Here is a 110,624-nt window from a genome sequence, read left to right as displayed (position 1 = left end):
GACACCGTGTACCCTTTCCCGGACGCGGGTCACCGGGGCCTCCCCCTGGAGCCAGGCCCAGGGGTGGGGCCCACTGGCGAGCGCCTGGTGGCCGGGTCTGTGCCCGTGGGGCCCGAAGAAACTACACGGGTCCCCCTTCCGACAGGCTCACCACCCGTGGGAGGGGCCAAGGGGGTCGGGTGCCTTGTGACCTGGGTGGCAGACGAAGGCGGAGACCTTGGCGGTCTGATCTTCGGCTACTGAAGCTGGCTCTTGGGACGTGGAACGTCACCTCTCTGCTGGGGAAGGAGCCTGAGCTGGTGCGCGAGGCTGAGCGGTTCCGGCTAGATATAGTTGGACTCACCTCGACACATGGCTTGGGCTCCAGAACCAGCCTCCTCGAGAGGGGTTGGACTCTCTTCCACTCTGGAGTTGCCCGTGGTGAGAGGTGTAGAGCAGGTGTGGGCATACTTATTGCCCCCCGGCTGTGCGCCTGTACATTGGGATTTACCCCGGTGGACGAGAGGGTAGCCTCCCTCCGCCTTCGGGTGGGGGAACGGGTCCTGACTGTTGTTTGTGCTTATGCACCAAACGGCAGTTCAGAGTACCCACCCTCCGGGGTGGGTAGTCTCCTCCGGGAGACTCCGTCGTCCTGCTGGGGGACTTCAATGCTCACGTGGGCAATGACAGTGAGACCTGGAAGGGTGTGATTGGGAGGAATGGCCCCCCCGATCTGAATCAGAGTGGTGTTTTGTTATTGGACTTCTGTGCTCGTCACGGACTGTCCATAACGAACACCATGTTCAGGCATAAGGGTGTCCATATGTGCACTTGGCACCAGGACACTCTAGGCCGCAGCATGATGATCGATTTTGTGGTTGTATCATCGGACTTGCGGCCGTATGTTCTGGACACTCGGGTTAAGAGAGGGGCAGAGCTGTCAACTGATCACCACCTGGTGGTGAGTTGGCTCCGCTGGTGGGGGAGGAAGCCGGTCAGACCTGGCAGGCCCAAACGTATTGTGAGGGTCTGCTGGGAACGTCTGGCGGAATCCCCTGTAAGGAGGAGTTTCAGCTCCCACCTCCGGCAGAGCTTCAACCATGTCCCGGGGAAGGCGGCCGACCGGAGCTGTGGCCGTAAGGTGGTCGGTGCCTGTCGTGGCGGCAATCCCCGAACCCGCTGGTGGACACCAGTGGTGAGGGAAGCCGTCAAGCTGAAGAAGGAGTCCTATCGGGCCTTTTTGGCCAGTGGGACTCTGGAAGCAGCTGATGGGTACCGACAGGCCAAGCGGAACGCGGCCTCGGCGGTTGCTGAGGCAAAAACTCGGGCTTGGGAGGAGTTCTGGGAGGCCATGGAGAATGATTTCCGGACGGCCTCGAGGAGTTTCTGGTCCACCATCCGGTGGCTCAGGGGGGGGAAAGCGGTGCACCGTCAACACCGTGTATGGTGAGGGCGGGGCTCTGCTGACCTCAACTAGGGACGTCATGAGTCGGTGGGGGGAATACTTCGAGGGCCTCCTCAATCCTACCGACATGCCGTCCGATGAGGAAGCAGAGTCGGGGAGCTTGTACGTGGGGCCTCCCATTTCTGGGGCCGAGGTGGTTAAAAAGCTCCTCGGTGGCAAGGCACCGGGCAGTGGTGTAGTCTACCTTTTTGAGGTGGGTATACTGTATAGTTGGCCAGTCATAGGCCCGTGGTACCAAACTAGAGGTCGGGACTCGGGACCTCTCGGGACCAATAGTAGCCCCTTAATGCACGCCGTACCTCCAGTGGCGCGCTGTAATAGTCATTGAAAAGTTAAGTACCATAGTACTACAATACTATGACATAACACAGGGCTTTTAATAATGCACTACGACTTGGTCATTACCATTCTGGTAACAGCACATTTATAATGCTGTCTTAACGTGTTAAGGGACAAACATGTTTGTGGGGTCGCAGCTTTGCACTTACCTGCCCCTTGCATGCATGAGGGACAGGATGAGGGACATCATAAACTCACTTTGATTGTGTGGATTGTATGCTGTGTATCTCAGTGGCAATGGGACTCCCTGTGGCACTTAATCTTTGTACTCATCCCTCATAGAGCGAGGCCTAACAGAGTGATTGTTTTAAAGAAGCAGAACACCATCACATCTTGAGACAGGTTGTTTTATATATTAATATATACACAAGGGCTGTCAGAATTAATTAATTGTAATATATATATATATATATATATATATATATATATATATATATATATGTGTATTACATTCGTTTATATATGTAATATACATAAAAAAAATATATATATATACACACACATCCATTTTAGTTTTCCACCTTCCACTCCTATAGGGGGCGCTGTTGTGCGTTAGAGAATCACCGCTTTCAACTAATACAAAGAAGAAGAGTTTCTATGGGACGTTATTGTCAAAACACTGATAGTGAATCCCTGGGAGATTGATTGACTGCCGCAATTTCCGAATGAATGCTATTCTGAAGTGTTGTCGTTGTATTGTTAAATTATAACAAGGCTTCCATGAGAAGTGGTAGTTGATGAAACGTGGCTGTGCTATTCTAAATATTGAAAAATGAATTTTAAGTGGGTATACGGAGCATTTTAGGTAGGTATACGGAAATCCCCCAAAAAAAGAGGTGGGTATACGCCGTATACCTGCGTTCAACGTAGACTACACCACTGGCCCCGGGGGTGGATGAGGTCCGCCCTGAGTTCCTCAAGGCTCTGGATGTTGTAGGGCTGTCTTGGTTGACACACCTCTGCAGCATCGTGTGGACATCGGGGGCAGTGCCTCTGGACTGGCAGATCGGGGTGGTGGTCCCCCTCTTAAAAAGGGGGACCAGAGGGTGTGTTCCAACTATAGGGGGATCACACTCCTCAGCCTCCCTGGTAAGGTCTATTCGGGGGTACTGGAGAGGGGATCCGCCGGATAATCGAATCTCGGATTCAGGAGGTGCAGTGTGGTTTTCGTCCTGGCCGTGGATCAGTGGACCAACTCTATACCCTCGGCAGGATCCTGGAGGGTGCATGGGAGTTCGCCCGACCGGTCTACATGTGTTTTGTGGGTGCTCCGGGAGTATGGAGTGCCGGACTCCTCAATATGGGCTGTTCGGTCTCTGTATAACCGGTGTCAGAGTTTGGTCCGTATTGCCGGCACTAAGTGGGACATGTTTCCTGTGAGGGTTGGACTCCGTCAGGGCTGCCCTTTGTCACCGATTCTGTTCATAATTTTTATGGACAGAATTTCTAGGCGCAGCCAGCGCGTTGAGGGGGTCCGTTTTGGTGACCTCAGAATTGTGTCTCTTCTCTTTGCGGATGATGTGGTTCTGTTGGCGTCGTCAGGCCGTGACCTTCAGCTCTCACTGGAGCGGTTCGCAGCCGAGTGTGAAGTGGCTGGGATGAGAATCAGCACCTCCAAATCTGAGACCATGGTCCTCGGCCGAAAAAGGGTGGAATGCCCTCTCCGGGTCGGGAATGAGATCCTTCCCCAAGTGGAGGAGTTCAAGTATCTCGGGGTCTTGTTCACGAGTGAGGGACGAATGGAGCAGGAGATTGACAGGCAGATCGGTGTGGCGTCCGCAGTGATGTGGGCTCTGCACCGGCCCGTCGTGGTGAAGAAGGAGCTGAGCCAGAAGGCGAAGCTCTCGATTTACCAGTCAGTCTATGTTCCTACCCTCACCTATGGTCACGAGCTGTGGGTAGTGACCGAAAGAACGAGATCGCGAATACAAGCGGCCGAAATGAGTTTCCTCCGCAGGGTGTCTGGGCTCTCCCTTAGAGATAGGGTGAGAAGCTCGGTCATCCGGGAGGGGCTCAGAGTAGAACCGCTGCTCCTCCGCATTGAGAGGAGTCAGGTGAGGTGGCTCGGGCATCTGGTGAGAATGCCTCCTGGACGCCTCCCTGGTGAGGTGTTCCGGGCCCGTCCCACTGGGAGGAGGCCCCGGGGAAGACCCAGGACACGTTGGAGAGACTATGTTTCTCGGCTGGCCTGGGAACGCCTCGGGGTCCCCCCAGAAGAGCTGGAGGAAGTGGCCGGGGACAGGGACGTCTGGGTTTCTCTGCTCAAGCTGCTGCCCCCGCGACCCGACCCCCGGACAAGCGGAAGATAATGGATGGAAACTGAAAAAGGACAGAGAAAATAAAAATAGATAGATACTTTATTGATCCCGAAGGAAATTCAAGCATCCAGCAGCAGACATAATAAAGCAATAAAAATGTTTATACAATTATAAACACTTTAAAAACAATCTAAGAATTTAAAAAACAGTTTAAAAATATAAAGTGACCGGTGAAGTAAGACGAAAGTGAAATATAAAGTGATCAGTGAAATTCAGAAGTGCCATCATTGAGAGCTGTTGTACAGCCTGATGGCCAGGGGAACAAAAGAGTTTTTGAGTTTGTTGGTGGAGCAGGATTGAGACAGCAGTCTGCCACTGAATACACTCCTCTGCCTGATGAAGATGTTGTGCAGAAGGTGGTGGGCGTTGTCCAGTATGGACAGCAGTTTGTCCAGGGTCCTTCTCTCTGCCACTGTCACCAGAGAGTCCAGCTTTGTGCCCACCACTGAGCCATCTCTCCTCACCAGTCTGTCCAGTCGGGCAGAGTCCCTCTTCTTGCTGCTACCTCCCCAGCAAACCACAGCGTAGAAGAGGACGCTGGCCACCACAGACTGGTAGAACAGCTGCAGCAGTTTTTTGCAGATGTTGAAGGACCCCAGCCTTTTCAGGAAGTACAACTAAGAAAAACTAATTGAAAGAAATGTATAGAAAAAGAGTAGTGCAATAAAGTCAAAATTAAATGATAATGAAATGGCAGTGACGTACTCTATAGTATACTCTATAGTACACAGTAAAATGTATAGGCCTGTAGCTTCTTATGAGATGTTGGCTTATGAATATGAGTAATAGCTTAAGAGAAAATGTGCACTGACCAAACAAAAGTTTACTATACAAATAAAAACAATATATACAATAGACCGGGAATTGATAGATTTTATGTCATACTGTTTACTAATTAATTAATTTGTGAGGAAAACGATTCAACCGGAAGTGCATTCGTGAATTTATTTTGAAATATACGCCGTGCATTTCCGGACCTGACAGTGGAGGATCACTCTTTATAAAACCAAAAATGACATTTTGCAGAAGGAGCTACAAATCACAGCATATATTATCTAAAATAAATCTACAAATATCTTGCCACAGCTTAAGGGTATATTCTGCCTGACAGTGGAGGTAGGGGCCTGACAGTGTAGGTCTGCAGCCAGGACCTCCTTGCTTGGAACAGGCAGGGTCTACTCTGGGTCTGCTCAAACGTCGTTGATGGAAGCGGAAGTGATAACGAGTGTTGCGCCTTCTGATTGGCTGACTATTTCACAGTCTCCTAAGATGAGGCCGAGGGAGGTATAAATATCTAACCAGAGGGAGCTGTAGTTATCGTTTATCCCACCTTAACTGTACGTCATGATGAATCGTGGGAATCTATGAAAGGGTAAATAATCGAAACACCGCCTTACAAAAACAAAACGAAGGTAGTTTTAGAGATAACCTAACGCGTTACGGTTTTGCTTTGTTTCAATGCGTTTATGGCTGTAAAGCAGCGATAACGGTCAGCCGTTTGCGCTAGTTTTTGACGTTAATAAGTGGCGGCCATTCTTATTAAATCGAGTCATGCTGTGAGACCTTGCCTTTGTTTTTTTGGAAAGGAAGCTATTACTCCTCACCCCGTTTTTGCAACGACTCGCTACAGCTACAACGACGAGTCGCAACCTCGCACCGCTGCGTGACAGGACGCATTTGTAAAATATATATATATATATATATATGCCTCTTTTGTGACGCCTTGTTTATCCTCTAATGGAAAACGTGACAGAAAACGCGACATTTTACTATCATGTTGGTTCCGTTTTTTCTTAGGAGTGCCCATGCTGTCTGCGACACAGACTTTGCATATCAGGCTGCTGCAGCTAACCGCTTCTCATCCTAAACAACAAAAAACAGTCAACCGGAACGAATTCTGCATGTTTTTTTGCCATTGATAAAGTCAACGTGTTGCTGGGAGGATTTTCATTGTTGTGGCCGTCAGAAAATATGAACAGTAGTGACCGTTTGGCAGCCTTTCTAAAAAAAAGATAAACAGCGACGTAACAATTGTGCTCAACTTCACATCCCAGAGCCGCTTTTTAGCATTCTTGAAGGGAGTACCTAAACACAGAAACTGACCCAAACGGACCTGAACGGACCCAGATTTAGCCAGATACACATTAAAAACTCTTGTAGAAGTCATCTGTATATGTAATATCCAATGATTATAACACCAAATTATTCCATAAAATATGAAAAGTTGTTCAAAACGTTACCTTGGGTTAGGTAACTTTTACTAAAATAAAAGCTTACCTTTTCAACATTCATTACCAATTACTATTAATTACTGGAAAACATCCATACAGATATCAAAAACACATCAGCAATACCACAATAGTAAAAAACAGTTTGGTGTTATAATCATTGGATATTACAGATGACTTCTACAAGAGTTCTTAATGTGTATCTGGCTTAGTGATGTGTCGGTCACAAACGATCCGGCTCTAAGGCTACGTTCAGACTGAAGGCCTTGATGCTCAATTACGATTTTTTATTTTTTTTTATTTTTGTGAAATCGGATTTTTTTTGTGAGGTCGTTCACATTGCAATTAAATGCGACCTTTATGTGGCCTGCTGTGTGAACGGCTTACCGCCCCATACTATCCCGCATGCGCAGAAGAGCGTACGATGACGTCATACGCAGCGAGCGTGCCCAGTGTTTGCGGATCTGTGCTGTTCAGACTGTCATGAAAAGATCAGATACAGGTCGCATAGGGCCAAAAAAATCGGATTTGAGCCGCATCTCGAAAAAGAGCCGAAAATCCCATCACTAATCTGGCTAAATCTGGGTCCGTTTCGGTGCGTTCCGGTGTTTAGGTACTCCCTTTTTTAATACACAGACGTTTAATAACTTATCTTTAACTAACTGTATCACATATTTGACTTTGACGAGAGAAAAAAGTAAAAAAAGAGAGACTATAATAGAATAAGACTAGTTACGTGGGGCTGTTGTGTTTGGAAGCTTAATGGGGGACCTGATCCGTGCTTAACATTCGGTGCCATTTTGTGCTATTTCATTAGTTTTATATCACAAACAGGTGCGTTGTGAAGTATAATAACTGACTTTTAAACACCAGAACATTTGATAATGATGATTAAAAAGAATAGAGAAAGTTTCTGTATCATCATCTACGTGTGTGTTTTAACTTTTTTTTTTTTTAATCACTATGCCTGTGGAGGTCATTATTGCACTATTACTGAGATGAACAGCATTAAGAGTTCACAGATCTCAGGGAACTTTGCTTACAACACTGAGGCTTCTGTGGAGTTTCAGTGCACCTGTGCTGTTAAAGCCAATACATGTTTCATATTGAAACATAGTCTGTCCAGACTTTTCGAACGTTGATTAGATCTCCTGATTTGGCCACTTCTGATGTTACCCGAGAGCTAAAATCAACCAATGTTGAATCATTTTGGTATCAGAGCACAGTTTACGTTCACCATTTCCTCCAAAACTGCTTTCTGTGTCTGTCACTGAAAGTAAAGGAATTAAAGTTCCATGCAGCTTTTTGTGCAAAATCCAATCGCATGTCGCAATGTTAACGTGCATCGGAGAAGAGCAGTATTGCTATTTTTGTCAGTTTTTCCTACAGTAAGCGTAGTCCCGTACAGAAACCTTACTTCATCCGCATGATCGGGATTTTTTTTTTTTCTGTTCCATCATGCTGAGTAACTCTGTCTGTCCCTGTGTGTCCAGGACAAGACCCCTGAGGGCCAGAGGGCTCCAGGCTTCAGCGGACACACCCGAGCAGTTCCAAGGATCCCAGGTGAACTAGAACAACATGAGGCTTCCTGTACGCTGGACAGCACACAGGTGATGCATACACAAATACTCCCACTGTTCATCACTCACTGTTTATGTCTCGGTAGTTTTCCTGCATGGGGATTGTGGGCACTGTGTAAATGTTACATTCAGCAAACAGTATGAAAATCATGAGAATTATAGATTAGTTAGATTCTGAAAAAAAACCTCTTTGTTAGCCCCATTAATTTAAAAGAAAAAGGACACTGCTCCACCTTTTATCTGAGTCTACTACATACTCCTGTGGTCCATTTGGTTGAGAGGTGACAACCAAATGGTTAGTGCTCTGATTGCTACTGATTTAGCTGCAATAGTTGAACCAACACTGGTTCACCAGCGTCATTGGCAGCTAACAGCTAACTCATTGTTGTATGAATCGCTCACAGGCTAAGTGTGTTTTAAAAGTAGCTGCCACGATTGCCGTTGCATCAATTCTGCACCTTAAGTTCATCTCCCTGTCACGCTAAGTTCCTGCTTATCAGATGAAAGTTGGTTTGCGAGGAAAGAGGAGATTATGCCATTTAGAAGCTTTCACAAAGTACCTAAATATACAGTTTAAAACTGGTTCTTTTCCAAGTGTTCTGCTCTGTTTAGACAAGGCTGAGTCTTCCTGTAAGTTAGTCATTAGTTTAAATGACTTGCAGGTAATGAAGATAAGGTTCACCCTGAAGTTATGGGATGCCATTTGCAGGTTAAAGGTCAGTCTGTACTAAAGGTACTTTGTGCTAATCGTTGTTTGTTTTAGTGCTGGAGACTCCTCGTGCTGTTTCTTTCGCAAAGGCTGTACCTATTTGCAGGCATTGGGAGGGAATATTATTCATAGAAGTTATGGATCCTTGACTACAAACGAAAGGAAATCTTCTTTTTTTTTTTTTTTTTTTTTTAAATGTCAGTTATTCCACTTCCTCCTGGTTAATGTGTCCCTGCTGCCTGTGGTCGATATGAAGAGATTCTTACAGAAATCGCACCCAAGTAGATGCAGAGTAAGAACAGTTCTTTTACTTTTATTTGTGTCATCATGAGGCGAACGCTGCAGACCAACAGGATTCAACAAAGACCTCTGCAGTTTCACGTGCACATTATCACAGCGGCATTACTGAGATGCTCGGTAGAATCGTCCAGCTATAATCTCCCCCCACAGTTTGAGTGATTTCTGATGTGAACAGCAGTTATAACACTTACCCAAGCGCGTTTATAGTCCTTGCACCCAGTGTTGAGAGGCTACGCGTACGATTCAGTAACGTTTGGCGCGATGCAGTCCAGTCCAGTGATGGGGAAGCTGGAGGCAGTAGTAATTATTGAATAGAATGCAGCTGGACTTTGTACGTTGGTTCTTGAGTTCTCATTCAAAGGGCATCTACACTTCTGACCGCCCGCTCAGGAGACTTCAAGTTTCTAACTGTTCCAGGAACATGTTGATGAGCCTAAATCTATGTCTGGATTTGAACTGGAGGTGCTCTCTGTAGTCTTTCAGCTTCCATGACCTGCTGGGAAGCTCACACGTTTATTTATGGTTTACTGTATGTCTTGTTTGGCTGTTACTTTAGCATTTCAAACATAACCATTTCTCCCCCCTCTCCAGGCGTGTGGTGGTGGTTGCAGCTGTGCTTTTCTTTTTGCTGTGTTTGGGGATGGTCTCTCTACCGACGACTCCGACGGAAACAAGTAAACCTGCTGAGTGGCACGTCAACCTCACACATAAAAAGGTGAGAAAAGCTGAGCCGAGAGTTCATGCTATCAGGGTCAGATTATAAATGGAATGCACCTGTGCAGACACGCCCTCAACGGACCTCACCTTTTAACTGAAGGCAGTGTGGATCTTTGCTTTTCTGAGGAATGCAGCTGTTAATGTTGTTCTACCTCATTAACGTGGAATACTCATCCACAATGCAGACCAAAGGCAAAAACACTGCAGTTACATGAGCTGTAAATGGAAAAAAAAAAGTTAAACAGCTTATGTAGATATGTCAAAATGCTGTACAATATTGACTTTTACTGAAATGCAAACAAAGTGTTCGTTGTTTTCAAGCCCGAATGCCAGCTGTCTCAATGATTTGCAACATTCCTTTTAACAGTTGGTATGAGGTGTTCGTGCTGATATGCTGTGTTTGCTTTTCTCCAAACGTGCTGCTGTGCATCATGACCAAACATTTCCGCTTTGGTCTGGTCTGTCCAAAGGACATTGGGCCTCATGCAAGAACATTTTCGTATTTTTATTCTAAATTTCTCAAATTTTTTTCGTATGAAGATCTCGTACGAACACGCCATGTCAGATTTAACAAACGCTCTTAACTTTGGAAAAACTGTGTAAACAACCTTCGTGTGTATTTAAGTGCATGTCTTTGAGGATGGTAGATTTGCATATTCCACACCCAAAATTATACCATATAAGGCTGTGCTTCCTCGCTCCTGTACCGGGAAGTGTTGAGTGTTGAGTCATGAGAATGGCATCAAGGTGTAAAAAGAACAACTTTAGGGGCTCTGAGATTGAAGTTCAGCTTTCAGAGATCCAGAAAGGAAAATCTGTCATTTTTATCAGTGTCAGCAGTGGAATTACGGAACCTGCTAAAGCAAAGAAATGGGTAGCAATTATGAGTGCTGTTAATACCGTGTCCCCTGTAGTTCGTAATGTCACCAAAATAAAAAAAGAAATGGTTTGATATGAAAATGACTTTAAAAAAAAATAAAAAATTCTCGCCATGGCCAGGCGCTAGAAGACTGCAACTAAAGCCGTGCAATCAGTTGTTGGTTCATGATGGCTCTTCGATGGGGTGGTCCATGAGGGGGGTCTTCTGGCACCACACCTTCTGGTCTGCCTGGGCTGGTTCAGGTAGTAGGAGACCTTCGTTCATGGCAATATTGTGCAAATCTGGCATGCCTTCTCTTGGCTATAGAGCAGTTTGCCCCCCGCTGTATCGAGACACACCCACCTGGCCTTCAGCTCAGTGCGCTCCACAACAGCACGGGTGCTTTGATGCATATATGTGTGCAGTCTAGTGCTCCGATTATGTTTGGCAGTCCAGCTAAGGCATGAAAGTCCCTCTTAATTTGTACTTGTTGGGCAGCGGTGTATGGGAATTTGATGTACCATGGATGATAAACTGATGAGAGCTTTGATGACCAAGGGGAGCGCACGACTCACAGAGGACTGGGACACCTCCAATCTGTCTCCAATCTCCCTCTGAAAGGTTTCCGTGACCAAAAATCCAAGGGTGGTGAGGACCTGGACGTGTGGTGGAATTTGGGTTTGATCGGCGTGTTTCTTTCTGGAGTTGTGGCTCTAGCAAGCTGCATATTTGTAGCACCACAGTCCTTGGCAATCTAAATCGCGATGTCAGCCATTTGTCTGTCTACACGGTCTCGGAGCACACATGCGGTGAGGCATCCAAAAGTAGCAAGTCAGTTGCTGGTTACACTTCCCATTAACCTTGTTATATACAAATTAACCTTCAATTAGTGCATAATTTAAGTCCAACAGAATAATGTCAGCATCATTATGGGGTCTAATGTATATGTTTATTTATGTTTGCTTCAAAGTAATTTAATGTACAATCCATTAGTCAAGCAAACTTGATTCGAATAACAGCTGACTATTATACGAAACTTCTACAACAGGTCTGGATCACTCGTAAATTCTGTTCGTACCTGAAAGAAAACTTAAAATGCGCAAATACTCTTAAATCACTCGTACGCACGATTTAAGAACAAATCTGTGCGTACGAACGGTTGTTGCATAAGGCCCATTGTTCCAGAAGTCTTGTGGTTTGTTCAGATGTAACTTTACAAACCTAAGCTGTGCTGCCATGTTCTGTTTAGAGAGAAGAGGCTTTCTCCTGCAGCCCTTCCAAACAAGTCATACTTGTTCAGTCTGTTTCCAACTGTACTATCATGAACTTTAACATTTAACATGCTAACTGAGAGTCTGAGATGTAGCTCTTGGGCTTTTTCACAGTTTCTCTGAGCATTACACAGTCTGATCTTGGGGTGAACTTGCTGGGACGCCCACTCCTGGAAAGATTGGCTTGAGTCTTTTCCACTTGTAAATAATCTTTCTGTCTGTAGTTTGGAAATGGCTTTATGAGGACTGGTGTTCGTGCAACAGCAAACGCGCCTTTTCTTAACAGTTCACAATAAGTGTTAAACATATAGAGCCACATCGGGCTGCCTGAAACACAGATTTGAAAATCTCTTATCTTTTCAGAAAGATGTCAACATGGTTAGATTATTATTTTTTTTTTTTAATAATTTTCGTTTTTCTTTTTTTTTTCCTGAGGCAAACAGTTATATGGACATAAGCTGGGAAAATGGAGGATCAACTTGTTCCTGTTGTGTCTTTTTATTGAGAGCTGGAGGCTATGACATGTCAGAACAGAGAAATGGAAATGTCCCGCAGTCTGTCATGCAGCGGAGCGCCTCTAACCATCTCTCTGAATGATGTGTTCCTGCACTGGGAGCCATCTGAAAGGCGTCCCATTTAAAACTGGTCCTCACACACCTGAAACAGGCCCAGAGTCAAGCTTCTTTTAACACCAGCTCTTACACAGGACTGTGATTTTTCTTTGTGTTATGCTCTGATACATAAAACCTCAGACACACACACACCATCTATTGTGTTAACTTTAACGGACCTGAAACAACATTTTGGTATTTCAGTTTACATTGCTGGAGGGTGTGTCTGGTCTTAGTGGGTTAAAAGCTGTTCAGGATGACATTGCAGTTTTTATGCGTGATGAGAAGCGGTGCAAAATAACTAGTGGTCAACTGAGCTGAGCACACGTGTCTGTTCTGTATGATGATGACACAGAAAGTAAAATATCTTCCAACTTGCTCAGTCGGGTCATGACTTTATAGAAAACGATTTATTATAACCAGCGGGTGTTATTGTGCCTCTGTCAGAGGATCTTTGCTCATAGTCTCTGTTTTCCCCGGCAGCTCGTGCACGAGCACGTGCACAGAGTCCTGGAGGATCCGTGTCATCCCGGCGGCACCAGGGCAAAACTGTTGGCTCTACTTCCAGCTTCAGGTCAGTCGACCCAGCCCTTCCTGTGGAGAGACAATCCGCTCCCCGACGACCTGTTCCTGTTCTCGCCGCCATTCGGGTTCACAGGGCTTCAAGACAAAGTGAAGGATCTGCTGCAGCTGGTGAATGCGACTATGATTTATTTTTTTTGTTTTACCAAGTTATAATTGAGCTAGTATGCAGCTGAAAGTTGCTCAAATACAATTTTATACAATTTTGTGGTGGAGGGAGGACCTCAGTGGTGTCTCCTCCTGAGGACGGAAACGGCCCCCAAGCCTGCTGTCAGGGCTGCTTCTACTTCTGTGTTCCTTTCCAGATGGTCAGCTGGGTGGAGTTTGTGGTTTTGTTGACTTTTAACCCTTAGTGTACCTGACCCCCGATTTTAGAGCCTTCCTGTGTTGTTTGCAGTTAGGATGCTCTCTTTTGCTCCTCTGCAGAAGTTTACAAAAACCTGACAGTGGAGTTGAACCTTCTTCCATTTATCTTTAAATGGTTTTTCTGAAGCTTTCGTAACCAGAGCGGAGATATGTGCAGCGAGTTCTTTTGTGCAATGAGACTGATTATCTGTACCTGATATGGAGCTTTACTGGTTTTCTCCTTGGTTGAGTGAAGGGTGTGAGGCTGAGCTCCTGTTCCTGGCTGTGTGGAAAAACCCAGCTGGTGTGTTCGGTTACAACTTCAAAAGCCCGAGGCCTCAGCACATAAATGATTAACAGCGATCAGTGATTAATGACCTATTCCCCAAACTAATTCCAACAATGTGAGAACAGTTTCTACCACAACAGAGAAAGCCGTCTTCTACAGAACACGTCCGCTCATGTCCTGCCAGTTCAGAGGAAGGTTGTGAGCCTCCAGCCTCACCTGCTGGCAGGAAGTTTGAGGCGAGATAGATTTTAGCTGCGACACATGCGCAAGTATCATATAGGAATCTGAAAATCTGGCCTGGAAAACAAGATCAGAGTGAAGCTTTGCAGGTGGCAGTTAGAAATTCTCCCTTTCTGAATATAGATATTACAAACTATTGGTTTCTATTGAGATCTTTATGTTTAAAAAGATTTAAACTTCAAATCCTTCAACAAAGATAATTTGACACTGCCTGAATGTTATGAGAAAAATGAGGAAGGTGTTCACTTGTGTGGCAGCTGGATTCTGCCCATTTCTGTGAGTCGACCTCGTCAGCAGCGCCATCTCGTGTTCACAAGTCGATCTTCAGCCAGTTACCTGTACCAGATGCACATTTGGTTCTTTTTGCAGTCCGTTTGGGCGAAGAAAAGTGCAAATGTTGCATTTCTGAACGAGGAGAGTTTTTACTCATTTTGATGGCTGAAATCTTTGCAGAGTTATTATTTTCACACTTCTTTGCAACCAGGGACTTCCTGTTTTAAAGTCCCGTCGCAGACCACCACAGGCTACAGGACACAGTCAAATAGCAGGGGAAAAAACACCTCCCATCCTTTTTTTTTTTCTTTTTTTCTGAAGCATTTTTTTGTCAGCTAAGGAACAGACGACCGCGCCAGAACAACAGCGACATATGACACTAAGCTGTCACCAGTAAAAAGTGAAACTACACCTAACGTAAACCTAAGTACTGTTCAACCGGACACTGTTGGTAAGATGTTAGTTGTAGATGCTTGTTGATTGCTAAATAGCTCTTGTTTGTTTATTAAGCCTTAAAAAGGTGTATACCCGAGCAGGTCTGCTTTCTGCTCCTTAACCCATTTAGGCCTAAAACGCCTGGAAAAGAATGCCTGTAAAACCTATGGGCGATTTCAGAAAGACCCCCTAAAACCTGAAGTTTTTCTGGAAATTCAGCAATTGTGTCAACGCCTACTAAATTATTGATTTCTCAGCCTCTGTAGCAGATAGAAAAAGTATTTGAGAGCTTACACCTGTGGCTTTCTTTGGAAATTGAGTTTATTTACATACACCTTCACGAAAATAGAAAATGTAAAAAGTAAAGTGCAGGAACAGCGCTATTTTCAATTAGAAAACAGTAATAAAATCTAATTTAATTTTATATTTAAATTATTTATTTATCTATTTATATATTTATTTTATTGCCAGTAATCTTTTCGTACTGGCAGCACAAGGAGTCCCATGCCCATACACCATCCATCCATCATCTTCCGCTTGTCCGGGGGTCGGGTCGCGGGGGCAGCAGCTTGAGCAGAGAAACCCAGACGTCCTGTCCCCCGGCCACTTCCTCCAGCTCTTCTGGGGGGACCCCGAGGCGTTCCCAGGCCATTCTTATTGGAATGCCCATACACATTCCATCTTTGCTCGAGCTGTAGTCTGAAGTACCTGGTCACTGTATCTATTCGTCTCGGAAACGAGATGCGCCCGAAGCTCCTCAGTAAAATATGATTAAATGCCTGCAACGGTGTGGCATCTGCAGGTAAATCGACTTTCACCCCTGGTGTGCGGTTGAAATCTCTCCGTCGATTACGGTGGTAATTGTCGGTCTTCCACTCACATTCAAACCCTTCAAAATCATCCTCGTCATTATCATCATCTTCAAACATATGTGCTAGCCATAAATCTCTATCAATTGGGTCAGCACGTTCATCAGCATCATCAAAGCCAAGAAACTCCTCACAATCGCTACAGTCTGAAATGTCTTCCCACTGAAAGTCCTCCATGCTTGTTCAATGTAACTTAATTTCAAAACAATGACACGAGGAACATGACGACACTCTCACGTGTCTATTATAATGCATTTAATTGGCGCAGAGGTCAATAATTGGTGCAAAACAACCTTATACATGAAAAAAGACGTGTACGCTTTCCCGGCCTTAAATGTAGAATAACGCAACAGCGCCCCCGGCTTTAAAGGTAGAAATGCTGCAATGCTTTCCCGGCCTCAATGGGTTAATGCTGGCTGTCCAGTTCCATCCTGGGTTCTTTTTATTGTAATTTACATCCAGGTTAGTAAGTAAAACTTTGGCCTTTATCTGAGTTCAGTGTGTTCCTGTGAGGGCTTCTCTGAGTACATAGTTAATGACTCCACCTGTTTCCAGCTTCCAGCCTCTGACTCTGCGCCGCTGCCAGGGAGACCGTCGGGAACATGTCGCCGCTGTGTGGTCCTGGGAAATGGAGGCATCCTCAAAGGTTTGGAGCTGGGCCCTCTGATCGACCAATTTGATGTGGTTATCAGGTTAGAATTACAGCTGTGCTGATTGGACTTTATTCACCCAGTTTGTCTGTCACAGATGTTATCAGCACTGATGCGCTCCTTGCTGCTCATCACGCATGCAGAGTCCATGTTTGACTTTCCGATCAGTCCCTTTTTGTCTGTCAGGTTAAACCGGGGTCCTCTGGGAGAGTTCAGCGGTGACGTTGGATCTCGAACCAGCATCAGGATGAGTTATCCGGAGGGCACGCCACTCCACTGGATCGACACAGACCCAGAAACTGTGTTTGTGGCTGTGGTGTATAAAGGAGTAGACATCGGCTGGACCTCTGCTATGATGAAGAAGCGGGCTGTGGTGAGTGCCAGAGGTGTAGGCATCAGCTGATTGGTGCTTTGATTGAGTGGAGATCAAGCTATCATGCAGCGGGTCTAAGTGGAAGATAATCTTCGGCTTTTTTTAATGGTTGGTTTTAATCATAAGCGTTCAAATTTAGAGTTTTATGTAATAATTGATCATGTTTCACACAGTGCTGTGCAAAATCTTAATCCACCCCTCGTTTCTTCACATTCAGCCTCCAAGCGGCCAGACTTCCCTTTAATGGTTTCATCATTTAAAAATCACTTAAAGTCTCGAGCCACAGTTCCCCAGGCTTTCTGAAGAACATTAGCTGATGATTCACTCATTTACCTGACGGTTTTCTGTGGAAAGTGTTTTATTTGTTTAAAGCCACTTTACACTGAAGTATGAATCATTGAGGTATTAAGAAAAGGCACCTAACCCATGTGATAAATCAGCGTAGTCTACACATAATGGACAACATAACAAAGAACCAGCTTTGAATTGTATCGTTAGGTGCTTTGTTACTCGCAGCCTGACAAAGAGACACATCATCTGTTCCCATTTCTTTAGTTGCGTCTAAGACACAGTTTGACAGACAGAAAATAGTATTTTTGTACCAACAAGGTGATTCCCAAAGAGCTATTAGCTGAAAACTTGGCATTTCTCAGCATGGTGTGCAGTGTGTCCTTAAAAAAAACGATCTGCAGCTGACCTCAACATTACTGAAGCAGTGTGGGATCATCTTGACAGAGAACGGAACAAAAGGCAGTCAACATCCAAAGAAGAGCTTTGGGACGTCCTTCAAGAAGCCTGGAGAACTATTCCTGAAGACTACTTAAAGAAATGACAGAAAGCTCGTCTAAGAGGGTTCAGACTGAGCTCAGACCAAATACTGACTTTCAAGCTCATTAGAATTGTACAAACTCAGCTTTTTGCCTTATATACAGCATTTCTATTTAAGTATTTATGCATGTATTTATTTATTTATTTATTCAGGTCCTGTTTTCCTCACAATATAACAAAAAAAACATTACAGGTGGTTTAAGACATTTTGCACAGAACTACACATCCTGTGGATGATGGTAAATCCAGATAAAAGTGCGTTTGCATGAAGCAGCTGCTTCCATTCAGATAAAAACCTTGTTGACATTCAACCATCTGCTGATTGCATGGCGACGGTGAAAAGCTCCACACAAGTTCAGGCAGTGTGTTTGGAAGTGGACGTGCCCATTAACCAGTGCTACAGCAGGCTCGCTGTCATCCTGCGGTATCGTGATGGAACACAAACTTGTGCTTTGTGTTGCAGCCTCTGTGGGACTGGCTCTTCTTCTGGCAGAAGGTTCCAAGTGAAATCCCTCTTCAGCCCCAGATGGTCAGACTTCTGAACCCCAACGTCATTAGAGAGACCGCATTAGACCTCCTGAAATACCCCAAACCCAGACCACGCCTGTGGGGATGGGACCAGGTAACAGACACTGCACATACCAGAAACTGAGGCGGTCTTTTTACTGCGATGGGGACGCGACTTCTAAATAAACACAATGCAAACTTTTTAAAAAATCTCTCCAGTAAAGAGAGAGATTTGTGTCTGCCGGAGGAAAACAAGACTGTGAATCAGAGTGGCAGCTCTGAATATCCAGATCTGTCAGCTAACAACAACAACAACATCTCCTCCTTGTGTTACTTTTTGAATATTGCAACAACGACATGAATCAATATTCGTGACCAATAATAGACCAAATGAAACTGTACATTTTTCATCCCATTGGCCTTTCCTTTTTTTATTTCTATTGACGGTTATACCTTAGTAGACACGCTTTCTTTTCAGACTACTTAAAGCTTCATAGAAACTGTGGAACTGTTAGTTTTATTTTTTTATTTCTTTAAATTGCCGTAAGGAGATTTTTTTTTTTTTTTTTGCTCTGTGTTTTCTCTTCTGCAGAACATTCCAACCCTGGGTGTCTCCGCACTGAATCTCGCCAGCCTGCTGTGCGACGAGGTCAGCCTGGCAGGCTTCGGCTACAACCTCTCACATCGAGACGTGCCACTACACTACTACGACCACCTGCCCATGAGCGTCATGCAGCAGCAGAAGATGCACAACGTGGACAGAGAAACTGAGTTCCTCCAGAGGCTTGTCAAAGAGGGAGCCATCGCCGACCTGACAGGAGGCATCCACTGCTCCTTCTGCCCCAGCTGACCCCCAATGACCTCTACCGCTGACCACTTCCTCCTTTAGACCCATTTTTAAAAGTGGACACTGAAGTGCAGAACAGCACAACCAAATGGTGAACAAGGAGTGACGCAGAAGAAAATAACAAGTGGGAGATATCTGGTGTTGTATTTGACACACTGTGCTGCTCGAGGAGCAAAGGATGTAAATGCAGAGAGCTTTCCGCCTGTTAGCATTGGCATATTAAATGATCGATAGCAGTTTAATTCATCTCTGCTACAAAATGAAGGGTTTTTTTGTTGTTTTTTTTTCTTTGCCACATCCAACTCAAGCCAAGTTGAACCTAAAAAAGGTTTTAAGTCTGATCCAGATTTTGAGTGTCGATTTTCTTTTAAAAAAGAAAAAAAAAAGAAGCTGTTTTCAAGTGAAATGGTCGTTCAAGTCAGTATTACTGACTTACATTTTTTTCTTTAATGTTTCAGTGTAATTTAAATGTCTGACGCGGATCAGTCGGTGAAGGATTGTCTTAAAGGAGTCCTGACAGGACGGAGTCCTATGTAAGCCACCTGTCAGCTGACCAAACTGGGCCGGACTGTGTCTTCCTCTGGTCTTCAGTCTGCTAAATGACCGGAGAAATTAACGGGTGAAATGATTTGGTGTGTCATGTTGATTATGTTAACTGGAACAAAAACGATTTTGTGTTCCCAATTCGACGGGATGTGAGAGAATTTTTTTTTATTATTATTTATTTTTTAAAGTGCATCAGTCAGAGACTTCTTCAGTTATTTTTGAAGCGGGCTTCAAATTGTAAAGGTTTAGAATTTCGTTCCGGTGTTGAAGAAGCTGTTAACTTATAAGATACGCCACGACATCTCCATCATGCCGTTTGTCAGAGGTGTCGTGGTATTTATTCATTTTTTTTTTAACCTCCAGACATAAAATGGCTGTTCTATGAAAACCATTGCAAATGTTACTTATCCTGCTCATACATATGAATTACTATCACTGGCATATTTGTGTAATCGATAACACTTTTTAGTATGTTCTCTTATCGATGCCTCATTAATTTTTATAACCAATCGCCCACAAATACACCTACCTACTTATCTTATGATTTGGTAAACACTGAGTTGTCGAATGTTTTCCATTATGTCTTTGTTTTTATCGAAGTTAAAATACGCACATGAACGGGTCATTATCCACTGACTAGATGTGTGGCTTACTTTTGCATCATTGCAATGAATTCTAATGCAAATAAAATTCCCTTATATTTATGATTTTGGCACAACTTCTCCAATTTTTTTTTTTGCATTAGAGAACCGCATACAATGTGGTTATCAGTCATGAGATGTGTTCTCCTATTTATCTTGGTTGTGTTTGCTTTTCTAACGACATCTGTGATTCTCGATCCACAACAGGGGGGTATTCCTAGAAAGTAGCTAAAGAAAGCCAGGCTATAGCCGGAAAGCGTCGCTTGAACTAGCGCCATCTCCCATTTAAGCCTCAAGTCGTTCCTCGAAGACATTTTAGCTAGGGTGACCAAACGTCCGTATTTCCCGGGACATGTCCGTATTTCACGTCCTGTCCCGGATTTTTTTTAGAAAGTGAGGAAATGTCCTGGTTTTTAAATTACCTTCTTTGGCCCATTAAATTTACAGGCACTAGGGCACTGCACACGGCGCTGCGTCTGACGTAATCCCTGACCCGCGTCTGTGCAGGCAGCCTTCTTAATCAGAAGACCGCGTGACTGTCAGTAGGCAAGGCCGGATTAACTATATGGGCCTGCGGCACAGTGCCCAGGGGCACCAACCATTCACAGCCAGTGGGGGGGCACCACATGACAAACTTTAAAAATAGTTTTTTCATGAATGTTTGTACACTTAAAATGGTTACACTTGACATAAATATTCATATAAAATTCATTATTAAAACTAATGTGATAAGAACAGCAACGATATATCATAATTCTGAGCAATAGTGGCCTAATGTGAACATTAACCCCCCCTCCCTCAACCTGTCAGTTGAGCCAGTCCACCTATGGTGAAATGTATCATGTTTTTTAAAAAACGCGGTAAAAAAAACAAAAAAAATGGATAGACATCAATTGAGTGGTTGTGCGAAGAGAAAAATAAAAAAAAGAGAAAGACTCCAGACGTTTAGCGGCAATTAAAAATGTTCCAGTTTTAGATCGATGTTCACCGAGGGGTACAGTGACTGGAAACACCCGGACAGTCACAGCCCATGAGAAGAGCGCAAGCCACCGCGAGTGTCTGCTCGCACTTCTCAGGAGGTCACGGAATGCGGGTACGGTTGATGTTGTTCTCAGACAACAAAAAGAGGATGCGGCGAAGTATTGGAGAGAGGTGTTGCGACGCATTGTGGCTGTGGTTAAGTTTTTAAGTGTGCGTGCAGTGTTTCTCACAGATGTGAAGGCAATGTGTGGTGGTGGTGGGTAAAAAATAAAAATTCTTCAAACTAATTCCTCCGTTAATAATTGGTCACACAGAACTTTATTGTATTAGCCCATAAGAACCCAGACCCATTTCTACTTAAATGAAAATTAAAGGGTTTATAACACAGACTAAATAGACCACATAGAACCCATTTCAGAATTTTTTTTCCAGAATACCACCCCCCACTGTCAGAGATCTGTAATGTGACATATATGTCACATTGGGAGTTAAGAACCTGGATAATTTCTCCATCAAGGAAAATTATGGGGGACGTAAGGATGTGTGACACCTGTGTGGGTGACACAGGTGCGGCTTATCTGCAGATTTTCACATCTTCTTAATGTGTGATTTTATAAAGGTGCACGTGATACCAACCTTTCGTGGTTTCGTGGGGGGGGGGGGCGGGGGGCACTTGAGGTTTAGTGCCCAGGGGCACCACATTGACTTAATATGGCCCTGCAGTAGGCAAGCAGCAAACATGCTGAAGCACAAATGCACGTTTACCGACGATTTACGAAAGAGTTTCCCCGCTTTCAGACCGGGTCGAGACAAATGTGAAGCCTTGTGCACAGTGTCCAAAGCAGGCACATATGTCTCGGTGTCCAATGGAGGTGCAAGACAGTGGCGGAACTAGACTTTTTTTCTTGGGGTAGCAATGGGGTGGCCAAGTGTTTTTCAGGGGGTCAATGGTTTACACCACACACAAATAAGTTTATGCGCTAACAGTAATGTGGCACCAGAAGAACATCAAACCATCTGTTAGTAATTGAGTAATGTATATCTGTTTATTATTATTGTATTATTATTATTATTTATTCCTATATGGACTTACGCATGTTGTTCTCTTGTCTTGTGTTCTTCTTTGATATGTCATGACTTGTGATAATTTTTGTCTTATACTATATATATATACATATATACACACACACAATTTCCAGGGACTACAGATGAAAGATGTGAAGTGATTATTTCTGGTGCCTTTACAAGTTAATTAATGTGTATTGATCTTTCTTATATAAACCTATAAACAGTCATTTCAATTTGCAATAATGTTTAAGTAGCCACGTATTAAGCAGACAGAAGATGCCATTTTGAGTGCAATTTTTAGTTTATTTATGTACAAAATGAATATGGTGCATTTACCAACACCCTGATACCATTGACAGAAACTAAAATGCACATAATAACTGAGTCACACAGTTACTCAGACACTGGGTCTGTTACACAGTTACTCTCACACACAGGTGTTGTTCACACAGTCAGCAGTCCCTCAATTGTCAGCAAAAAAACAAACAAAAAACCCAAAACCAAAACAAAAAAGTAAACTGCCAACAATTTGACATGACATACAAAGACTGACAAGGTTTTAACTAAGCAAAACATACTACACAGGTAAGTAGGACACAGTGCAGAGCATGGCCATAACCAGAGACAAACAATACCCATCTTAGCTTCAACAAAGCATAGATCTTCTACCTTCTAGGGTTTTAACTAAATAGAACATACTGCATATGTAAGTAGGACACAGGGCAGAGCATGGCCATAACCATCTTAGCTTCAAAAAAGCATAATTCTTCTATTTTGATGAGAAGTGGCAAAATGACTGACAAAATCATCCATGTTAAGGGCACGTGCCCTCCTGGACTCCACACTTAAATGCACAACGTCATCATTACTTTGCCGTCTGCCAACCCAAATAAATGTAAAGCTTGCCATTTCTTTTACAGAGAGAAGTGTGGAAGTAGTAGGTACAGACAGAAAACAGGAGACAGCCGTAAGAAAACTGACATCAGTATTGGTTTGATTTAAACAATTTTAGCCTTCTATGACAATGAGAACAAAACTGGTAGGCTGCCTGGCCCCTCATAAACATAAAAGTAAGCTGAAAACCTAGGGCTGAGCACCCCCCCCCCCCCGACTCTAAATCGACTCTATAGATTACACGTTCTTTACTTAAATAATGAAGAACTGCTTTTAATTACGACTTGGCCGAGACCTTAACGTGCTATTCATGCGTTTCCCATGAATAGCCTACTACAGTACTAAAACCAGAGCTAAAACTCGGGAGCGGAGCAGGATATAATGCGCATGCACAACGTTGCTAGGCAACGTCGTGTATACAAAGCAAGAGTACAGGTCGTGACACAGTCCAAACTACACAACTCAACTATGGTGTCGAGTTGATGCTAGCCTAACGCTAAGGTCACCGTCTACATCCTGCAGCAACATACGGCTCTCAGTGTTTGCCTAAGAGCCGTATGTTGCTGCAGGATCTAGACGGTGACCATAGCTATCAACTCGACACCTTAGCTAACGAGCCACACAAAAGATGTGATGAAGTCTTAAAAGTTAGCGTCTGTTGTCACTTACCATAAGCGGTGTTTCGTTGTCTGGTGATGTGCATTGTATTTTTTGACCTGGTTGCTTCCTTTGATTAAGTCATTTCCCGAGTTCCCAAGTCCAAAACCGTGTTTAGGTGGATGAGCTCTGCAGGCTTTACAGAAGATTACCGTGTTCTTGTCAACCACTTCCACACCAAGCCAGTCGATTTTCCATTTCTCAATAGTGGATGGCAAGGTGCACCTTTTCGTCACCTTTGAATCTGGTGGGGCTGGAGGATCTGGCACCGTTACCAAATGCAATTCGCAAACAAGTTTTTACGCTTGGAGGGGGTGGATTTGTCAGTGTATCGATAAAAGGAAAATGCGCATTTTTGTTATGGAAGCAGGTTTTGCGAATAAATAAAAACACATAAATTCGCTTTGCTTTTTGCGTATTCTCACAAAATACGCTCTTAAATTCGATACGACTTGGATGGAAACCCAACTACTCCCGCCGCTCGCTTAATAATCGTTTATTTACATTCCATCAGGAGAATAAAGAGACGCGACGGTAAATTAATGAAAATAAAAATTGTAGTTTAATGTCACATTATAATAATGTACAAATATTTGTTTCAAAAACTTGGGGGCAATTTTGGCCCCTCGAGCATGATTTTTGGGGGCATTTTAGGCTAAATTGGGGGCCAAATGGCCCGACGCTGAGTGTATTAATAGGCCGTTTCTCAATATACGTTCTTGTCCGTACTTGTGTTCTTGTGAAACGTCATCAGTCGCAGCCCAAGTACTGTCCCAATACACAAGTTCGCATTTCGCCGAGAACGGTGAAAGTTCCCGGATGTGTTCTCGACACGCCCATTTTACCGAGGATGCATTGGTAGCTAACTTGTCAGCGCAAATATCCCACAATGCACTGCGCTCCTACCCGAGCCGAAATCAACAGGCTGAAGCTGATTTCATTTTAGCTCTAAACTCTTTAAATATATCACTTTATCCACGTTTAAAACATTTTGAGGCGAGAAAGTAGCCCTTTAGATCCCGATTTTATCGTTAATTTGTCTTAATACCAGCTATTTACAATTTTGTTCGGAAGAATTCTGCGCCTCAAACTTGTCACACACACGCACACACACACAGAGAGACGCGAGAGAGAGCACTTGGATGAAAAAGCCCAGCTGTTTAATCAGAGCAGGCTGCCTCGTGTACGAAGAACGCATCGTCTCAAAACTGAAAACGGAGCGTGTGTACTTGTGATCTCCCGAGTTCATTCTTCCGAGGTTGACTAGCAAGAACATTCTCCTCAAGAACACAAGTCTGTTCTTTGCATTCTTGGTATTGAGAAACGGCCATAGAGAATCTGTGGTATTTCACAAGGAGCGTGTAGCCTTTTCTGTTTCACTCAGTGGCTCCTTCTTCTTCTTTGTCATAGACACCCGTTATGTAGGGGATGTGGATTGCAGCGCATGCATTGCGACATCTACTGTACAGGAGGAAACTCGCAGTCACCGACTTCAATGTAACTGGCTTTTTGCGGTGCGGTAACATGTCAATCATCTGGGGGGGGCACTTGGGGTAGCCAATCAGATTTCAAGGGGGTCAAATGCCCCCATAGCCACCCCTGTAGCTCCGCCCCTGGTGCAAGAGATCTGAAAAGCCACCTGGACACCGAGAAGCACAAAACAGCTGTCCGAGGCGAGAGTAGTGCTAGCTCGATCACACAGTACTTTGTTAAACCAGGGAACGAGGATGCAGTGCATGCAGCGCCGGAGGCTGCATGGTCATTTCACACAGTGAAACACCACAACAGTTATAGATCTATGGACTGCACTTGTTCATTGCTGAAAAAGACCCTCCCCGATTCAGACACTGCCAAAAAGTTTAGTTGTGCCCGAACTAAGACCGAGGCTATTGTTGATGGTGTACTGGCACCGCATTCTGTAGAAGTGGCGCACGAAGCGCTAAAAGACATCCCATATTGTGGTGTAAAGGCTCTAGCATGGTTGCCGCGTCTGCTCGCGCGAGCGGTGTTGATGACGTCACGAGTTCGTGCCCGCCATAGGACCCTATATAGTGGCGCAAGTCGTTGCGCGCCAGTAGTTGCAATTTTCTCCGTCACAGAGGTGGCGCTGCTACGTGAAGGTTACCTCTACTCTACAACCACGAAAGTGGAGAAGAAAACAATGCCGCTGTCAAGAGCAAGAATACTGTAATTAATGATACTGCTGCAGTTTTCGGATCATTTTAATTTTTTAATTCAGTTAAGAGGTGAAGGTTTGAAGCCCCCGGCATCAACAGAGTCTCTGCCCTCTTCTTTGCCTTCACGTATCTGTCCCGCAGCTTCTTCCACACATTCTTACAGAACTCTCCCTCTTTCCCCAAAGTTCTGCCCATCTCTGTGCACCAGTTTTGGGAGTTTACGTGCTCCCTGTGCTGTTTCACTGCAGTTTCGTACAGCTGCCTGTACAAACGCACCTCCTCACTGAGCCTGGTCTCACATCGGTCCATCCGGTTCGTTGTGCTCGGCGCCGCCAAGTTACAAAAATCGACTGGTGCACGACAACGCGCTGCGCCGTCTGTTCAAGGGAAGCGCCAGGCCTGAAACGTCATTTTGACGTCACGGTCCACCACCGCCGTGACAGACGCGGCAACCATGCTACCGCCTTAAGTACTGATGGGAGCAATCATGGTGCGGTGAAAATCTGCCCCATAATTATTCAGTATTTTGATTGGAAGGAGGGTGGTGTTCAGAGTAAACTAATTCATGTGCAAGATACACCCAACGAGACTGCAACCACCATCACCAATTACCTAATGGAAACATTGGCAAAAAACAATTTGGCTTCCAAATGCGTCGCATTTACCGGCGACAATTGTAACACTAATTTTGGTGGAACCCGGCGTGACGAAGGAGGAAATAATGTATTTGCACATTTGAAGAGAATGCTACAAAACAAAACATTGATTGGCGTGGGTTGCCCAGCACATATCCTTAACAACTGTGTCCATCACGGGGCAGACAGACTTGATGTGGACATTGAAAATATAATTTTTAAAATCTACCAGTACTTCCACATCTACACTGTCCCTCAAAGAGTCCCTCAAAGAGTACTGCTATTTTGGCATGTATAGTTCATGTTTGGAGTATCTGGAGAAATGGTTGACACCTATGGAAGAGTTCTCACCATTCATGTGGATGGACATGAGTGAGCCACCAAAGTGGAATGATGTGGAGGCCTGCATCAAGTACCTTGGAGGGAAGGGGGTGCCAATTGATGACGTTACATGCTTTGACCAAGTTGCCAACCTGAAGAAATTCATGGAAAGCTGCAGTGATGACGACAACTTCATGGGCCTGCAGGTGCACCAGAAGTGGACCTAATACTTTGAGAAGGCCAAAAGTATTGCATACTACTCAGAACTGCTGAAGATTGCACAGTTTGTCTTTGCACTTCCTCCTCACAATGCAAATGTGGAGAGAGTTTTTTCACTGATGCAGAGCCAGTGGACAAAGGAGAGGAACCAGCTCTCAGTTGAATCATTGAAAGGGATCCTATTTGTGCAATACAATTACAAAAATGTGTCTTGCAAGGACTTTCATACGTACGTGTTGAGCCACAAGACACTGCTGAAAAAGATCAGCTCTACAGCAAAATATAAATGGGCAAAGGACGAGGAAGAAAAACCAGACGAAGAGGAGGAAAAACCAGATGAAGAGGAAGACGAGGATTAAGCAGGAAAGTAAAAATGGTCTATTGATATTTTTTTTATTTTTTGGTACATTTTGAGTTATTTTTTCTAATATAGGCCTACAAGAGGTATTTTTTGTTAAATTGGCTAATTTGCAAATTTATTGTTTCCAATAGCTGATTGTAAAATAGCTCATTTGTTAATTTTTTTCCCCCAATAGCCTACAGAACAGACATTATTTTGTTCATTACTGAGGCTAAGTGAGTAGGCCTATCATCAGGGGCGGAGCTATAGGCGGGGCGGGCGGGGCAACTGCCCCTGGGCCCAGGGCCCTCACCCACTCAACCAAAAAAAACAAAAATAAACAACAAAAAAAAAAACACGTGTATATAGTTCCCAGTTTGTTTGCATCGCAATGTTCTATGTTTAAACATTCCGAAATGATTTGTTCCAATCTTTGCAAATAATGTATATAGTTTAGCCTAACCCAGCCACTTGGATGCAGTCAGCTCAAACAGGTGCCGGTCCCAAGCCCGGATTAATGGGGAGGGTTGGCGTCAAAACAAAGCCTTCTATATATATATGTTCTATATATAATATAATATAATATAATAATAATATTGTTAAAGCAGCAGCATCATCCTCCATATGCATGGGAAATGAGTCGTCGTCGTCGTCGTCCCCCCTCCGCGCCAAGGTGTCCTGGTTTTCCCAAACGAAAATATGGTCACCCTATTTTAGCTGCATCTAGGTCCAATCCAATCCAAGCGAGGCTTACATAGCCTAGCTAAGTGCGAGTGCACAAGGAACGTAAGAAGCCCTGACGAGTGGATGGTGGAAAAACGGAGATCTTTGTGAAAATGAGAGCAAGACAAGTGCTGTTATTTTTTCGTCAACTGAACAAATAATGCTTATGGAGCTGTATGAGGATTTTAAAAGTGTCATCACCAGAAATGGTAATACAGCTGCTATCAATAAAGCGAAGAAACGGCATGGCTAACAACTGCAGACAGACTAAATGCGTAAGTTATGAAAGTTTCATACCATTGACATTCATTTTACTGTCCTCATGTATTTATACTCTCCTCTTTGTGTTATAATTTGTTTACATAAAGCATGCTGAATTGTCTCTGTATGAGATGTACTGCACAAATATACTGGCCCTGCTCACTTTATTAATAACCCAATAATCGACACGCATCATCATACTGTAGTGACTATATTATCCTGTGTGTGTGACCCGCATATTATTTTTTCACTGTTACATCTCAACAGGAGCAATCTTAACAGCCAAAAGCGTACCTGGCAGCAGGTGAAGGTAAAGTACAGGAAAATATTTCAGTGGTAAGTAGCCTTTGAAGAAATGTGTTTGTCCAATAAAGAGAGCACCAAACTAGATATGGAATACAAGAAACTGAAAATAAAAAAGATCAAGCTAGAGATTATGAAACTGGAGAGGGATGTTAGTATAAATTCAGATAAAGGAGAATTTTGTGTTGTGAACTGTATTTAATTTTGTTTTCTCTCCACAGCTTGAGAAACATGTAATAATAATTAAACAATTCAACATAACTTGAACTCAAACTTGTCATTATTGTACGGTTCATGCAACGTGTTAGAAATGTGTTTTTTCCATTTATATTCACAGTGGGGTGCCATGACCTAAACGTGTGGAAAGTTATAAATCATCTCTGTCCATTTAGACTTACACTTGCTCTCACTTAAACTGCTACTGTGTCAATGCTAAATTATGAAAAGAAGTTCTAACTCAAAGGTCACAACACTAAGGATCAAAGGAAATATGTGTCCCTGTAAAGGTCCCTCACTGTGTCAGGAGAAACTGAGTCCTTTCAGGCACTGGAAACTGCAGGGATTTAAGGAAGAAAAGACTTGAGCCTGAAATGTTGTCCACAAGACAAAATGTATAAAATATGAAGTATACTATTAATTTAAGATGGCTCTGTCAGAAGTCAGCCATGGTGCCTGAGAACTTTAAGCAATGAACCTGTATTTAGTTTGGCCAAAGGTCATTTCTATCCGTGCCCTTGTTGTAGCATGTGCATGTGCATGTGCATGTGCTTGTTCCTGGATCAGGATATGGCGTGAGGAGGTACGGCCAGCATGCATAGCCTCTGTCCCCAAGCAGGACACCATTGAACTCTCCTGCAGAATAAGAGAAATGTTGGATGGATATACATGTGTTAAGACTTGGCAATTTGATGCAATATATGCCTTATATGGCTATCTATAATAAAGTATGACGAGCACTTTAAATTCCTTAAGATGACCTCTACACCTGACCTCTCATTAGATTACCAAAATTCTGCCTATGCTACACCTTACTTCAAAAGTACACTCCTTCGGGTTAGTAAAATTCTTGCGCCTTGTGCAAACTTCTGTGCCAGTGAGGATGCTCGGAAGATCCTAGAATCATGAACTGATCCCGGCCATTTAGCCTCAATGTTGGAAATGAAATGAGCTCCATCACAGATCATCTGTATGCTCGGAGGATAGGAGTCAATGATGAGGTTTCACAGGGCATAAATGTAACATTGCTCAGCATTACTCAAAGGGGTTGATGTGGTGTTTTTCAAAATGAGAAATCCAGTTCAGAGTCTAAGGACAATTATCCCCAAGTGTACCTGTACATTTAGGATATGGAAAAATGTTCGGTTTACATAGTCAGCCTCCACGGGTCCAGCAGGGGCCTGGACAATGTCACAATGTTTAAATCCAGACTGAAAACAGTTCTATTTAGATGTGGATATGACACCTGAAAGTATTTTATCTGCATTCTTCACTTTTAAATTAATTAATTTTTTTGTTTTTTGGAATGATTTTATTGCCTTCTTGTGATTTTATGTAGCTGTAAAGCACTTTGAATTGCCTTGTGTACGAATTGTGCTCTACAAATAAAATTGCCTTGCCTTGGATGCGTACATGGGTACAGTGTAGTGCACCGATAACATTAGGGAAGCCTGAGGGAGATGATGAACTTAATGCAAATACTTCAGCCAGTAGGTTGTTTTACATTATCGGTTACTGTAAATGTGGAGCAGCAGCCTGAAAGGACAGAGGTCATATTTTTAATATGGTAAGATGTTTTAATTCCTGCGTTTCATCTAATATCTTGTTTGTACAGTCCTTGACTGTACAAATAATTTGTATCATTAACATTATTACCTATCCCGCATTTTTCTGAGTCTGGTCCTACGTGGGTGTAGATCGGATGTTTGTTTGATTAGTTTTAATGAATACCATGTTCTCTCTCATTTAATTTCATGTTCAATACGTGTGTATAGTTGCGTTTCTTTAGTTGCACTGGCACCGACTGATTGATTTTTTTCGTTTTTTAGACAAGACATGAGTTGCGGGAGCGCAGAATTCTTGGTGAACATTTCTTTCCGGAGTCCGTTTCAGCCGGTCGGCCATTTGAGTTGCAGCTAAGCTAAGCTTCAACTTTAGCCTGCCCGAGACCAGGCTAGTTCAGCAGCATAAACTACCATGGTTACTCAGCAGGCGTTCAAATAAGCCACCTTTATGGAACGGAACTCTCGCTAAATTTAGCCAGAAGTAGCGAAATAAGCCAGGCTTTCCGCTAAGCCAGCTTCTAGGAATACCCCCCAGGTGGAGATATTCAACAAACATCACACCCCCAGCATGCAGTCTGCATGACACGGAGAAGCAAAGTTCCTACAATTTGCTAAAATAGGTCACGTGTCCAGTTTATGGACAACATAAAGTAAAAACGCTGCTTACTAAAAGAATACTCTGATATTTCTAGTGTCTCCAACATAGTGGCTATGTTGTTAATCACATCTATGTTAATCATAGTGGCTCCAACAGTGAAGCCTCGTTCTTCACTGTGAAACACGGGGGAGGGAGCATCATGGTGTACTGCTTTGTTACACTTAGGGCGTATTCAGACCAGGAAAGTCCGATAGTTCACTTGCTTTGGTCCGAACCTTTTTTTTTCATTTTGGTGCGGTTCGCTTTCAGACTGTACATTTCAGTAAACGGACCAAAATATGTCAACAAAGCCACGCGCCCCGAAGTCGTTCGGCTAATGGTCAGAATCGACACGCGCAACACAAAGTGCTAAGTTAAAAAGTGAATGTAGTCATGGACGCGTTCCGTGCCGTTATTGCTTTTAATATAATCAAAACTATATGTTTTTTCAACGTTTTGCTATTTTCACAACTGTGTAGATACTATGCTGCTGTACAAGTAATTTATCAACATATATGATATGTGGGCATCTGCCCAAACGTCCACAAGAGCACGGGTCTCCTCTTCGGCCCACGTTTGTCCCCTACTCATTTTCGGTCTAGAAATATTATTTTCGGTCTTTCGTTAGCTTTACCACAGCCGGTCTAGTAATTAGAAGAACGACGCTCTGTTCTGTTACCTAGCAGCAGACAAACGACGGATGCTCCCGAGGTACAAAAAAGCAAGAAGTCTGGGATTAGGTCCGGTCTGCTTTCACACCTCCAAAAGATCCGCACCAGGGTTCGTTTGATCCGGACCGAGTCCGACCTTTCAGCTCGGTCTCGGTCCACTTGTTTGGTCCGGACCAAAGTTCGGTGGTTTGTATTCAGACCATCCCAAAAGGTCCGAACCAACGAAAATCTGGTCCGTTTGGTCGTTTGGTCCGGACCAAACGAGGTAGGTGTGAATACCCCTTAGACCCAGATTTGTTTGGATGGTGGTGCTTGACAGTGACTCAAAGCTCTCAAGTAAATCAACAACAGGGTGGAATGGCAAAGAGCCCTGAAGAGGATAGAATATTCTAGATGCCCCACAATTTGTAAAAATAAATAAATTAAAAAAAAACAGTTCAAAGTTTCCCCTCATGGCTGTGCAAGTCTTAAAGGCAGCTACACAAAAGAGCTGACAGAGGCTGGCACAGTTAAAAGTTTCTTTTCAAGAAGTCTGAATACTCATTAGCCTACAGCCTAAACTGTCAGTACTTACTAAATATGTTCAATAAAGACTGGCCAAATCACTCCTAAGCATTTGAAAAGTGTAGAAATGACTCACAGCTCATAATGGAATTAAATGCTTCACCTGTGTTGTCCAGCAGGTGTAGCCATGCAGCCATAGGCTGAAATGGCTGATGGGTTTTAGTGCTCACAGCCAGGACACTGAAGTTAAATATTACCAGTGACTCGTCTGTTTGTCGGTCTGTCTGAGACCGGAGGGCTCACTCCTGGCATACATTTCCCACTTTGTAGCACCAGACAGGCGTGTTAAACCCCGACATTAAAATTGCAGACCAGAGGACAGCTGTGGCCCAGGAGGCTTTGTGGGAACAGCTGCATCCTCTCCCCCAGTCAGTGTGCTGGCTAACATTTTGGTAAAGGAAGGCTCTTAATGGAACTGTGGGAACAGCCGAATGTGGCCAACAAGCCTCCCATGTCTTGCACTCCACGAGTTTTGTCAAAACCGGAAATTAGGCGAGGTTATTTTCAAAATAATTGTAAAAGAAATAACTGAGTTAATGAGACACAAGATGGGGTTCTGAAATTGTAAAAATTGTGTCTAAGTTTGTCTGAAAATCCTCAGAATGAAATATGGTACACGTTTACAGCAGAGGTGTGAACAGAATGGCATGTGTGGGTGGGCAGTTAGCTCATCTGGGGTAGCCAGGTCCCCAAATTGAAAAAGGGCTGTAAATAAGAAGGTGTAGGCATTTTTGAGGAAAAGTAATTCAAGTGTTGTTTCTAAATGATTTTTGGGTGCTGAATCCAAATCTGCCGTATGCCAATCTCTAAAAGCTACGGTTTAGCCGTAAAACACAAAAAACAACATGGCCGCCACTATATTTGGTGTTTGCACAATAACTTTGGAATGGATGGATGGATTTGCACCAAATCTTGTGTACTAATACTTTATGACAGACACATGCATTGACAACATTTTGGAGACCAACTTTTTCAAAATGGCCGACTTTCAAGATGGCCGACTTTTTGATTGTGCAATAACTTTGGAACATGTTGGCGGATTTTCACAAAATCTTGTGTGTTTACACTCTATAATAGGTGTATTAATTGATTCAATTTTGGAGGTCAACGCTATCAAGATGGCCGACTGCCAATATGGCAGATTTTTAGCTTGCGCGCTAACTTTTGAATGAGTGAATGGATTTGCACCAAATTGATAAGTACATGAACTAAGACTGAAATGGTTAAGATGGCAGTAGCTTAATGTACTACTCTGATGGTTTTATGTTTTGTTTTGTTTTGTCTTGTTTTTTTGTGGGTGGGGGGCAAAAAAAAAAAATAAAATATGATAAAAAAATAAACATGTAGTTTAACCATTGCTCAATAAAACTTAGCTACACATCCACACGATTTCAAACATGCTAATAATGAAAACATTTATCCATGAAAACTATGTACATGACAAGAACAGTAATATTATAAACATGAACATTTGAATAAAAACATAGCCTATTGGCCTATTCATTCTAATCCAGCCCTTGGATAGTTTTCAACGATAAACAAAAAGAAGACACTGTAGTGTCACCTACTGGCATAACAAAAACTAATGATTCATGCAAGTACTATTTGACATTCTGCATTTGCACGATGCAGTACATGGGTTAGGCTTGCATCCATATCGGCCTGTCTTGCATCCCGTGGAGCAGGCACAGGAGATGAACTCCTCACAAGCCTCTGGAACTGGTGGCAGTGACACGAGCTGAGGAACAAGCAGGTTTTCCTCCATTTTCCACCCCATGGTCTCAGGGGGGCAGAAAACAATACCTGAAAAAAATCGGTGGAAAACCACTACTACAACTTCAAGCATAATAATAATAATAATAATAATAATAATAATAATAATAATAATAATAATAATAATAATAATAATAGTAATAATTAAATTCGGTAATGAAATTATGGTCACACTAGCATAAATCATGACCGTCAATTTTGTTAACAGTGTGGAATTGTTTTATGAAGTTTTTGTTTGTTTGTTTTATTTATTTTTTTGTAAAGAAATGTAGAACTTGTATGATGCATGCAAACGCATCATTACAACGCCATCAGGGTCGCAAGAAATGTGTTCACCAAGTAACTGCTAAAGAGAAGAAATAAAGCTGAGAGTACCAGAATACTATTACCCTCCAGTCCTGTTGTATACCAGAACTAAAATCTACATCCATTGTCCAGCAGAAGAACAAAGTGTTCAACACTCAGAGGCATGGTTAAGGTAAGAGAGGATGAAACCCAACTACCACTCTATCTAGGCAATTTCAAGTCACATCCATCTGGAATACTTTTAAATTGTTTATAAACTATTCAGAGTAGGCCTATGTCAGATCTCGTTTGTGGCTCAGTGGAATTTTTTTTATGATTTTTTTTTTTGTTTTTGTTTTTTGTAAAGAAATGTAGAACTTGTATGATGCATGCAACCAACAGCAAGCTATATACAAAGGTATACAACATATGATTACTACAGGAGAGCTAGAACAGAAACATAGCCCATTAGTCATTATGATATTAGGCTGTGGACCAGCAACCCCCCATCCCCCACCCCCATCCATCCCCACCTTCCAACAAAACTAACTTTTTTTGAAAAGCCTGGCTATGCTAAATGGAAATTTAATGTTGACATTGAAAATGTTGGGATGCACCATCTACTGGTATTCATGAATAGCTGACCTTCGACCTGGACTATTATCTACAGTACAAGTCTGCGGTTACACTTAGCAAATTCTGAAACAAATTCATTCATGTCAAGATTTTCTGTGATTTCCTTCTCATGTGCCAGAATGACTAAATGACTAAACACGATTACAAAAAAATAAATAAAGCAATAAACTTTGCAGATATATGCTTTTTTAAAATCACCACCTGCATTTATTCTATCAATACAAGACACAAACAGAGATAATAAATCGTGGCCTTTTTTCTGGCCAGTTTTCTTTGGATGGACAGGGCATTTCTCAGGGGGGCAGGACTTGTTCCTGGGGGAGGGGGGCAGCCCCCCCGTAGCCACACCCCTGGTTTACAGACCGAAGCAGTTTAAGTTCCAGCAGTATTCACCTGTAAAGAAAGTGTAAGAAATAGCGCTGGTTTTATTTTGAAACACAAGCCCGGAAGCCGTGTTAACTTAGGTTCGCGTGGTCAAAAACAAGAAGTGGAGCGTTTGTCAACAGGTGGGGATTGTAACTAAGGTCAGTTTAACAAAGTTAATTTTTTTATTGAACTTAATAGACTGTGCTGCAACGTTTATACTTCACAATGTACTGACATCAGTTAAATCCATCTTAAGAGGTTCTTACTGAAAGGGCTGTGTTAATATAATGGTTAATAATTAAATAGTACAACCTTCTAAGGACGATGCATCCGATAGAAAAACACGCGCCATTGTGTGACTTGATCTATTTTACGTACGTTTTAATTCAGCGCGAGCGAACCAACCCGTTAGAACATTAGTTTGTGACCGTCCACAGCCAGCGCGCAGGTGACTCTGAGGTTGAGTCGGCTGCAGTTATACTTGTTAACGATTCTCCGGCTAATCGTTCACTTGACACCAATTGAAACGTAAGAAGAAAACTCGAGGTGCATTTAACGGATTCTGTATGAATGAGCGTGTCAGCGTAGTCCAACAGCTGCAGCCAGAGGGATGGGGGGGGGGGGGGGGGGGTTCTGAACACTGGAAGTTGTTTTAAGGGTTTTCGGTGCCAGTGTGTTCAGTGTCCAGTCAAGTTAAACGCATGAGTGAATTAAGATGAGAGCCAAAGCCTGAAAGATGTGTTTTGCGCCTGAATTTGGGCTTAAACCATAATTCCGTTCTTCATAAATACAATCCAAAGGTAGCCTATGGGATTATTCATGCAGGTGGACAGACTGTCGGTTTTGAGGTGAAAGGTCTCTGATTGGGTAACATCTGTGAACCCTCGTCGTCGCTTTGATTGGCTCCCCCTCTATGACCCCCACCCCCCGACGGTCCGACCCCTCTTCTGCGTAGCGGCGATTGCTGAGTCCGCAGCAAGCGGCGGGGTTGATAAGACTGGGTGGAATAGATGCTTCAGTAGCTGAGCATGTGAGGAAAAGCAGTGCTATCATCAGCTGATAAGTGAGGACATTGGTGAGGCAATTCCCTTAATGTCATTCCCCCAGCGTCACGGGACACATGTTAGAGGTGGTGGGGTCGTGACTGGGAGAGGATGGGAGAGAGTAACAGTTTTTCCACGTCAGTTTGTTGTAAATTAGTTGTCAAACGTGTGAACTTTGATGCTTATTTTCACAGTAAAAGGTGTTTAGATGCCCAGATATTTCAGTATGTTTAGGGATCTGGGATTTGTTGCACCATGCAATTAGTGAACAATCAGATGTTAAATTGGTGATTTTTTTTTTTTATATATACGATTTTTTTATTTCAAGGTTTTTTTTCTTCAAAACAGGAGCTGGCTAGGTTGACACAGGGACGTATCTGTAAAGCCAAACCTATTCCAAAGCGGAGAGATTAAGGCAGTACGAGAGAATCTGGTAATTTTTTTGCTCTCTGACTTTCCCTCACGCTTGTCGGCTGTAACAACACTGTCGTACAAACCAATGTCCATCTGAGCCCTGCACATGCGCAGCCTCGCACGTGAACATACATATTGTCACACCGAGAAAGTTGCCAAAGACACCCCCAGAAGCACCCAAAAATGTCAAGTGAAAATGTAGTGTAATGTTTAGGGCTGGGCAACGATTAAATTTTTTAATCTAATTAATCACATGATTTCCCTGATTAATCACGATTAATCGCATTTGTACGCAAAATCCAAAAATGAATTCTAAAGTAGTGTATAGCTTTTAGCATTTAGTTTTATTTTAAATGTACTGACATATGGATGAAAGTACCATAACATTTGTTGTGCAAACACACTTTTAACATCAGCATTTTTATGTAGTTTTTATGTAGAAGCCTTGCTCCACTGTCTGTTTCCTTGAATGACTTGCTGGTATCAATTGTGTGTTTTGCCTTTAAGTGATATTTTAGACTAGAACTACTACGGTGATAAGACAATTCAACTTGACAGTGTTGACAGATGACTTTGGTTCTGTCGACCGTCTGGAAGAACTTTAAAATGAAAATGACCGAGTAAAAGTTCCGTACCCTTCTCCATGTTTGGTGGATCCACCAATTACTTTCTTTTCTGGTTCCGCAGCAGACAGCAACAGACTTTTACAAAATAAAAGCCTGGGAGCAACAGACTTTTACAATACTAAAATAAATAATAAAACAGGGGTGGTCCGTGGCTTAGTGGCTTTGTACAAGAGGCTATAGTCCTCGCTGCAGCTGCCGCGGTTCGAGTCCCGTATTGGACAGCCCTGTGCTGCGTGTTGTTCCCCCTCTCTCTGCCCCCTGCTTCCTGTCTCTCTGAACTTTCCTATCCATTAAAAGCACAAAAGCCCCCTCCAAAAAAAAAAATATATAATTAAAAAAAAAAAAAACTTTGTTAATGCGCGATAAAATCTTTATCGGCGTTAAATAATTGATGAGTTAACGCGATAATAACAAGTTAACTCGCCCTAGTACTGTTACAGTGCTATGGCGTACGGTGGCGTATTTTCATACAACCTGGACCTGGGACAAACCGCAGCTAATTGCAAGGTTAGCTCAGAGGTTAACGACAGCAGCACGACCGGTTTATGTCAGCGTCTCAGGCGGAGGCATCTAGCCCGAGTGGGAGAAATGTCAGTCACTATGAGAACACGCACAAACACCCACGACAAAGCTGGTAACGTTAGCGTTATTCTTCTTGAACGACAAGAGGGCGACCCAGTGGAACGAGATTTGCAGATGCATATTGCCAAAGACATGCTGACCGTTTATACCGTGGGAATGCCGGGGGTTATCCACATGCCAAAAAACATTGGATCTCAGGTATGTGGTACCAAGTCAAAAGTATTTTTCGAAGTAGCCGTGCAACATATGTAGCCTATATTTTAAATATTTCAGTACTGTTGGTTTTAAGGCTGAAAACTCCCAGGAGTTCGGTGTAAGATTCACATACACTAACTAAGCCTTTTCAGATAGGAAGAACTTATTTGGATGTCAGTCTGAAACCGGACTGAGGTGGCAGAAGGAGCCAGGGATGATAATAACTGCATGGTTTGTTGTAGCTTGACCTGGTACCATAAAGCAAAATTCCACTGTACTGGGCTGGAAGCCAAAAGGGGTGAACAGTAGCATCGTAGCCCTCAGGGTGTTTTATGGCACCATAAAAGTCATTGCGCTTCAAAATGAGTCAAAAGCACATAGTTTCAAGCTTCCCACCCTTCTCTGTTGTCACTTTAAATGTTAACATTGGATGACAGACGTATCTCTCTTATCATCTATAAGACTGGGTGATGATTTCCAAGGTTTATCATCACGTCGGCTCCTCTGTAAGAGTTAAGTCTGTCCTGGCTGCTCTTCCCCCAGTTTTGTTTTTTGTCCTGCTTTCTTTCTGCTTGTTTTAAAAAGTCAGAGGACTCTTTGCTCAGTGGCCCTTTTAAGTAAACAACTTTCAGAGAATGTAACCGATGAAAGAATACGTCTGTAGTCCACTTTAACCAGCTGGTTAAAGTACAACTAAACCTCCTGTGCTGGTGCTCGTTTTTACTCTGAAATTATAAATCTCGATGGCTCTCAGACAGATTCTTGCCTCCGGCCCGAAACGCCGAACACTCCTTTTTGTTTTTCATCATCAATCGTTCCTTCTATCAGAAAAACATCCCCACAGCATGATACTGCCATCACTGTGTAGCACATGCACTGATGACATTAATACTAACAGAGTAATTGAAAGATATTATGGGTATTTTTCTGCATGGCACACATGTTTCCCTTTTGTACTGATTAATGATATGTGCTTACATAACACAAGTGCTATAGACATCTCGGTCATATAATTTTTCTCTTTACCTCCTACTTTCGCTCTCTCAGCTGTGTTGGGTTAATCCATATCATCCACGAGTGGCTGCTTTTTACATGAAGGTCGTTTGATGGTGTTGGACCAAATACAAGCTCGTAAAAATCTAACTTTTTTTGATAGTTCGTTCACAATTGACGAAAATTTTCAAGAAAAACAGGCCTCCTTCAGCTTCCCAGCTGGGAGGATTTACCGCCTTTTGGGGCTCCGTGTGACCACAAAATAAATCGTGTCGGTCAGACAGGACGAACAGCCTGGGGACAATACTTTATGGAATGGTCGGTTTTCAGTGTGTACGCTGCTGTTGTTCCTTTGATCAGCTTTTATCTCGCCGTGATTGATCATTTCAGCTGACCACACAGCGGTCGTAGGTCACTGAGGCAAAGGTGAGACCACCGAGCCGCCGGTTTGATCCCGTGTGAAAAATATTCTCTCCGGGACGACTCATCTCCCTCCACTTTTATTGCAGAGTGTGTAAACAGACAAAAAGAGTGTTTCCTGCTCAATTACGAAAATCCTAAAATTACACAACTTCTTGCCTTATCTCGCCCATGGATTAGCTGATTGATTGATTGATTGATTGATTGATTGTTTACTTTCCATCCTGGAGACAATCAGACTGACCGTCTTGTTGCAAGCAGCCAATCGGAGTGCTGAGTCTGACCTTTGATTGGAAGATTAGCTGTGATCGCACATCACCTTTTAACACAATCTGCTCGGGAGTCCTTCGTGCCAGTCGTAGCGTTTCCTCCGTGTGAGCGGTCACTTTAGTAACAAAAGCATTCCTGTAGGTATTGTGAGTGGATAATCAACCGAGAACGCACAGCAGCCGCCTCACCTGGCTGCTCTCTGCTGCAGGTTAGTGTGGAGAACGTTTGGTAAAGCTGAAGGAGCAGCCGACAGGAAAGCAGAAAAAGCTCTGCATTGTTTCTGTACAAAGTGAGGAGAGATAGTTAATATATGTGATCCATGTGCACGCAGGTGATTGACAGGTTTTTCTAGTTATCAGGATGAGCAATTGCCATGCAATGTTAATTTTCTTTCAGTTTTAAAAGCTAATAACCGATCCCGCTGCGCTCTGAGGTTTAGAAACTAGGTGGTTTTCTAAGAGGAATTTTCTTTATGTAATGATCACAAATCTAAAGGGGCACTTCTTCATGCAAGGTCAGTCTTATTTTTAAATGGAGAGAAAGCGATCCATATCGGCACCATATTCTGACAGCTTTTGCTTTTGACAGACAAATGTTACTGGAACCTGTGCCTTGGCAGAGGAAATCATAGAGCTTTTAATTGTGGATGACATCTTCCTACAAATCATGACCTGTTCGCTAAATCCTCCACATTCAGGGGTCCTGCGGCTCTTTGGCAGAACTGGTTTACTTACCATTTGCTGTCAACTCCGTGGTGCCACAGTGGTTGCTGCTCTGTTAAAGGTGCCTGGGTTTACTTCAGGCCCGAGAATCGGTTTCAGAGTCACTGAATACACTTCAGCTCCTGATCCCCGTTGTTTTAAGCCGGCCCTCAGCAACATCAGCATATGGTAATTAGCACATGGCTAATTAACATATCAGTACATGCACCACTGTGCTAAGTCTTTTTTTTTTTTTTCTTTTTTAGATATTCCAGTTTTACTTCAGTGTAATTGTTTTAAAATTGTGTAAAGAAATTCTGTTAATAGGAATTTTTTCTTGATATTTGTGATATTTGTTTCTATAACCTTCACCTGCTTGGTTTTCTGTACATTGCAACTCTGTGCGGTAGGAAAATGTAAGCTTAGGACTGATTATAGCACAAATTCTTCATCATAAACGCTTCAGGTGAGTTTCTGCATTCGGGGACTTCCCTCATTTGAAGGTTTATGTAACAGGAAGTGCGCCCTCGATGCTCCTTCAGTCAACCTCGTGCTCGCCGTCTTACTTGTTCGCTGATGGTTGACCAATTTGTTTAATATTTAAATGAGTTGTACGACATTAAGGTTGTTGGTGCTGTTTGGGCTTGTTTTGAGGGTTTGCTTTTTGAGTCTGGGCTTAAGTCATAGTCTTGATCCTCACGGTCGACACAGAAGTGAACATTTTTCTCACCAAAACACAGCAGACTCTGTTTCTGATCTGTTTATCCTCAAACAGCTCCTCTGCCCTGCCTGCTCGTGTGTGTATGTGTGTGTGTGTGCGTGCGTGCGTGAGAATGAGTTGCACCACTGAAAACCTGTTCTCAGAACGAGAACAAGATCATTCTGAACACATCCTGAGAAAATCTGTTGAGTACACGACACTCGATCTGTCTGTGCTGCAATACGAGCCACAGCTCAGCAGATTCGCCTGCAGTGGAATCAGGAGCACATTGTGTATTTGGCCTCTGTTCCTAACAGCTTGTTGGTCTCTGATAACAACAGCTCTGAGTGTTCTTACTGTTTTGGAGTTTGTTATCGCACATGTCAGAGGTTTTAGAAGACGTTTGAAGCAATCTGTTATGATATCTGTTGTAGACAGACACGCCGCTCGTTGAAAAAGAAGAAAAAAAAATCTGATACAGATTGCTTGTAAATTTCCCTGCGTTTACGTCCGTGGCACCAACGGTATTCTCTCCAATTGTTTGGAGGATTAACTGACACCGTGGAGTTTAGTGCAACTTAAAAAGGAAAATGGCAGCATGCTAAACTGGATATTTTCATGGTCGTACAGCTCCAGAGAGCAGGAGAGCAAGCTGAAGTTCAAAGTCAGGTGTAAAGATTGAGCCTCTCTTTTTATCGCACTGTAGGTCTCCTCCTCAACAGCCTCTCTCCACACACTCCTACATGTAACACACACACCTCTGCTGGGGGTCAGCACAGCGCTCGGTGTCATCAAACCCACCCTTCCTCCACCTTTCCAGCTGCCATCCGCACAGCAGCAGCAACATGCTGAGCCAAGAGTTCTTACATATGTTGAAGCTGCCACATCTGGATGACGTCACCCAGTACATCAGGACTGCCTCCACCCCCGTGTTGGTCGGCATGGGGGCCGTGGCAGCAGCGACAACCTATTACCTGGCAACGCGGCCCAAGGCCCTTCCACTAATCTGTGACCTCCAAATGCAGTCGGTCGAGGTTCCGGTGAGTTCAAGCACAAGTGTGAAAATAACACACGTTCCACTGTGCAGATCTACAAATGATTAACTCCATGTAACTGCTGTCGCTGATTAAATCTGTGCAGGCAAACCCCCACTTCCAGGCAGGCTTTCAATGAGCGACATCAGTGTATTTACAAAATGTTAACTAGAAAAAGCACGCGATAAAGTCAGGATAGAGGCATGTTTATGATTGTGTTACAGTCTTTTTAATGGTTTGAGAACTAAGGAAACTAATTGCTTCTGTTTTTTTCAGAGGAATCTGTGTCTTTTCTTTCTAAATACAAGGCTTCAGCAGTCCTTTGTTGTTGACAAAGATGATGGTTCTTCATCATCTTGGAACATAGACCTCTATTTTTCTCGAAAGCAGCTGAAACAAGGACTCATCTGACCACAGAACATTTGTCTGCTGTCATAAAGCCCCACCTGGCTATGTTGAATATGGTGGCATGACAGTTTCTCATGCAGATCTCACACCTCTTGCCTTGGCCTCTCCCCATTCCCTCTTAATCGTTGCACAATGTTCTGCTCTGTAGATGTCGGCAGACAAAAGTTCTTTGTAATCTTCCATCCATTATTAGGTTGGGCCACAGGGGCAACAGATCCAGGAGGGAAACCCTGACATCCCTCTTCCTTCAAGCCCTCAGACTGCCTCCTCGATGAAGGACATGCTGGCCGGATTGAGGAAATCCTCAAAGTGCTCCTTCCACTGCCCAACGATACCCTCAGTTTGGGTCAGCAGTTCTGCACCCAGTAGAAGCACAACCTGGGACCTGCCATTCTTTTCCTTTCTGAGTTGCCAGATGGTTTGCCAGAGCATCCTTGAGGCCAACCGAAAGTCCTTCTCCCGAGTTTTAGCTTCAGCAAACACCAACAAGGCAGCCCTTTTGGCCACTCGGTCCCTGTCAGATGCTTCAGGTGACCGACAGGCCTCCTTCTTCAGCTTAACAGCTTTCCTCACCGCTGGCGTCCAACCAGCGGGTCCTCCGGTTAGTGCCATGACAGGCACCGGCAACCTTCAAGCTGCAGCTCTTGGAAGCTGCATCCACAGTGAACGTGGTCCATTCAGGTTCCATATCCCCAACTTCCCTCGGTGTGCGAGAGAAATTCTCCTTGGGGGGCGAGTTGAAGATCTCGCCGACAGGGGCCTCCGCCAGACGTTCCCAGTTCACTCTCGCTACCAGTTTGGGCTTATCGGGTCTGTCTGGCAGTCTTCCCCGCCATCAGATCCAACTCACCGCCAGGTGGTGATCGGTTGACAGCTCTGCCCCAGACTCAGTGTCAACAGAATCGCTTATTTGTAATTCTGCATTGAGGTTGAGATGTGCCACAGTAACGGAAAGACTAACCCTTTGGTGAAAGCTCCCTTTATACTCAACCCTGACCCCCTTACCTGCCACCAGTTAGATTGTAGAATCTTCCAGAATCATGGGATTTGTGTATCCTATCAACTTTTTATTTTAATTTTTTGTCTCTATACATTTTTTTTGTAGAATTTTAGAAAAATTCCTGGAAGTGTGGGTTGTATGTTGATTTTATCAGAGCACATGAGAAGTAAAGATATGATGTCAGTGTTTTTGTTGGTTTTATGACCTATTTTTGATTCCTTTTTGAGGGCGGAGATTTGGCGCGCCGATCAGCTCTGCTGCATGGAGACAGTGACCTGACGCACATCTACGATGATGCCAGAACAATGTACGAGTTCTTCCACAGAGGCGTGAGAGTCTCCAGTAAGTGTGTATGATTTCAGCTGTCGTGTCACTGAAGAGCCTGTTTTTTTTGATCATCAGCTTGATTTCCTGCGTGGGTTTAAAATGTCATGTTTGGTGCCTTTCTACAACAGTGAACCTGAGCTTAGGTCTCTCTCCTTAGCGGGACGTTTCCTTTACCCTGAACACTATGAGCACCAGTTACATCAGTGTCTCCCTTCACTTATAAATATTGTTGTTTTTCCACGTTTTGAGCAGAAACAGATGTGTCACATGTCGGCAGCAGAATATACACATTAGCAGGGAATAGTGTGTACTGAATGTGTGAAGGGGAGATGTACGAGGAGATTGGAAGCACCTCCTGTCCTCTCTCATCATCCTCCTTTCGTCCCCCAGATAACGGTCCCTGTTTGGGCTCCAGGAAACCAAAACAGCCTTATGAGTGGATGTCCTACAGAGAGGTAGGAGTTCTCAGCTGCGGCTCACCCACAGCGGAGAAAACATGGTGGCCTCAAGCTGGACAGCAGGAGGGTGTAAAGTTACAGGCACTGCAAACAGCTGTTTTGGGGAAATATGAGCCAGCAACATTTGTCATGTATTAGTGCACGTGTAACTGCGTTACATCCACAACACTAATGATACTTAGCTTGCACCGCTTCGTTTCTCTTTCTCCTTTTTCTATAATGAGGTTGAACAAGGCTCAAGTTTCTGTGTCTGTTTATCCGTGCTGCGGTTCTACGTGTGTGTGTTGTGTGTGTGTTGTGTTAGGTAATGGAGCGATCAGAGAATCTGGGTTCTGCATTTCTTCACAAGGGACACTCCAAGACCGGTGACCCCCACATCGGCATTTTCTCTCAGAACAGACCTGAGGTACACACACACACACACACACACACACACACACACACACACACACACACACACACACACACTCAGCACCTGCAGGATTTATCAGCTGTTTTTTATGCTTAAAGCTTGGTTGTGTCTGTGTAGTGGACCATCAGCGAACTGGCATGTTACACTTATTCCCTGGTGTCGGTTCCTCTGTATGACACGCTGGGAACAGAAGCCATCGCCTACATCATAGACAAAGGTAAGCCACAGTGGCGCCGACGTGGATACTCGCTCTGGATGACTGTTTCCTCAGAGATTTAACTCGCGTTTCCGTCTGCAGCTTCCATATCAACAATAGTTTGTGACGTGACGGACAAAGTCGGTCTGGTTTTGGACTGCGTTAAGGACACGATGCACTCGGTGAAGACCATCGTTCTAATGGAGACCCCCAGCGTCAGCCTGGTGGAGAGGGGGCAGCAGGCTGGGATCCACATCCTAAGTCTGCAGGAAATGGAGGTCAGCAAGATAAATCAGTAGGGCCTGAAAGTCATTTTTCTAATTCCCCCCTTACCTGCGTGCTGTGTGAGGGACACGTTTGAAACACAAGAAGTGCTACAGGGAAGAGTGTGCAAGCAGCTCCGTCTCTGCAGGCTCTGGACGACCTATCAGAGCCCACGAATATACAACTGTTATAAGAGTTTGAAAAAGCATCAAAAGTGATTTAAAAGTTGTTGATGTCAGTTTAATTTTTGAGGCAGATTTAAAACAACACCACCTAAACCAAAGAGATGGACAGTAAGATTTGAACAAACCAAAAGCGATATAAACACAGTGGAATCAAGTCTATTCTGACCTGACAGTAAAACAAACTTCTGGTTAAAGCACAATAAACTGTTTTTCCAGAGATTACACGCAGCCCCTGCAAAGCCACGATCTTTGATCTTTGAACATCTAAAACCATGTGATTACTCAACTTCAGAGTTGTATTTTTAGCATTAATTATTTTAAAGGTTCCTCTAGATAAGGGGAATCTAGACCAGTTTAGAGCCTTGAAAACCCAAGTAGAAGTCTCTGTAGAGCAGAAGTGAGCATTTCCCAATCCAAATGGGAGTTTTTCACTCTGTTGCTTGAAGCTAGCATGTGCTGTCAACATCTTTGTTGCCGGTGTTGAGACCCAATTATTGGGAAAAAAGTAGAAAAGCAGGAAATCTCCGACCTTCTTTGGGAAACTTCCGCTCTGCAGAGACTCCTACCTCTAAATACTGCCAGTGGGAGAGGTTTCAGCTGTGGGCGCTCAGGTGTAACAAGGCCTTGGAGCTCATAGCAGTCAAACGTGCTCCTTTGTATAAATGTTACACAGAGATGCTGCAGGAGCTGACATGTTCGTACGAGGGAGGCAATTTTCCAGGTTTTTCCAGGACGGAAGTCAATCCTTCCGCAGCGTCTCCTGCGGCTTTTTTTCACTATTTCCTGTTTTGGCTGAATGTTATGAAATAGAATTCCTGTGAATTTGAGTGGGAATAAAATATAAAACACATAAATACAGGATTCTGTGAAAGGTATTCAGTGCTGAAATAAAGGCCTCGTCAGTTCTTGGTCTCTCTTTTATCTTTAGTCTTATTTTCATTCTTCTGCTTTCAGCCCGAAACATTCAGCATCGTTTGCTTCCCTTCTTGGTTTCCACTTTTTCTCCGTAATTTATTCTTTATCAGCATTAGTAAATGTACTGCTTTGGCTTCATCTTATTTTTGTCTTTTCATCTTCTGCCACCCTGTGCTCGTTTCTTCTAACTTCTTGCTGTTTTTCGAATGTATTTCTCTTTTCTGTTTCTTTCTGCAGTGACTATATAACAGTCTTCTCCTGTTTAGGTTATCGGGCAGGCCAACCATCAGCAGCCAGTCGTAAGTAAACTCCGGCCCTCTACATAACGTCTACATAACCTCAGTATTTTAAATGATAAAGCTGGCGTGTGTTATGTTGCATCGTTTGACCATCGTCCCTTCAGCCTCCACGACCTGACGACATGGCAGTCATCTGCTTCACCAGCGGAACGACAGGTAACACACACACACACACACACACACACACACACACAGTGAAAGGTGAAGAATATCGGGATTTCCATCAGTATTTAAAACAGGAGCTGTGTTTGTGTGCTCACTTTTAGGACACCCAAAAGGAGCTATGTTGACTCACGGGAATATTGGTTCTAACTGCTCAGCCTTCATGAAAATAACAGAGGTGAGGTGCTGGTTTCTATCAAATGCAAAGGCAGGCTTTTCTTTTGTTTTTGTCGACAGACACCAGAAAAACCAGAACTGGAGCAGAGTGAGGAGAGGTGAACACAGAGCCTATTTTTTTTTATTCTGCTAACTTGTTTCCAACGTGTTGTTTGAACCCTTCAGACTGCCTGCTGATTCAGGGTGGGTCATTTTAAGAGTTTCATGACCTCTCTGCAGTCATACACTCAGTCCAGATCAGAGGATGTCACGCTGTCTTTTTCTGCCGCTGGACCACATGCTTTAGCGGGTGGTCGGGATATAAACATTAACCCTGACTGCTTTACTTCTCTGTTTGGCTATGTGTGGTGTTGCTGTAGTTTTGCTGTCCACTGGGTCCCAGTGATGTCCACTTGTCCTACCTGCCCCTGGCTCATATGTTTGAGAGAGTAGTCCAGGTACGTCTCAGCAGTTTCCGCAGTCGCTCTTGTTAAGAATAGATTTGTAAACAGTTTTACGTTGGATAAAATTCTCCATGTGTCATCTTTGCGTGACAGGGATGCATATTAGGGCAGGGAGCCAAGATTGGCTTTTTCCAGGGAGACATTCGTCAGCTGCCGGATGATCTGAACACACTGAAACCCACCGTGTTCCCCGTTGTGCCGCGACTCCTCAACAGAATGTATGATAAGGTAGATCTAACCAGCAGCGCTGTTGGTGGATGTGCGACCTGATTTAAACAGCAGCGATAAAGCCGTTCCATGTGTTTGGACTGAGCCTTTGTGTGTGTGTTTCTGCAGATCTTTGGGCAGGCCAACACCCCTGTGAAGCGCTGGCTGCTGGAGTTCGCCTACAGGAGGAAGCAGGCAGAGATCATGAGAGGCATCGTGAGGAGAGACAGCATCTGGGATCGACTCATCTTCAGGAGGGTCCAGGTACAACGCAGCCAGCACGCTGACGACTCCCGATGTGCTTGTGTTTAGTCGAGTGCTCCATGTTTCAGTTTTTGCTTTGAAATGATGCTTAAAATTCTGCTGACCAGAAAGGCTGCTGATGGTCAAAAAGTCTCTGTATTCAGGGAACAGACGGTGTAACCGGTGTCTGATCAGCAGGTCAGTGCAGATTCTCCTCTGTGGAGTCTGTTTGGCTTACACCAGATAAACCGTTAGCAGACACCAGGTTGATACTAATGAAGCACAAACAGCAGAACACATAAATAAACGGATGTGTGCTGACACTGATTGATAGGGGCCAAGCTGGAAATCTGTATTCAGGAACATCTGGAGCATCTGTGAACATCTGCCTCTCGTTTTTTTTGCCTTGTAACACTCTGTTGGGTCTGTTTGAGAGAGAGAGACCACTCTAACCGGGTGCCTCTCACGGAGGTGTAGATTTTATGCTGTAGTTGGCAGTTGGAGGCCGTCTTTGCTGCGTGTTCAAATGGAGTTTTTTTTTACTCCAATGCAGCCAGCGTCAGGAGACAGCAGGGGGTCTTATAAAAGTCAGTTTGGAGTCACTCTGCAATGCCAGCCAGCGTTTCCAAACACAAATCTTTATATATGAACAACTGTCTCAAGTGGGAAACTAAGTGAAGCATGTGTTTGATAATCCTGCTCTATGTGGCGCTTCCAGCAGGTGATATTAAACTATTAAATAGAGAAAAAAATGTGAGGAACACTGAGCTCGTGCTCTTCCACTGCTGCTTCCACTTCACGTCAGTGTTGAACCTTTTTTTGTTCTCTCTCTTGAATTAAGCCAACTAGTTGCCACACTGGCTGTGGAATTATTAACATAGCGGTCATAACATTTTAGTTGGTCTGGTTGTTCTCCATTACCACGCCCCCAGCCCCTGATGGAGGCGTTTTTTGGAAGTGCAAAAACCTTAAAAATAAAAGAAGAAGAAAAAGGGGTCACTAACTTGAAAAGGAAGTCTCAACTGATCCAGTCCAAAGCGGTTCTAAGTACATGTTGTCTTTGACTTTTAATTGGTTCAATGGCAGCTATAGAGCTTAAAAAGTTGGTAAGATGGCAGCTTCAGGATGACACACTACAATATATACATCACTGGAATCACCCTCAGATGGCTTTTACTGAAGGCGTTTCAGAAGTTGTATCTATTCAGGTGTCCTGCTGCTGCATTTTAAGGTTTAAAATGTCTGGAAATGATGTGATTCAGAGGAGAAGCAACTCTCCTGTATACGATGTTCTCTGCTGCCCCTACAGGCCAGCCTGGGAGGCCGCGTGCGTCTCATGCTGACGGGAGCTGCTCCCATCTCTCCGACTGTTCTCTCCTTCCTCCGAGCTGCATTGGGCTGTCAGGTAAAACACACACACACACAGGTTGAGTTTAGTTGAGGCTCACAGGTTATCGGATCGCTTTCTGTTACATTTTCTTGGAATTCTGCATGTTTAGTATTGTGTAGAGAGGCTGTTGTCTGACCTACTCATTCTCACTCCTGCTCTCAGCCGGCTCTACATCTCATTGTCGTCTGTTTGGCAGAGTCAGTAGTAAAAAACATAATGATATGAGTCAGAATTTATCTCGTGTCTTAGTTCTATGAAGGCTACGGACAAACAGAGTGCACTGCTGGTTGCACCATAACCATGCCCGGAGACTGGAATGCAGGTAAAGTAGCTGCGTAAAAGTGTTGAAATGAGTGCAGTGGTCTGTAAAACTCAATCTAAATCTGACCTCCGGTCCGCAGGTCACGTCGGAGCGCCTTTGCCCTGCAACTCAATCAAACTGGTGGATGTTCCGGAGATGAAGTACCTGGCTGTAAACGGAGAGGGAGAGGTGAAGCACAAGGAGGATCAGAAAGCATCGCTCGCGCTTCACGTTGCCACCCTTCATTTCTATACAAATGTGTGTGTGTGTGTGTGTTGGTTTCCAGGTGTGTGTGAAGGGCGCAAACGTGTTCCAGGGCTACCTGCAAGACCCAGAGAAGACGGCAGAGACCATCGATGCAGATGGATGGGTTCACACCGGTGACATTGGGAAATGGCTTCCGGTAGGTTTACGCAGCTTCAGTCCGTCCTCATACTTACTTTGATCCACTCGATTTCACTCCAGATGGATTCGCCTGAAGCAAATGATTCGTCTGAGCATACAGTATGCAGTATGAGTGCAGCGTGTCCGTGTGTTCACAGAATGGCACGCTGAAGATCGTAGACAGGAAGAAGCACATCTTTAAGCTGGCTCAGGGGGAGTACATCGCTCCTGAGAAGATAGAGAACATCTACGTAAGGAGCGATGCGGTGGCACAGGTCTTTGTGCACGGAGACAGTCTGCAGGTAGGCGAAGAAAAGGAGATTCAGATTTACTTGATATAATACGAAGATCTAACTCCACTTTGTATTTATTCTCATATCTGCATTGTTCTCATGCAGGCGTGTCTGGTCGCGGTAGTGGTTCCTGACCCTGACTTCCTGTCTGGCTGGACTAAGCGGACGCTGGGGCTGCAGGACAGCTACAAGGAGCTGTGTGGCAGAGCGGTAACTCCATCCGTCTTCACACACTGAAATGAACCCCTTAACCTATACACACTCATTCACAACCAGGGAGGGAATTCTTCAGCTGCTTCCATGAACGTTTATGATCAGAACCAAGATGTCTTTTATGATCTTGTCGGTTTCATTAGTGCTGTTCCTGCTGTCCCAGGCCAAAACTTCAGCTGTGACCACAGCGGGACCACTGATAGTTTCAAAGCTTGTAAACAAGCGAGAAGGGGAAGCGAACATGGGTTTGTAAAAGAAATGAGCGAATGGTTGAAACATTCACTTTCACTCCGTCTGAGAGGTTTTTTTTACAAATTATAACAGAAACAAGTCATTACAGTTTTTATGAAGGATATCCTGTAAAAAGAAGAAGATGATAATTCCGGCTGCTGTATAACTCCTACCTTGAATTGCATTTTGTACATATTTTGATAACGCTTCTGTGAAAACATCTGAGAGGTACATCAAACAAAAAAACCTTTGAAGAGATGCCTTAAGGCCAGAACACACACGCTTTTGTTATTTTCTGTTACAACCCCAGCTCCCTCCAGCACACCGCCGGCCCTGCTCAACCGCTACCCGTTCCCTGCTTCTACATCCTTACTTGTGCAGCAGCTCTTCTTCTGTGCCTCTCTATAAGTTCTTCCCTCCTTTAGTAGCAGCCCTCTCTTGTTTTTAACATATTTATTAACTGGATGAGGAAACACATTTGGAGAATGACGTGAGAAAGCAACTGGCATATGGCTGCCTGCCACCTACGCTGGTTGTTACCGGCTTTACACTCGCTTATTTTTTGGGTGTAAGATCTGCTGATCTCTCGCAAATCTGACCCTCTTCTTATTTTAAATCTATTCTAAATGTAACAAAGACATTCACTTATGTCTTCATTTATCAAGTCGTTGCTGCTAAGTTTTATTAGTCGCTTTGTTCCGTGTGTATTTTCTCTTAAATGGGCGGATGTTTTTTGCATGCTTTGGTGTGAGACGTGATTTTAGAGGTGAGTCGTCATAAAGACACGTTCCTGAAAGGTCAGAATGTGGCATTCCTTCATGCGAAAACTACCTCAGAGCAGAACACACAAATAATGACCCCAGTTTACCAAAAATTCAACACAGGGTGACGTCGACATCACATTCTCTGTACCATCGCCCTTGAACTCAGATTGTGAGCTTGTGCCATAGAAACAATGCGCTGACTTCATGCTAGAGTTGTATCTGGTACAGCTTTATCTGTACATTTATGGTGGATCAACTTCTCAAATCATTATTATTTTTCTTCTATGTACAGGATGTGAAGGCAGCCATCCTGGAAGACCTGCTGCGTCTGGGCAAAGAGGGAGACCTCAAATCCTTCGAGCAGGTGCTGCACTCACTCATAAATCGGCTAAGATTTCAGATATCTCTAATATACAGCTCTGTACACCTTGTAGTGTTTTCACAAACTTGTTGCAAGCGTGAGATGCTCATATGTTGGAAGTGAAACCTCATTCTCCTTTAACTCAACGTGCCAACATGCGTCCTTCAGGTTAAGGCCATCTACATCCACACCGAGCTGTTCTCCATCGAGAACAGCCTGCTCACCCCAACATTGAAGGCCAAGAGGAACGAACTGCGCCAACACTTCAGGTCCCAGATAGACGAGCTGTACGCTGGGATCAGGATGTAGAGAGCACGAGCTCTGCTCACGGTGGCTTGGGGGAAAGAGATATGGAAACAGCAAAGAGGAAATAAATGCCTTAGCACACAATAGGAATCAAAGGAAGGCGGCCCTCTCAGACTGTCCGCCTGTTGAGTCCTCGTGGTTCGTAACGTTGGCAAACAACCGGAACAGGGGATGGTGCTAATTTTAAAGGAGTCAGAGAATTTCCAAAAGAAACAAAGGCCAAAAGGATCTGTGTAAGACTCCAAAACCTCAGAGTTCTGATGAAATGCTTTTGTGCTGTATGATTTTAATCACCTCTCTGCAGTTTTCCCCAGCAGCATCAGATATCTCAGGACATGAAAGAGCCACACGCACACGCTCTCACCTCAAAGTCGAGGTTAGATTTATTCATAAAGCATGTTTGAAAATAATCAGATAGTAAGATAAAAAAATTAGCAGCTCAAAATAACATAGCAATGATTGCGCTACAAAGTTTAAAAAAACAATGATAATAATAAATGAACAACAGAATATGATATCAGCACAAAATGATCTATTTAGGTGTCAAAAGAGTCTTTTGCATGTTTTCAGATAGTTTAAAGTCTGAGTGGTGCGTATATGAAGAGGTAAATTGTTTCATTGGATCACCTCAGTGTTTTAATCTAGATCTCAGAGCTACTGGCTACGGCCACTCTTTGACTGCAATGCTCTTACAGGGATGCAGATGTGAGGGAGATCGTACATTTAAAACTTGCTATGTGATCGAATCTTCAAATCGGTGCCAGTGAAAGGATGCCAATACCCGAGTTAGGTGTCAACGCTTTTTCTGGTCGGTTAAAAGAGGAGCCGCTGCATTTAGAACTATTGGCAAATGCAACTGCATTTCATTGGCTTGTACCTGTACTTGCTCTTTGACAATAAAGTTGAATCTAATCTAAACCCCGATGCCGCAGCAGTCCTGTTGAGTGGCGATAAAAGCGTGAAAAGCTTACTTTGATGGGCAGATGAGGCTTCATCTCTGCAATAACTGGTAGTTGAGAAGAAGATCGATTTGACAGCTGGGTATATTGACATCCAATTTAATTACACCAAGGTTTTGGTAGCAGAGAAACTTTAAGGAGCCAAAAAGGCCCAAATGAGACAGACACAAAAAGCTGAAGTAAGCCTTTTAATGCTTAGCCTATATTTAGATCAGGAGCCATATTGATTAATTTAGTAAACCATACTGTGTCATACCGCACAACGTAAACATTTCTGTCTGTGATTTTATATATATATAGTATATATTTCTTTCAATTCTTGTATGAATAAGCTTAGTTCAAGTTTAGACAGCAGGAACCAAAAGGGATATAAAGACTATTAAATCAAGCTAGCTGTTCTCAGGAAAACACAGTCGGGACATCTGTGTAAAACTTTTATAATATTCAAGGTGGCAACAAGAAGGATGTTGACATGTTGATGGAATTCATTGTCTTAAATTATTATGTGTTTTTAGAATGAAAAATGATTATTGTTAAAAAGAAGAACCCCTCTTGAATGTTTATGGTTTTGATTGAACTTTTCACTTCAATTTTGCTATAATTGTTGTGATGTCATGTCATTATTTTGTAAAAGATTTAATAAAAATAAAAAAATAGCTGTGTAATGTCACGTGTTTTGTTTTCGTTTTAGTGGGCATTTCTATCTTCACTCCATGGCATTTGTTCTTTTTATATTATCTTGCCCATAAATTACTTTTGTTTGATATTTTCGCTGCTGCTTAGTCGCAGCGGCTATTAATGAACCACTTCGTTCTCCGTAGCACTCGACAGTCCGCTCGGGATGGGTCGTTTCATTAAAATGCGCAGAATAGTTGCCAAACGGTATATGTTATTTCCTTGTAAAATTAAGTTTGAAACAATATGGTTTTATCTATTACCCCTATGAAAATATTACAATAATTTAGATTGCTTTATCTCTATCCACCCCTGTCCATACGGAATGGGTCAGTCCTCGACTTGAATTATTTGCGGGAAGCTGTTTCAGTTTGAGGGACGAGTGTCAACAAAGCAACTTGTTATTTAAGCCATAGTTGTTACTAATGAGGTAAGTAGTGTTACTTATGACAAACAGTTGAACCTGTATCATTTTAACTTCATATAAATATAGATATCCCGTTGTCTTTTGGCGGAGTTGTTGCTTTGCTTGTTATCCTGTTCGTGAGAAAAATGGTCAAATCGGTTGAAAACTACCGCGAGCTTTGTCTTGATAATAAAGACATCCGTTTACCAAATGGAAGAGCATTCAGGAGGCTATTTGAAATAGTACTCCGTTTTTAGTTATACCGGTTGTAGGGCAAAAATAAAGCGTCACTGTCCTCCTGTTCCCGCAGTACCAGAAAGGGCAGAGAAGCCAAACTGCTCCTCGAGGCACCACAGGAGAGTCAAGTGAGTCCATCCATCATGGCTGAAGTATCGGCTGCATTTGTTTGTTTTCGGAGAAACTGTTATATTACTACATTTTGTTGTAAAGCACAATCGACTGTTTTTAAATGATGGAACCGTTTTTTTGTTCTCCGTTATGGTCTAATGAAGAAAGGTTAATCTTTTGATCAGATGGATTCCCCCAACCTGTCTGCTATCGACAAAGCCAGCTTCATGGAGGGTCTCCAGCTGAACCACAGTGAGTCTGCGCACATTATATCTTTATCCGTGTCGGTGTCATCATGTCTCCATCAGTTTTTACAATGCAGTAAAATACAGAGGGGAGGGCGGGATGAGATGAGACGTTGACACGCCCTTTTTCTTTATGCGTTTTCTTTATGAATTATAAATATGACTGTAAAAGGAAAATGGATCCTTACATTAGTTTTTCATAGAGGTAAATTATCTTTAAAATCTCACTTTTGATTCAGATTTTATTAGATGTTCCTTTTACCTCCAGATGGTGCAACTTACCTGCTGACTAAGGGCCTAACATTGAACTTGGGGCTAATTTAACAACAGGAACACTTATTTTAAGAAGTTTGGGTCCACATCACTAAAGGATTGCTTAATTTACCCCACTCTCCTCCTGTACTTATAAACTGTACTTTAATCCTAAATCTAAGGCTGAACACTCTCTGTTACTGTTACTGCTGGCCTTTTTACTGTGAATCTCTGTTGCCCAGGTGATCCTCTTCACAGTACCGCCGTGGAAGAGGATTTGAATGTTTTTGACGATGGACAGATGGATACAGGAACAGCGGGAAGAGGGAATGTACCTAACACACTGAGGACTGCTGGCAAACGGCGTGGAGCTGCTCTGAAGAGGAAAGGGACAGAGGAGGGTGAAAAGAAAGAGGTGGTGAGGAGAAGTACTGTAGAGAAGGCTAAAACCAGGTAAAGTTAAATTAATTTGTTACTTTCTGCGCTAAACTGCTGCAATTATGATGTGATAGCAGCTTATTATTGTGCTAAGCAGGACAGACAAGAGAATGAGTGAGAAACAAGCAGACGTAGAGGTGGAGAAGGAGAGGTCGGTTCGGAGCGCTGTCCCACAGAAGAGCAGTCATCCTGCCCTGACAGCCAACCGACGTTTGGTCGGGAAGAAGCCTGCCTGGAAGATGTCTGCGGCAAAGTGAGCACACACACACACAGACGTGTTTCATTCCATGATGACAGGACGTGCTATGAAAAGTGATGGAAAAGTATTGCATATAGATTAACATCCACCTCACACAGGTTAAACAAAAATGGAATGAACACGATGGACACGATGGACACGAATGGACACGATAAATGAACTTTTACTCAGTGTACAGAAATACGTTGTAAGAAAAAGAAACAAAAAGATTGCAAACAATTTAATGCATAGCTTAACCCCAAAGCAGGTGTTAAAAACAGAGTAACCAGAAGTGTTTGGTTGGACTGTTTCTTACTCTCCACACCCCTCTATGTCTCCTCTGCTTTGTGAAATTGTGCATTTATCGGTTTGTCCTTTCATTAGTTTACTCGTCTGTCTTCGTTTTTCCCAACAAGACCAGTGAAAAGTCAACAGGTGGAGAAAGTCATGAGGACAGAGAGTGAATCAGACATTGGAAAGACTGATGGTCAGTCAGAGGTAAGGGGGCAAATGTTAATGTCTGCAGTTCTGCTATTCAGGCTGTATTCAAAGTGGCATCAAAAATAAACTTTGAAAAAGAAATGACACCCTCTTTAAAGTCTATGGTTTTATATATCAGGACATAGTAAAAACAAGAGATGAACAACACCTGAGGTGTGAAACTGTGTTATTATTCAACAAAAACTAAGTGGTGTGTGGAAAAACGTAAAAGCCTTCCACTGAACTTGAGGGTAAGTAATGCGGTTAATTCATTAATCGTCAGCAGATGTGAGCACCTCTATAAAAGCAGATGTTTTGCCAGTTTGCTGGTCTGGAGCATTCAGGTGTGTGATATCACAATGCCAAGGAGGAAAGACCTCAGCAATGATCTTAGAGAAGTAACTGTTGCTGCCCATCAATCTGAGAAGGGTTATAAGGCCATTTCCAAACTATTTGGATTCCATCATTCTACAGAGAGAAAGATTATTCACAAGTGGAAAACAATCAAGACAGCTGCCAGTCTTCCCAGGAGTGGATGTCCCAGCAAGTTCACCCCAAGGTCAGAGCATGCAATGCTCAGAGAAACTGCAAAAAAAAAACAAGAGTTACATTCAGTTCAGTGCAATTCAATGATACTTTATTTATCTCCAAAGGGAAATTAAATTATATTGGTGAAGATAACAAAAAATATATAAATCAGGTGACAAATGTAGAAAGTTGAAGTGTAGCAGAGAGGAAGCTCTGTAATCCTCGTCCTTCACTCTTCCCACTGTCTGCAGTCTCTGTCTGCGCATACAGACTTACAGCTGAGGTGATACAGATGTTACTGCTCCAGGTCTCTATTGTAAAATAATAATGCTTTCCTGATAGTCCTGCTGTGTCCTCATCAGGGATCCAAGCCTGTCCATTCTATCCACCAGTTATCCCTTTTTTTCCCCACCATTTCTCCATTTATTTATTTATTTATTTATTTTTTCCTGCTCTGCACCTAGACGTCTCCTTTTCAACTCATCTTGATTTGGCGTCCTATTCCAGGCATTACTTGGAGTTTGGGAAGCTCAGTTAGGTGCTCTGACAGGTTAACAGATGATTTTGTTTTACCGAGTTCTAACTAATAAAACTCATGTAACTGTATTTGGGAAGGCTGTGTAAAATCTCATATAAAAAAGAGAAGGAAAAAAAATGTCTTTCAGGAGGAATCTGACTCTTGCACAGACCAGCGGAGACGCAGCAGAGTCCTGTCCTCTGATGAGGAGGTGGACGAGGACACCAGCTGGGTATGGACCAAATGCAGCCTCTGCCGTGAGCGGAATACACAGCAGCACAACAATGCACCACATTCAGACGTTTTACGTGTGTTTATTTTCTTCAGAACCCAAGTCCAAAGCGGTCGAAGATGCCAAGCTTTGAAAGAACTCAAAAGTCTTCATCTGATAGAGCCAAATCTACAAAGTCTTCATCGGGTAAGAAGGAATAGGCGAGCGTAGGTTTTGGCCTCTCTAAGGTCCGACGTATAACAACAACGGTTTCATACAATTCTTGATGAAACTTGAACCATGTTAACCAAAACATTCCACCTAAAGGCAGCACATCTGGAGAACCTAAGACAGCCGGTGCCGATAAAGGCAGCAGGAAGAGCTACGGTGGTCGAGGTGGGACAGAGTTGGAGGTGGTGTTGGATGCCCTTCTTGGTTTCTCTGACCAGTACAGGTACAAACCCATATCTGATCTATTACGGTACATGTTTTTTAAGGGGTTCTGTCATGTGAGTTAACTGTTATCTAGCCCTTTAACTGACTTATGGTGGTTGTTACTCTCACTCTCAGTTCTTTCAAGGACAGATAAAACAGCTGCTTTTATGTGTTCGGTTTTGTTTTTTTGTTTCAGGGAGTCTGTGGAGTCCACAGCACTCAAACAGTCCATCGATTGTTTCTCCAAAAATGTAAAAGACCAACTCTTGGAAAAGGTTAGATTTGTTTTAATGTTTTTTAAGCTAAAATCAACTCCCACCTACTATTTGCACACACTTTCATGACAGTGTTTTCCCCAAAGAAACCAGTATGTCATCAATGCAGTCTGTCGTAAATGTCAACTCAAACAGGCCAGAAGTAAAGCGCCACCACTTGTTTACTTTTTTCTTTTTTTTTTTTTCTTTTTACCCTCAGCTCGGTTCAGTAGGGGGCTTCATAGTGTGTTTCTTAGATATTCGTTCACACACGCTCTGGCAGAGCTGCTACGTAAGCTTCAAAGCCGCTTGTGGTTCGGTGTCTTGGACAAGGATACTGTGGCACGTGGGGGGCATCAAACCGGCAAAGAACACCTGATCACATATACACATTTTCTGCTGCCTCTTCTCTTCCAGATCTCTTCGTACAAGGAGCTCAGGGTTCTAAAAAGAGAAAACACCAAGGTAACTATGGCAGACATTACTTTTCAACATGTTATATCAACAATATGTTAAACATGAGCACGACGGCATTGATTCAAGCTGAAGTCTCAGGACAGCTGATGTGGCTTAGGTTACATATGCTGCAATCTGAGGCAGCATCGACAGTTTACTTTGTGTTTTGATTTGTTTTTTTGCCCGTGTGGGTCAGGTCGCTTCCTTGATCCGCACGAAGACACAGAGACTGTTGAATGCCAAGCATGAGCTCATGAGGTGAGAGGAAACACAACTGTACAAGTTAAAGTTCCCCATGTGTGCTTACACTAAAGTCGTCTTTGGGCATCTAAAAAAAAGTTGAGATGCTGTGAAAAATGTTTAAAAAATCATGCAAATCGCAGAAACCGACAGTTAATTCACAGCAGGACAAAGATAACCTGTTGAATTTTGAAACTGAGACATTTTACTATTTCATGAAAAATTAAACAGCTGGAGGAACGTGTTGCAACAAATGAAGTTGTTTTGCAACGGGTGAGTAACATGCTTGGACATGAAATAAAAGCACCTTAGAGAGGCAGAGTGTCTCACATGTAAAGATAGGCAGAGGTTCAGCAATCTGTCAAACAAAACCAAAAAAACGCAGCGACGCATTGTTGGAACTAGAATGGGACTACAGTTCCTCTCCTGAAGGTCCATGGAAAAAGGTTTATGGGATGTTTTTGAAAGAAAAGGGGATGCTACAGTGATAAATGTGTTGTGTCCCAACATCTTTGTATTGGGAGCTGTAGATGTGTAAGCTTGTTTCCATCCGTGTACTTGGACTGTGTGTGTATGTTTGTATGACTGGTCCATCAGCGCAGAGAGGCAGGCGTGGTTGCTGCAGAAGGAGAAAGCTGAACTTCAAAACAGATTGTCTGATCTGAGACGAGGCCAGGCCTTCCTCCGCGATATCAGAGGGCTCAGTAGCCAATACCTGGACCACCGACGCAAGAACCCCACCGAGAAAGAGACGGTAAAGACCCCCAGCGCTGAGCATGTTTACTTGACACTATAAAAAAAAAAAATAATAATTTTTATTACCCACTGTAATATTCTCCCTCCTCTCGCAGTATGGGGCACCAAGCTTACCGGCTCTGCTGTTGGAGACGAAGCTTCTTCAAGACTTGGAGCTTCAGCCGCGAGGAGTCAATAACAGACCAGAGAAAAGACACAAGAAAAATGGAACTCAAAAATAAGTTGTGCCAAATTCACACATACAAATACTTTTTGTTATGAGCAATTCTAACTGCTTTAAAAGTTTTTGTTTGTTTATTTTTTAAATCTTCCTACTTTCATTTTTGTCATTCAGGCCATGTCTAATCTGGTGTACTGCCTTGACAAATGCAATATATGTTCAATAAATATATATTAAAACAGCATCTTTTCCATTGATTGATTTTTATTTATATTTTTCAGCTGTTTGAGGAAAAAAAAGAAAAAGTCATTCCAAACATAAATTTCATAACAAGAAAAGAACATGAAGTTTCCCCATACAGACTTTTTTTTTTTAATACAACTTTATTTTGCTTAACAAGATGCAAAAACATGACAAGTATCATTAATAATAAATGAAGAACAAATAAGCATACCAAAATAAATACATACATAAGTAGTTTTAAATAATAAATGGAGAGAGAGAATATACCAGGGGACATGAACAATGAGGATTACACTGAGTTAAAGATTTCAAAGTGGGAGACTAGATTTATAGTTTTGATAGCTTTCTTGTTATTAGAGGAGGAAATTGACTTGAAATACATCTGGAGTTCTATCATGAAAGCACAAAAATTGGGTTTCACTTTGGCAAATTTACATTTGTGGATCAGCATCTATAATAACTCCTTGATTTAATTGAGCTACATCAACATTTAATTTCCCTCTGGGATAAATAAAGTATTTTTGAATTGAATTGAATTGAATTAATACTTAGCAAGAATTAAAATTAGATTAATTAAAAAATATTCTTTTTCAGTGGGAGCATCACTCTTTATAAAACCAAAAATGACATTTTGCAGAAGGAGCTTAAAATCACAGCATATATTATCTAAAATAAATCTACAAATATCTTGTCACTGTTTACGGGTATATTCACATTTCCAAAACAGATGAATAATGGTCTCAGTATGAGTGTCACAAAAGGCACACTTCAGATCAAGATCAACAACATTTAATTTGATAAAGAATGATTTAACCGGGTAACATCTATGAATAATTTTGAATGACACTTCTTTAACCTTATTAAGCACAAAGAATTTTTGAGGAAGAGACCATCCCCGTACAGACTTTGTAAGAACAGTGACGACGGGCTTCACGTCATGACGTCAGTAATTACTCCGGAGGAGTTTCCTCCCGCCCACTCACAGAGCGCAACTCCTGATTGGCGGAAAGTTTCACACTTGCACTGGAATAATAAGACGTTTCCTTGTAAAATCGATATTTCGGCAGAAGACCTTTTGATACTTGTGACCTACGACACGTCTCTTAAAAAGGTATGCTTGCGGTCATGGCAGAACGTTTGTCGTATTATTATTATTACTAAGATTATTATTAACGTTTTATGTGGTCGACGGTAGTTTGTCGTGCTCGTTAAAGCTACTCAACAGGTAAGGCTGGCATTAGGTGTAATTACTACAGTAGCTGTTCTACAGAGGGCGACACGAGATAAAAGTATGAAGCTCGTTTGTAATTAATTTTTGTGTCTTAGAAATTGCTAAAAGGCCTTGTCCGGTGCGTTAAGGCATTAAAAGCTTGCTGGCATGTTGTCACTCACATCCTCGCTGCTCACTTTCACTTCAATTATATTGTACAAATTGTATCGGAACGCACCGTAGTTAGCTTAATGCTGCTTCGTGCGGTTTTTGCTTTATGCCCTCACTGAGCTGAAGTATATTTTAAATTAAGCAGGCTTTAATGCATGAACTGCATTTTCTCACATCCCTCTTCCAGAAGGAAATAGTTTAAATAGGGGGTGCATATCCTGATATTAGTTCCACGGGAAAACAGAAATCACGTTTATATTAGCCTAATCTAATCTTACGAGCAGGCAAAGTGTAATTACTCGCAGTTAAACTGTGCCTCGCGTCACTTAAGTACTACGTTATGATCATTTTTGTTCCCGTGATTTGGCTCACATTTCCTGGTAAGTAGAGCAATGCAAGTTACTTATTTAGTCGACGAAGTTTCACTATGAGCCCATCGCCAGCTGATGAAAAGCGATGCTCGGGAGATCCTCAGAAACTCACAGTGATGACATACGCAGAACTAATAATCGCTGTGGTTCATGCGGTTTATGTGGTTTCCACTTGGAGGTTGGTCTTGATTTGAACCGAAACCTTGCGTTGACAGCAGGGCAGCGACCGCTTGATCACATAAAAAAATAATTAAATATAATTTAAAATCATATATGATGATTATATTATATAAAACTAACTAGTCCAGGTATTCCTCATAAAACATGTTTGTGACTTGAGGCCATTTGAATTTTTTTAAATGTTTTTATACATTTTAAGAAATTGCAGTTTTTGTGTCACTACCCCAGTTTTTAATAAGCGGGGTCAAAAATGACCCCAAGCCTTTCCTATAGAATCTTAAAGGATAACTGCGGTATTTTCAACATTAAGCCTCTTTTCTGAGTCGTCTGCAATGTTTTAGAACCACCCTCACCGCTTTTTTGATGTTTACTGCTGTCTCCGGTATTTGCCTAATTTTGATTCATCTCAACCTGCTTCAGAATGGCAAGTCATGTGCATGTCCAAAAAGGTCCGTAAAAGCACCATAAACATCAGTTTTCAAAATCATCAACTCACCGGAGTGGTTACTGGTGTGCACTGGTAATCCATATCAAATTTCGTTGCGAAAAGTTGCTTCTGTCGTGTTTTATTTGGCAGCTCGTTTATGCTCGAACTATTTTCTTAGCCACCTCACAACCGTGGATAAACTTCCGCTCAGCAGTTGAATCTGACTTGCTATACTCCACACCACTTGATGGCGCCATTGATGGCGATTGTTCATTGTCCTTCGGCACGTAATCAGCACGTTAATCGGAGTAATATCAACGAACATCCAGTCTTCAATAGAACTCAATGGGATTTACAAATTGTCAAATAAAACACGACAGAAGCAACTTTGCGCAACGAAATTTGATATGGATTAGCAGTGCACACCAGTAACCACTCCGGTGAGTTGATGATTTTGAAAACGGACGTTTATGGTGCTTTTACGGACCTTTTTGGATATGCACATGACTTGCCATTCTGAAGCAGGTTGAGATTAATCAAAATTAGGCAAATACTGGAGACAGCAGTAAACATCAAAAAAGCGGTGAGGGGGGTTCTAAAACATTGCAGACGACTCAGAAAAGAGGCTTAATGTTGAAAATACCGCAGTTATCCTTTAAGGGTTTGCTTTGGGGACCTTTGATTCTTACCAACTGTGAAAGGAAGATGCAAGAGTTTCTATGCTCTCTTTGTTACGTGGGGTAGAAGAGGTCAAAGAGGAAAGATAAAGAAAGCATAGAAATACTATCCTCAAGTTAAAATTCAGGGTCTGCATATAAAAAAGACAACCTGAGAGCAAGCAAGGAAACAATATGGCATTGAGATAAACTGACGTGGCGCCACGTCAAATCGGAAGGAGACAAGTCCTGCTGATATCTGACTGGATCAGTCAACTTGAGGGCAGAGTCTGACTGACTGAAACCTGATTAGCTCTAAACAAAAGTTATAAGAAATGATAACGACTATCTAGATATAACAATGCAGTAAAATTAAACAAAATAAGAATAATCAGAAGGATAGAAATAAGAAGCTTCCTGCCTGGAAGAAAATATGCATACTCCTGTGAGGGAAAATCTGTATCTGAAGTGGGACAGAAAAACTAAAAAAATAAAAAATTGTGAAGTAGCACACAAAACTCTTCTTATCTCACACACTTGCATCCAAAACTTGTTTTTTTTGTGACGTACCCTGAGACTGTACAGTCACGGTCAAAATTCTTGGCACACCCGGTTTTCAAGTGTGTAATTCAGATGTTCTTCAGAAATAGATGTAAACATTTCCCAGTTTTGTGTAATTATAGGGCCAAGTTTGTTAAAATAAGGAAAAAAGTACTTGCATGAAATATACATCCGAAACAATTACACACGCTGCTCATTAATATTTATTGGCTGAACTTTCTTTTCTTTTCTTTTTTTCTTCAATCATTTATCTTTGAATATAAAATACTGTTGGATGGAAACACTGATAATTCAGTACTAAAACGTGTTTGGTAGAAGGGGATAACAGTCTGTGGAAAAAAGGTGAATATGATAAAATGCAATTGAAATATCAAATCAAATGACCTAAAAATACACAAACAATATTACATAAAACTCTTTCAAGAGCTCATATTTGTGTTGACCAAAGATGACTGTAAAGCTGTCATCAGGTATTCCATCATGTCAGTTTAATTTCTATTAATTTCTTGTTATGTCATTGGATTATTTCTAATAATTTTTTACGATTTTTTTTATGTTATTTCTTGTAAAAAAGAGTTATAAATAAACTTGTTAAATGTAAAATCAGTTTTTTGTTGACTCAAATATAATAAATATAATCTCCTTTAACCAAAATGAAAGACATTTTTTAAATTCATTGCAAAAACACATTGATTCTAATTGGGGTCATTTTTGACCCCACTCATGGAAGAGTGTAGGTATCGGTCGTTCATGCATCCAAGGGTTAATATGTGAATGCAAGGATATATATATTATGAGGCCATAAGCACTTGATTGATGCATACTAAATAGATTTTTTTCAATGTTAAAACTCTACAAAAATAGTCAGAACTGATCAAGTGAAATGGAGGGGGGGAAATGGATTTTAGTGTTGAGGACAAAGGGAGCGAAGGTAACTTTTAGGGCCCTGGAACACTTCACGGAGACTGATGTATCTTTCTGTGGGACCGCTGTAGGCCATACACTCCACTCTATGGGCTTTACGGAAGAGTGGCCCAAAAAAAAAAGTCACCATGTCATATTAAAGAGTAAACTTTCAAGAAAACCATCCCCACAGTGACGCATGGCGGTGGCACTATCACGCTGTGGGGAGTTTTTCATCAGCACAGACTGGAAAACTGAGGGAATGATAAATAATGCTAAATACAGGGAAATCCTTGAGGAAAAAACCTGTTTCTCCTCCAGAGATCTTAGACCAGGGCAGAGGCTCAAAGCATGCTGCCAAAGCAACACCCAAGGGATTCAAGGGGAAACATTTAAATGCATTGGAATGACCTGATTAAAGATTTTAAATGCTGCTGAATACCAGCAGAACCCATCTGACCCTAAGGAGCTGGAGCATTTTGGCTTCGGGGAGACATGCGCACAAACCGCCTCTCCTTTTTATTCTCTTTTAAATTTAAATTACAGGTTGGAACACAAAAAAAAAAAAAAAAAGGGGGGGGGGAATGCCAAAGAGGGAGAGTCATTTTGAAAGCCACTGTATTGTCACAAGTTTGTTTTCTGCTGACTGGTTGAAAAAACAAAAATCAACCCTGCGTACAGAAGTTCTGAGGTTGTGTTTGACTCGAGTTGAACAAAATTTGTGATTTCGATGGCGGCGCAAACGATATTCCAGGACGCCAAGGAGAGCGAGTGGTCATCTGTATTTTACTGATCTGATTTCTACACCACTGTGTTTTCTGTTCTGTAGAAATATGGCTGACGCTGACGGGGGCGGCGACGTGCAGAGTGGCGGGGACACCGTGGACGCCCTGAAATGGTTCAGCAAGAGGTGAATATTGTGCACAGCTCTCTGTCTGACTAATTTAATCCTGGGCGATGTGTTCTTGGAAAAAACTGTGTGCACAAACATCTGTCGAGCACAGAGCCGTGTTGGCTGCTCTTTACGAGATCAGATGTGTGCAGGTAACCAGTCAGTGATGCCGTTTATTTAGCGAAGCGCATCCTTTTATGAGTCTGTGTGTGTGTGTTTATGTGTGTGCATTTCAGGCCAGCAGCTGCAGGTGATGGTAAGAACGCTGAGGAAATAGACTCCTCCTCACTCAGCGTGAGCACTAAGCCAGCAAACTACGACCCTTACCGCTACAGGATGGACTACCACTGCATGGGAACCTGTCTGATAGTCAACAACAAGAACTTCCATCGCAGCACCGGTAAATACAGCCATTCAGCACTTCACGTCCACTGGTGCACACACCTCTTTGTTTCATTTGACGGGCCCTTGCAGTAAAAATGCTGCTGCCGTCTCCGTTTCAAAGACATTTGGACAGGACAGAGCTTTCTTTAGGTTGTCCCTGTGCGTTTTCTGACCGAAGAATTAGTTTCGCTTTAGCTTTTTAAATAATATATAAATAAATCCCCTTCCTTCATGGAGATCAGCTTAGATATTTGACTCTTTGTGCCACGGTAGCACACGAATGGAGTTTCTGAATTTGCATAAACACATGACTGAACAAGAAGCAGCCATTTCAAAAGTGGCAGCGTGACAACCTGCCTGTCCTGTTACGACAGAGAGAGAGTCTCACACTGGGCTCCCATATGTTCTGCACAGAGCAGAGTGAGCTGTGTTGTTGGTACTGACGTTTAACACATTCTGCATTCCTGTTTGTGTTTTTCCAGGAATGAGTGATCGTAAGGGGACAGATGTTGATGCTGCTTCTGTTATGGAGACCTTCAAAAAACTGGGTTACAAGACCAGACTGGCCAATGACCAAACTGTGGATCAGATGGAAAAGCTGATGTTAAGTGGTAACAGTTTCTCATTTATTCAGCTCCTCCCCATCCTGTTAAACTGCCACCTGCCCCCTCAAGCTTTGTCGGTTCTGCTGATATACTGTAATTTAGCACATATCTTATCATATGTATATATATTATTTTTTCCCCTTAAACCACTGGCTTGTTGCTTAGTTTAGCAGTATGCTTAAGGCCTCTGTAATGGAGAAATAAGCTTTGCATTTTAGTATTTAACACCAGACAGACATCCCCACATTATGAAGCTGCCACCATCACTGTAGGGACGGTACTCTCAGAGTTGCTGGTTTGTACCACATGAGACGCTTTTGTTGATGGCCAGAAAGTTCAGTTTTAGTCACATCTGAGCAGAGTACCTTCTTCCACGTGTTTGAGGAGTCCTCCGGTGCCTTTTCAGTGAACTCCAAACGCACTTTGTTATTTTTCTCTTGAAGTAATGGCCACTTTTCCACTTGGACCATCTCTGTAGAGTGGATGTTTTAAAGTGGAGAGACATTCTGACCTTTTGCAGCTCCTTCAGAGTTACCTTTTGGCCTCTTTGTTACCTGTTTTTTTTGTTTGTTTGTTTCACCAAATTGGATTATTTTTTGTCAACGTCCATTACAAAAAGTCTCTAAACACCACTAAGAATAGATACAAAAAATTTTTTTAGCTGGGTGAGATGGTGGTGCATTGCTAGATGGATCATCACATTTCCTTTCACTGGAACTCAAAGATGGACAGAACTGATAACTTTTTTCTCTCCGCTCCTCTTTGTTTCCAGTATCTGCTGAGGACCACAGTCAGAGTGCATCCTTCGTGTGTGTGCTGTTGAGTCACGGGGATGAGGGCGTGATATACGGCACGGACGGCTTAGTAAAGTTTGACAGTCTGATAAAATGCTTTAAAGGAAGTGGCTGTAAGAGTCTGGTGGGGAAACCCAAGCTCTTCTTCATACAGGTCAGTTACCTTTTTTCTTGAACACGCCACCACGGGTTGAAATGCTCCAGTCTCATTGAAATGTTTATTTAAACAAACTTTTGTTGTTATTTTTTTATTACTAAGTAGTAATACTGTATGTTTGACATTATCTGCCAGTCACCCAACTTCAAACACAAGAATATAATCGTGTCATGTACAAGTGTGTCAGATTATTTTCCATCCAACTGATGAGCTAAAACGAATTAAAAGCAGCTTGTGACAATAAAGTCTTAAAGGCCTACAGAAAGCTGACACTACACCCAATACATAATGATAATACATACACAGAGGAACAATAGTGATCATTGGACCCTACACCAAAACATTTCATAAACGCATGAAATTTGCGATTTTGAATTTGCCGCTTGGAAATCCTTCCTGGAATTCCAGACTGGGGGCGGGGCTTCCGTGCGACGTCACATGTGCAGGGAGCTGAACACGGCGGGATGGCTCCGGCTGATTTCACCAGAGAGGAGGCAGGCGGACAGGGAGACACAGACACAAGACCGCAGGTCTCTGCTTCCTCTGTCCCCGGTGGTGTGAGCTGCTGGTGCTGAGGGCAACACACGCACTTCGTACATCTACTCGCAATAAAAACTGCACTGAACCCAACGTTTTATATTTCCAAGCGACGTCCCGCGGCACACATCGAAATTTGCCGTGAAGAAGCTGTCCAGGTCTGGCAAACTGCTGGCTTCGCTACTAGAACTACTGGGGGTTGTTCCAGCAGCTGGCACTCGCGACATCACGCACCTGTCGTTCCAGTTTGCCAAATTCGAGTCAAATGTGGTGATAGTTTATTGGGCCTAATCAGGACTATCCAGCGGCCTAAAATTATTTTAAAATCGTAAAAAAATTCCATGGTATATAAGGAATCGATCTGCTATTTCAGTTTTGTGCAAAAAATCACCTTTCTGTAGGCCTTTAACAATGTTTTGCTATATTTTCTCTAGGGTAAAAATGAACAATCAAAACCATTTATTGGTCGTTTATTTAAGCTCTTCTCCATCCAAACAATCAAAATACCCCTTACCATTTGAGCAGTCGATGCGCACATAATACCTGGATGTCCTGTTCCTTTTAGGCATGCCGCGGCACAGCCCTGGATGACGGCATAGAGACCGACAGCACCGGAGTTGAAATGTCAGAGAGGATTCCCGTAGAGGCGGACTTCTTGTACTGCTACTCCGCCGCTCCAGGTAACCAGCAATGGTTCCTTTCCTGTCCATATTCCTGCCTGCCTGTTGGTGCGTCTGAGGACTAAAACAGTCCCTTAACCCGCAGGCTACTACTCCTGGAGGAACATGAGCAACGGCTCCTGGTTCATACAGTCGCTGTGTGAGATGCTGCAGCGCTTCAGTGGAGACCTGGAGCTAATGCAGGTTCTGACCCGAGTCAACCAGAAGGTGGCGCTGCAGTTTGAGTCTTCCTCCACCATGCCTGGATTTAGCAACAAGAAGCAGATCCCCTCTGTGGTCTCAATGTTGACCAAAGACTTTTACTTTCCCAAGTAGAAACTACCTTACCTGACTCCCGCCCTCTGGTATTCGCATACCATCTGGGACGAGCCCACAACCGACATGATTTCAAATGGGGCTATTTTTTCTAAAACTCGTGCATGTGATTGGATGAAGAATCTGTCCGTCATCTTGACTGACACGCCACTTCAGCCACTCCCAATGACTCAACCCGTGACGTAGCTCAGAGCTTACCTGACTCCCGCCCTCTGGAGCATGAATGGGCGGCCATAACGCGGCCATTCATCCAAAGTCCCATCCAGCAATTAATGATTGGCTCTGATTATTTTCCAATCGGACGAAACACATATGACTCCCAGGCTCCTCAGATGGTTGTGTGAGGAAAGGGAACGCCCCCGCGTGTAGTTGGTGAACGCAGCCAGATGACGTGAGTCAGGTTAGAAACTACCCACCTGTGAGCAAACTGGGTCAGGAATGTCTCTGCTGGTGTCACAGATTTCACATGGATCTGTTTTCTGGTGTGTTGCACAGTCAATGTAGAACAGGAGATTATCGTGCTTATCATATATCATTTTAACTCTATGGTGGCTGTAGAAATACACAGGGTGTTGGGACATTTTCCTGTACGTAGATACTGTATATTTGATATGCATACATACATATACAGATGTACCGTAAGCTGTGTGCATTAAGTAAGAGTATTATAATTAATTGAATTCCAATTGGCTTGAATTGGACTTTATTATCTAAGTGCCTTGAGATGACATTTGTTGTATTTGGCGCTATATAAATAAAAAATTAATTGAATTGAATTGAAATTGAAAAGTAGCATTACTAAAATCTTCCAGCAGTGTTCGGTTATTCTTACGATATCACTCGAATATTGTTCGTCCTTATCAAAACCTTACGTGAACCGTCGTTCTCTTAATATGGAAACAGACGTTGTCTTCCTGGAGGAGCCCACTCCCATCAGGACAGACATGCTTCATCTGACGATACTTTTTATTTAAAGTGAGTCTTCCTTCCGAGGGAACAAGTGGACCCGAACACCTGCAGAACGGAGCAGCTAGAAAAACCCAATAACAACTGTGTGTGTCACTCCATTACTCCTGTCATGCTTTATGCCACTAACAAGAATGGTTTATAGTTATCTGGGCTCAATTGATGGTAAAGGGAAATAAATTTGACCCTCACTCACGAACTACTTGTCTACCGAGTAATCAAAAACACACTGAAGCTCACAGATAATTCCCAATGATAAAATGACAGCTCTAACTTTTTAAGTGGGTGAAAATGGGAAAAACACTAGAAAGACTGGGTTTGAAATAAAATTTGTCATGCAAAGCCTGATTTCATTCGAGTCATTTTTGCAGGTGGTTGTGCACTTCCTGGATGTTTGATGGGAATGAAACCGACTGATTTGAATTCAACTTCAAATTTCATTTTCACCCTCATTCCCACCACACAGAATTCATTGTATGTTGGAAACACGATCGTGCCTCAGATGTCGCTTTGCCAAGCGCAGAACTATGCCAAATGTGACGGCATACAAGTTTGTTTTGTGGGGTTAATTATGCCAGAACCACAGCTCCACAAAAACCTGCTAAGACCTGTTCCTGCTCCGGAGTTCCTGAGAAACGCGGCAGTTATTTTCTGTTACCGAAAGTTAATCCTGCAGGCATCACGTTGACTGAATCATTTATCACATCTATGAGAGAAATGTCATAGCCGGCTGTGGAACCACTCAGAGGCCTCAGATTATTTCCTTCCACAGTGGGAAAAACGTTTAAATATTAAGCTGATTTACCCGTATCATCTGGAAAGAGTTAGTTCCATGTTACCGATCTTGGATCTTGGATCGGGCGCCACAAATATTTGTGTTCGGTGCATTTCGGTCAAAAGGGTCCATCTTATCATGGGCTGACACTGGCTATTCTTAGCATTTATATTCTCTTCTCAAACACAACACATAAGTCAGTATCATGGTTGTTACTCTACATAAAATGTGAGTGAGGAGCAGAATGTTGTTTTGAAAAATGTTTCCATAAATGATCATCAGTTCAGGAGGGTCAGTGTGAACGGGCAGCCACCAGGGGAAGCCAGAGAAACAATAAAGAAGTTCTGCAGGGCTCTCATGAATCAGCAGTCCTTCTTTGTTCCAGGAATTGCAAATGTGGTTAAACTTAACCCCTGATGCTCTGATCAAACCACGTGAGACATTTTTTTTAAAGACACAAACAGTGGCTCCTGTTGAGACAAGCGGGAGCAGTGTTTCTCCAGAGCTGTCACCTTTCTAGAGTTTAATTTAGACACATACAAAGAGTGTAATTACTTGTTTAACAAAAGAACTGAGACAAAATGCAGAGGAAATGAATAACTTCAGTCCACCCCATAACTGAGTAGCTTGCAGAACCACCTTTAGCTGCAATAACCTGAAATACTTGTTTTCAGTCTGAGTTATCAATCTTTGATCTTGTTATGAAAGAGTTTTGGCCCACTCCTCTTTATGGAGTTGCTTCAGTTCAAGAGGTTTGCAGCATTAATTTCTGCAGAGCTTTCTTAAGGTCCCACCTCATCATTTCAGTCAGAATGAGGTCTGGACTTTAACTGGGTCATTACAGCATCTTGACTCCTTTCTTCTTCAGACATTCTGTTGCAGATCTGCTGCTGTGTTTGGGATCATTGTCCTGTTGATGACCCAGTTTCAGAAAAGCTTTAGCTGTCAGACAGATGGCCTCACATTTGACTCTAGAATACTTTGGTATACAGAGGAGTTCATGGTGGACTCAATGACTGCAAGGTGTCCAGGTCCTGTGTCTGCCAAACAAGCCCAGATCATCAGCCTTCTACCACCGTGCTCGACAGTTGGTATGAAGTGTTTGTGCTGATATGCTGTGTTTGCTTTTATGGTCTATCCAAAGGACATTGTTCCAGAAGTCTTGTGGTTTGTTCAGATGTAAATTTACAAACCTAAGCTGTGCAGCCATGTTCTCTTTAGAGAGAAGAGGCTTTCTCCTGAAACCCTTCCAAACAAGCCATACATGTTCACTCTTTTTCTAATTGTACTGTCATGAACTTTAACATTTAACATGCTAACTGAGGCCTATAGTCTGAGATTAAGCTATTTTGTTTTTGTTTTTTGTTTCTGTTTCTCTGAGCATTGCACGTTATTTAGAAATGGCCTTATAACCCTTCACAGATTGACGGGCATCAACAATTGCTTAATTGCTTATGTCTTTCCTCCTTGGCATTGAGTTAACACAGACCTGACTTGTAGCGGCGATCTTTCGTCACAGTACTCCACTTTACCGCTACTGTTAAGCAGTCTTCTTTGCAATAAGCTTATATAATCTTCCAAGGCAGTAACTTCATTCAAAAAAGGAACTTTAAATGAAAAAGCAAAAAAAAAACAAAGTTACAAGATTCACTAGTATTGTGTTGTATTTACTTGTCAAAAAACTGTCTTGCTTCTTAGGCTGCTTAACCTGGTCTGATCTAAAATGGCTGTGATGTCATCAGCAGCGTAATTAAAAGAGCAATGCAACATGTTTAAAGGGAAACTATTAATCATTAGCCAATGTTAATATGGCTCTCACATGACTGTTCCAGACCAGAAAACTGACAAAACCTACATAGTGCACTTAATTAACCCCCCCCCCCCTATGTTGGCTTTGATTCCGTCCAATAAACAGTGTCAGCTGTCACATGCTGTTATTCACCTGAGGTTGTATTTGCTTCATTCTGAAACCCATCAAGGACCAGATAATTTATTATGTCCCGCTTCCTACTTCTGCACCACATGAAATGAAAGCTTCAGGAATTCTATGCCATGCATTTATGACTTTACATGTTTCTACCTTTTTGTGTTCTCTCCTGCCCACATGGCTGATTTTGTTTTCGTCCATAAGAGTGGCTGTCTAATTTCAAACCTTCTCCATCTGTTTGACAGACCCCTCCTTAGAGAAAGAGATAACTCTGACTGTATGCAGGGCTGATATGTTCCATTTATCAAGGAGCACGTGTGCAGGCTGTGCTTTTCAAAAGTCATCCTTTCTGTTCCTGTATCCTCTTAAAGCTGTTTTCTCTGTTGTAAACAGAAAGTGTGTTTGCGCGTGCGTTATGGGTTCTACCCCACTTTTTCTTCCAAACATTTTCATATGAAACCACAACATTCATTTCGATTGGCCTTTTACAAAACTGAGTGCAACTGCTACGCCGTTTCACGAGTTCGACGTATAGGAAAATAGAGTGAAAATGCAATTTTCCAACAAACTGTAGGTGCTGAGCCTCGCGCACACACAAATACTTGTGTGAAGTTTCTGGTTTCGTTTCCAGCAGCAGACGCGCAGAACAGAAAGAGCTCGTGCTGCTGCATGTGGGGAGGAGGGGGAGATGGAGGAAGTGAAAATGAAATACAGCTCAAAGATCGTCTATTTACTTGAGGGAAACAATACAGCGACGGGGCCCCTTTAGCTTGTCTTTGGGCTGTTGTGGTTATTTAGAGCGAGCAGGGGTGGAGAGTCACAGACTCCGACTCATTTATTATACTGAGAAATGTTGTTACCGCATTAACCAAATCCCACAACTCACAAAGCAAACATCTTCAAGAGGTAGGTGGAGAAATAAGGAACGAAAATATCGAGGCAAAATTTAGACTCAGATAGATGCACGCTTTTTTGTTTTATTATTATAATTTTTTCATAGAAATATGTTTCTTTTTGCCAGATTTGAGCTTATCTTAATGTTAAACAATAAAATCGAAGTCATATTTGATTACGTGATAAAATGTAAGTAATAAAAAAAAAGTCTTCATATTGAAAAGATTTTATCAGAGTAAGCCCTCTTCGCGTGGAGTCTTTCTGAGGCGCGCGCAAGCGGCCAAAAAGACTTCCGCGACGCCACTCAAGATCGACCCAAAGCGAGAGCACGAGAGCTGGAGGGGGATTTCCAACCCAAGCCCTCACTTCCCGAAGCTGCCGTTGTTTTGCTTTCGGTCTGAATGCTGAAACAGAAATAAACGACGGCCAACCTTTCCAATTTCCACTCAAAACCTCGAAGTCCTTGTCAAACTTCGGCCACATTTGTTATTTCGACGGTAGCACTGTGAAGCAATAGGCCGTCCAAACTGAACAGGTAATATTTGATTTCCGCATATTAACGTTGCTTGGCTTGCTCTCACAACACTGACTTCCTACAGGACGACATGACAGATCCCCTAGCTCGCTCTGTAAGTGAAAGTACTGCTGTAGTTTTTCTCTTGCTTTGTTGACGAGGTATAGGAGTTATTTTCACTTTTGACTTCGTTGATTTTGGGTCAGCACGCTGGCAGACAGAAGACAAACAGACCGCAGTTAACTTTTGACCCGACCACACACTGCTAAATCCAACTTTTCCCACAATTAAACATGCCTACAACCACAAAGCGTCTGCGGTAAAATGCCCGTGGTGTGGAATATGATATTATATGCCAACATGTGACAGTTGGCAAAAGGGGCTCTTTGCTAGTTTGAAGTTGCTCGTATTTTACAAGTCGTTTGCAACTTTATATTCGGCATGTAAGAAGCGAACCGACTCGTGGACGCTATTGAGTTTTTTTCGTGGATTTGTTTGACATGAAAACACTTCAGGGGGTATATTGTTTTAACCAGTGCTACCCGTAACCTGTCTTGTTGTTGTTGGTCGGCGGTGAAGAAAAGGAAATGATATATTTTTCGGGATATGTTGCAAAAAAGCAGAAGAAAAGGTCATTTCTGAACAATAGAAATGTTACTTAAGCGTTCTATATCTTTTGCAGATTTCAAACACTTTTAGAGTTGTGGTTGTAATTGCTGGCTTTATACCTCACGCAGTCTTTATTTTCCATTTTGAACGCATTTGAAGGCTTCGTTTTGAACTGTATCTGCCCGTTAAGGCCTTATCTACTGTGTTCATTGTGAAATCGGGATACACAAATTGCCACACGCGTTTTATCACTGCGGAATTACACTGTCAGTTCAGGGTCTCACACAGACACACTGATGTTAAACGTGTGATCCTGTACTGGTGTCAGCCTGTTGAGTGTGCAGCGTTTCAACAGCGAGGCGGATGCAGCTGGAAGTTTCAGGTCTGAAACTCATATTTAAAAGGGAAAAAAAAAAAAAAAAAGAAGGCTGATATTTAGCATTTGATGCTGTGCCATGTCACCCTGTTTGACCTGTCGGGGAGCTCATTCTCACCAGGAGGCGGTGTGTTGGCACACTGTGATGTGAGGCTGGGAGTGTCAGGCCCACCGCACTTTGATCATATCATGCAGCAGGGGTCAGAACCCGGACCTCATATCAAACCCAGCCTGCTGGGCTGGGTAAAGTTTCCTCCATTTTTTTTTTTTTTTTTTTTTTTTTTTTCAAATATTCAACCAGCCCTCATTGTCTTTTTAAAAAAAATGTTTTAGGGAATTTTCTATTTCCCTCTGCTCTTTCGCTCCTAAGTTTATTAGGACTCCGATTGGTGTCGTGTAAGGCAAAAAGCAGCAGTCGTATTTGATCTGTGAGCAGTAGTTTACGGCATCTGTTCTTTACAGCGCACATTAAACCACAAAAGCCTTATCTTTACAACCTCATGGAAAGTTGAGGAGGATCTCCTTTGTTTTGCTCAGAAACGATTGTTGGTATGAAAAGTAACCTTAAGTAGTTGCTTCCTCTAAGCGGCGAAAGAGATGTCACATGGTCCAGTATTTTTGTTGTCAATTGCTATATCATGAATATACTATTCATATGGAGTCACCTCTTTGTTTGAGGAGCAGGGCAGCCGTGCCATGTACAGCTGCACGTGACCGCATGTTTGTGTCTGAACTCCACAGGCCACCATGCCAGTAGAGAGAATGAGGATGCGGCCGTGGCTGGAGGAACAGATCAATTCTTGTCAGATTCCCGGACTGAAATGGGTTAACAAAGTAAGCGTCCGCTTGTGCATGCTTGCAGGTTGACACTAGTTCTGTGGTTTGTGTGCCGACTAACTGCAAATATGTCTTTAGGAAAAGAGAATCTTCCAGATCCCGTGGATGCACGCGGCGCGTCACGGCTGGGACCTGGAGAAGGACGCGCCACTCTTCATGAGATGGGCCATACACACCGGTAATGCACGGATTTAACTAGACTCAACACTCACAACTTCCCCTTTTCAGCGGTTTCTCATGCCTGTCGCACACTACACCAGTTCTGTCACAAATCAGAGAAACCTTTGAGTTATGCAATACTTACAGGTTTAAAAATCAGAGTTTAGCTGCAGGACTCTGCTGTTCAGGTGCACCAAGGTGAGAGAGAGTCCTTTTGAGTTTCAGGGGTTATCTTGAAGAACTCGGTGGGTCTGTAAGAGAAAGAATTCTCACAGCTTAATTAGTAAAGTGGAAAAAGTCTAAAAGATCAGTTTTAATTTATGCCAGTAGGATATTCCCACAGCCAGAAATATTCCAGAGAAATAATAAGACACTTGTTGGTAGGAATGACAGTTTTAACTTTATCTAAATTCTCTGTGTAGGTAAATACCAGGCAGGCGTCGACCGTCCCGATCCAAAGACATGGAAAGCCAATTTCCGCTGTGCCATGAACAGCCTGCCGGACATCGAGGAAGTGAAGGATAAAAGCATCAAAAAGGGAACTAATGCCTTCAGAGTTTATAAGATGCTCTCGTCCTCAGAGAGGAGCCTGAAGAAAGGTGAACGCTGCCTCTGAACAACTGTATGTGATGTTTGAGAGGTTCTTTAAGTCATTTTCTTAAAAAAACTATGCCTCTTTGTGCTGGTGTGTCCATTTAGGAAAGAAAAAGATGGACAAGGAGGGAAAATCCAAAGGAAATAAAGAGGTACACAAACATTTAGAAGAATGATGGTTGTTTTTGTTTGAATGTCATGACAGGAAGTTGTGACTCAAAAACAGAACAGTAGGTTTCTTCTTATTCACCTTGCACTTTATGTTCAACTTTTAAAATGCAGCTGATAAGCAGACCTTCCTTCTGGCTGGTTTGTTAACATGTTAGTCACAGCTGAAATTACTTACTGTACTTGGAAGTGTGGCAACCACCTTCCAAGAAAAGGCATAGGGGAAATAAAAAAAAAAAAGAAAAAAAAAGCCTCATGATGGCAAAATACCAGATTATCTGGCTTGAGAAATCAGCTCTGCCATTTTGAGTAGTGCATTAGCTGGATATGATCAGATGCTTGGTCGAAGTGGGAGGGACGCTCTGCTGCGATTGGCTGTCGGGACGACCAGGCCTTCCCCTACCCAAACCAGGGTTTGCATCCCATTCCTGCTTTTCTTACCTCTTTTATTTCTTCCCCTACCCGAACCAGGGTTTGCATCCCCACCCCGCTGTGACTGGTGTGCAGTTGGTGAGAGGCTGGTTGGTTATCGCACTTACTCTAGCACTAGTTTTGCTCTTAGCTGTTTGGTATTAGAACGAAATGCACTTATGATTTCTTGTGACCTGAAGTTCTTTTGCCTACCGATGTTGAACGCACTTATTGTAAGTCGCTTTGGTTAAAAGCGTCTGCAAAATGACCGTAATGTAATGTAATGAGTTGATACAGTCGAGCACAAGTGTGGTGCAGAGATGAAGGATTGTATGGAGCTAAATCAGTTTCAATATTCACAAATGCGCAGGATAAGATTCACAAATGCGTAGGCCGATTTACAAATGCGCAGGTGAGATGTTTCACTTACCGCTCCGCTGTGTTGCTGGAAGCCATGTTGAACTGACTGAAATTCACATGCATATGTAGCAGTTTGTTAAAAAACAAAAAAACAAAACGTTATATTCATTTCACCAAAACACCCCACTTGTATTATTCTTTATTGGGTTGTCCTTCTTCTCTGCCTGTTGATAACGTAGTAGTGTGTGCGTGTGAGAGCATCCTGTAGGGCAGCGCATGCATGCTTCGGTCATTGCCATTTCTGCTGACCGGAGTGTCTTATGTTGAGCCGCACACCCACACATGGAGCTCACTGTTTCTATTTCTGTTGACAGTAAAACTGTTGAATTGGATCCGAGTCCCTGTTTTTCATTCCCTCACAACACAACGCGGCTACATCATATAGCGCAGTTTGAATGGCTTAATGTGATTGGCTTATGAGTAAATGGTCTCCCACGTTGTGTGCGTTCTTATGATTGGCTGAAACAAGGAAGATATCTGATTGGTTGCAGATCATTTCGTGTTAAAAAAAAAAAGAAGACATTCGTGGGTTGATGCAAGTCACGTGAGTCTCAAAATCCACACACAAATTCAGCGAAGTTCACAGACCAGAAGCAGTTTGTAATTCAAGTTATATCGGTGTGTGCATCAGAAATGCATTTGTAAATCTTGTCCTGCGCATTTGTGGATTTTTCAAACTGATTTAGCTCCATAGGATTGCTACCTGTTTAGTTGTGTCTCTGCAGGCAGGGGGAGAGTAACGCCAGTGGCTGCTGGTTGTAATTTAGGCAGCTGTGGTCTCCAGAGACAGAAACAGGGAAACTGAATGGGGTAGTGGTCTTCATTAGATTCCCTTGGCCCAACTCCAGAAGGGTTAAACATGGGAAATTATGATGATATTAATTAATAATAAAATAAAAAAAAAAAAGTTTAAGGACAGAAATACTGAAATCTCAACATTGGCTCAAACTATTCAGTCTGGGCAGGATTGCTAAATTGACATAAACAACAAGACTTTGAATTTTTTTTTTTTTGATAAGTTTTTGTTTGAAACAAATAAGATTGGTTGTTTAGAAGATGGCAGGCTTGATAAGTGGACATCTGCCTGGACACCTAACCCTGGCTGAGTTGCGTTTTATTATGGTCAAAATGTAAATGACAGGTACAGTGTGGGGGAGTCCCATTTTTGGTCCCAGACACTGAAGTTAGAGGGACGATCTCCTTTTTTCCTCTTCAGGTTACGTCTCCATCTCCAGACACGACTCCTCCTGAAGGTCATGCTGGACCTGTTGACTCTGTCAAGCAGGACGTGCTGAAGTTGGAAGCTGTAGAAGTCACAGTGTCTGATAGTGGCTCAGGTATTACACCACTGTATTTTCTTACATCTTCACCTCTTTCTGTTTATTCACTAGTTGAGTGTGTCTCTATGATTCCTGTCTGTCTGTTCCTTTTGAAGCGATTCACAGTTCAGGAGAGGACCACGTCATCAACAGCGAGCAGCTGCCATACGTCTGTCAGACAATCGAAGTGACCACCGAAAACGAAGAGCAGACTGTTAGCTCCTCCCATTCGTATCCGCTCCAGATCTCTCCTGTGTCGTCATGCTGTGGTGAGACAATACATACACACACACACACACACACACACACACTTTACCACATTACATTGTAAGTTTTAACCAGGCTTTAAAACGAGGTAAATGCAACTTAAGATAAAGACCAACAAATGACATCATACACTCTTTCATTATTTATTCAATTAAAAACTCAACCAAAATGCAGAAGTAGTGTGTGAAAAACTAAAGGCTCTTGCATGGTTGTTGCGATGGCTCGCGCGAGCGGTGTTGACGATGTCACGGTTTCGTGCCAGCCATTTATAGTGGCGCGAGTCGATGCGCCAGTAGTTGCAATTTTCTCCGTCACAGAGGTGTCGCTGCTTTTATATAGCGCTCAACGCCGCTTCCAGTGGATACCAGTGAATGAAACGACAGCAAATTGCTAACAACATTTATTTAAAAGTATTTTACATGACACAACCGTCAGCCGTGACCCTGTTTTCGAGTTGGTCCATCCGGTTTGTCCGGGCGCGCCAAGTTACAAATTGACTGGTGCACGACAACACGCTGCGCCGCCTTTTCATGGCGCGCGCCAGGCCAGACACGTCATTTTGACGTCACGCCCCGGCTGCGCCGTGAGCGACACATCAACTATAAATCCAGCTTAAGTCCTCCCTTACTGCTTCCAGAGGAACGAAGAGGGCTGCAGGTGTGAGCGCCTCTATAAAAGCAAGCTCTGAAGCGTTCAGGTGTGTGTTAACATAATGTCAAGGAGGAGAAACAATTAATTGTTGCTGCCCATCAATATGGGAAGGGTCACAAGGTCATTTCCAAACTATTTGGAGTCCATCATTCTACAGAGAGAAATATTATTCACAAGTGGAAAACATTCAAGACAGCTGTCAATCTTCCCAGCAAGTTCACCTCATGGTCCAAACAAAAAGTGTAAAACCAAGAACTACATTTCAGACTCTCCAGGCCTCAGTTAGCATGTTAAAGTTCACGACAGTACAATTAGAAAAAGACTGAACAAGTATGGCTTGTTTGGAAGGGTTGCAGGAAAAAGCTTCTTCTCTCTAAAAAGAACATGGCAGCACAGCTTAGGTTTGCACATTTATATCTGAATAAACCACAAGACTTCTAGAACAGATGAGACCAAAGTGGAGATGTTTCGTCATAATGCACAGCACCACGTTTGGAGAAAACCAAACGCAGCATATCAGCACAAATGCCTCATCCCAACTGTAAAGCACGGTGGTGGAGGGCTGATGATCTGGGCTTGTTCTGAAGCCATGGGACCTGGACACCTTGCAGTCATTGAGTCCACCATGAACTCCTCTGTATACCAAAGTATTCTAGAATCAAACGTGAGGCCATCTGTCTGACGGCTAAAACTCGGCTAAAACTGGGACATCAACAGGACAATGATCCCAAACACAGCAGCAGATCTACAGCAAAATGTCTGAAGAAGAAAATAATTAAGGTGGTGTAATGACCCAGTTAAAGTCCAGACCTCATTCTGACTGGAATGCTGAGGTGGGACCTTAAGAAATTTCAGTGAACTTTAGTAATATCATAAAGTTGGCCAAAGTTCCACCACAGCGATGAAACTGATAGAGACTGATAACATCACACAGAAAGTCATTCTTTTCCTACACACTGTTCATTCATGGGGTGGACTGAGTCTTTCACACACTGCTTCTATTTTTTGGCTCCGTTTTCCTTAGAAATGTAATGATGGTGTAAAATGTGACGTGTCCTCTCATTTTAAGACCTGACAAGGATCAGATGAGTTTTAACACGTAAAACATGTCATGTAAAGAGGACGCACTCTGAGTTTCACAAGTTAGTTAATGCATTTACTTTGGCCATCACACTTCTGAATAGTTTTTGTTTGAACATTGTTCATTTTTAACAAACATGGGACAGACCTCATGGACTGTCGGTATCGCATACAAGCTCATCCTCTATTTGATCATTTACCCAAGTGCCTGTGTCCTACGTGCTGCCGTATCTTATCTGAAATGAAGACCAGCAGAAAGTCAGGAAAATATCCATATAAATACCTTGATACGACTCTTGTCTGATGTTAAACGTGGACCAGGAGAGTACTGCCTGCTGTGATAGGAAGAAAATAAAAGGTCTAAAAGCTTTTGGACAATTAAAAAATTAACTTGGTGCTTAAACAAGCTGAGGTGAAGCGGTTTCAGTCTGTGTCTTTAGCTTTCAGTGTTTCTGTGGTTCCAGATGTATGTAACAGGAGCAGAATATACTGATGGTTTCACAGCTGCCCTGATGGCTGTTTATCTCGTCTCTCTGTGTGCATTCAGCCCTTCTCCTTCCTGACCCGTCTTTCAGGCAGAGCTGGCTCTGTCGGTCTGCTCTTTCTTTGTTTTTCTATCTTTGCCCTTTAACTTGCATTGACACACAAATGCTGCGGCGCTGCAGCGTGTGCGTGAAAGGTTGCTCTGCAGAACATGCTTTGCTGGATGCAGAAATGCATGCTTTTCTTTTTGTCTTAATCCCCCTGAGTGGATCTATAGGTGGCAAAATTACAGTGTCCTGATTTCATATATTTTCATTGTGTGTGTTTTTCTCTACAGGCACCGACACAGACAGCGATATAGAAGACACCAAAGAGGTTGGTTACATATTTTACTCTGAATGAATCACCGTGTGTGTGTGTGTCTTCCTGTATGGTTAAGAGACTGAAAAAAGGGAGGGCTTTGTCAGGAACTGTTGCTGTCAAACTTTAACTGTTTGATCAGAGGTTGTCCCTTGTAGTTCATTTTAGTCACAGTGTGTGTGTATATATGTATACACACAGCATATTAGCATTAGTGTGAGTTTCTTTACTGTGTTGTAAGGCAGGAAATCACCTTTTTATATAGCCAGAAATGCAGTTTTTGCCAGTGTTGCACAGACTGCTGTTACAGTTCAAATATTTGGACACAGATGTTGATTGAGCTGGAGGGTCATTGAAGCTGCCGCATGTTTGGAATTGCGTTTCCAGCGTAATTCGGCGCAGTTTCGAGTTGTCATGCTTCAGAAATTGGCCACAGACTTTGTTTGAATCATTTATTCATTATTTTTTCCTGCTCGTTCTTCCCAACAGGGCGTCGGTGCGGCGTGGAAGCGGGATTACAGCTCATCGGTTCTCAGGATCCCCGCATGTTCTCTTCCCAGCATGGCCACCTTCGTCAGTCCGAGCAAGCCCAACTTTCGGGTCACCAGCACCAGAGACCCCACCCCCCTCATCAGCTACCACATCAACGGCTGGATGCCGGCCTATAGCCAGAACTCTATGGTGTCCAATGCAAGCAGCCACAACCATGAGGTGCGCGCCAGCGTCATTAGGAAAACCTCTGATGTCACTTCCTCCTGACCTCAGACAGGGGAGTGCCATCGCTGCCTTCAGGGCATAGGAATGACAGAACGTTTGGTTTCTCCATCAGAGCTGCGTGGGGCCTTTAAAAAAAAAAAAAAAAAAAAAAAAAAGAAAAGAAAAGGGGGCTTGGGGGCAAACTTCCAAACCTTTGATTTATAGTTTCATCTGTCTTGGTCATCAGCTTCCCAAGTCCACTAAGTGCCGAGCATTTAAGGTCGAGTTAAGTGAAAGTTTCCTCTCCCCACGTCGGAGATGCAGAGCTCTCACATCACCCATGTGTCCCTGCTGCTTTGTGCTAACTCTTTAGCATAAAAAATATTTTAGTGAGAAGTTCTCAGAGTTTTTAATGTTTAACAAACTGATGAATTCATTTTTTTAAATGAACTCCGTTATCCTGATCGTAGCCGCTGCCATTTTGAACTACACGGCGCCGTATTATGATTTTAAAGTATCTCCAATCACATAAAACTGACATTTCCCCTTAGTTTTCCAAGCACTTACCTGATATGTTAGCATGAAATGCTTTACTGGGGACGCTCAGATGGAAGCAATCTGTGTTCAGATATGATGGACATGAAATTCTAATCATGATATGATGTGTATTTTTTTTATCAGTGTAAAGACGCACATTCATTCGCCCCACAGTGGGAAGCAGGCTGGTGTGTGTATCCGTCTGTCTGGAGAGCTCAGGACCTCCACAGAACAGGTCCCACAAGGTGGACTGAGACACTGTGAACAATGTCATCGTGTCTCCTCCTGCATCCTGGTGTCTATAATGTACATAGCTCTGTATGTTTGTATGTATTTCTGCAACTGCTTTAGCACCTTATGACAGCACTGGTGTGTGTGTGTGTGTGTGTGTGTGAGCAAAGCCTTACAGAAGATACGTGCCTTTTGATAGTGTGACTGTATTCAAACTATCTGTGCTTTAGTCTGCTAGCGACATGCGTTGAAAGCTGTGAGGAATTCCAGCCGGCCACAGCAGCACGGAGGAGCGAAGACTGATTGAGCAACTTGTTAAGTATGTAGTAAAGTCTTTCCTATGACTTTGAGCTTCTGCCTCGTCCTTGAAAACAGTTTCTAAAGGTTCATATAAGAACCTTTTAATTGAAGTGAGAGTAAATCCCTGTGCTTTTACCTCAAGTGAAAATGTTGCAGTGATCATTAGGAATGGGGAGAAGTGAGCTTTGTTGACGTCAGGTCTTGTCTATAACTGTTCTCAGCAGTCCTCACATTCAAAATTGTTCAATCCTCATCAAATTCAAACTCACGCACAGAGAGACGAGCCACAGCAGACAATCTTTTTACCAGCTCCTCCTTAGAGTGCAACGCCGTCGGTTGTAGGAGCCTCTGATCAGCTGGTAGGTTAAAGCACAGCTCCAATAGGAACCGCTTTAAAAGTTCTGGCTGAACACTGGATGCACAAAACTATTGTGGTGACTTTTTATTTAGAACTTTTAATGAAGACTCACTGGATCAAAGGGGCTGGAGCTTTCTTTACTTCAGTTGTGTAGTACATGTGCCTTTGTTGTTGGAACACCACACTTATTGATTGCTTTTTTTTTTTTTTTTTTTTTCCTCTTTGTTGACACAACTGTGGAAAGGCTTCTCAAAAGGCTGCAGCAGATGATATTTAAAGCAATGTATACTAATAACTGTCAACAGCCAGAAGAAAACCCCTTCCTTTCATTGCTTTTATATGTTCAGCAGTGATGCTGCAGTGGTAAGGCCCCCTCCGAGTGTAATCATGACTTGTTTGTGACATTCAATGAGCCACACAACACAAAGTGTTGTCTGCCATGTAAAAGTCCAAATAGTCCAGACATCTGGTTGATATTCAGAAAGTACTCATTTGTCCCGCCTTAATAAAGCCCAACCAGGCTGTGTAGAATAACACACACTTTCATATTGTTTCTTTATGCTTCATTAAATGTGTAAAAGGGATTTCATTGCAAGCAGATGTCAACAGTGAAAGGTGATTGGTCTGCTTTTTGTTGTACAGCATGAAGTTTTCACCACAGCATGTCATCATTTTGTCATCTGTACATTTAAAAAAGACTACATGTGAATCAACTTGTACAAATGAAATAAAGATTGATTTTGTATTTATTCTCGGCCTTTCTTAATATTATGACCCGCACAAAGAGGTTATATAGGTGATGCTTTATCTTGTGCACTCATAACGGTCAGAGTCCAGCTTTACGGCTTCTGAGCCTCTAATGAGAGCTCGTATATCTGTCGCTGTTGAGATAAAAAATGTCCAGTAAAAGCAAAGTCCTCCAAAGTGAGGGCGTGTAGCTTCGCCTCGATGGGGAAAATGGAGCCATGGTGGGGTCTGAGATGAGAGCTAAAGGTTTGCTTCTGAGGTGTGCGAGTTGGCTCATGTAATGACTACGAGGTGTGTGTGTGTGTGTGTGTGAGAGAGTGATGAGTGGAAAATACTTTGTGGGGTTTCACTTTGTCATGATGCCCAGATGTGAATTTATTCTACACAATCACACACTGGCAGCTCATTCAGTTTAACCAAAGCTGTAACTGCTGTTTCAGTTTCAGTTCTCAATTCTCACTCTGCTTCCTTTTTGTCTCAGGTCCCCATTGGATGGCTGGCCAGTCGCCTTGGCGACCGCTAACCACATGCCATTAGTCAACAATTGTCTTTTAGTGTGTGGCATATGCACTGTTTTTGGCTTTCTTTGTGTCCGTGTTGTCGTCTTCTTCCCCACTCTGCTTTAATCCTCTGGAACACAAACAGCAGCTATCTCAGAAATGTCACCACGCTGCTTCCCATTCCTTGTAGCAGGTCTTCAGATGTGTGTGCTATCAGCCCGAGGTGTATGTGGTCATTTATCTCCTTTCAGCAAAATGGGAATAAATTCCCTGGTGTCATTTTCAGTATGAAATAATGACACTAGAAATAAGCATAGCTTTAATTTTGGTCAAAACGGTCCATATCCACATGAAATGGTTTGTCTAACAAGGTTTACATGGAGCTAGAGAGAAAATCCGACTAGTCTGCAAACAGACCTACTCAGCAGCGACGGTGCGCTGCTGCCACCTACTGTTCATGCGCGGAACCTCGGCTTCTCCTGTTAACTAATCTCACAAATGCTTTATCTTTATAGTTTGAATGTATTATGAAAATACTGGGAAAAGTGTTGTATGTGTGCAGCTGTCTGTAATCTGATCCAAACAAGTCGCCAAACAGACGTCCCCACACCGCATGTAAATGCTGTTCTCAAGGGGGAGTGTGTTTGTGTATCATTTTAATGTTGCAGATTTGAATGAAAAGGATCTCCATCCAGATATTTTTTTTCATTCATTGATCTTCCTGTTAATGCCGGGGAAACAATGAAATGTATAGTTTATGGTGAATAGATTACAGTTTTAAAGTATTTCAGTTATGACACAACAAATTTAACGATACAAATGGATTTTTTTTTTTTTTTTTTTAAACAAAACTTTCATAACCTTTCATATTATTTCTGTTATTTCACATTCACTATTTCAAAGGACTTTTTAACCTTATTGAACCATTATAAGTCCAATGACTTTTCAATCCCTACATGACCCAACAAAATGAAATTCAGGTTAAAGTCAATGCAGCAACTGGAACACACCAGATAAATATCGGGGAATCCGATCTGCTGATAAGCTGGTTAAGGTCAATAAAGCTAAATATCTGCTAATACGCATGTAAAGCTGATATGTAAATGAAACGGATGAAATCTCTTCATGGTTAAAGTAACTTCTTCTTTTTAAATGCTAGAATCCATATGAATCACCACCCCAACCCTAAAGGATGATGCTTTAAAATCACTGCAAAGCTTCCGTGTTTGATCGCTCATGTTGAAGCTGTAGCTGTGTGGTGTTGGGACATCTTATGTTTAAATATGCAAAAAAAAATAAGATCAAATGTACATTACAAATTAAAGAAGACATCTCACAGAGGCAAAGTAACCCAACAGCTCTAGACTGATGATGACAGAATGAAAAATAATAAAATAAAGCAATCATTTTTGACTGCAGTGTCTCTTCTAATAATGTAGGAGATTATTTTAGTAAAGGCTCTGCACTGCAAGTCCATCCATCCATTTTCTATACCCGCTTAATCCAATTTAGATTCCCAGCTGCCAGGGTGAGAGGCAGGGTGCACCCTGGACAAGTTGCCAGTCCATCCCAGGCCCACACAGAGACAAACATGATACACAACCATTATTTTAAATTCAATTTTAGAACACCAAAAAAGAATTATAATTCAAAATAAAGTTGCACTTTAAAGATTATGAATCATCTTACAAAAAAAGAGAATATTCACAATAAATTAAAAAAAAAAATAAATAGAGTTCTTACTGGAAGTCAGTGACGTGATTCATGGAAACATGCTAACATAAATGTAAATTCAGTTTATAAAGGCAAAAAGCAGTGTTTCTTCAGTTCTAACGAGCTTAAAAGTCAGTATCTGGTCTGAGCTCCTTTATTCTTCAACGCAGCTTTAACCCTCATAGACAACCTTCCTGTCATTTCTTTAAGTAGTCTTCAGGTATAGTTCTCCAGGCTTCTTGGATGACGTTCTAAAGCTCTTCTTTGGATGTTGGCTGCCTTTTTTTCCGTTCTCTGTCAAGATGATCCCACACTGCTTCAGTAATGTTGAGGTCTGGGTTCTGGGGAGGATTCATCCCTCCATAAGACCTGTTGCCACTGATTTTTCAGTCCACTTCTTGTGTCATTTGCCATAGCTCAGCCTTTTATCCCTGTTTCCCTTCCTTAAGAATGGCTTCTTGACAGCCTCCCTTCCATCAAGACCATTTCTGATGATTTCTTTGAGCAGTAGATGGATCAGCTGAAGGTCCAGATGTATCTCTCAGATCCTGTTTCAGGTCTTTGCTGGATTTAACTTTCAGACACTATTTTTAAGGATACTCTTCACACCAAAACGAGACATACCAAATTTTGAGAACTACTGCTCAGATCCACTTTAAACGTCAGTAAAAATCTGCTGTACCTTCTACTGCTGACCCCTTACAGTTTTTCACCGTAGGAGCTCTTTTAAAGGCTAAGATGCTTAACCTTTAAGGTTAAGGTTAAGATTTCTTTAATAGAAGCTCCACTTTCATATTCAGGGGGGACGCCCACATTTCTAAAAAGTGCATTGTTTGCAATGAGGATTGCTATGAATATGACCCCTGGACTATAGACAGGTCAGTCAAACACACCCTGTTTCTCCATGAAGCCACGCTGCTGGATGTTGTGCAGAATGGGGTCAACCTGCTAAAAAGACGTTTCCACTATTGTAGCATTTGTCTGCCTGAAATTCTGATAAATATCCCTACATTAAAGTTACCTCCACAGAAACAGCCGAAACATGGACTCATCTGACTCGTAAACAGAAACAGCTTTTATGCAGGGGGCACTGTGTTCTGTTATTCTGAATGTATACTGAGGAAATCCTGTAATATGGCCAAAATTTTTCAGCTAAGCTCAACTCACCTAAGACATATAACTGTGTGTCGCAGTCTCTGTCTGTCTGTGTGTCTAAAGGGCGGATTATAGTTCTGCGTCTATCGTCTTGACGTGTTGCTTTGCTCTGGTCGCGAACCACTTTTCATGTTATGGTTCTGCAACCTCGGTCTGGAATTTCTCGGGACGCACAGCAGTTTCCCCTCGCGAGAATTTCGGTGGGCGGTGACGAGAACTTCGGGGGCACCGGCGGAAGTGTTTATTTTTCAAAAAAAAAAAAAAAAAGTGTATTCAAGATATGGATCTGGAGTTGCTCGACATCGAAGAAGAACAGCTTCTTTTATTGGAGTTGGCGAAAATGCAAAGGAGGAAGCCACACAGACAACCGGAAAGGCACACCGAGGACCAATCACAGCCGCTTTTGTCTGCGCACTTCCGTTGGTGGTCTGCGTGCGTCTGTCAGAGAGTCTCTATTATCACAGATTCTATAATAGGATTATTCGTTATAATGGCTGTGCTATTATGAGGAGAGGGAAAACTGGCGGCTATTTCCGGGTGGTACTGCACTCTAGGGGCGCCAACGAAACAGTGCAGAGCACGCCGAACTCTATGGTGGTACTATGAAATCCACCTTAGATGCAGCCATTGCTTTTGATAGAATTTTTTATATTTTTTCATTTTAATTTTCCTAAAGGCAGGATAAATTATCCTTTCAAACGGCACTTGGTTTGATTTTTTAGACTCACTAGATTTGTTTAAAATACACATTTATTGTCAGTATTGCATCCCGAGTGACGTCACGCATGTGGCATCACTTTACGGCATGGTCAGTCCTAGCGCTGAGCTAGCAGAGAGGTGTTAGCTCAAATAGTTACAGATTTCAGCACAGCCCTTTTACATTCTCTCTGACTAGCCTCTGGTTTAGCTTTGGTTGTTGTTAGCGGCACCAGGTTAGCACTCTGGCACAGTGGACGAGTGCCGTAAAGCAGCCGGTCGTAATCAGCCATGCGTTCTTCAGATTCCGTTAGCTAGATGCTAGCGGATACTGACTCGCAAATGCCAGACCTGTAAGAAAACAGAAAGCTATAACTCCCAGGTTATTGTACTTTCGATATAAATCCACATCCCTTTGTCAGAAATCACAGTATTATTTTCAGGTTTCAGCCGCTAGCGGGGACATTTTTTGAGTTATTAGCGCCAGCCCTATGGAAAATGGTCATTCTGCACTCGCTCGCCAGCGCCCCCAGACAAAATCAACTGAACTGCAGCCAATTTTTTTATAATGGGGCGAATAGGAAGTGGAACGGCTGTCTGTAAAAGGGCTGTGCGTATCTCTAAAATAATTAGCCCAACACAATCAGGATTCCTCAAAGGAAGGTCGATCCATAATAATATCCGTCTGGTTCTGGATCTTATTGATTACAATCATCTAATTAAGGATGATGGTTTTATGATGTTCCTGGACTTCCGCAAAGCATTTGACTCAATTGAACATGCTTTCATTATTAACACACTTAAACATTTTGGGTTTGGTAAAGTATTTCTTGATATGATTACAATGTTACACACTGATGTTAACAGCTGTGTTTCTCTCTCAGAAGGTATATGTTCCAGATTCAGGGTAGAAAGAGGCATCAGGCAGGGTTGCAGCATTTCACCTCTTTTATTCATTATAGCCACTGAACTACTAGCTATTACTGTTTTAAATTCAAATATTGAAGGGTTAGACATAAACAACCACAAATTGATTATTAGTCAGCTTGCTGATGATACAACTATATTTTTAAGAAATAAGGATCAAATCCCATTAGCCTTAGAAACAATAAAGTTTTTTTTCTCAGGCCTCAGGTTTGCACCTGAATCTGGACAAATGTGAACTCATGAGTATCCATGACTGTTCTGATTCTTCGTTGTATGATATGCCTGTCAAAAAGGAGACCAGATATCTAGGGATTTGGATAACTAAATGTGAAGAAGTTAGTGAAAAAAAGAATATTCAAAATACTATTGACAAGTGCAAAAAAACTTTAAATAATTGGCTACAAAGAGACTTAACGCTATTCGGTAGAACCATGTTAACCAAGGTTGAATCATTATCCAGATTGATTTATCCAGCATACTCCCTCGCCATCCCACCTAGAATTATAAAAGAAATCAATAGAATGAACTTTAATTTCATATGGAAAAATAAGCATCACTACATCAAAAATGGAGATTTGATAAAGGATTATGAGGATGGTGGCTTAAAAGCAATTGATTTTGAAATTATGAATGGTATATTGAAGATCAAATGGCTTCGTTCTTTTTTAAGAAATCATGATGAGATATGGTTCTCGCTACCTTCTCTTGTTTTTGAGAAAGTTGGAGGCATTGATTTTCTCTTAGTCTGTGATTTTGAAATTTCAAAACTGCCCATAAAATGATCCAAATTTCATCAACAGCTTTTGTTAAATTGGAAACTGATGTTCAAGCATAATTTCAGCCCTCATAATGTACCATTGTGGAATAATCGGGTAATATTGAGTGGAAGGAAGTCTGTGTTTATGGAAGACTGGATGACTAAACAAATTTGGTCTGTTAGACACATAATGGATGATAATGGAAACATTCTTGAATTGAATTATTTTAATGCTAAATATAGCTTGTGTTGTTCCAGTGCGACTTATAGGAAAGTTATACATAATATCCCACAAGCCCTTATCCAATCCGTAAAGAACAATATCTTGATCATTCCAACTCCAAATTTACATAAAATAAAATTAGATGATTTGGACCTAGTAAGTGATAAATGTAATAATAAATTTTTAAGACAGTATTCAGTAAACACCTTATACCCAGGTATAGCAAGAAGCTCATTCATTCTTAGAAATTATAACAAATGTGAAAAATCAAATATTCGGACAAAATACTTAAAATTCCCAGTTCCCCCAAAATGTAAAGAAGTTCATTTCAAAAGTATAAACAACATCTATCCCTCAAATGAATTTTTAAAAAGAAGATTTAAATTTGTTGTAGAAAACTGTTATAACTGCAAAATAAATTTGGAAACAACAGAACACCTATTTTATGAATGTGAGACTGTCCAAAATTTGTGGAAATCTCTACATGACTTATTATCATCCAGTTCCATGAGCACAGATTTTTGGTCTTTTCAAGATATCCAAGTAGGCGTAATCCTCAAAGATAAGAAAACAGAGTTCTTGATAAATAACCTCATCATCATCACAAAATTTTATATTCACAAGTGTCGATATGCCAAATCCCCACCTTCATGGCTTGCATTAAAAAATAATATATCCTCATTACAAAAATGTTTGAAACATATAAATAATCCCCATGCAAATAAATTATACACACTCATAGAAGATCTTAACCTGTCCTGACCTCTTGTAACTGTTTAGAAGTTATTTATTTTATTCATTTATTTTATATTATCCCCCTTTTTATTTTATTTATTTATTTTGTTTTATCTTGGGCATTTAAGATCCTTCAAGTTGTTTTTCTATATGTGGAGGTGTAAATATGTAAAGTTAAAAATAATAATTGTTTACTTCTGAGTATGTCATTGTTTTGTCTATGTGACATTTGAATAAAAAAAAAAAAAAAAAAAAAAAAAAAAAAAAAAAGGGCTGTGCGTCTGTCGCGTAGTCAGGATTTTTCTGAGGTGCATCACAGCCCTTTTACAGACTCTCTGGCCCTCATTTATCAAACTTGCGTAAGACAAAAAACGTGCGTAGGTCGTGTGTACGTTCTTTTCTGCGCAAAGGTTGGCATTTATCAAATCCATCGTGAACGCAGGAAAGATGAAATCGCCACGACAGGTCTGAGGCCGGTGTATGCACTTTTCCATTTTGACTTGCGGTGACTGCAATACAGCAGCGTCACTAGTGCGTGCTCAGGAGTCGCAACAAATCCCTATAGGTTAAAATTACAGACTTATCACTTTAAAGAAGGCCCATGTTTTATTTGACTTCAACATAAATATAAACATAAACGCAAATTAAATAAATTAAACAAGTACAACTCCGTAATTGGAAGAGTGATGGCTCATTATTCAACCGCGCACCCTCACACCGAAGAGGAGAGGCGCTTTAACACTGCACATACGCGCACGCGTGCCACTGTGGAGAGGTGTATAGGGCTCCTAAAGCTGGATCTGTCTCTCGGCTGCGGGGGGAACCCTATACTCCCGAAAAGGTATGCAATATTATTATTGCATGCGGGGATCTCCATAACATTGCCCAAAAAAATGGAGTGCCATTTCCAGATGTACATCCAGAGGACCCCGCACCCAGAGATCCCTACCACCAGCCTGCACAGCCAAGAGCGCTCAGGAGGAGAGAGGAACTTATTCAGCGATTCTGACTTTTGGTAAGCATTCTGTTCTTCAAGGAAAAAAGAAAGGAGAACAAGGATTTCTTTCAGAATTTATTCTGTGACTTCAGTGTTTCATTTATGTCTTTCAATGTACTGTCGATATATTGCATGGTGTGTGTTAAAGCCATCATCCACTTCACGATCTCTGTTTGTCTTTCTAGGACCTCTGTGGTCAACACGGCTGGCCGGTGTGACGCTGCAGACCGGGGGGCAGAGGCAGAGGCAGAGGCTTCGGATGTTGACGGGGCCGCGTATTCGTCGCGCGGGTCAGGTTGCCCGGATGCCACTTCGGATTCATCTGTGAATGAAAAATATTAGTTTGATTAGGAACCTCATTTGTGTTGAATATTAAAGCAACTGTTTTATTTAAACGTCTTGGGTGTGCAGTCATTCTTACCATTCTCGAGCTCTAGCATGGGCGCATCAGTGTCAAGTTTTCCTGGCACGCCCGATGAGGACGTAGCTCCGACCACGCCAGCCACCCTCTCCTCCAAGGCACTCAAATCCAAACCTGAACCCCCCCCCCGTTTGTGACATGCTGCGTCGGAGAGCTGCGACCTTTTGGCCAATTTCATATCGGACCACTTCTTCCTGATCTTATTGGAGAAAAAGTAAAACATCGTTCAATTTTAGATTTCATTTAATCTGGAGTTTATCACATTTTATTGACCATCACAGTAGGGGAAAATACATAACTCGTCCGGTCTGCGATTTACATCACCATCGCTGTTGACAGCCGTCCCAGCTGTCAACAGTGTTGACAGCGTTTCTTTGCCGCCTTTCGTCTATCCATGTCGCAAATTCTAGAGGTGCGGCCTCTCAGCCCCCTTTTTGTAGAAGGCGTGGTTAGGATCATTACGATGGATTTCGGCCGCCGGATTTATCAACAGCCGCTCGGTTTTACGATGGGATTGGTGTGGTACGCATGTTCTGTAAATCTCACTTGAGCCTCTGCGTACGACGAGTTCTCCGCTCATATATACGATGCTTTCTACGACGGCTTGATAAATGAGGGCCTCTGGGTGCATGTAGCAACCCAACGCGAGTGCTTACCGGATGTGAGTACCCCGAATATCCGGGCGAGTATTTACATTTTTTTTTTTAACTTTATTTAAACAAGGTAAACACAAACAAGAAAATACAAACAAGTAAGGCAATTACAACAATATAACTTGTAGATAACATAGTAGAGGCATAGTATTTAGAAAAGGTTTAAGGTATTGTTGATAAGAAAAAATAAATAAAGAAATAAAATTTACAGCAAGGGAATTCGTATATTAGGATTGACATACATTGGTGGCCAATTCAATCAAAAATTCCATCAGGACTTCGTATGATTCAATACATTTCAGAGATTTTAAATATAATTGAGATTCAGATAAAAATATGTTAAAGACTGGGGATGATCTTAGCACTCTTTGTTTATGAATAAAAAATGTGGCCAAACAAAAAATAAGGTTACAACAGAGTTCTATAGTTTTGTTTTCCAATAACACTCCAAAAGTTACCATATCTCTAGAAATAGATTTAGGAAGTGTAATTTTTGATTTGATCCATTTTTCTAAGCAATTCCAAAATGTTTTGGTTTGGTTGCATTCATAAAAGATATGGTCTATCGTTTCTACATCACTCTCACAGAATGAGCATTTATTGTCATCAATATTAAAGCGATTTCTTAGTAGTTCTTTTGAGGGATAAATTGCTTTTAAAATTTTAAAGTGTGTTTCTTTAGCTTTGGGTTGTATGGGGAGCTTTAAATAAAGAGTTCTTAACCTTTCAATAGACTTTTTCCGAAATTTGCAAAGAATGTTATTTTTATTTATTTTCCCAGGGAATAAAGTTTCGTTTAGACAGCTTCTAATTGTGTGATTATTGAATTTTTGGTCAGTGAATGATATTCCATTAATAAACAGATGGGGTAATTGTGGGGATATGGGATGATATGTTATTATATTTTTAAACTGATTAGTAAATTGTTTTGGTAAGGCATTATATAATCTGGTAAATTCAGCTTTTGGGGGAAAGAATTGATATTTTGCACAAAATTGTTCATAGTTTAACATGCAACCATTAGCATCCATTAAGTGTATGATAGACCAAATATTCTTCTCCATCCAATCTTTGTAAAATAAGGATTTATTGCGATGTAGTATGAATCTGTTATTCTATATGATAGATGAGTGCGGTGAGTAGTTATGTACGTAGAGCATCTTCCAGTATAGTAACACTTGTTTATGGAACTCTGATAGTTTGATGGGCAGTTTATGTATATTGAAATCAGCTAGAAGTACAAGTTTTAGACCACCTATTTTGTTAAATATATAATTTGGGACACAATACCAAAATAATTGAGAATTTTTAATCCAGGATTTTAACCAATTAATTTTAAGGGTTCCGTTAAGACATTCAAAGTCAATTACTTTCAGACCACCATCTTTGATTTCTTTGAGGCGAGTATTTACATGCCCAGATGTGCTTTTCGAACATCACGAATGCTTTGCGGTACTACTGCTACCCGCTGTGAGTCGCGCTGTGAGTCGCGCTGTGACGAAACAATAACAATATAAGATTAGTACGACGCCGTTTGGTGCCATTGTCTACCATTAGCCTACCTGTTCTCTGCCGTGAATGATTCTTCATTACCACTACACACGCGCTGTCAAGCAGACTGGACTGAAAGTCTTATAAACACCATTGTTTTAAAACTTTAGGATTACACTAATCAATGTTGGGAGTCAAGCACAAGACCAACCAAGAGCTGAATGCGCATAGTCAATATTGAAATATAGTAGTAAAAAAAAACAAAAAACATTTTCATTTCAAAATTAAGGGGACATAAACAGTAGACTAACTGGTTTTATACGATTAATTTTGCAAAATATATACTAACTGGTTTTATATGATTACTTTTGCATACATTGGTGAATGACAAAAAAAAAAAAAAATAATAATAAAAAAAAAATATATATATACACATACACATACACACTCACTCTCTGTTCCAGCCACTCCATCCAAGGGCAGACAGTGGAGCACGTGGAAGTTTTTAGGTACCTGGGCACCGTCTAATGTCGGTGAGAAAGACCGGAGCCACACCAAAGACAATTTTCTGTTGTTGTGCCACCTGACATTTTTGGGGGCAATCTGTCTTTACTTCTGTATGCTACAAAAAAAAAAAAAAATTAACGCTATTTGAAATTCCACTAACCGTTAAGTATCAACAAGTGTCTAACTTATGAAAACCTGGTGCATGTGTAACCAGGGGATGTTACACAGGTCAAAACTTTGACTACGCCAGTCTCATTAAGGGTGAGGCATCACTAGGGCTGCTGTACACAAACAATTTCCCCTGCAGGTTTGAAAGAACTTGAGGACACAGTTGTTGCAAAACATATACTTTCCTTTATTTTCTTCTTCTTGTATAAAACATTCTAAATGTGCAGAGTTGCAGAGAGGGCAGGCGAGTAATAAAAGCACAGTGCTACTCTGATATTAACATGTATAGTACACATTGCGAACTTGAAGCACAGCAAACAAAGAAAACCAACACAGAAGTTAGTACATGAGCTTACTGCATAGCAGTGGACTGTGTTCACAATGTAGAGGTATACATTGAGACAGTCACTAGGGTTAGGGGCAGGGGCATAAAAAGAGAGCACGTCAGAGATGTAACAGGGAGCAAGACCGTGTAATGCTTTAAACACTGTTAGCAGAATCTTAAAGTCAATTCTATAGGAGACAGGCAGCCAATGTAGGCCTGCCAGAACAGGAGATGATGAACACTAAGAGGTGGACAGTAATTGGAAAAACGAAACAACTACATTGCGAACTTCCTGCACAGCAAACGAAGAAAACTAAAACAAATAAGAAAATAAACAAACTCCAAACAAAGGGGGAAAAAAAGCACAGCAATCAAGGCACAGCAAACAAAGAAAACCAACACAAACAAGAAAATAAACAAACTGCAAACAAAGGAAACAAATAATTGCACACCTCTACACAGTAATCACAGCACACAGATGTTTACAGCACAAAGTTCGCAATGTAGAGGTATCATGCAACCATATTAAAAGCATACCATAACCATAAAAGCACAGCAAATAAAACAGACCCCTGACCCCTAAAAACACTTTGTACACAACGGGGCAGGGCACAGGGGAACTATAGCTTCACATTGATACATTGTGGACTATTGTAGTTTCATGCCAATTTGCTTACCATTGGCATGTTCTCGGCCTCCCTCACGTGGTCCTCCACAGGATCCACAACCAGGTCCTCCACAGGGTCCTTTTCAGTCACCAGGTTGAATGAGGGATCACCGGTCCGAGAGGAAGACATACACACAAATGGACAGTAAAGGGTCAGGTGTGCGCACGCACACTTCAGTCTTTCCTTCCAACAGAGGTAACTTATCCGGGTAAGCAGTACACCTGTGTACTTGTCTTACAATCAGCTGACTGGTTGGATCAAGTTTGTGGTGGCTTCTTGTTAGGTTTTTAGTGTGTTACAGTAACAGCTATGAAATTTCATGTGCAAGTGTTGTACTTAAACCATGAATTTACTTTTCACACCTCTGGTTTGGCCATACCTTGACTTTCCGACGAGGAAGCCTATAAAGAGGCTCCAGCTTCCCGCAGAGCAGATCTTTAGCCTCCTGCGTCCAGAATGCAAAGCTTTGCCCGTGTCTGCAGAGAAAATCAATGAATACTACATGTAGTGATGTGAAATCACATCACTTCACATTAATAAAAAGTACAAATTAAAATGCAATAAATTATTTTTTTAAAGCATAAATTCCATGCACGGTATGTACAAAAAAAAAAAAACATTATATTTTTCATTACCTGGCCATTCGTCTGGGGGTGATAGGCACTGGAGACCGAATGCTTAATGTGGAGCATGTCAAAAATTCTCCCATTTAACTGTGGACAAATTATGTAAAAAAGATAATGTTTCCATGAATGATGAATGATTTCATTCATGGAGAAGTATGATGAGCCACAAGTTTGTAAATGGGCCAGAATGACAACTGAACTGGATTGAAGGCAGTTCTACTGATGCAGACACCAACACTGTTACTGATGTAAAAAGCTTCTCACCTCGTTTACAAACTCCTTCCCTTGGTCAGTTATTATTCTTTGGACCATACCGAACGTGTACATGATTTTTACAAGTGCTCGGCATACCTCCACCGCTGTCTTCGAAGGAAGAGGGGCGGCAGCAACCCACTTACTGTACAGGTCGGTCATGGACATAATGTACTTATGTCCTCTTTCCGTTTCCTTCAGTGGACCAACAAGGTCCAGCCCAATGACGGTCCAGGGATCTGTAACCTGACAAAAATGCCTCATATTTATGTCACCTACATTTTGCAGATGGATACATAAAAGTAACACACATTGTGTATGTTTTTTCTTGAAAGAATGCAAACCGCCTGCTTGAATTGAATAAAAACTCACTACCTTTACGGGATGCAGGGCTGGGGCATCCGTTTGGATGGGGTCATTGAGCTGACACGTGTGGCAGCATCTCACCTTAGACAAATAATAACAACACATAGGAGACTTCTTTCCACTCACATTTTTACTGCGTGTGACGACAAAATCAGACACAATGAGGAACTAGGCATACAAGATGATATGAATAAAATTCTGAATAAAAGTAGGCTTCTTACTTACCCAGTTCTCGACGTCCTTTGCCTGGCCGTCCCAGAAACAGCCAGCAATAGTTTTGTTTCCAGTACCCCTTACACATCTGTGGTTGCCAGACCCAGGGAGATTGTGGCACTCGTTAAGGACGGCAGTTTTTTCCGCGTCACTGGTCACCACCAGCCGCATGTACTGCCGCTTTGGTCCGACATAAAATATGCGACGATCTATTAAAACAAGAAAAATTATAGGCCTAACGAATTTAGACTTTTTGATAAGACTACGTGAGGTTAAGTCCTGATCGCGAATCATCTCCTTGGCTCGCTGCCAAGTGCTAGTCAGCATCAAGTGAATTCCACACTGACATTCTGACAAAACAACAGAGTAAAACAACAAAAAAGTCTTGATCGCACATCATCTCCTTGGCTCGCTGTCGTGAACGCTGCCTTTATAAGTGCTAGTCAGCATCAAGCGACAGTTCTGACAAACATTGACATTCTGACAAAACAGAGTAAAACAACAAAATGTAATAACATGATTAATGACAGTAATAAATGCGCCTCCGCTTCCGAGCAAGCGGATAGGTAGGCCTATAATTGCTGACATAAATTAAGTTTATTATTTATATCTCGAGTAAGATTGAAAAAAATGTCAAGTCAGGAATGTGATGAAAATGGGCTTACCTTTCAGTACTAAGTTTTTCGATGCGCGGCGAACCTTCCATCTTTCCTCCTTCCCCCAGAGGGGCAAAACTTGCCCCGTCTCTAAAAACGTTTTTACATTCTCATAAAACTGAGAGTCTTCCATCTTCTGTCAGGAGTCTGACCTGTCAGGAGTCTGACCACAGATTCTCTCCTCCTACTCAACTAGGTCTGTGCTACTCAAATTAAAGGGGAACTCCGGGGCATTTGAAGCGCATTTCCATTGCTAGAGGTTGTCAAATACTGATAGTAGGACAATATTACTGGGCATGTATTGTTGTAATGTTTTAAATACTTGAACGCAGTTTTTCTAGAGAAGATAATTGTTTTGTATATGTGATTATCGTCCATTGACTCTTTTGGGCTTTCACATGCGCGAGCGTACAACTAACCGGTGAGTTACATGCTGTTTATAAAGTTGTTTTGTAACGTCCCCATGCCAGTAATGTGAGAACCATGCATATGGTTTTGATGGTAAGGCTTGTGACTTTATTGTCGGATGGTTTATAAAGTGGTGTGACGTTTCTGCAGTGTGCAAGTTGTTGTTTTACGTGGAAGGGTTAGCGCTTGCCCCTTAGCCACCACGTATTAGCCTCGCATGACAGGCTGAGCGAACAGCGCTATCTCCACACAGGGAGCGCAGATTTGCACCTGTCTGTGTCCTACTATCAGTATTTGACAACCTCTAGCAATGGAAATGCGCTTCAAATGCCCCGGAGTTCCCCTTTAAGTAGCTGAGGTAAAACTGTCGTAAATACGCGCCAAATACGCGCCCGGATATCCGGAATACTCACATCGGGTAAGCACTCACGTCGGGTCGCTACAGTGCACGACAACGCGCGCAGAGCCTCTGCGTGGGGGAGTGGTCAAGATTTTGACGCTCGCAGATGCTCTGCGTCCGAGCGTCAGAGGCTTTGCGTCTGAAGCATAAATCAGCCTTAAGTCTTCTCTCTGTCTGAGCATAAGCTTTCTCGTGGTTCCCAAATTTTCCAGGTCTAGAAAGAAAAGCAGAGCCTTCAGTTTTCAGGCTTCTCTTTGGTCCAAACAACTCCCAGTCTTGGTACAAAATACTGTCACCTTCTGTGAGTGATCTTAAAACGTACCTGTTAGAAAGCGCTTACGTGCACTATTGCACTCGTGCACTATTTGTTTTAATGTGCTCTTTTTGGCCTTTTATATGTATATAATCCTCTTTTTTTTTTGCATGTTGCATTTATGGCTATTTTCATATTTTCATATTTTCTTATTAATCTTTTACATTTTTGTTATATCCTCACTATGATGTTATTTTAACTTTTGCAATCAAAAAAGAAAAAAAATCTACATGTAAAGTTTGTCAGTTTGGGTGGGTGTGAAAGGACACGGATGCAGATATTCAAAATAGCAAACTTGATTTATTTACAAAAACACAAAGTTCAAACAAAAAGCGCGGCTGAGCCGGATTCAAAAGACCTAAACTGTGGGTTAATTACTTGACAAAACAAAGCACTTGGCATAGCAAGGAGAATAGACACTTAACTTGGTCGTGGCATGGCATGGAGGATGTTGACGGGTAAAGGCTGATTTATACCTCTTTTAACTGCGTCTTGCGTCTTGCGCTTGCGTTAATGGCTCGAGATGTTTATGCTTCATTTTGCTTTGACGGCGGTTGCGTGTGCTGCGTGGCGATTCACCGCCAGGACAGTAGGTGGAGCAGCGGGTTTTTTCAATGACAAGCCTATTACGATGAAAGGAAATTCACCGCCAGAACCTCTTGACAAGTCTCTCTTCGAGTGGATTCATGTTTCTTCTTCTTCTTCTTCTTCTTCTTCTTCTTCTTCTTCTTCTTCTTCTTCTTCTTCTTCTTCTTCTTCTTCTTCTTCTTCTTCGCTTTCTACCTTGGCGACGCAATGCAAGACGAAAGACGCAACGCAAGCCCTTGCGCGGTTTATCCTTTATACTTCTTTTAACTGCCCTTGCACTTGCGTCTTGCGACTGGATTCATGCTTCTTCTTCTTCTTGTAAATAGCCGGTATTTTGTCAGATTTTCAACACCTTGGGGGTCTAAACGACTACTTTCTCGCCTGGAAATGTTTCAAATGTTGCTAGTTATATATTTACAGAGTTTATAGCTTAAGCGAAATCAGCTTTTCAGGCCGGCTGATTTCGGCTCGGGCAGGAGTGAAGTGCACTGTGTGTAAACGCTCTGCATACTGTCTGATCGATGAGTATGCCGTTTTCAAGTATGTAGTATGTAGTAGGCGGTTTCGAACACAGCCAGTGGCTTCCGCTTGCGTCTTGCGTGAAGTTTAGACAATTGAGGTGACACACGCAAGCACGCAAGGGGGGGCTTGCAACCGCGCAAGGGCTTGCATTGCGTCTTGCGTTGCGTCTTGCGTCACCGACTATAAATCAGGCTTTAGTCATTAGTATTGTTAAAGGGGACAAATTGATTAAAAAAAAAAAAAAAAAGAACCTCTATAAAAACAGTTGTGGCTCCGACTCAAAAACTCCAACATAACACAAGCCTTTTTCTCCATCAGCAATTTCATATCCGGCTGCATCTGCTGTACCTCAGAAGTAGGAAGGTGGAACTCTTCTGCTTTTGCTTTCTTGCAAAAGTAAACTATAGTAAACTATCAACAACAAGTTTTCATCAGCAGTTATCTGGTTAACTTTTGAAAGGAATGAGCTAATAATTCTCTGTCAGCACTTTCTTCAACATTGTATCAGAGTATGAAATGAAAGATTTCAAATTTGTTACGCTAACATTCTCTAGCTGACCAAAAATGTGGAAAAATAGATAACCATTCACCCGGCTCAGAAATCCATTTCTATTGTTGGGATTTTCTTTGTTTGGAATCGGACGTTGGAATTTCTGAGTTGCCATGTGTTAATGAATGCAGGATCAACAGGCACGTATGAGCACAACAGAAGCTGCCATCACTAAATTAATTTGTTTAATCGGTAAACAATTGGTACGCATCATGTCAATTTAGCATTCCTATCTGTGGTGCAGTGTTTTAACAACCTGGGCCACTTCAACAAGAAAATGTAAGTATTTGAGAATAAAACTGCCAGTCAAGCATTTTCTTCTATCAGTTTTGTGTGTGGCAATGAGAGCAGTTTGTTGTGTGTGCTATTGGGAGCTGTCAGGTGTATGCTTCCTCATACAGTAATAACATGCTTTAAATTATTTGTATAATTTGTGTAATTTGTGTCCAAATTTATGTTTGCATTGTAGCACAAAGCTAAAATACCAATCTCAAATTAGACAGATCCAGCAGAAGACTGGAGTGGATGACTGCTAAAGACATGGCTAAAAAAGAGGCTCTGGTTCTTAGTCTCTTTAGTATTTTACCAAAGCATCAAGAGACATCAGGAAATTGTGTCAGCTTGTCAAAAAACATGGCATAATACATACCCTTTATGTTCTATATCCCTGAACAAAGTCTTACGAAATATAAGTAATGTACACATGGTTAAACAATTACTTCATGGTGAAAAGGCTCCCAGTGTACGTCCTCCTCATTGACTTGGGTCTTTTAGTGTGGAATTTGCATGTTTTACCTTTGCCTGAGTGGCTTTTATCCAGATGCTCCAGCTTCCCTCTGCAGTCCAAACATATGCACATTCGATTAATTGTGAATTCTAAATCATCTAGGTTTGACTGTGCATCCTTTCCTCTCTCACTGTGTTAGACCTTTGATAGGCTGGCATCTGTCCAGAGTGTTCCCTGCCTCTAAGCCGTTAGGGGGGATTCTAAAATGGTCCTAGGTCAGAAGGGATATATAAGAAGGAATATATAAGGGATATATCCTCCCATTGAATGTTCCAGGAAAATGTCCAAGGGGAGGCAACCAGGAGGCATCCCAATCAGATGCCCAAACCATCTCATATGACTTCTTACAATGCGGAGGAGTAGTGGCTCGACTCCAAGCTTCCTCCTTTCTCTGTCCCAAAGGCTGGGCCCAGACACCCTTCAAAGGAAACTCATTTCAGCCTCTTGTATCATCAGAAACATGTTTTCTTTTAGCTTGTACTCGACAGATATGTTTAGCATTTGGTTATGAATAGTAGAAACCGACTGAGATTTTGGAGGATGATCCTACAGTTTGAGCATAGACACATTATGCTGAAGTCAAAATTCAGGGTCTGTGCACACCAAAGACGGCCTCAGGGCATTCTCTATTGTTCACTATGTAGAGTGGAGAGGGGCAGACAGCTGCTGATGCATTTTGGACTCCACTTAAATGCAGTGGTACTTCATAAGTATGGGCTGTACATTCACAGTTACACGCTGACAGAAAACATACACATCCAATCTGAGGTAACTCGTTCTTTTTGGGATGAGAATATGTTGTAAAATGACACCTCTGTCCACAACAATGATTTACACTTTAAGACACAAATACAGTAATATACAAATACAGTAATTTTTCCCAATTTTACCGTATCTACCTACATATACACTGACTGCTGTTCTAATCATAATGATGTTCAATGTACTTGTGACGAATTAATATTAACCACAAAAAGCAATAAAATATGTCAAAACTGTTCTTAAAGCCACTGTGGCCGTGTTGTTGTATCTTGCGGTTAGATAATTGAAAAGCAAGCAGCATTGAAACAACTTAACAGGTTTACTGTTCAGAATAAAGACACTGTAGAAGTGTTAGCTCCAGCTAGCAAAGGTAGCATTAGCATGCTACGTCAACTTCTGGGTCCTGACTTCTGTTAATGTTACACATTTCTACAGGGTTTTGGGTGTTTTTATTTGTATTACCACTGTGAAACAACTAGAGATTAAAAGTTCATTGCCCTGATTTGATTATTTTCTTGTGATATGTTGTCAGACATTTATTTTGGGAGCTCCAGAATGAATGAGATAAGTTTGACTGCTTACAAGCAGTAACTATAGCCTACAGGTGGTACAACTTTGACTTAACAGACTTTATAAGCTATTGTGGACCTCGAATTTGAGGTTACTGAGACAGAAAGGAGAAGATAAAGTTGAAAATACTAAACCACTCCATGCTCCAAGCCCCATCCCAAAGGTTCAGGGTAATCTCCTCAACACTACCTCCCTACTTTTTAGGGCTGAAATTTCTTCCGAGGTACACTGTTTAGCCCCTGGTTCCTACGGTACGAATGGAGAAGCCAGAGGAAAGAAACTCCTAATAGGTCATGCACCGACAAAATGGCTGGCTTATGGCCTACTATGTAAGAGGGCAGTTTGAACATAGTTGTAGTCAAGAAATACACAAGCTTAATAAACTGTCCGTGATGCGCTTAAATGGATTACTTACAAACATTTATTCAACATTGCACAGGTATATAGGTGTATAAACAATTGATAAAGAGACAGAATATGAATTATTTGCAGTATTCAGAACGGCATACGGAGGGAAGGAAGGAAGCAGTTTAACTAACAGGGTTAATTATCAAAATGTGGCTAAATCTGGTTCGTAACACGGGTATTGTACCACTATCTTCTGCCGGCGGATGTCTGCTCATTCGTTGCTAGGAAGTATTCATCATATCCACGGCTTCAAAAGATCTCAAACTCAGCCCCTTACTTTGTCGTAGAGTAGCGTAAGAGATCACGTGGTTCTTTCCTTCTGATGAGCGTCGATGTCGAAGGCTGTGTTTCCGTGGTAAGGCCAATTTATACTTTTTGATGCTGACGGTTGCAGAGGCTCTGCAACCGTCAGATCTGCTCTGTGCGCGACCACGCCCCCCCGCGCAGAGGCTCTGCAACCGTCGTCGCGCACCTCAAAAAAATCCTGACAACGCGTCAGACAGTTGCAGACCCGCGCAGACCACCAACGGAAGTGCGCAGACAAAAGCGGCTGTGATTGGTCCTCGGTGTGCCTTTCCGGTTGTCTGTGTGGCTTCCTCCTTTGCATTTTCGCCAACTCCAATAAAAGAAGCTGTTCTTCTTCGATGAAGAGCAACTCCAGATCCATATCTTGCATACACTCTTTTTTTTTTGAAAGATAAACACTTCCGCCGGCGCCGCCGAAAGTTCTCGTCACCGCCCACCGAAATTCTCGCGAGGGGAAACTGCTGTGCGTCCCGAGAAATTCCAGACCGAGGTTGCAGAACCATAACATGAAAAGTGGTTCGCGACCAGAGCAAAGCAACACGTCAAGACCATGCGCGCAGATAGAGGGTGGGACGGGTGTGTCTCGACACACCCAGATTTTGATTCACTTGGATCCGTCCCCCTCACTTTTATGGAGAAACACATCTCTGCTTTCTTTCTTCGCATTTTGCAATGTGCGAAATAGCGCCTCCCCGGACCCGTATGGGCTATGTGGCGAGAAACGGTATTACACTCCTGTATTCGGTTGTTGAGCTGGGCAGGCTTTGCCGTCGTCTCGAGCCTGGTTGCCATAGTTACCCAGAATGCGTATGACAGGCATCAGTTGGACAGCTCCTAGTTCATAACCCCATAACCTACCAACACGGCATGCAAGATGAGGCCAGCCAAACCGAAAAAGCAGAAAACTATTGCATCCTTTTTTCAAAAAGCATCAACTGTAAGTAAACTGTGCCATACGTTATCATATCATAAGTTGTACATACAGTTTCAACAGCGATTGCTAACGTCATCATTTTAAACCGTGAACTGATATTTTAGTTACTAACACTCAGTCAGATATCATGACTGATATTAGCTGAACTGGACATGGACGGTAATATACAATTATTTAGATTCAATTTAAGGTGAATCAGTGTTAGTGTTTGACACAACCCGCCAACCCGCCAAATGCGAGTGAAAGCTATTTTTGGCGTGTATTAAAAAAAACTCACTAGCCGGTTTGGGCGATGATAAATGAGGAATTTTACCATCTATTTCGCGGGATTATTATATGCGCGGGACGCGCGAGCGCAGTTTCTATGGGAACGCATCCGCCGAGGCTGCCGTACTAGGGGAGTGGGAGTGGGTCACTCTTGGTTTGGAAATAGGATAGACGCCGGTGTTCAGTCGATTTCTCCTACTTGTCGAGAATTACTACTTTGTGCATGAGCCGAGCCGATTTTCTAAGTTTCGTTTTCACGCCCATAATGTTTTGCTACCCTGCGTCTGATTATTTTCTCTTTTGGAAGACATGCAAAGTAATAAAACACTTATCAGTTGCAGTTAGCTAACTTGCAGTTAGCTTATCATGCACAAATGGGGTGTCATTCACCATTTGATTTTTGTATTTGGGACACTTCTGTCTTTATTTAGGTGACTCTGCTCCATCATTGTAAATGAATGCATTGCGTTATTGGTATAAATACAGACGCAAACACTAACAAAATGTGGCGATGGTTGGGACAGCCGGCCGTGAAGAGAAAATATATGCCTGCCAAAGGAGGGGAGAAGGATGATATTTTGAATATATTGAATCTGGCATGGTGACAGTTTGCGCACACGCCGGCCACACTTTGTGAGAAAAGGGAAAAAATGGAACTGATTTAGATGGATCCGAAGACAGTTCAGAGAGCTCGGACGATGTTTAAGCATTTCACAGTATCCCCCTCATAATTAGTCTCTGCACATAGTTTTGTGTTTAATTTTGTGCATTATCTGCACTAAAACATGGTTAGAAAGTTGTTAAATATTTCCATTTTTGTAGATTCAGGGTTCACATGAATATAGATCAGTTTTAAAGTTATTTTTTTATGTACAAAAAATGTGACCCTGAATAGTATGTGAGGGTTGAGGAGTAATGAAATGTTAGAATAAGTTTTGTATGCACATAAGTTTAATTATTGTAATTATTTTAATTGGATATACATTCCCAATTTCACTGTAAAATGAATTTAAAGCTTTAGTTAATAAATTGATCAAATTAATTCAGTGGGTCTCACCTGTCTGTGTAAATTCTGATTGGCTGGTAACTTCAGAAACTTACTAGCCACATTGGCTGGTGATCAAAAAAGTTCATTTAGAGCCCACATCACCTCCATTGAATTTGAATGACTGAGCCTGTTAGCTTGTTATCTCGCCTTACAGACACAGTTAATTATTTTTTAGAGTCCAGAATCGAACTTTGTAGGCATTACTAACCATTATAGACAAAAATGCACTACACAAAATAACATATTTTATTATTTTAAGCTTATTAAAATAAAATGCTTGTACTGTGATGTTGGTTGACACACTCATTTATCCATAGCAACACATTATATTGGCATATTCCTATAGAATCTTACAATCTCTAGTAGAGATATGCCTTCTGGGACTGGTAGCCTGTAGGTATGCCCATGTTAAATTACTGTCAATGGCGCTAATGCCTTAAAGCAGGTATAATGTTTATGCTATGTTAAAATGTTATCATGGTCCTGGCCTGCAGGTAGTTCCTGAAGATGGCAGTGAGGGAGGTGAAACTGAAAGCGATCCACAGGAGGGTAGCAGCAGCAGTAGTAGTGCATTAGGTCTACAGCTTGAAGAGGCAGAAGGGAGAGAGGGAGAAGAGGCAGGAACAGAAGAAAGAGAGAGAGAAGGAGGGTCAGAAAAAGAATGGACAGGAGACGGGACGGCAAGGCCAGAGGCAGATGGAGGAAAGGGAGAGGAGTTTGACATAATGACATACACAAAACCAAATCAACCTGACCCTAAATTTGTGAAAAAGCAAGTGATGAAGGACCGTACTCTGTCATTCCAGAAAGCATGGTATGAAAAGCATCCCTGGCTGCATGTCAATCCTGGCATCGATGGTGTTCTGTGTTTTCAGTGCTCTAAATATTACAGAAGTGGAAAACCAGCTCAAGCCAAGAGCATAGACCCAGCTTTTGTAAGCTCCGGCTTTAAAAACTGGAGGAGAGCTCTAGAAAAATTCTCTATCCACGAGAAATCAGCTGGTCACAAAGTGGCTGTCACAACAGCTGCATATGAGAGCAAACCTGTCACCACACAGTTGAGCAGTGCAGTCAGTGCGCAACAGGCAGAAAGCAGAGAAAGCCTGTTAAAAATAATAGGGGGTGTTATGCTCCTGGCAAGGCAGGGAGTGGCCTTTAGGGGGCATGAACATCATCAAGGCAACTTTAACCAGCTCCTGAAATACAAAGCTGAAGGGGATCCAGCTTTTACAAGATGGTTGTCTGGAAAGAGGGGAGTGCAGACATCTTGGGATTGCCAAAATGAGATGTTAGATTTGATGAGTACATCAATCCTCAGGGAAATTGCACATGAGATACAGTCCCTCCCAGTTTTACAGTATGCCATCATAATGGATGGGACAAGGGATATCTCAGGTGTGGAGCAGGAGGCCCTGTGTCTACGTTACGTGGACAAAGATTTGATGGTGCATGAGGAGTTCATCGGTTTGTATGAGGCAACTTCAACAACAGGCGAAAATCTCGCCAGAATAATTTTGGATGTGCTGCTAAGATTGAATCTGCCAATATCGGGCCTTAGAGGTCAGGCATATGATGGTGCTTCAAATATGTCTGGCAAATATGCAGGCGCACAGGCAGTCATACAAAGAAGCCAGCCCTTAGCACCATTTATACATTGTGGTGCACACTGTGTAAATTTGGTCACACAACGAGCTTGCACAGCCTCCCCTTTTATCAGAAATGCCCTTGACTGGGTACATGACCTTGGCACATTTTTTGGTCAGTCTGGCAAGCTGAAAGACCAATTTAAAGCCATTGCCGCATCTGGAGGAGAGGGGCCAGTGCAGTCCATCAGGCCTTTATGTCCCACAAGGTGGACAGTACGCGCACCTGCTATCCGTGCTGTTCTCGGGCAATATGGCACAGTGCTGCAATCACTAGATCAGATGTCTGCAAGCAATTCGGAATCTGCAAGTCGGGCAGAGGGCCTACATGTTAGGCTGCAACAAGGCAATGTTGTACTGGGGCTCATGCTGGCCTTAGATGTGATTAGTGAACTGGAAGTGCTAAATGCATCTCTCCAGAAAAGCACCCAGACAGTGGAGGGCATGGTCTCTGCAGTCTCTGTTGTCCAAGAGAGTTTAAGATCAAAAAGAAAGTCGGACCACTTTGAGGCAATCTTTAAGGAAGCAGAGGATATGGTTGAGAAGCTGTCTCTGGAGCCCATTGCTTTACCTCGCACACATAGGCCCCCTAAGAGATATTCTGGGCCAGCACCTGCACACAGGCTTGCATCTGCTGTGGAGTTCCACAGAGTGGAGTTCTACCAAGTCCTGGACACAGTAGATACACAAATTACTGACAGGTTTATGCAACCAGGTATACAAGCACTGAAGGAATTGGAGGCCTTGCTGCTGACCCCCACTGCAAGCAATGTAGCAGAGAAATACCCTGAGCTGCAATGGGAAGATTTGAAAATTCAGATAGCCATGTTCAAGAGCAGGTACAGTTTCAAAACCACTGCAGATGCTGCACAGATATTAAAAGCAATGCCTGTTGAAGTTCGTGCCCTTTTTGAGCAAGTTGAGGCACTTGTCAGATTGATAATGGTAGTGCCCGCATCGTCTGCTGAGGCAGAACGAAGTTTCAGTGGCTTGCGGAGGCTTAAAACGTGGTTGCGGTCCACCATGACCCAAAAAAGGCTGAATGGAATGTCAGTGTGCCACATCCATCAAGAAAGGCTGGACAATCTGAACAGGAAAGACATTGCCCAACAGTATATTCAGGGCAAGGATCGGAGGAGAGAGGTTTTTGGATCCTTCACTTAATCTGTTTGCATTTGAGGCCATTTATTGAAAACTTATGTCGAGTACTTATTTACAAATTTATTTGTGTATATATGTAGGCTATGCTGTTTGTGTTTGGAAGGAACAGTAAGAAGTGAGTTTAAATTACATTTTGTGTTTTTTTTTTACACCCTGCTCTTTTGGTTTTCTTAAAGAATCAGTGTGCTTAAAGTCAGTTAATGTTTAAATAAAACAGTTTTTGCATACAGCATATGGCTTGCTTGTTGAGTGATTGGAAGCAGTGCCACAATCAATACACTTTATTTCTTGCAATTGAGTTTGATGGGTTATGTCATGGCTGTATAGTGTTACGCACAACACATGGTTGGGGGGGGGTGCTGGCAGCTTTGTCCCCCCCAGTTTCAAAAACCTATCTGCGCCCCTGGTCAAGACGATAGACGCAGAAGTATAATCCGCCCTGTAACCAGCGGGATGACGTCGAATCGACTTCTTCTTCTTCTTGGGCCGGGCTGTATGAGTTAACAAACACTTGCGTGTATCGGACCAGATTTTAAAAGGGGGAAAGTCTAAAAAAAATTGGGAATTAATAGTTACGGAGTAAAACAGAGAGGACAAGATTACAAGAGAACAAAGGGAGTGGTCAAGGCTTGGAAGACCACTGGGAGGTCCCAGAGTTGCAAGTTGAAAAGTGAGAGCAAAAGTTGTAAGAGATCGAGCCTCCTGGCGCCTCTGCTTTTAAGCTCGAGGTCACATGTCAGCTTTCGTCCAATCAGCGTTCAGCTGGCTTTTGACCCAAAGGAAAAAGGGGGGGTTGACCAAGCTGAACTCATAAGACAAAAGGGGTTAATTCCTGCTTCTTCCTTATACCGTATTTAACTCATATGGCATTGATTTTAGACAATATGATGTTCCTAACAGACAATAATGTTGCATGCGAGCAGGCAGAAACACAAATATGAGCATGGAACAGTTATCAGCATACAATACTTCGTATTATCATGATAGAAATGGTATGACAACTTTTGGTTACTGTTAACTGGAATAATCTGCAGCTCTTTGAGTAATACCTGTGGAATTAACACCATTGGGTTATGCATTGTACATAATGAGAACATTAAAACATCCATAGTTATAAGTGTCCTTGGTCATTAGGCTGACATAGTGAAAAGTGTCCGTCATCCGTGTCCTTTGGGTGGCGCTGTGGTTCCACGGAAGAATTTCTATTAAATCCCATATTCCATAACTTGGTAAATACTTCATGTAAAAGAATGGCGAATGTTTCAAAATGATCTGTAGATTTATGCAGTTCCGATTTTAACAGTTTTATTCCAGGAAAAGTGAGGATTAGGGTTGATTCTTATTCTTCTAAAAGTAGAGAGTTGAACATTCCTTTCGTAACAGGCCAGGCCAAAGGAGCAAGCCTGGTCTGTTTCTTTATCAGAAGGTGTCAGTTTGCATAATTTATTATGCGTGGATGGCATGGGGGAGTGAAGACTCAACCAAGGACCCCATTTGGCTGGATTCACATCTGGCTCCGTTATCTTCTTTAGGTA

General features: G+C 42.3%; 5 protein-coding genes across 9 annotated transcripts; all 5 read left to right on the top strand.

Annotated features, from left to right (window-relative positions):
• Positions 1-5,356: 5,356 nt before the first annotated feature.
• On the top strand, positions 5,357-19,878 carry st3gal5 (ST3 beta-galactoside alpha-2,3-sialyltransferase 5). 2 transcript variants are annotated; one of them, XM_075480847.1, is made up of 8 exons: positions 5,357-5,473; positions 7,823-7,939; positions 9,510-9,633; positions 12,860-13,069; positions 15,965-16,101; positions 16,246-16,432; positions 17,724-17,882; positions 18,360-19,878. In XM_075480847.1, exons 2-8 carry the CDS (start codon positions 7,908-7,910, stop codon positions 18,615-18,617), a joined length of 1,107 nt encoding a protein of 368 aa, XP_075336962.1. In that variant the 5' UTR covers positions 5,357-5,473; positions 7,823-7,907; the 3' UTR covers positions 18,618-19,878. The 2 variants fall into 2 exon arrangements, with proteins under 2 accessions (XP_075336962.1, XP_075336963.1); XM_075480848.1 differs by lacking the exons at positions 5,357-5,473; positions 7,823-7,939; positions 9,510-9,633 and having other exon boundaries at positions 12,980-13,069; positions 15,965-16,055.
• A 15,280-nt stretch (positions 19,879-35,158) lies between these two features.
• On the top strand, positions 35,159-52,922 carry LOC142397468 (long-chain-fatty-acid--CoA ligase 1-like). Of its 2 annotated transcripts, none has more exons than XM_075480846.1 (21): positions 35,159-35,233; positions 41,744-42,077; positions 43,707-43,821; positions 44,197-44,261; positions 44,569-44,670; positions 44,794-44,893; positions 44,975-45,150; positions 46,503-46,535; positions 46,640-46,691; positions 46,802-46,875; positions 47,234-47,311; positions 47,411-47,545; positions 47,654-47,788; positions 49,077-49,172; positions 49,407-49,479; positions 49,559-49,647; positions 49,745-49,861; positions 50,001-50,144; positions 50,241-50,345; positions 51,636-51,707; positions 51,873-52,922. In XM_075480846.1, exons 2-21 carry the CDS (start codon positions 41,883-41,885, stop codon positions 52,011-52,013), a joined length of 2,097 nt encoding a protein of 698 aa, XP_075336961.1. In that variant the 5' UTR covers positions 35,159-35,233; positions 41,744-41,882; the 3' UTR covers positions 52,014-52,922. The 2 variants fall into 2 exon arrangements, with proteins under 2 accessions (XP_075336961.1, XP_075336960.1); XM_075480845.1 differs by having other exon boundaries at positions 35,200-35,251.
• An 897-nt stretch (positions 52,923-53,819) lies between these two features.
• Positions 53,820-59,852, top strand: cenpu (centromere protein U). Of its 2 annotated transcripts, none has more exons than XM_075480474.1 (14): positions 53,820-54,074; positions 54,361-54,415; positions 54,584-54,650; positions 55,138-55,348; positions 55,431-55,586; positions 55,988-56,069; positions 57,245-57,328; positions 57,424-57,514; positions 57,635-57,761; positions 57,939-58,017; positions 58,414-58,461; positions 58,649-58,710; positions 59,290-59,446; positions 59,544-59,852. In XM_075480474.1, the coding sequence occupies exons 1-14, from the start codon at positions 54,070-54,072 to the stop codon at positions 59,667-59,669; spliced, it is 1,350 nt and encodes a 449-aa protein (XP_075336589.1). In that variant the 5' UTR covers positions 53,820-54,069; the 3' UTR covers positions 59,670-59,852. The 2 variants fall into 2 exon arrangements, with proteins under 2 accessions (XP_075336589.1, XP_075336590.1); XM_075480475.1 differs by having other exon boundaries at positions 54,058-54,074; positions 54,567-54,650.
• Positions 59,853-60,835: 983 nt separating this feature from the next.
• LOC142397467 (caspase-3-like) lies at positions 60,836-70,002 on the top strand. The gene is made up of 7 exons (XM_075480843.1): positions 60,836-60,962; positions 65,160-65,240; positions 65,459-65,622; positions 66,089-66,217; positions 66,984-67,159; positions 68,265-68,379; positions 68,465-70,002. The coding sequence occupies exons 2-7, from the start codon at positions 65,164-65,166 to the stop codon at positions 68,692-68,694; spliced, it is 891 nt and encodes a 296-aa protein (XP_075336958.1). The 5' UTR covers positions 60,836-60,962; positions 65,160-65,163; the 3' UTR covers positions 68,695-70,002.
• Positions 70,003-73,557: 3,555 nt separating this feature from the next.
• On the top strand, positions 73,558-84,375 carry irf2b (interferon regulatory factor 2b). 2 transcript variants are annotated; one of them, XM_075480842.1, is made up of 9 exons: positions 73,558-73,791; positions 75,497-75,589; positions 75,671-75,770; positions 76,174-76,350; positions 76,451-76,497; positions 78,561-78,681; positions 78,780-78,932; positions 81,482-81,519; positions 81,994-84,375. In XM_075480842.1, exons 2-9 carry the CDS (start codon positions 75,503-75,505, stop codon positions 82,261-82,263), a joined length of 993 nt encoding a protein of 330 aa, XP_075336957.1. In that variant the 5' UTR covers positions 73,558-73,791; positions 75,497-75,502; the 3' UTR covers positions 82,264-84,375. The 2 variants fall into 2 exon arrangements, with proteins under 2 accessions (XP_075336957.1, XP_075336956.1); XM_075480841.1 differs by lacking the exon at positions 73,558-73,791 and adding an exon at positions 73,836-73,885.
• The last annotated feature ends 26,249 nt before the right edge of the window (positions 84,376-110,624 follow it).

This window comes from Odontesthes bonariensis, chromosome 13 (genome assembly GCF_027942865.1).
Source record: "Odontesthes bonariensis isolate fOdoBon6 chromosome 13, fOdoBon6.hap1, whole genome shotgun sequence".
Lineage (NCBI taxonomy): Eukaryota > Metazoa > Chordata > Actinopteri > Atheriniformes > Atherinopsidae > Odontesthes > Odontesthes bonariensis.
This window is presented reverse-complemented; position numbering and strand designations above follow the sequence as displayed.

Bases quoted from the DNA above. Each gene is read 5' to 3' on its own strand.
- cenpu (XM_075480474.1), top strand. The intron at 57,515-57,634 runs GTAAGAAGGAAT...TTCCACCTAAAG, and splicing joins ATCTACAAAGTCTTCATCGG to GCAGCACATCTGGAGAACCT. The intron at 59,447-59,543 runs GTAAAGACCCCC...CTCCTCTCGCAG, and splicing joins ACCCCACCGAGAAAGAGACG to TATGGGGCACCAAGCTTACC.
- irf2b (XM_075480841.1), top strand. From the start codon at position 73,862: ATGACAGATCCCCTAGCTCGCTCT. The intron at 78,933-81,481 runs GTGAGACAATAC...TTTTCTCTACAG, and splicing joins TCCTGTGTCGTCATGCTGTG to GCACCGACACAGACAGCGAT. The intron at 81,520-81,993 runs GTTGGTTACATA...TCTTCCCAACAG, and splicing joins ATATAGAAGACACCAAAGAG to GGCGTCGGTGCGGCGTGGAA.
- LOC142397468 (XM_075480846.1), top strand. From the start codon at position 41,883: ATGCTGAGCCAAGAGTTCTTACATATGTTGAAGCTGCCACATCTGGAT. The intron at 47,546-47,653 runs GTAGATCTAACC...GTGTTTCTGCAG, and splicing joins TCAACAGAATGTATGATAAG to ATCTTTGGGCAGGCCAACAC. The intron at 49,862-50,000 runs GTAGGTTTACGC...GTGTGTTCACAG, and splicing joins ACATTGGGAAATGGCTTCCG to AATGGCACGCTGAAGATCGT.
- LOC142397467 (XM_075480843.1), top strand. From the start codon at position 65,164: ATGGCTGACGCTGACGGGGGCGGCGACGTGCAGAGTGGCGGGGACACC. The intron at 66,218-66,983 runs GTAACAGTTTCT...CTTTGTTTCCAG, and splicing joins GGAAAAGCTGATGTTAAGTG to TATCTGCTGAGGACCACAGT. The intron at 68,380-68,464 runs GTAACCAGCAAT...CTTAACCCGCAG, and splicing joins CTGCTACTCCGCCGCTCCAG to GCTACTACTCCTGGAGGAAC.
- st3gal5 (XM_075480847.1), top strand. From the start codon at position 7,908: ATGAGGCTTCCTGTACGCTGGACAGCACACAG. The intron at 7,940-9,509 runs GTGATGCATACA...CCCCCTCTCCAG, and splicing joins GTACGCTGGACAGCACACAG to GCGTGTGGTGGTGGTTGCAG. The intron at 13,070-15,964 runs GTGAATGCGACT...ACCTGTTTCCAG, and splicing joins TGAAGGATCTGCTGCAGCTG to CTTCCAGCCTCTGACTCTGC.